The 142,399-nt window shown below is 51.4% G+C and overlaps 1 protein-coding gene across 1 annotated transcript; it reads left to right on the forward strand.

Moving 5' to 3' along the window:
* Positions 1-8,682: 8,682 nt before the first annotated feature.
* Positions 8,683-70,495, forward strand: Fbln2 (fibulin 2). The gene is made up of 18 exons (XM_059258197.1): positions 8,683-8,779; positions 32,042-33,336; positions 49,292-49,403; positions 50,361-50,490; positions 52,388-52,568; positions 54,289-54,498; positions 54,970-55,086; positions 55,642-55,743; positions 57,620-57,760; positions 61,286-61,420; positions 62,524-62,661; positions 64,083-64,226; positions 64,342-64,470; positions 64,738-64,863; positions 66,524-66,640; positions 67,061-67,189; positions 68,338-68,461; positions 69,570-70,495. Exons 1-18 carry the CDS (start codon positions 8,742-8,744, stop codon positions 69,925-69,927), a joined length of 3,726 nt encoding a protein of 1,241 aa, XP_059114180.1. The 5' UTR covers positions 8,683-8,741; the 3' UTR covers positions 69,928-70,495.
* Positions 70,496-142,399: the final 71,904 nt, after the last annotated feature.

The raw sequence follows: 142,399 nt of genomic DNA on the forward strand, positions 1-142,399 counted from the left end.
GCCTGTGTCTTCCTATTACTGTTTCACCCCCACATGAACAGGGACGAGTCCTGGTTACTGCTGGTACCCACAGGGCTGCACAGAGCCAGACACAGAATGGGTGGCCAGAACATTGCTTGGTATTGAACACTCAGTAAGCACAAGCTATGTCCTGAGTACTCCACACGCACACACAAGCTCCTGAACACTGAGAGTATTTTCCATGGAGGACTTCAGGAGCTCAAGCAGTTCCCCCCAGAACTCACTGGGTTTCTTCATTATGGATGAGAGACAATGTCTCTGGGTCACAGGGTGGTGAGTGCAAAGCAGAGGCTCAGACCCGCAGTCAGGCAGCCTGGCCACAGCCTGGTCTGTTCCTTCCATGGTCTACCATCCTCTATGGATAGGCAGTGGGCAGATGCTGAGGCTGTGCTCCTTTGGGGGGTCTGGATCCGACAGCAGGTGTAGAGTAGAGCCTGGTCTCAGGGCCCAAGCATTCATGAGCTTATGCTGGACTGAGGGTGATGAAGGAGTGAGGAACCTCACTAGGGGCTTCTTGGCTACCAAGGGCTGGAGTCAGCTGGGCAGTGTGATTCCCCTGGGTATGAGTCCCTGCCTGGTGCCTGATTTTGGCTTTAGCAGGAGGCCAGGAGGAAGAAGAGGCTGAAGCAGGTTCCAAGAAGAAGCTAATGTGAGTAGACCAGAGGGCAACTTAGTACAGACAGCTGGGACAAGTGGACAACCCATACGGATTACCAAGGTCCTCATTGGAAGGTCAAGGAGGCCAGCATGTCTGGCTTTTTAGCATGGTCACCTGCAATAATTACTCCCAGCTTGGGTCCTATTGCCTAAAGCCTAAAGGCTGCAGTGTGGAAGAGAATCCTTATGGACTATACAGGCCATGCCAGAGCCCTGGTCTGCTCAGTCCCTGGGATAGCCCTGGGTCAGGGACAGGCTAGACCGGGGTCATGGAGCCCATCCAGGAGGAAACAGTCATGGAGCCCAGGCTGAGAAGGAGCAGGCAGATGCAGAGGACCAGAGGGCAATCTGAACCCCTAAACAGAGTCACCTCTCTATGTGAAGAGGCTGTCTCCCATCACTGGAGTTGCTGTAGCATATGTGCGACTATGGTGCTCCCAGTTCCATCTGACTCCTCCCCCTGGGTTTAGTTGGATAGAGAGCCTGAGGCCCCCCCACCCTCCCCACCCATGGAAGGGGCTTTGCAGCTGTCATGCATTCCTATGGTTCCCAGGGTCCCAGGGTGTCAGGGTTGAGGAGATGTAGCTTGCTGGGTTGGCCCAGGACTAAGGAGCCGGAGACTCCAGAGGACCCTGGGGCACAGAGCCTCAGTTTTGTCACCTGTGAAGTGGGGACACACTGTTTAAGCTCCAGTGTGCTGGAGTGAGATATGAGGTGCCTGTGTTGCAGCATGGACTCTAGGAGCTGCTGGTCCTGTCATTGAGTTAGTTTGACTTGTTGTGGAGCTTGAAGAGATGTGGCCACTTGGATCAGGTGGTTCAGAGTGTGTGAGCCTTGGGGAGCAGGAAAGGTGCTGCCAGCTACACAGCCCTGACACATGCTGGCATGGGAGACTGGGGATGGGAGACTGGGAGCTCAGGACGGCTGGGAATGGGGCTCAGATTCAGAAAGCTCTGGCCAAGCTGCCCAGGCCCAAGGAAAATCCCTGTCATTTGCTGGTGTCCCTGTGTCTGTGCTGCCGTTGCCTGGCAGCAGCATACAGGGGTGGGGGTGGGGGTGGGGGTGGGGTGGGCTCAGCTCAACTGCAAGTGTGGGGGCCGAGGCGGTCCACCACCTGTGGGGAGATGTGTTCCCATGGCCACCACAATGCTCAAGTGGTTATGACCCCAAATGCATGAAGGTGGGGTAGCCTGACAGGCAGGTGGAGGTTGTTTGCAGAAGCCTCTCTGTTTTCTCATATTCTGGGCGATTCCCTCCCCTCATCCCCAGGCAGCATGCTAAAGGACCAACACAGGCATGCAGAATGCAGCTGAAGAGACTGGGGTCAGGTTTAAGGGCAATTAATAGGAGGAGGGAATGAATATATGAGTAAGACAGCTGCTGTGTCTGTGTTAGAATGGAGTAAGTCATTTTCAGCAGAACCCCAGATCCTGCAGACTTAGAGCAGGGGGCTCTCAACCTGTGGGTCACAACCCCGTTTGGTGTTGAAGAACCCTTTTACATGGGTTACGTATCTGATAGCCTGCATATCAGATATTTACATTATGATTAATAACAGCAGCAAAATTATGGTTATGAAGTGGCAATGAAAATAATGTTATGGTTGGGGATCACCACAACATGAAGAACCATTTTAAAAAAAAGTTGCAGCATTAGAAAGGTTGAGAACCAATGCCTTAGAAAAAATATTGGTGGGTCTGTCTTCATCAAACGAAGAAGAAAAAAATCCCTACATAAAAAGCATGTGAGCAAGTGCAGAAGTATTTGCAGAGAAAAGGTGAGCTCCCTTTCTGTGCAAATAACGTCAGAAAGAGCCTGCTGTAGATGCTGAGTGAGGGTAGCCTAGAGGCCGGGCACCTGGTGCCAGTGTTGGCACAAGCATCAGAAGAATCCAGGATGCATGCGCCCTGTGCCACTGCAACTTCTTGGAGGTGGACAGGTGCCCAAATCTAAATCCAAAGATGCTCTGCAAATCATCTTTTAAAATAATAAAAACATTTAGAAATGGTCAGAATTGGATCAACAAACTGGGCAGAGCAGAGGGGACTTCTGAAGAGATGCTGACCACAACTGTGGGGGTTTGGGTGGCACAGAAAAGAGCCTGGGCAGCTCACAGAGAGACAGTGAGCAGAAGTGGACAGGCACCCACATGCTAAGGCTCATACATTTATTCACACACACATGCACATGTACATTCACTGACGCAGAAGCTCATACTTACATATATTGATACATTCCTACATGCATTTATTCTTTCATCATACATACATTTGCGTAAAACAAAAGTGATTGAAACAGATTCTTCTGAGAAGACATTTGCTGGTATAGACAGTTTGTTTTATATTCTCTAATGTATTTATTAAACTCAGAGCCAGCCTCTAGGATTTCATAGGTAGGAAAATCAAGGCTTAGAATGGACAGAGGTTGTCCAGGACTAGGGTTCCTGCCTCTGAACTTTCTGTTAGCTCTTGAGGGTTGTGTTATTTGGTCTTTGGCAAACCTCTTCCCTTAGGCTGTTCTGGAAGGGTGGGGGGCTCTGGGTAACCCCAGTCTGCTTTCTAGCCCAGATCTTTACTCTGAGTTCAGCATTCTGCCCAAGCCAGGAGAGCTGGCCTGAATAGCCAGGCTGGGCCAAGTCTCGTCCTGGGTGACCAGAACTTCTGAAAAGTGCCAGAAATTTCATCACACCAGGCGGAGGGTAGGGTAGGATGAATCAGTAACGAGCTACGCCACAGAGGCAAAAGCCGACCATTCCCAGACAGAGGCGTCAGGCCATCAGACTTCCTGGAACAGGCAAGGAACACATGGAAGACTAATGGCTCCCCACCTCCCCAGGGGTTCCAGGTGCTTCAGACCCTCAGAGCACCTTGCCAAGGGGTGCCTGGTCTTCGTTCACGGTGCTTGGGACAGTGGAGGAAGGACGGTGTGTGCTGGTTGCATGGGACCCTGCCATATCACAGAGCCTCAGCTTCGTCAACTGTAAAGCAGGGACAGTGATGGAAAAAGATCTGGGCATTGTGAAGTGTGGGGAGGGGCCTGAGAAATGCATGGGGTGAGGGGTGGGGGATGTACATGGTAGGCCATTTTGCTTCACTGAATCTAGTTTACCAGCCAAGCTTTTCTGTGGGAGTATTTGTGAACAAGAAACTCCTGGTCAAATTGGCCAAAGCCTCAAATGAAGCAACTAGTTCAAAATTGCAACTCAGTCTGGCAGAAGCTTCCAGAAGGAAGTATTTACTGGTCCCTACAGTGGAGGCCTGATATTGGATGGCTCTAGGTTGAGCAGTAGTAAGTGCTTAAGCATCTGCATCAGGAAGCACTCTGTGTTCCTGTGCTGCCCACAGTTGGTCTCTGTTCATTCCTGGCAGGTCACATGTAAGACCATGGCCACAAGCTCACTCTCCATCAAAGAGCAGGCCCAAGTGTCCTCTTTGGGCTTCAGGCATACAGTACCTCTCTTAGTTACCGCCCTTCCCTGATCCAACCACTGGAGCTGGGGATAGACTTCTCTAGCAGACCACACCTGGGCCAGGTGTCCAGCCAGGAAGTGGGGACCCTCCCAGTCCAAATGCATCATGTGGACCCAAGATAGAGACAGAAGGTTCTGCAGAGGCCCTGCTACCTGGGGATGTGCCTGGGCAGAAAACTGAAACGTAGACTGCATAGGTATTGTAGGATCCACAAGCCCCGCCCCCCAGTTCCCCTGCTGCCACAGGTACAGCACTGCACAGGTGGGCTTCTTAGCAGAGAAGTTAGTTAGGTACAGGTCAGGCTGCTATAATAAAGGGACCTGTGCTTTGGGGCATTTCCAAGTGAAGCTCCAGGGCAGGTAAGGCTGCTTGTCATACCCAGGGGCTCCTTCCATTCGAATAGGGCATGACCTGTGTCCAGCCAGCTGGGAGTGAAAGGAAAAGGTAGGCTTGTCCTTTCTCGAAGGTGGTCATATCATTCCTGCTCCTCTCCAGTGGTCCAGAATGTTTGTGGCTGTGGCAGCAGGAAATGCAGTCCTTAGCCAGGCTTGCATGCCCATCTGAACTTCCTATGGGTAAATTCTAACCAAAGGGTGGGTAAGGGTCTAGTTCCTGCCACAAGCAGAAAGGAGTTGGGTGGGTGGAAAAGATTCATGATGAGCTGGAAGGCAGAGAGGTGGGGATGTCCCCTGGAGGGCAATCCAGCTTCTCACTGGTGAAGACCACAGTTCTAGCCTTGAAGATGGGGGTGTGAGTGAGTGAAGGGCTAGAGAGATGGGGATCCAGATCAGAGAGGGCCTGAGCCTAGCCCTAACCATTGACTGTTTCTCTGTATCCGATGCCTTGCATACGTCAACTGCTAGTTCTTGTCCCAGGTTTCCCCGGTGTCTGAGATGTGTAGGCTGGTGGTGCAGTCACTCTGGGGAGGAGGCAGGGCCCAGGAAGGACATGCACAGGCAGGAATTCCAGGTGGAGTGCTGCCATCTAGAAGGCTCCAGGTGGCCTTTCTCCTTTTTTCTTGTCGACACCCTACTCTCTATGAAGGGACAAAGCTGGGAAGGCCTTCTGCCCAGCTGTACTATAACCTAGCAGGTACCTGGGGATTACTGAGAACTTGGCTGCTCCACTCCACCCACTACAGAAGTGGACCTAGGCAGTGTAGACATTTGTATTTCAGGTAAAGACATAAAGTACCAGAGTTTTCTCTTCACTGTCATACACGACTGTCTGGGGTAGTGCTGCCCAGTGTCTTTGGGGGACAACAGGATGGGGGGGGGACTGACCTCTGAAAGGCACTGGCTGTCATCTTTGAAAGTTATCTTCATTCAGTTTCTGCTGCTGTATGAAGAAAAGAGTCTTACTTCGCTCTGGAAGAGCTCAGATGGCTGAGCCAGCGTCCTGGGGAGGGCCCCTGGGCTGCACCACATCATGGTGGAAACTCTGTGAGAGGGACAGATCACATGTCGAGACGGGAAGTCGAGGTGGGGGTGGCAGGCTGGGTCTTTACAACAACGTCTCAGTGAGCTGGGCCTGAGAGAGACTCATTAATCCCATCTGAGGGTGGAGCCCCCACAACCTAACCATGCTCCACCAGACCCACTTCCTGAAGATTCTATCACTGCAACATTTCCACCCTCCAGATCCCCCTTTCTAGGAGCCTTGGGGACACTAAGGTCTCATGAGGACCCTCAAAGGGTATTCAAGCCATAGCTGGAGAGTCTTGGTGGCTCTGACAGCTCCTGCCCTCTTCTCCCTGGCAGCTGGGGAACCAATGGACTGATGCTCCCTCACTGTGGCTGTAATGTTAAAGGAAGGGCAGGAGAGGAGATGCAGAGTGGGTAGGAGCATTGAAGAGCCACTGTTGGAAGTTGAGGGTCACATCAGCTCCCAGAGGCAGGAAGATAGCTTCCAGCAGGAGTCTTGAAAACAGAATGCAATAAAAGATGTTTTTAAATAAATGGAGGTAGGAAAGGGAAAGATGTGTGTTTGTGTGTGTGTGTGTGTGTGTGTGTGTGTGTGTGTGTGTGTGTGTGTGTATGCTTCTAAGTGTACCAGGAGGCCAGAGAACACTGCTGGGTGCCACTCCTCAAGAACACTGTCCATCTAATTTTTTTTTTTTTTTCCGAGACAGGGTTTCTCTGTGTAGCTTTGCGCCTTTCCTGGGACTCACTTGGTAGTCCAGGCTGGCCTCGAACTCACAGAGATCCGCCTGCCTCTGCCTCCCGAGTGCTGGGATTAAAGGCGTGCGCCACCACCACCCGGCTGTCCATCTAATTTTAAGACAGAGGTTCCCAGCTGCCTGGAGCTGTCACCTAATTAGCTTAATTAGGATGATAGCAAGATTTGGGTTCCTGTGGGTGCTCTTCTCCTTCCAAGTCTGAGTCCCAGTGACATTATACACTTTCTCCCACAGACAGCCTAGGGTGAAGGTTTGTAATGAATATAGTAGCAACCAATGTGAAGCCAAGGGCTTAGCATGGCGAGTCACTGCTTCCAGCATCTTCTACACAATCCCAACATGGGGACACTGAAGCTAAGGCTGAAGGCCACTCAGACAGGACTGTAAGGCAAGGCTGTCTAGCCTCAGTCCCTACCTTCTCAAGCCCTTAGATGGTGTCCTGTGCCTTCACAGTGGGCCAGTGGCCTTCCTGAGGATACCAGGAATAGATACAGTCCCCTCCCCCAAAGACTATGAGCCTTTTCTTCCAAGTCCAGTTGTCCAGGTGGTGTAGGTGACCCACCGTGCCTGCTGGCTGTGGCGCCTCAGTGCCCAGGGAGGCCATGAGATCCGCACTGGTGTGAATAACACCTCTGCCCCCCGTGACACTCTGTCTGGTTCTTATCAGCCTATAACTTCCTTCGACTCTGTGTCAGCCAAGCCCCGGCCCCAAATTCCTGATGGGTGATGCATACTCTGTCTTCGATAAGAGTCCTGGCAGGCTCTAGGCCAGCCACAACTCTGGGTCAAATGACGGAGGTGGGAAAACAGCCTCTGCTTTATCTGGTGGAAAGACAGCCAGGCCCTGGCTCCTTGTCTGCAGCCTGAACTTTGGCTGTTTGCCTCTCCTCCCTGGACCTGGGACCTGGACCCGTGGTGGGGAAAGGACCCATACTTTCTGCATTCTTGCTTTTGGCCATCTGCTGTTTATTCTCGTATGCTATTTACTAAGCACTCCCCTTTGGGATTTCAGCTCAACACCCCCGATGTAGGCTTTTGATGTCTTTTTGTTCAATTGACAGTTGAGGAGGTCAGTCAAAGCTCAGAGGGAAGCGACGTGCCTAAGTCCACACAGCTGCATATGACAGAATTCTTAACTGCTAGGTCATTCTACCCATGACCATCTATAAATCAATCTCAAAAAGGGTAGCCAGGGAGAGAGTGCAGCCAAGTAGCAGGAAAGAGTGTCTCTGATGGGGGGGTCTCAGAGAGGGCAAGTGGGGATATTGAAGCTGTATCTCAATATTGATATTGATTGATATTGAGCCAGCCCTGGAGTCCTGGGGGAGAGGTTTTCAGGTAGAGGTTAACAGCACATGCAAAGGCCCTGAGAGCTGCCTTTGTAGCAAGGACCCACGGGAGAAGGCCTGTCAAGTTTAGACAGAAGCTGAAGCAGGCTGGGTTAGACCTTTGCATTCAGCCTTGGTCCTCACGTCCCATCCTGGTTCCTCTGAGTCCCTGGCTTTTTCTGGCTCCGGTTACATAACCCTAGGCAGATGGTCTCCCTTCTCTGTGTTTTTGTTTGCTCCTGGCTGCCTCACACCTGTTCTGGGCCACAGGGGTCTTCCTCTTGGGCCTCAGCTGATGCTAGGCTGAGGGGTAATGGCTGTGGGGGCATGCATCTCTGGCAGGTATGGGAGGTGGTTTGTGGTCTTGGATTCCAGACAGTGAGGCTCACTGTCCGCTTTCTATCACGCACAGGCCCTGGGCCTGCTGAGAATGGGCAGTGGCAACCAGACACTAGGATACCTGCCTGCATCATTTGAGGGGTGGGGAGTCAAGGACCCTGTAATGATTTGTTTTGAGTTTATTACTTACAGAGCGTTGACTGCCTGTTGGGCCCTGTGCTGTGGATGATAGGGTTCTCCACATCTCCCCACTTACAGGGGTCAAGGGTATTGGCCAAGCCACACCATGAAGAGGCAACAGAACCATGCTGGAAAAAGGGCAGGGTGATCTAGACTGTGGAGAACTGAGGTGTAGGTGCGCCCATGCCTAGTTTCTGCAGGCCTGCCTCTGGGCAGCTTTGTGCCTGGGCACCACTTCTAGCCATCACAGCATGCTCCAGAGTGCTGGGTCCAGGAGGAGAAGCTGAAGGGCGGCGCGGTACTGAGACTCAAAGTGCAGCCAGGACGCTGAGACGCGATGCCGAGACGGGGTGCCGAGAGGAGGCTCAGAGACCGGGACAAGAGAGCCCCAGCTCCTATGCGCGCTTGTTGAGCTTGGGGCTGGGCGAAGATGTCTTGGCAAAAGCCGAGGCCCCGCCCTGAGGCGGGACCTGTGGGGCGGAGTCTTAAGGCCTGGCTCGTCCCGCTCTTCCCCGCCCCGAGCCGCGCGCAACCCAGGCTCTGGATTCACCGACGGCGGGTGCACCGATGGACGGACGGCGGCGCAGCGCAGCACAGAGCACCGGGTGAGTACGGGGCCCTGAGTCTCCACGCCGCGCTCCCTCTAGGTCGGTCATCTTCTCTTGACCCCTGGCTGCGTCTCTCCGGCCCTCCAACCCCCAGCCTTGTCCCTCGGGGTCTCCCAGGATCACTCCCACCACCACCACCACCAACAGAGCAGGGAAGACTGGGCCTCTCAGTCTGGCACCACCCCACCCGCAGTCACACACTGCTACACACGCACTCGCACTCACACTAGCAGAAGTTACTACAAGCTCTGCAGAGGCGCAGGCCACCCCAACCCCCAGCCCAGAATCTCTCACGCAGGGGCTGCTGTGCACACTTACCTCTCCCACATCCCTCTGCACGCGTGCTTTCACACACACCGGCCTGTCGTTCAGGCATCCCTCAGACACGCAAATGTGACCGTGTTAAACACGTGTGCCTTCGACACCCCGGAACAAGTTTGGCCAAACGTCGGTTGGTGTGCCATGCTTATCTCCGTCCACTGTTTTACATACGTCTCTCACATAGGCCTGGGGACACAGAGGGCCCTCACACTCAGGTGCACAGACAGCATCGTGGTCCCTAGCACCTCTGTTTCTCCTGGTGAGCGGGAGCCTTGGCTTAGGGAGAAGGGGGTGGCTGCTGGTGTTATTCTTGGCTCACTCTTGCTATGGCCTGGGTGGCTCTGTGTGTGTGTGTGTGTGTGTGTGTGTGTGTGTGTGTGTGTGTGTGTGTGTGTACAGGAGGGGCTCAGTCTTCAGGGGGTGGGCTTGGGGTCTCACAACCTCTTGTGAGACCTCCTTCATCCTGGTCTCCTAGGCAAGGGTGTCCACGCCATCCTCCTCTGCTGTCCTGAGGTCTTGCCCATCTGCTTTGTGATGATGGACATTCAGGCCAGTCAGAAGTTGTTCTGAGCCAGCAGGTGTCCTGGGACAGTCCAAAGAGACAAAAAGGGGTCTGTGGTGTGGGTGCATGTTGCTCAGAAGGTGATGAGCCAGGCCCTCCCCAGGAGAGGCCGGGTGACTTGGGTGGCAGCAGAGGGCTCCCTGGGCTTGGCGCTGAGTGGAATGGACGCATGTTTGGGAGGGAATGCCGGGAGCTCTGGGCCTCACCTTCCCAAGGTGCCAAGCGCGGGGGTGCAGGACCCCCAAGAGGAAAGGCAGGATGGGAGGTGTTGCCAAGGGCGGGTACCTACCCCTTGACTTTCCGCCCACCCCACCATCTAGTATGTAGAAAGCCTCTGACTTGAGGCACAGACCCACCAACCCCAGCCGTGATTGGCTCTGTATGTTTTGCTTGGCTCTCAATATGCTATTATTGTTTTTAAAAATTTAATTAGCTGCCAGCATTTACTAACTGGCAGCTTTCACAGAAAAGTCCGGATTTCCGTCTTTTCTTGAAAAACACAAGCTCCGGTGCTCAGGATTCATTATGCTTGTGTGGCTTGCTTCAACCAGTGCTGATTGCCTGCCAGCCTTAGGGACGGGCCAGGCACACCGTTGGTTGCCGTCCCCACCAGGCCTTCCTTCTAGGCTCCTGTCTGACCTTTAGAGACCTATTTTGGCCTTGGCCCTTCGAATGCGTTACTACCTTAAGAGTGGGCCCAGGCTAGGCTCCGCCATGGCAGGAAGCCTTCAGTGAGAACCTTGGTTACTACAGAGGTGGGAGTGTCCAGGACTCAGGTCTACAGGGGATCTCGGTGATGGGGTAGACATTTTGTGCTGGTCTATGGGGGTGATGGCCTGGTGTCCTCACCAGAAGAAGGTCAGAGCTACTGGTAGACCTGAGGTAGACCTCACATAGCATTTTTCTTCTTGGATCCTGAGAGCCACTCTATGAGGCCACACTGGTTCTGATTGACACACAGGGAAGGGAGACTCAGAGAGAGAGTTCAGCAAGCAAGGCAGAGGAGTTTTCACACCCCCAAACGAAGCTCTCTGCCCTTCCAGCATTGAACTCTGAGAAAGGGAGACCTTGATGTCCGTGGCTCTGGAGCTTCCTGAGTCTCATCTACTGCTGACACAGTAGGTGCTCGATAAATGCTCCTGGCATGACTAGAGGCAAGTAAACTGCTCCTTAGGATCATGGTGGAGCTGAACCCAGGGCTCAGGAATAAGATCACACACAGCGTGGCTACATGACCCTTTAGTGTCTGATGAGCGTGACAATCCCCTTTGCTGTGACTCCTGTGGCACCAGGTAGAGACCACAAAGTCTGGGCAAATCCATGGCACTGCTCAGGTGTGTCCTCTGGGCCGTCTGTTGGCCCTGTACCTTAGATTTAGAAGCTAGGCTGTGAGCAATTTTGTTGTATTATTCCTCCAGCTGGCCTTGGCAAATAAGAAGCCACAGAGAAACGGACTCAGGAGACCATGCAAGCCACGCTCACGTTCCTGCAGGCAGCTGCTGGGTGGGTAGCTCAGAGTGGGCTAGCCAATGAGTTATTCTAAGATGAGATTTCGGTGGCCTTCCACACTCATCCTTTGCATGTGGCTGATTGTAGGTATGCTAAGCACCCCTGTGACCTGTGGCTGCCTGTCCATGGCTCATAGGACATGGAGAGCAGGCAGCCACTGGCCTCTCCTTGGTGTTGTTTGGAGATTTCCTGCTAGGGAGCTGGTCTAGAGCTTGACTGCCTGCCCACTTCCCTGGGCCTCAGTCTTTTCTTTTGTATGGTAGAGATTTCTGGCATCTTCTAGTGCCTGTGAGCATGCAGTAAGGAGGTGGAGATGGGGATGTATCACTGCCTGGGGGGGCAGCCTCCAGCAGCACAGGGCCCAAAGGGAAATCCATGTACCAGATTTTTTTTTTTTTATCTGAGAGAGTTAGGGAAAGACACTCACATATTCTCTTGATGATTTCCTTCAGACCTTTTTTTTGTTCTTCTTTTGCATTCTCTATTCTTTATTTTCCTGGTGATTCCCTTCTCTCATTCTTGATGTTTTCCTTCTAACTCTATCTTTATTCTTGATGTTTCCCTTCTAGTTCCTTCTAACTCTCACATTCTTAATGTTTCCTTCTAACTTTCTAATTCCTGATGTTCCTTTTAACTCTTATTCTTAATGTTTTCCTTCTAGCTTATTTTAACTCTTTCTTTATTCATTTTCTTACAGCTTATATACCTGAGCAAAATCTTTCAGGCAATATAAAAATTACAATGTGGTTACATTCTGTTTTTCAAATGAATGATTACAATGATTACAAAACAAACAGTAACAAAACAGCATGTTTTCCATATCCCTTACATGATTAAACATTTTACATATTACAGGTGAAAAACAAATTATCCCCACATACATTCACACCCAAGGAACTTGTTATAGATCAACCATGTAGGCAAGCAAGATATTTTTCTCAGTCAGATCTTTTACTGGCAGGCTGCAGTTTTGCAGTTATAAAGAAAAGGCCAATTACTTTATTACTTATCTTGAAAGGTAATCTTATAAGGAATCTTAAAGGAATCATAAATCTAAACTTTTATATATGAAAAAGAATCAGTCAGCTCGACTTTAAATCTTTAGGGTACGTACACACTCATCAATAGTTTTTTATATCAGGAGATAGAGGGCAAAAATGGGTATAAGGAATTAATCATCACCTTTGGTCATCAACCAATGCTAGCAAGGAAAGTAGTCATCTAGTAATAATTGGGCTGCTTTGTTCTTGTTCCCTGAACTTAAAGAGTTCTGTATTCAACTATGTGCCTTCTTAAAACTTTAGATTATCTTCTTGGGTTTTTGACCTCAAGGCTATTTGACAAAAACATCTTAGTCTAACTTTAAGTTATTTTCAAAGCTTTGTTTCAGCTGTGATGCACACTGAAACCCGTGAACACATCTACCAACATTAAGGTTAAAAAAATTTAATCTAGCTTGGTTAACTGGGACTCAACTGTTTTTCTTTTTCTTTTCTCTTTCTTGTTTTTTTTTTCTTCAAGACAGAGTTTTTCTGTGTAGCTTTCGGAGCCTGTCCTGAAACTCACTTTGTAGACCAGGCTGGCCTCAAACTCACAGAGATTCATCTGCCTCTGCCTGCTGAGTGCTGGGATTAAAGCCGTGAGCTACCACCGCCCAGCTTCAATTGTTTTTCTTAATCATTAACCTAAGCCATAGTCTATATGGCTCCTCAATAAAAACTTATGTGTTGTAGCTGTGTGACACTTCCTTGTTTATATTTTTAATCACCAAAAATGCTATTTAAACTAACATTATTATTATCATCAATTAGACAGCACAGCTTAAGAAGAAATCATCATAATAATCCACAGGTTAAAATGCCCAGTAAAACAGGATATTTCCATGAGATAAACACACTACATTACAGGCAGTGGGGATCTCCCCACACCCATTCACACCATGCCAGATACCAGAGAAAGATGGCAGCAGCAAACACGTGAAGGCACAGCAGAAGCAAAAGACATTCAGGGGTCTGGGGTCTCAGGGCATTGCCTATGAGATTCATCCATCAAGGAGTTTCCTCCTGGTGGGCTGACCTTGAACTTCAGTTATCACCTGATGCTCCTCTAACATGGCCACCAGCAGGGATGACTGTCTAACGTTTTGTCCAGGCCAGGTACAGGTGCAGATCTCACGGGGGCTGGGGGTGGGTGAAGCAGATGCTGTGCGTGTTGCTATGCAGCTGATTTTCTATCTGGAGGGGTGAGATGGGGGATTCAGATGGGAACATATTGAGGAGGGAAAGACAGCCAGACACATACCCAGGTGGACCTGGAGGCTGTGTGTGTGTGTGTGTGTGTGTGTGTGTGTGTGTGTGTGTGTTGGTTGTTTGGTTTTGAGACAGTCTTGTTGGATAGAGGGGCTGGCCTAGATCTTACCTTGTAGCCTAGGCTTAGGGGTTGGGGCAAGGAGCTCTTTGAGGAGGGATTTTGAGACTGAGATATGATAGCAATGGTAGCAGCTAGTGCAAGGGGCCTCGTGTGGGATTCCCCTTGATGCCTGTAAGGGAGAGAAAGGGAAGAGGTGGAGCTTTTGTGGGGACGGGGGCTGTAGGGACAGAGAAGGTGTGAAGTGTGCAGCAGGGAGTTTGAAATTTCCTGGGAGTTTTTTGTTTGTTTGTTGTATTTTGCTTTTTGAAACAGGGTCTTGCTATGTAGCTCTGTCTGGCCTCAACTCACTATGTAAACCACGTTGACCTTGAACTTCCAGAGATCTACCTACCTCTGCCTTTCTAGTGTTCCAATTAAAGGAGTGTGCCAACATGTCCCAGAAGTTCCTGGAAGTTTCGAACCAGGAAACCCCAAGATGCAGGTCCATGTCAAGATGCTCTGAATGGGTCTGGGTTCTAGAGACTTTGTGCCTCTGCAGAATGGTGCCATGTGGCCCCTGAGCCCTCCTCAGAGCCAGGCCTGGGGTCAGGGCAGGCCTCATTTTGAGAAAATGCAGGCAGATGGGGAGCCAGGCCTGGTGGTGTATATACCAAGCTTCCTGTGAGATGTGCTGGTCAAATAGAAGGTAGGCTGTGTGGAAAGATCTAGAAGCTCTGCTGGAAGATGAAAATGAAGAGCGCCACTTGTGCAGCCATGTTGCCTTGTGTAAGGACAGAATACACAATTACAGGGGCCCACATGCGCAGCAGCCACTACCTTGAGAGGAAAGGCGTGAAATGCGCTCACCTGGGAAGGGACAGAGCAAGAGAGGAGAGACTCCCCACTGCATGCCCTGTTATATTTGGGGGTTTGAGCCTTGTCGGTGATGTAGGCTCAGAACACACAGGAGAGGCTGCAATTGTTGACCAGCAGCAGTGGTTAGTGTGCATAAGGCCCTGGGAGCCACCCTTAGTGACACGGAAAATAAACCTCCAAACAACACACAAAGCTGAAAGCCCTCAATGAACGGGTGTCCGCTTGTGAGTGAGAGCTGGTGTTCACATCCCTGTGTTCATGACCCCGTTGAACAGATCGACTTCTCCCTGGCATGAACTGTGAAAGTTTCCACGGTGATTACATTATATGGTGCCAAAGTCACGCTTTGCAAAGTCCAGCCCGTGAGCCAAGGGAAATCCCTCCCCTCTCTCCCTCCCTCTCTCTCCCTCTCCTTTCCTCTCACCTCCTTTCCTGGGGTGTGCACTCCTGGTTAATCCCCGAGGGCTGTCTGGAATGGGCATTTGGCATTTGGTGGGGAGCTTGTGTCCTCATTTGGTCTTAGGCACATAGCTCAGCCCCGGGGGCTGGCTCAGACCCCACTCTTGCGTGGGGAGAAGCGGGTACAGAAAAATCCCGTTTGGCCTCCTATGAGGTTCACAGCTCTACTGTCCAAATATTGCACTTGTTCAGGCCGGTTGACTCACTCAGCCTCCGAGCCTCAGTTTCCTTACTGTGAAGTGGGTATTGTGGTCCTCTCTCAGTTTCGTCAGAGAAGATGCACCTTCATTCAGTAGGTCTTCACTGAGCACCACTGAGTGTGGAACGCTTCTGAGTGCTCAGGATAACCCAGTGACTCAGGCCACATCCTCCACATCATGGAGCTTGATCTGGTGGGAGACGCAGACTGGAGGCAGATGGTACACACATCTGTGTGAGCAGAGGGGCACATCAGGCTGCCTAGGACAGGGACTGAGGGTGGGCTTAACATTAGGGCCCACACCCTGGGTACTGCTGCCAGGAGAGACATTAAGACAGAGGCCTGTCAGAAGCAAGTGACCAGAACCAGTTACAGGACGAGACCTCTCCTCACCTCATGACTGAAGGGGCTTATCAAGGTGGATAGTCATGGAGCTGCCACACTGTTAGGGGATTCTGATGGGTCAGGGTGCAGTCTGGTTGAAATGCGAGATCCCCGTGGCTGCAAGTGGGAGAGTGGGCTGGAGGTGACATCAGGGTTATCTCCCCCATCCCATCAGGTTATCTCCTACCTTCTACTACAGTTGGAAGTTGGAGCTGAGACCAAAGTGGTCATGATGGAAATGAGAAGGGACGAGATGCTGGGCTCAACTGAAGGTGGGTGTGCTGGGATTCCTGCTGTATCAGAAGTAGACGGAGGGAAAGGGGAAGCTGGTACAAGACCCAGGGGCCCCCGATGATAGATCCATGGATCAGAATCCTCATATCATTTGAGTCCACAGTAGTCCAGGTCTCTTCCTGAGGCCTGAAAGCTCCTCTGTGCTCTATACCCTCCCAGCAGGCTAGAACCTGGCAGTGCTGGCAGTGGGGGAGGAGCTCTGTATACTGAAGGGGTGAATGGAGACTGCGGGATGGGGGCTTCAGTGGGAGCTGTGGACACTGAGGGATGGTTGAGAATCTAGTGGACACTTGGTGGGGATGTCCGTGGAGGTGCTTGCTGGAGTTGTTGGGGCTCATGAGTTGGCTCCCCAAGCTTCCTTGCCAGGGCCGGTGCACAGAGGGAGGAAGATATCTCTCATGGCAGTCTCGGGGTGCGGCACGCACAGTCTAGGTGCACAGCCAATCTGGAGGAGAGTGCAGGGAGTTCAGAGACTCCGAAGCGAGCCAGGAGGCAGCCACATTCAGCTGAGCCTCAGGAGAGCTGGGGAGCTTCCTGGACAGGGTGGGACCCCCATTTCAATGGGAAGGGAGAATGAGAGAGACTGGGGCCCTGAGAAAGCCTGGCTCCTCTTGGTGAGCGGATTGATCATGAGAGGGAGGTAGACAGAACCTCGGGAATGGAGAGCCCCTAATTTTGGGCAAAGGGCCAGTGACAGGTACTTCAGAATACTCTGAACACAGGAGGGACAAGGCCAGAACTCTTGAGGTGATAGGGAAGGTAGACTAAGGCTCTGAGAGGGCATGCCTGCTGGCAGTCACCCTAAGGAGGAAGAATGGGCTGGAGCCAGCTCTGTCCACCTCCATGTCCTCAGTGGTGGGTGCTACAGGCCTCCTTTCGGCATGTCCTTTCCAAGGGGGCCGTGAGGGTCAGGCTGTGCGTCATTTATAGCCATTGTTCTTGAAGTTACTGTAACCTGGAAACCGTACAGAAATGCCTCTGCATGGGGGCTGATTGTTGCAGAGAAAGTGCAGGTCTGGGGGAAGGTTACTTCCTTCCTCGGGGTGGGAGTCTGACTGTATTGTCCTTGGCCAGGGTCCCCACCCATGTCTTCCAGCTGGTGAGGAAATGGTGCCACCCACCATTTGGCAGAGGCCAAGGGGATGGTGGGAGCCTTAGGAGGTGGGGGCTGGGGCACTGAGCGCTAAGTGCTGCATCCACAAGAGGACATTGCTTGAGGCAGACCTGGTTCCCCCCAGGTCTCTCATCCCTTTGGGCCTCAGTTGGCTCATCTTTGATCTGGGGCAGCATTTCTGGCTCTGCTGACCTTTGGGGCCCAAGGATGGTTTGCAAATGGAAGAGGCTTTGGAGTGTGGGGAGGGCCGCTTGTCCAGCCCCAGAGTCTCCATCTGGGGAGTGATTGAGTTGACAGCCCCCTCCCAGAGGCAGATGTAGACGGAAGGAAGGTCACAAACACATGCTGAGCAGGTGGGTAGCACTGAGTGGTGGCTTCTCTCTTGTCACCCTTCACTCCTCTGGTTGCTGAGGTGGCACTGTTGATCCTTGTGGTCCTGCTTACCAGGTCTCAGTGCCCCCAGAGTCCATTCTCCCTTACCTGTGACCCCCAGCCTGAATGTCTAGCCCTTCATTTTATCCAAGGGAACATTCAGAAAATCTAGAAAGTTCTGGTTTTAGGGTTCTCTCAACCAGGAAACACATCAGAGAAAATTGCAGTAGGGACCCCTTAGGACCCCTGAGCACCCTTCTTGCTAGTCCCTTTGGGTCTGGCCTTATTCTTAGAACTGATCCTAAGGGCAATGAGATAAGCCAGGAAGGTGAAGAGAGAGAGAGAGAGAGAGAGAGAGAGAGAGAGAGAGAGAGAGAGAGAGAGAGAGAGAGAGAGAGCAGTGTGGAAGGGTAGGTAGCCGAAGGGGAGGTCCTCCTGAGACCCAAGGATCAGGACATCAGGGAAGGTGGTCTCGACACATAGAATGTCTTGTAAATACAACTTGCCAGTATGCTCCAGTCCCTGACATGCACACAGGCATGTGCATGCAAGAAAACACACAGGAACACACACCCATAGCCACATGTGCCCATAGACTCACACTCTCTCCTTTTTTTTTTTTTCTTTTCTTTTTTGGTTTTTTGAGACAGAGTTTCTCTGTGCAGTTTTGGTGCCTGTCCTGGATCTCACTCTGTAGACCAGGCTGGCCTCGAACTCACAGAGATCCACCTGCCTCTGCCTCTCAAGTGCTGGGATTAAAGGCGTGTGCCTCTGCCACCCGGCTACACTCCCTCCTTTTAAGATTTATTATTATTTTTAATTATTGTGTTCCTGTGTGCATGCATGTGAGTGCAGTTGCCCTTGGAAATCAGAGGCTAGAGGTGTCAGATCTGGGGTTACAGGTGGTTTCGAGTTGCCCCATGTGGATGTTGAGAATGAAACTTGAGTGTTCTGGAAGAATAGCAAGTGCACTTAACCATGGAGATATCCTCCATTCTTTTTTTTTTTTTTTTTTTGATATCCCCCATTCTTTCACATATGTAGACATGCACACCCATTGGCATTCACACACAGGTGCACATATAAGTTTATGAAAACACTCATGCTCAGGCAGTATACTCTCATACCCAGCACACATTTCTACATATAATACAGGTGCACTCTTTGTCTCTCTCTCTCTCTCATACACACACACACACACACATACACACACACACACACACACACACACACAGAGAGAGGGAGAGAGAGAGAGAGAGAGAGAGAGAGAGAGAGAGAGAGAGAGAGAGGAGAGTCACACATATTCACATACCCTCTGTTCCTGGGTTCCACAGGCAATACCCTTAGTCCTCTGCAGTACAGATGACTGGGTTCCTCAGGTAATGCTCCTGGTTCTCTGCAGCGAATTACTGCATTCTTCAGCCTCTACACTACCTCCTAATCCCCCCAGGGTGGCAGAGAGGTTGCAGTAGCTGAGTTCTTCTGCAGGGGAGAGTATTGCTGGGGCCCTGGGTCACCCGCTTTGAGTTGCCTAGCACTCATGCATTGGATATTGAGCCCCATCGTCAGGAGTACCCAGCTTGGTCTTGATCCCTTGTCTCTGCCTCAGCAGTGGTTGCTGACTGTCTTGACAGGGTTTGAGGTAGGGTGTGGTTTCTCAGACTCTTGGTCTGACGGTTGTACCACGGCTGGGACCAGATCTTGCTGGTTTTTGCATACCGCCACCTGCTTTTTGGTAGTCTTGAGAAAAATACAAATTCCAGGTTTGTGCCAATAAATTGCTGCTTGGCAAATGCCCTTGGGAGTTGCAGAGAGGCCAGCTGCTCTCTTCCTTGGCTGGCATCTCTGTCCAGCTGTGGTGGCAGTTGGGGAAGATGGGTGTAGAGTGTTAGTCAGTCATGAAGGACCCTGAAGGCTGTATGTTCTGGGCAGAGGGAAGCGGGGTACGTCGGGGGAAGGGAGAGTGGCTGTGTTCCACGACCAGAGCTGGAGAACTGGCTTGTATTCAGAAGAGGTGGAAAGTGCCCAGGTGAGGGGAGCCCATCACATGTGTGGCTATATATGCATACATGACCCTGGAAAAGAATCTTCAGGCTTCCCCTAGAAAGGCCTTGAGAAAGAAGGAAAGACAGAAGTGCTGTGAGAGACGATGGGACCATGTTAATGGCCACCAACCATGCTGCCTCCAGCTCCATCCTCCAAAGGCTACCTCATTCTCCACAAAGAGATGGGCTAGACCTTCTCAGAGGTTTGGATTCCACAGTGGTGGGTTTTATTACTCATTTTTCAGCATCTAGGGATGTTCGTGTTGAATTTTCTTTCAGCTCTTGCCTAGCAAGATGATGAGCCACACTGACTTCCAGCCTTGTGTGGCTTCTGGCGTCCGATGCCATTGTGGAGCGTGGGCAGGGAGGTCTTCTCTTGTATTGTCTGTGTCTGCTTTAGATTTCAGGATTTTCCTGGTTTTATAATGGGAGCAGGGGGAAGGCACATTCCATTTTCAAGGCCTGGAGCAATTTTTAAAACAATCTTTTAATAGGATGGAAATTTTGAGGGGCCCTGTCTGTGCTGTCTCACGCTGGCCTCTGTCAAAAGGCTTTCCATTTCATTCTCAGTCTCCTGGGAGGACATTGGTGCTCTCCTGCAACAGGCAGGGGACTGAGCTCAGAGAGTCACAGCCTGTCACCTGTGGACACACAGCAGGGAGCTCACTCTGCTGGCGTCTCAGTTAGGCCAGTCTGACTCCAGGGCCTGAGCTCTGGGGCTGGTCCCCAGGGCAGGGAGCTGTCTGAGGTGCTGGCCAGCTGTGGAGCCCCGGGGCTTGGTTTGGGCTGTGTTGTGGAAAGGAAGAACTCTGACTCAGGACTTCCCTCGTCTGTCTGTGACATCCATGGGCAAGCCTGGCTCTTTACTCCCATTCATACAGTCACTGTCCACTGGCCCATGACTCCATTCATCCTATGCTGATGTACCCAGCTACTACTCACCTCCACCCTCCATCTCCTCACCCACCCAGTCACCACCCACCTCTGTCCTCCAACTCCTCATCCACTCAACTACCCCCCACCAACTTACTGATCCACCCATCAGTCTGCCTTCCCACCCATCTGTCCTCTACCCACAAACAACCCACCTACCCAGCTCCCCATGGTCTTCTCACCAGCATCTACTTACTTATCCATTTTTTTTAGATAAGTTCATGTATCCATCTATTAACCCACCTTTTCACCCATCTGTCTTGTTTCTGATTCATTTACCTAACTAGCCACTTACCCACCCACTGACACACTCATCTCCCCACCAAACCATCTGTCCACCCATCCACTCACCTAGCTACCTGTCCCCTCATTCACTTATCCATTTACCCACCCACCCAGTCACCCTCCCATGTATCCATATACACATCCACCCTTCCAGTCATATATCCATACACCCACTAATTCGTCCACCTACTACCCATATAGCTACCTGTTCATCCACTTATCCATCCATCCATCCATCCATCCATCCATCCATCCATCCATCCATCCTTCTATCCCACCCAGCCACTCATCCATGTATCCATCTACTCACTACCTATCCACTTACTCTCCTTTTATCCACTTCCTAGCCCTTTGGGCTTGACCTTGAGCATGGGATGGGATTAGAGGCTGCAATTTCAGAGGACAGATATATCTCAGGTTGGGGTAATAAGAGGAGAATTTGGGAATCAGGAAGAATCTTCTGTTTGGTAGAAATTGGTTCTTTGGAGAGCTCCAGAGGGAGACAGCTTGGGAGATATGGGTGGGGAAGGATAAGTGCTTGTTACAAAGTGATCCTTGGGGTTTTTCATTTCAGCTGGGAGGCCAGGCACAAGTCCTGTCTCCACAGAACATGCGTGTATGTCTGTTAAGACTTGGGTGCCGGGACAGCCTGGTCTGAGTTAGCTTGGGTTAGCTCATTGTAAGTTTGGCTTTTCAGTCAGCTTCAGGTGCAGCTAGTGCAGGTGCCCTACAGCTGTGGCAATGCCTCTTTTTCTTTTCTCTTCCTTCCTTCCTTCCTTCCTTCCTTCCTTCCTTCCTTCCTTCCTTCCTTTCTTCCCTTGTTCGAACTGAACTGGTTCCAGTGTCTTCAGTCTCTTTGTGAGGACAGAGTGACTTCAGGGTTCCTTGATGCCTCATACAGGATGACAGAGAGAGGTCATTCTCCATGGTCTCCCCTAAGCTGGGTCCTGTGGACTCTGACTGGCTTGGTCTCCATCACCAAACACTGTTGCAAGGGAAATGAAAGTGCAGAGTTGCATGCAGTGGTCCCCAGTAGGTACTCCAGGGGCTGTTCTTGGAAAGGGGGGATGTGCAGGATGGTCAGATCCATCCTTCGTGCCCCACAGAGGTTTGCAGAGCCCACTGAGGAGCTCACTGCAGACAGCTCAGGCAGGCAGGACCTTGCGCTAGCTCAGGGAGGTCAAGCGTGCACAATTGTAGGCTGGATGGAGCCCCAGGTAGGAGTGCTGAGATCAGCCTTGGCCCAAGCAAGCTCTTTTCACTGCTCCACCCTGGGACTGCTTCCGCTTTGTAGGCTAGTAACGGGGAAAGGCAAAGACGGAGCACCCCAGAGCCAAAAGCAACATTTTCTTTTCTCCAAGGTTAATTAAGAGTGCTGGGCGTTAAGCTGTGTAATTTTTCACCTGCTTGTCCTGGTTATGAGATTAGCAGTTCATACCTATGGACCCGAGGGTCAGCCCTCTCCCAACACTTGGCAGCATTTTATTCTTTTCTTTCTTAGGGAGGAGTGGAAAGGGAGGCTGAAGCCTGGCTGTTCCAGTGGGAGTTTATTTTTCCAACATTCTCATGAGCTCACCCCATTGAAGGGAAGTCCAGGGGCTGGAGAGTGAGTGAAGAGCTAGCTGCCCGGCACCCTAAATCCCACATGGGGCCAAGCAAGCACATCCAGATTGTTTTTTTGTTTTGTTGGTTTGTTTTTGTTTTTAAGACTTATTTTATTGTTATGTCCCCCAGGCTGGCCTCAAATGCCTAGGCTCCAGCCTTCCTCCTGCCTCAGCCTCCCAAGCAGTTTGGACCACAGGCATGTGCCATGCCGCCTGGCTCTAGGTCGCTGATTTAAATCCATGACTTGCTTTTGGACCCAGAATTTCTCTCCTCTTTCCAGGACAATTGGAGTGGGTGGCACGGTCCTTTTCACCCATTGTCTCCAGCCTGGACCATATTTCCTGGCCCATCCCTTGCCCAAGTTCTGTGCCCTAGAAGACTCCAGACCCTTCTCTGAGTCCCAGCTGATTCCTTCCCTGCACAGCCAGGCTTGATTTGAGGCAGTCACACCATGCAGTGTTCTGACTGGGTCACAGGGAATAAAGGAAGTAGAGCTCCAGGTAGAAGCCAGGCTGGATGATAACTGGCAGTCGTGTGTGGCCTCACGTCCCTTCCCCAGGTCCCTGTCCTCTTTCTTTTGTTGCCTTTTTCTTGATTCCTTTTCTTTTGTCAATCATCTTACTGAGGAAAAGCACATGTACAAACAGCAACAATAACAACGACAACAAACCCATGCTTTAGTGTCAGGGTGGAGCGGGAGGGCAGACCCTGGGTAGCACCATCTTTGTGAGTTGAGAGGACATGGCTGTCCCTGGGAGGCATGGTGGCTCTGTGGACCCTTCTTCAGGGGATTTGGCTACAGGGAGGCATATTTCCAAGCTCTGCCTCCTACCTCAGTCTCTAACTAGGGATGTCCAGCCTTCTGCCATTGTCTCCCACACTTGTGTGGGCGACATTCACAGATCTGCTGGAAACTCAGCCTGCAGGCTGGCGGTTGGACACGTCTACTTGGTAGTCTGGGCTTTTCTAGATTTCCTGCTTTCTAGGACTGGGATTGTCCTCAGACCTTGGCAGCTTCTCTTTGAATTCCAATCATGCTGTTACCCAGTGACCCCAGGCAGAACAGTGCAGGGCCGTTGCTCTGCCAAGCTCCCAGGGCACTGTACCTGTGTAATTAAGGTCTCCTTCCCTTCCCCTTCTCTTCCTTGTCCCCTGACCACCTTCTTTCTTGTTGTCTACTTCCCATCTGCTGTCTCTATTGCATGGTACCCACAGTGTGCCAGACTGATTTATGCCCCAGGGCCTTCGCACATGCGTTTCCTCTGCCCGTGGCCATATCCCAGACCTTTGGATGGCTGCACATAGTTTTGCTGGGTAAGTTTCAGTTGAAATGTCACCTCCTCGGCCTCCTCTCTCATCTTTCACCAAGGGTGTTTACAGTTCACCGTCACAATGCCCAGATTGTCTTATGTCTTACTGATTTCTTCCCTTTTTTTTTTCTACATTAGGTTATTGGTTCCTTAAGAATCTCTCTCTCTCTGTGTCTGTCTGTCTGTCTGTCTGTCTGTCTCTCTCTCTCTCTCTCTCTCTCTCTCTCTCTCTCTCTCTCTCTCTCACACACACACACACACACACACACACACACACACACACACAAGCATACACATTCTTTTCTTTTTTCCCTAGTTGTTATTTATGGTAGTAGTCTTACTATGTGGCCCAAGTGGACCTTGAACTCATGATCTTGTATCACAATTTTCCAAGGTGTGACATAGAGGGAGGACTTCTGTGGTCTTGTTCACTGTCCCATCTTGGTACTTGGCACAGAGCTGACTGGGGTGGGGTGGGGTGGGGTGAGGAGGTGCTTGCTGAACTGATGGACTTGGGCTCCTGTCCCGATTCAGGTCTGGGTTCATATCCCCTTATCACTTTCTGATTGCGGGTCCTTGGACAGGCCACTTATCCCATCTGGGCCTCAGTTTCCTCATCCGTGAATTATAACTCAATAAAACAAACATGTCTGGACACTCACAGCTTGGTGTCTGGCATCATCTTCTCTGAGGAAGTCAAGTGTATATGAAGCTGGTCAACTGCTAAGCTCCTGACTAAGGGCTGGTGCCAAGATCAAGCTTATTTTCCCAGCGATCTGATGACTTCCTCTTATCAGAGGAGGAGCACCGGGTCATTCTCTAATTTCCCTTTTGGCACTGGCTGCCAGGAAGCTTACTACTAAAGGCAGGTTTCAGGGCCAGCACTTGTTTCCTGCCTGGTCTTCCCTGTCCCCTCTCTGTGCCTTGGTCACTCTCTTTTGGCTTTTGGTTTGAGCTGTGCATGTGAGGTGGTTTTCTGGTTTTTGTTTTTTTGTAAAAATACACACAATTTGTCATTTTTGAGTGTGTGACTCGGTGTCATTAAGAGCAGCTACAGTACTTGCAGCTCTGTTTCTGTCTCTAGACTCTTTAATCCTGAACAGAAATTCTGGCCATTCAGTACCAGCTTCCTCTGTGTCCTGGCACCCACCATCAGCATTCCGTCTGAGTCTATATTTGTGCCTGGGGCCTTTTCACATGCGTTTCCTCTGCCCATGGCCATACCCCAGATCTTTGGATGGCTGCACATAGTTTTGCTGGGTAAGTCTCAGATGGAATGTCACCTCTTTGGCCCCCTCTGTCCTCTTTTGCCAAGGGTGTGTCTAATTCTCCATCACAATGCCCACACTGTGTAAGTGTAAGTGGACTCTTTAGTGAGTGTCCGTTTGGACTAGCTTGTCACTAGACATCATATCCTCAAGGGGCATTTACATGGTGGCTTGTGCCAGAATGTCCTTGCTGAGGCTGGTTGCATTCCATCATCTGGATAAATGGGTTGTCTTTATTGGCCTCTCTACCAGTGGGCAGCATGCAGTGATGAATGTGGGCATGTGGGATTAGTTTTAATAGACATAGTCTTATCGTTCAGGGCCTTGGGTGAATCCAGGATAATCTGCGTTAAAAGTAGGTTCTGGCCAATTTTAGAACAAAGCCATTGTCAGTGTGTATGTGAGTGTGTGTGTGTCTCTCTCTCTGTGTTTGTCTGTGTTTATGTGTCTGTGTATACATATTTGTATGTGTGTGTGTGTCTCTGTGTTTATGTGTGTGTGTGTCTGTATGTGTGCACATATTCTATGTGTCTCTATGTGTGGGTCTGTGTGTGTGTGTGTTTGTATCTGTGTGTCTGTGTGTGTGTGTGGTATGTCTGTGTGTGTGCACGTATTCTGTGTGTCTCTGTATGTGTGGGTCTGTGTATATGTTTGTATGTGTCTGTGTGTGTTTGGTCTGTGTGTGTGCACGTATTCTGTGTGTCTCTATATGTGTGGGTCTGTGTGGGTCATGTGTTTACTTCTGTCTCTGTGTGTGCTAGGCACTGCATGGCTCCAGTTCCCTCTCACCTGGAGACCCCAGTTGGGGAGTGTTGGCTGCTAATGGCTCACACCTGTACCTTCTCCAGCTGCTCGCTCTTGGCTGCCAGGTGTCTCCTCATCTTGGCATGCTGGAAGGTCGCTCTTCCTGGTCTTTGGTGGGGTGAGGGCTCAGCTCCAGGGCCTTTACTCTGCAAAGTCCATTGGTAGCCTTGTGCTGCACTGAAGCTGAGACCCTAACCCCTATTTTCTCTCCCTGTCCCCGGAGCTCTGGCCTGCTGGGGTGTGTACACATGTCCATATCCCAGACTTGAGGACAATGGGGACATGGGACTCATCTCTCACCATTAAAGGGTTTGAGGAACTGTTGGTTGGATCTGAAGAGACTAACACACTGAGGGTGACTGGTTGCTAGACACAGTGGCCGCTAAGTAGAGGGTAAAGTAGAGGAAGAGTTGCCCTGAAGTTTAAGGCCATCCTGGTCTACACAGTGAGTGCCAGGCTATCCAGGGCTACATGGCCAGACTGTGTCTCAAACAAAGGAGAAGCCCAAGTCCTTGTGGCATCAAGACCAGGAGCTTTCAGATTTCCCAGCGAGCTAGAAAGGCTGAGTCAGTCCAGGGCAGTGTGTTCAGTTTGGTACCTTAACACAAGGTCCTATGGGTGGACCTGTGTACAGATGGCCTGGCTGCTGACTTGTGCTGTCCTCTGGTTGGATGTGGGGATGGGTCTGGCAGCCTTGAGGGTGGCACCCTGGCCAGGTGGAACTGACTGCTCATGTTCTGACTAACCAGCAAGAAGGGCTCTCATGTTTATTTCCCTGCGGTCAGCCCAGCTGTTTGCAAGACCTAGGGTTCTCCGTGGCTGCCTGTCATTTAAAGGAGATTCCTTCCAAATGCTTGAGAAGTTTTAAGGCATACAGCGCCAGGCTGAGGCTTTCCTCCAGAGCTGCCCATCCAGTGCAGGCTGCCAGTTAAAACAGGATTTCAGAAACCCAGCAAGTGAATATGTCCTAACTATTGCAGGGGTGTATTCATGCTAACCTAGTGTTCATTGCTGTTCTGAAATCTCAGCGTGACCATGTATCCTGGGTTTTTATTTCCTAGTTCTAGCAGACCTCTTCTTGTCAGAATCACAAGTTGTCAGAGAACTGGAGAAGCAAAGGACTTGTCTTACTGTGTAACAGATGCAGAAGTACTCCCTTGTTGAAAGTTTCTTCTCCCACAGCTTAATTATCTACAGCCAATAGTGGCCTAAAATGTCAAGTAGAAAATCTCAGGAATAAACATTGCAGGTTTGAAATGATGTGTATTCTGGGGCGAGTGATGATATCTAATGCCCTCCTGCATGGGACCCGAGCCACTTTGTCCAGTGGATCCATGCTGTGTTCACTATCCTCCCGCTAGTTACTTAGTAGTTACTTGTTATGGAGCTTGTCTTTAAGTGGCCCTATGGCACTTAATCATGGCCCCAAAGCACAGAAGTGCTGATGGTGCTAATTGATATGCCAAAGAGAGGCAGGAAGTGCTTGTTGGAGGGGAAGGGGTAAGTAAAGGAGGAAGTTTGCCTGCTGAGGGTGCTTTGATCTAAAGTAAGGATTACTGGATTTGGAGATGTTTGAGGTCTTAGGCATCCCCGGGGATCCAAGAATGCTTTCCCAGAGAATAAGGAGGATTGCTGGAGACTGCCATAATGTGGTCATTGCTCTCATCTGGCAACAATAGAATGTCTTCCTGGGGCCACTCTGACCTTCCAGTGCCCTTGCCAGCTCAGAGTCCTGCAACAGTGTGGAGGTTAACTTGTCAATCATTTCACTGGAGGACTGTGGTGTGTAGAGTGTCTGGAACAGTGAGGACACAAGGAGGAGCTGTGGCCCGTCACAGAGGCCAGCAGTAGTCTAAGCAACGTCCTGGAGCACCCGTGGCTGGTATGCCAGAGACCTGTTCCTCTTGGGCATCCTGCTCACCCAGGGGCCTGTGTGAGAAGGATGTGGAGAGGGGATCTCCAAAAGGTACCCTTGGAGAGAGAACTTTGCCGAACGGGCCTCTACCCCAAAGGCCCTGTCCATGTGAAGTCAAGGCATGTGTTTTCTAAAAATTAAAGATTTTGTGTGTGCGTGTGGTATATGCGTGTGCACATTTGCAAGTGTGCCTGTGTGTGGAGGCCATAGGTCAGTGATGGGTGTCTTTTTCTTTCTCTCTCCCCACTTTACTTTTTGAGACACAGTCACTGAACCTGGAGCTCACCAATCCAGCTGGCCCCAGGGAGCTTCCCCGTCTTCTCTTCCCCAGAGCTGGAAATACAGTACATGTGTGGCTGCACCCAGATTCTTAGACAGGCCTTGGGAATCAAGCTCAGGTCCTCGTGCTTGGGAAGCAAGCAAGGCTGGCCCAGCCCCCAGCTCCCTGAGCGTGTGTCCTCCTGTCTCGGGAACATGCTTGCCTTGCACGTGGGCTGCCTCAGTGACTGCGTTCCTGTTCTCTTTCCTACCTTCCCACTTAGCGCTCCACTTTGAAGGTGCACGGGGTCCCCACTTTCCGTGCTGTGGGGTCCATTAAGGGGTGTGCCTCTGGAGCTGCAGGCAGGGCAGAAAGGGAGCTGTGGCCACCTGGGTCTGGGGTAGCCACGGGGAGCCAACAATGGCTGTGACAGGAGGAGGGAGAGTGAGGGACAGGAAGTGTGGCCGTGGAGAAAAGAGAACAGCCACAGTGTCCCAGAGAGGAGGAGGGAAACAATGGAGGAGTAGACTCCCTGGCCTCTCTGTCCCTCCCTTTGACTGGACAGGAAGCTGGAGAACCAAGATGGAGTCTCAGCAGAGTCCAGCCTCCCAGCGAGGCACAGAGCAGCACAGCTGGGGGATGGACAGCCAGGCAGTAACTCCCACAGGGACCCCACCAACTCGCAGACCAGCCCTGTGCTCCCTGGGTGTGGAGTGCATGTCAGCTGCATGGGGTACCCTGTAACGTGGCAGCTTCAGGACACACTGGATGGAGTTGTCCTCACATGATACTGTTCTAGCCTGTGTCCTCTCTGCACCTCCCCTCTGGAGGGTGGGGCTCACAGGGGAAACTCTGGGAGACCCTGGCTAGGTGTGGTTGAGACCTTACTCTGGGGCACTTCATCCATTCGTGTTAAGAAACAACTGGGAAGGCTTGTGAAGACCCCTGAAGGCCTGTGGGATTCACTGGAGGTTTGTAGAGACCGGAGGCTGCTTGGATCTTCCTTTCCTTCCTACTCTCACCTTCTGGAGGGTTGAGTGTTGTTTTTAACAAAATCTCAATCATTCAACTCTACCAATGAAGACTTGGGAGCCAGATGCTAGGGTGAAAGCCCGCTAGCTCAGCGAGGAAGAGAAAGCATCCAGCTGACCTCCCTTCTCACCTAGGTCCCTGAAACCTCCCGCCTTCCCTATGCCGTCTCAAACCAAACTCCTCCAACTGAGTGTCCCCCCCTTCTACTTCCTGTGTGTGTGTGTCTCTCTCTCTCTGTCCTCTTGACTCCCTTTTACTCTCTATGGTTTTTTCCCCGTATGTTCACCTCCTGTCAACTGGTTTCATGCCGCCTCTTGACTCATGGTTGACTTGATTTAATCCTGTTTACAATATCGAAGCAAAAAGCTCTTGGATGAAAGGTGTGTGCTAGGGCTGAGCCACACCACAACTAGAAACAGGTTTTTGCAGTAGATAATGCAATCTCGGGGTTCCCAGTGTGATCAAATATCCTGCAACAGGCGAAGACTGAGTCAGTTGGAGTGAGCCCCAGGGCTCCAAAGATCCCTCAGATTTTGAACTTGGCATGGATACAGGCTCTGTCTTTCAGTGTCATTTTTATGGTATGGTTCTTGGCTTCCTAAGCTCTTCCTAGCCCAAACAGGGTTTCACAGCCCCCAGTACATGCATGGCCCTCCATCTATTGTTTTCCACTTTTCCTCTGGAACCCTCTTCCTCCTTTTCCTCCCTGACCAGATTCTGCATGTCTACACATTCTGTGGACTTGATCTTCATAGCAAGTCCCCTCCCCCGCCCCATCTTCCTTGTTCCTGTGGGCCACCCCACACTCTGTACTCTCTGGCCTCGTACTGCATCAACACAAGGTGTCCACAGGGTCAGCGTCAGGCCCCTGGGCTGCCAGGCATCCCACAGGTCCCTCACTCGGCAGAAACCTGCCTGCTTTCACTACTCTTTTCCTTTCTCACCTGTTGCCAGCTCCCCCCCCACCACCACATCCTCCTTCCCGCCCGAGTTCCTCCCTGTCTTCCGCTGCTCCTGCCTCAGGCCTGTGCATTTGCTGCCCCTGGCCCAAAGCACTGGGGCCTCCTCAAGCCATCCAGCCTCAGTCAAATGCCACCCCCTGTAAGATGCCTTTCCTGAGTCCCCAGGATAGCAGACTTCCCAACCCAACCCTTCCCAGTTTCTCTCTTTGTTTACTGGTTTACGGAGCCACAAGTGCCTGGAACAGGTGGGCATGTACCATTTACCCCAGGGCCATCAGCTCGGGGAGGTCAGCCAGCTGGCCCATCTTACTGGCTGACAAAACACCAGTCCCTGGACGTACCTAGCACAGATTCCTGCCAGCTGCTGGTGACCACCTGCCATTATTTCATTGCTGACTTCAGGGCTCAGGCCATGCCGACAGGCCATACTTACCCTGCCTAGGCTGGGTGGGAGCTGGGCAGCCCAAACATGTCCATTCTCCAGAAAGCTCAGTTCTCTCTCTCTCTCTCTCTCTCTCTCTCTCTCTCTCTCTCTCTCTCTCTCTCTCTGCTCCTCTTTCTCACCCCAGACCTTTAAGAAGTTACCATCTATCTTAATGTTTAAAGTGAGAGCTGGGTATGGTGGTATAGACCTGTTACCCTAATACTTGGGACGCTGAGGAAGGAGGATTCTCTTTTGCTCAAGGGCAGCCACTATTACAATGTGAGACCTGTCTATAAATAAGTAAGTAAATAAGTAAATAATATCTTCCCCTAAAACAAATTGACAAATATTGAGACCCAGGGACTATACTTTGTTGTGTTTTCTAAACGATAAAAAGCAGGGCTGGGCTTGCTCAGTCAGTGAGGCAGGCACCAGGACCTGGACTCAATCCCTAGAACCCATCTAAGATGCTGGGCATGGTGCCATGGTCCTGTAATCACACCTCTGGAGAGACAGAAGGAAGGAGCCCTGGAGTTCACTGGCCAGCTGGTCTAACATAATTGTTGAGCTCCAGGCCAGTGAGGGACCCTGTCTCAAAGGAGGTGGACAGTGTTTCTGAGGACAAAACCTGAGGTTATTCTTTGACGTTACACACGTGCACACAGGCACACTCACACATATGCACACATTGCTTCCCCTGAAACACATGCATACATACCCACATACATTCACGTGTGCATGCGCACCCCACCTCCTCCACACACACCAGGTACCATCAGAACTGATAGTGTGAGAGTCCCTGTTGATGACTTCAGGGGATTGTGCTGTCCAGGGTCTAGCCTGATGCTGAGTCACTGTGCCTGTGGGTATCTGTACCTTTTGCAGGAGTGAGGATTGGTGGGAAGATGGCATTTGAGTGGCTGTGGAGGACTTTGAGGAGAACAGGGAGCAGGAAGGGGGAGGCTCCTGGGAGCATTCATGATTGGTGGGAGGAACCCTACTAGTACTGGGCATAGTGTGGGTACTGGCCTCTTCTTGCTGGCGATGGAAGCCAGACAGTATGGAAGTGGTGCCTGGATCACTTTGGCATCCTAGGGAAAGACAGGGAGGCACAATGGGGAGATGGCTAATCTGAGCACAAGGCAGGGTAGGTGGTGTGGCTTGGTGCAGCAAAGCAGAGGAGAGCTGACCTTAGGGATGGACAGGACAGAGGCAGCGAGGCGCTGTGATGAGGTGGCGGGAGTGTCCCAGGTTGACCTTGGAGTTCCAGGGTCTCGTGAGATAGATGGTCTTGAGCTCTGGAGTTTGAGGGCTGGGGATGCAGTATACACAGGATTGGATGGCTGTGCCAAAGCCCGGAGGGGGCCTGTTCCTGTCCTGTGCCCCTCACCACATCCCCTGGCTGGCAGCCATGACTGGGAACCCAGCCAAGTGTTTGGAGGAGGAAAACTGTTCTAGTGGCTGTATGCAGACGTGGGCATGGGAGTGTGTGTGCAGGATGACCCATGGGTGTGTCTGGTGACTGGGCAGGGTGAGACCACAGTGCTGGACCGAGTGAGCATGTACTCATGTGTACTTGCTTGCTTTTACATTAGTGTGTGTGTGTGTGTGTGTGTGTGTGTGTGTGTGTGTGTATGTGTGTGTGTGTGTGTGTGTGTGTGTGTGTGTGTGTGTGTGACTCTGGGCTAGATGACGCAGAGGGCTCACGTCACCTTGAGCACAAAGATGTGGGGCTGCATTGCTGACCTGCTTCAGCATCTGCAGCACCTGAGTGACACATGTTCATGTGCCTGCATCTCCCCTGCTTGTGGCTGTCTGTGTGTGAGAGAGAGAACGAGGGCTGAAGGATGCATGAATGTGGGGAGAGGAGCATGCCTGGAGGTGGAGATGGCTGTGTGCGGTGTGTACACACGCTAGGATGTGCGCCTCATCGCTCTGTGTGTCCTTGGTGTGACAGGCTTCCTCTCCATCCTTCCAGGGCCTCTCAAGACATGATGCTGCTCCAGGAGTCTGCAGGAGCATGGCTGGCATTAGCCCTGGTCACAGCCCTGACTCTAAGCCCGGGCATGGCAGTCCCGTGGCAGGACTGCACAGGCGCGGAGTGCCCACCCCTGGAGAACTGCATTGAGGAGGCACTGGAGCCAGGAGCCTGTTGTGCCACCTGTGTGCAGCAGGGCTGCGCCTGTGAAGGCTACCAGTACTACGACTGCGTCGTACATGGAGGTTTCGCGGATGGCCGTGTGCCTGCCGGCCAGTCCTACTTTGTGGACTTCGGTAGCACTGAGTGCTCCTGCCCGCCGGGGGGCGGCAAGATCACCTGCCAGTTTATGCTGTGCCCTGAGCTGCCACCCAACTGCATTGAGGCTGTGGTGGTAGCTGACAGCTGTCCTCAGTGTGGCCAGGTGGGCTGTGTCCACAGTGGCCGTAAGTATGCCGCTGGCCACACCGTCCACCTCTCGCCCTGCCGGGCCTGCCACTGCCCGGATGCTGGCGGTGAGCTCATTTGCTACCAGCTCCCTGGTTGCCAAGGGAACTTCTCAGATGCAGAGGAGGGTGACTCTGAGCGACAGTACGAAGACCCCTACAGCTATGACCAGGAGGTGGCTGAGGCAGAAACCACCATGGCCACGGTGAACGAGATCCAGGCAGGTGCAGAGGGCCCCCCAGCTGCTCTGGGAGGTGGGAACTTGCCACCGTCCTCCATCAGAGCAACTCCCAGGCCAGCTGCCCTCCCCAGACCCACAGCAGCTGCTGCCCTGGGTCCCCCAGCACCCATGCAGGCCAAAGCCAGGAGGGTGACACAGGACACTGATGAGGAAGAGGAGGAGCAAGCGGAGGAGACAGTGGCCACTGAGCCACCAGCAGCAGGTGGCCCTGGGAGGCTGAGCAGCTTGCCTACGACACCCCCAGCCATCCCTGACCTCCCTGCCCAAGAGAAGGAGGCTGAAGCCAAGGCAGGACCGGAAGAGAACTTTATTCCTGATGCCCAGGCCACTCCTCCCAGTGCAGGGCAGGAGGGGGCTGCACCCCTGCCTAGGTTAGGCCCGGCTGGTCTCATTCTGTCTCTGACCACAGACAGCTCTCCTGGGGACCCAGTGAAGTCCAGCAGCCACCCCATCCTATCCACACGGCCGTCTGACAGAGCCCAGGTCACACCCTCCCCAGAGGTGCCTGAAGAACTACCCCACCATCCACAGTCGCGACCTCCATCCCAGGCAGAAGAGGACACAGACCCCAACTCAGTACATTCTGTCCCCAGAGGTGATCCTGACGGTAAGGCCCTTTCTTGTGTCCCTGCAGGGCCACTGAGTCTGGAAGGAACGGTTGCTCCCTATGGGTTTCTCACAGCTGCCATCTCTCAGGCCTGAGACAAAGTGGTGTGGGTTGGTGGAGGTTCCCATGGTGCTTTCTTGCAGGCCCAAGACAGAATGGCATTGGCCAGGGGAGTTCTCAGCAGCTGCCCTCTCATAGGCCTGAGACCAAGGGGTACAGAGAGGTCCTTGTTCTAGGAGGTACAGGACCCTTGGTGGGCACAGAAGGTTTTCTTCATCAGAATAGATTACGATCCTGCCTACTGGAGTCCAAGGGTGTCTTAGCAGAAGTCACAGGACTCTGCAGATCTGGTCAACTGTCCATGAATGTCCTCCTCCAGAGGCGCAGCGGTAGGCTGGTGGCAGAGGGGACATGTTCTATTGTGGCTCTAACTCTGCTACTCCTTCCAGCCAGGAGTCTGGTTAACATGTCAGCCCCCTCAGTGCTGCTACGGTGGCTCACGCCTTTTACAAAGTAGAAGCTAAAGTCCCTGTGGTGTCCACGTGTCCTTTTCAGCTGCCCAGTGGCCTCCTCCCCTCCTCCTCTGACCCCTTACACTCTCATAGTCAGCTTAGGCCCACTGGTTTCTTGGCCAGGCAGCCTCCGGCCCTGGGACCTTTGTACTTAACACTGCTTCGGTCTGAGATGCTCTTCCGGGTATCTGGAAGACTTAGTCCTTTGCTCTGTGACAGGTCACTTCCTCAGGGTGCCTTCTCTGCCACCCGCCTGCCTTCTGGCAGCTTTGACCTCTCTCAGCCAAAGCTGACATTATAGACATAATTACTTGGGTCCTTGCTTATGGTTTTCTGATGTTTAGCATTACACCAGCCAGATCTGGTGCTGAGCCCAAGGGCTCCAGTACCACCTGTACATAGTTGGTGCTCTATAAATGCTGGATGATGGATGGAAGTGATGGGAGACCACTGTCCATCTCCTCTCTTGCTCGTTCTTCTTCACCCCTGGTGACTCAGTGTCTCCCTGAGAAGCTGACTTCCCTGCTGTTCTCAGTGTTTGCTAACATCATCGTCCCCAGCTCAGACAGCACCTCCCCCAGGAAGTCTTCCCTGAGCACTTGGGTCTTGTCTCCCTCCAACCCACCAATTCTATTTTCTCCTCCTTTTCTTTACAAAGGTGCCTGGGAAATGGTGTGGTCACTAGAAGCTTTCCCCCTGGCCAGAGCCTGTGTCTTGATCAGTCCCATACTGTAGGGTTGTTTGTGAGCAGGCCTTGATGGCTCTGGCAAGGCAGGAGTGGGCTGGTGTGGCACTGGGCCCCAGGCTTTGGGGACGGGTGTCAGGGGAGGGTCTGGGAAGGCTTTCAGGCAGATGGATGTGAGGAGCTCTGAGACAGTCACCGTGTGACCACGTTCCTATCCTGTGGCTTCAAGCTTTGTGGCTGTGAGTGGGCTTTTCACCCGCCTGGTGTCTGCCCACCTATGATGTGTCCCATGGCACTTGCTGGGCATGGGCTGTGTTTGGAACCTGTATATGGGCAGCAAGGGTGCCACTGGGGGCTGTGAGGCTCCTCAGGCCTGTGGTCCTCACACCACCAGTACCTCTGTTTCCAGCCTGCTTTCCTTCCCGTGGCTCCCTGCTCCCAGCCTGCTAGGGAGGTGTGGCTGTCGAGGAGGCCTGTAACTGACTGGGCCTGGAGCCCAGGCTGTTCTCAGCCCTGAGCCTGAAGTGCAGGGGGCAGGGAAGGTCTAATGAAGTGCACGTGTGTGGGAGGGCTCAGTGCCCTTAGCCTGCAGCCTCCAGGTTTCCAGAATAGGAACAGCCCTGGCTTCCACAGTGGCTCCGTGGGATCTGGGACCAGCTTTGCTCACCTGGTGGATCTTCCTGCCTGGCCTTCTCAGCTGTGTTTGGGCTGAGGCATTGATGAAAGCTGCTGGGGACTAGGCCTGGAGTACCCTCATCTACTGCAGGGCCATCCCAGCAGGGGCCCAGCTCATGCAAAGGCCCAGAAGATGATAGTCAGCAGGGCCAGGCTGGTATAGCAGCTTCAGCTAGGGAGGAAGGAGTAGGTTTAAAACAGGACCAGAAGATTCTCAGTCTTTGCTCACCATGGGCAAATGGCTTGGCCCTTTATGCCTCAGTTTCTCCGTCTTCAGACAGCATAGAAGCCCTGCTCCAGGGCAGTTTGGAGCTCCTCGGTGGCTGCAGTCGGCATGGAGCTGAGTGTTCACCGAGCATTAGGAGATGTTACTGATTTTACTCTCATGTGTTCTTCAGCCACAGCTCTCTTCCTCAGCAGGCATTTGTGGGGCCCTGTCTATGTCAGGGGCAGGGCTAGAGAACAAGGCGGCCTCAGCCATCCCCCCGGGGGCCTAATGAGTGGAGTGCATTAAGCAGATAAAGGCGCAGCCAGCGGGGCATGCAGCTGGTGAGGGTGGGTGACAGCAGGCCTTGTGGGTGGGGCTCTGGTGGCCTGCCAAGCATCTGAGGAAAGCTGGGTCTGAAACTTAGGGTCTCCAGGCTGCTATTGGAGGGGAGTTTGGGGCCATGGGCGGGGGAGAAGCTGGGAGAGACAGCTTTGCCCTACTCAACCTTCTAGGCTTACTGAGAGGCACGCCGGAAATGACCCCAGCCCTGTTGCCATGGCAGCCCTGGGGCCTGGAGAAGGTGGTTTCCATCCATCGTCTGGGCCCTACCGGGGCGGGGGTCCTGCCTAGGAGTCAGAATTGTACCAGGGATCCCCACTGCCTCAGCTGGGCTGTCCCTGCCTCTGAGCATGTCCAGATGTAGTCTAAATGGAAGCCACATGCCTGCCTCTCTGGGCGGTGGAGAGGGGCTCTGATGTCTGTTTCTGCTGTTACTCAGGGACTTTGGGAGGGTGCTATGTCTGCTGGGCTGGCATAGCAGAGGGAACTGTAGAAACAGCAGGAGGTGGCCCTGGCCTTGAAGAGACTGTCAGAAATTTGAGCAAGAAGGGGCTCCTTCCTTGGGGCCTCACTCTGCAGGACAGGTGTCTAAACTGATGCTCCAGTTCAGGTGCTGGCTCCTACCTGTCCCAGGCACTGTCCTCTGGGCACTAGTGTGTGAACTCAGTGATTATTAAGCCCTTTTGTCCCCACCCAAGCCCAGAGGGTTCTACAGAGCTCTATTCTGGCCTGTGGACATGGTGACAGGAAACGGCAGAATCAGGGTCATCTTGCAGTCTGCATTGCTGTGTCCTGTGACCCTCTTCTAAGACCTGGTCACCTTCACTGAGGTAGATGCTGAACAAAATCTAATTCTCTGCTCTTGGGGAGCGCTGGGTGACCTGAGTTGCTGTCAGAAGCTCAGTCGTCACAGATGTGATGGCCTCAGTGAGGGGAGGCTGGGCATGAGGTGGCGGTGTCCTGTGCCCATCTAGGGGCTCTGACTTCTCTTGTGGGTCAGGGAGGCTTGCTGGAGGGGGGAGTGCCTGTACTTAGTGTTGTGGCCACTGGAAGTCTGTGAGAGAAGGGGCTCCAGGCAGGGCGAGTGTCTATAAAGTTCCTGCAGCCAATAGGGATGAAATTTAATTAAGAAGATATTTTCTCGCTGATATGAGGGAGAGCTGTTGGTGCAGGGGCAAGAACCAAACCCAGGGCACCATGCTTATCCTCGGGTGCAGATCCAGGCCCGGTGGGGCATAGCTATAACCTGTTACTTGGGAGGCTGGGACAGTGGGACTACAAGATCATGGCCAGCCAGGGCAATGTATTGAGACTGTCTCAAAAGGAAAAGCAAGCAACACAAGAGCGCAGGGTATAGCTTGGTGGTAGAGTGCAGCCGGGCATGTGCAGGGCCGTCTATCCGCAGCACTCCGCTTACCAAAAAGGTTTGGGCCTGCCTTAGCCCACAGGGGTTTTAAACCTGTGAGGTGTCACGGAAGTCACAAGGATGAAGGGCTGTGGATAAGTTGTCCCCTTCAGGAACTTGGGGCTCTGCTGATCCCATTCCCCACTACTGCCATCTCCTAGGGCCTGGAAGTGCCAGGGCTGCTGGGGTGGTGGTGGTGTGGAGAGCAGCCTGGGGCTTCCCCAACTTCTGCAGCCTCTGATGTCCTCAGCAAAGCCCTGTCTGCAGCTCATCAGCTGTAGTGAGTGTGCTGACCTTCCTGTCAGAGCTTTGGAGACACAGGGGACCTCATGGTCCGTGCTTCCCCCGGCGTTGGTTCCAAAACATTTGAGAAAAGAATTGGAACTGTACAGAACGTGTAGTTTGGTCTTTATGCCCTAAACAACAGTGTCACAGCTGTTCACACAGCATAGGGATGCGTGACTGTAGTCTAGAGATGATTTAGAGCCTACAATGGCTGTGCAGAGGCCAGGCTGGCTCGTGTACGGGGCTGGAGCACCTGCTGTTTGGGGTTATGCTGGGGCCTCCTGGATCCAGCGCCCTTAGGATCCTTAGGGAAATTTGAGCAGTGTGATCCCGGTGCCCTGCCTCTGTTTTGTGGACCTGCCATCCTGGCTCTCATTGGTCTACCTGTCAGCTTCTCTGCAGAGCATGCTGGGGATCATTAGAAATAGGAAGGCCTCCAGGAAACAACACTTCTGCTCGGTGTTGTTGAATGATAGGCAGGTACGGCCATGCTGGGCTCACACACCACAGGCCAGCCACTAAGCAGGCAAAGGGAGGCAGCCCTTCCCACGGGACAGACCGGTTGCTGCTAACCCTCTGTCTCAGTTCTGGTGTCACCGCCAGTGGTCGACAGTTGGATTTGGGTCTGTTACTCCGGGTCACTGTTTGAAGCATGGAGTGAAACAGCTCTGAGAGAAATGATGGGGGACATCCCATTTAATGGAGTGCAGAAACTGTTGTCCCAGGTTAGGGGGCTTTTGTGAAGGTCATAGCAGAGATGGTGGCAAGTAGACCCTGCCTCCCTGTGGGAAGCGTGGGCTCTAGTTCCCACAGAGGACTCACAGGTAGCTCATATGGGTTTCCTAGGCTCTCTCCTCCCTATAGGCACTGGTTACATTTTACAGTTGTCCCCACAGTGAGGGTCTGAAGGCAAGGCTGGACCTTTGGTGGCTTTCTTTAATTGGTTTGTTTTGTTTTGAGACAGATTTTCACTGTGTAACCTAGTCTGGCTCCAAACTTGCCATCCTCCTGCCTCAGGTTCCTGAGTTCTGGGATTAAAGGTATTTGATTTCTGTAGCTTTGATTGAACACTATGATCTGGGGAGGAAAGGGTTTATTTGGGTTACACTTTCAGGTCACAGTCCATCATTGAGGGAAGTCAGGACAGGAACTTTAGCAGAAACCATTGAAGAACACTGCCTCTCGGCTCAACCTCAGACACATGCTCAGCTAGTCTTCTTATGTAGTCTAGACCCACCTGCCTAGGGATGGCGCTGCCCACAGTGGGCTGGGCCCTTCCACATCAATCATCAATCAAGACAGTCTCTTCCAGACTTGGCCTCAGGCCAGTGGGATCAATTGAAATTCCCTCTTCACGGGTGACTCCAGGTTATGTCAGGTTGACAATACAAACTATCCAGCACAGACGCACACCACCATGCCTGGGGGAACAAGACCATGGGGACCAAAGTTCCTCTCAATGGCCTGTCATCTCCATAAGTGGGATGTCCTCGTGGTGTCTCTCAGGGCTGTCACTCCACGGGGACCGGGTTTCTCTAAAGTTTCTGTTTCTTGAATGTCATTCTCTAAAAGCAGATTTATTGAGATCACATTTATAATCATAAGGTCCCCTGTATTTGAATGCATAGTTCAGTGGCTTTTAATATATTCACAGTTATGCAAAAATCATTCAAATCTAATTCCAGATTATTCTCGTCATGCTAGGACACCACATCCTGTCCCGGCTGCTTTCTCAACTTGTGGCTGCTACTCACCTCCCTTTTGCCTGTTGAAGTGTGGGTTCCAGATTCTAGGATACTCAGGAACCTCTCTACTGGGGTTTCCTGGCCACATGCCACCTCCAGGGCTGTGGGGTTGCTTCTCTGCCATGCTCCCAAGCCAGGACACGGCTGGTGCTTCTGGTATTCTTCACAGATGCCCCCTCGGCCCCACATGGTCTTGTCTCCGCTCTACGTGGTCTCACTTCTGCTCTGCCTGGTCTGATCCCCACGGCCTTGTCTCTGCTCCGCTGTCTTGTCCCTGTTCCCCGTAGCCTTGTCTTTGACCTGCATTGACTCATCTCTGCTCCCCATGGTTTCTCATCCTCAGCCGATATGCTCCAGCCTGTACTAACCCGAAGATGAAAGAGTGCACAGTGGTCCTGGTGTGCAGCCTCAGCCCCAGTGACGCTGCAGCTTGTGATGCTCTCCATAGCCAGCTCTGTCAGGAGGCTGGCCCAGACCCAGTGACCTGAGAAGAGCAGCTACAAAGTCCTCAGCAGGCCCCGGGGAATGAGCAGTGGCACTCTCTACCCCTGAGTGTCAGCCCTCTGCACTGTGGCAGGGGCTTCAGGGGCCCCATCTTATTTGCTCCCCACAACAAAAGCATTTCCCCATGATCCCCACAAGGGCAGAGGATGTGCTCTTGCTCTTGCTGCTTAGCCTGCTGAGAGGATCCCCTGCTTGGATGACTCAGATCTTCCTTACTGTATAACCTTCAGGTAAAACACTTGGCTGCCCTGTAAAAGGGGTTTATGGCAGTCCTGCCACCGGAAGACAGCAGGACTTTGCAGGACTCTGCAGGGCCCTCACCCCCATGACTGCACAGTGCTTCCCAGCTTGGTGCTGAGTTACACTGGGAAAGAGCTCAGTTTGACTCTCAGAGAGTGGATTCCAGCCCTTGCTCCTCCTGGCTGTGTGACCGCAGGCAAGGGACTCACCCTCTCTGAGCCTCAGTTCTGTATCTGGAAGATGTAAGAAGTCCTGTTAGGGCTACTGATGCGACGTGGGCCAGCTCAGAGTGATTGCAGAGTGTAAGGTGCATTCTCTGCCTTCCCTGCAGGGGGCGTTGCTGTGCTCTGGGGAGTGCAAGGAGGATGGGTTTGTGATTTTGTTTGAACAGAGCTGTGTCTTTTCTGCTGGTCAGAAGCCTGTCCCTCCTGAGAAAGAGCCAAGGGCCAGGCCTGCTGGGGATGATGGGCTGGGGTGTTTAGCTGCTCACTTCCTGCCCCACCCATGTGTTTGTCATTCCAGCTGCCTCCAGATGTGCAGCTGAGTGCTCCTCCCTGCCCGCCCCCTCCTTGTGCTGTGCTCCCTTCCAGCTAAGTGTTCCTCCGGGCCTGTCCTTCACACTGTGCTCCCCTGACACACCTTTGCCAGCTGTGTGCGAATGCCCAGCCCCCAGTCCTTTCTACCTGTAGTGTTGCCTACCTGTGAGGTGACATTCCATTACCAAGGGCAAGCGGGTGGATTATGTGTCAGGTGCTGGGTTCAACTCTGGCTGTGTATGGATGTATTCATGTCTTGAGACACCCTCAGGGGTTTGCCATCTTTGTACCTATTTTATAGACGGGTGACTGAGACCCAGGGAGGTTAAGGGAACTGTCCGAGGTCCCAAGGCCAATGAAGCAGAGAAATGTGCTGACTACCCACTTGGCCTTCTGCCTTGGTACTTCGTAGCCCTGTATGCCATTCTCCTGAGTGCCCAACTACGCTGTCAAAGCAAATGGAGGCTCTGGAACTATTACGGGGCACTGGGCCCATTGGGCAGAGCAGGGCTGTGCACAGCTGGCAGACTGCCGCCTCCCTGGCCTCTGGCCTGGGCCTCTTTGCATCATTCACTCCAGGGGCCAGAGAGCCAGATTCTCCGGGATGTAGGTGGTGGAGTGTGGGAAGCTGAGCACAGGGTCTGACTGTCCTGCTCATGCTTAGAGAGCCACTTAGCTGGGGATGGGTCTCTGTTTTGCTTTCAGCCCCCATCCTCTTGCCTTCTTCACTCATTCACTGACATGGTTGTGGGCCACACTACGGGATTGTGTTGGGTGCCTGGGAGTCGGTAGGAAGCAGAGGGCCAACAGACCTTTGGGAGGCTCCTGGCCCAGAAGCAGTTAGAGATGCTGGGCTGGTGGGAGGTCAGCTCCCACTTGCATGGAAGCTGCTGGTTCTGTTGTTTTCTGGGCCAGAGAAGCTGAGCATGATCGCTCTGGGTTTTCTCCGGAAGCCCGGGATCTGGAATTTCATCTGGAAGCTCCCAACATGTAAATATTGGCAGTTCATTCAGACAGTTTAAAGCACCAAGAAAGCGTGTAGTGGGCCTGCCCTTGCTGCTGGGTGTATTGACTTCCCTACTCCCTCCCATCCCCAGGCACACAACTAGAACTCTGAAGAGGCCAGGGATAGGTAAGGAGCCTGCCAAAGGTCCAGCAAGCTCAGGGATGGAACCAGGAGTCCTGACTCCTAACCAGAGCTCCCTTCCCTGTGAAGACCCCTCCCAACTGAGCAAAAGCCCTTGGGAAGCAGTTTCATGAAGGGGCCTGATTGGATCTGAGGGGACCAATAGCATCCTGTGAGGGGCAGGGGACTGGTGGCCGTTCAGCTGCCACTAGAAAACCTGAAGAGCATCGGCTCTGGCTGTAGCTTGAGGAACAGAAGCAGTCAGGCCAGCATGTCATGGCGATTCCAGGCTTCTGCCCCTCTAGGCTGTCTCCCTGCTGAGCACAAAACAGGGCTGAGCAGGGTAGAAGACCAGCTTGGAAGAAGAGAAGGGCCTAGTGGGATGCCTTTAGGTCTCTGGCATGTGCCCTTGACCGTGAGAGGCAGGCCTTCTCTCACTCAACCCATGGTGAGCAACTTGGACTGCTTGTGGGACTGACTGTTCCCATCCAGGGCAGACTCATTTGATATGCACAGAGACACACGAGTACACATGTACTTACATTTGTGTTAACATTTCCTGGGGAGGCATGAACAAATGTCTATTGACCCCAGTTAAGACCATGATGACAGACCAAATGATTCTACCCAAGTCTACCTTGGTGAACCCATGGGCTTAGCTGGGGTCACAAGAACATGAACAACTTAGCGTGTGTCCCCTAATAGCAGCTGTTAACTACTTGCACATCTTTGGGGAGCGGGCAGGGTTCGTGCCTCACTTCCGCAAAGGAATGTTAGGAGACTCAGCCTTCAGAGGGATTGTGGGCAATCACTGCAGTTTTGATTTCAAGGCAGCAATAGTGTTGTCATGCCTAAAGGACAGCATCATCTCCCAACACACACACACACACACACACACACACACACACACACACACACACACACACACACACAGTGTTTTGGCCAGTTTTATGTCAACTTGACACAAGGTAGAGTCATTTGAAAGGAGGGAATCTCAACTGAAAAAAAATGTTTTCATAAGATCCAGCTGTAGGGCACTTTCTTAATTAGTGATTGATTGGGGGGCGGGGCTAGCCTGTGATTGGTGAATGGTGCCATCCCTGGGCTGATGGTCCTGGGTTCTATAAGAAAGCAGGCTGAGCAAGCCAATAAGCAGCATCCCTCCATGGCCTTTGCATCAGCTCCTGCCTCCAGGTTCCTGCCCTGCTTGAGTTCCTGTTCTGACTTCCTTTGATGGTGAACTGTGATGTGGAAGTATAAGCCAAATAAACCCTTTCCTCCCCAACTTGCTTCTGGTCATGGTGTTTCATCGCAGTAACAGAAACCTTAGCTAAGACACTCACTCACAGAGAGTCACCACTGGGTATCTTCAGGGAATTGATTCCAGGAACATCCCCACTCCATCTTGGGTACCAAAGTTGGCGGATGCTCAAGTCTTTTATGTAAAACCTGTGCACAGAACCTGTGTGCATCCTACTTCAAACGCCTGCCCATCACTGGTCATCCTGAGGCAGGGCGAATATAATGTGGCCATAGCTGCTTCATTGCACTGTCTGGGGAACAAACACCAGAAGGATGTCTGTGCACCTTTGCTCAATGCAGATACAGGTCTTTTAGAACTATTTTCCTATATTGAGTTGGTTGAGTCCACAGCCGTAAGTAGTAGAGTCAGTGGATAAGAGGGCCAAGCAGATAGGTACGTGCATGCTGGGAACATTTCAGTCTTGACCCTGTATCTTAAAACTCTAAAAAATAGATACTGCATCTAGCTCAGCTAATTCCCTAATGCCATCTAATGCTCCACTTTCTCTAATTGTTCCCAAGGTGAGCTGTAAAGCTTGTTTTGTAAAGGCAATATCTAATCAAGGATAATTAGCCAGCCAGCGTCTGGTTTACCATGGTGGTTATATTCCCTGGGTTTGTTATTCCAAAACCCCCCTGAAGCCTAATACACACAGTCTCAAGTGTCTTTTGATGTAGCGCAATGGAACAGGCCTTTGCCAAATGCCCTGTTGGAACTTAGTGTGCAGATAGCAGGTCTCGGTGGACAGCTCAGAGAGTTCACACCTGTGCACACATGTGGCACTCCACCCCGCAGATGGAGACCTGTGTTCCCTGGTGTTACCTCCACATTGTTAGCTATTTCTCCCTCCTGGCTCCATTAAAGTCATTGTTCTGACTTGCCAATGCCCTTGCCTATTACTGAGTTTGTTTTATAGGATGGAATGATCCGACTTGTGTCTGGCTCTTTTGGAGGAAGGAAACACATTGGGTCCTATCCACATTCTTGTGTGCAGCAGTTAAATTGCTTTTGTTCGTGTTAATTGCGGCCCCTGTTGAGATGGCAAGCAGAACGTCTCAGTTCCATTCTGCTGTGGGAGGGAATCATAGCTTGCTGCCCTGCTCTGATGCCGATAGACATTTAGGGCTGCGTTGCTGGCAGCATTCCTGTGTCTTTGGGAAGCGGGAGGCCTTCCTGTGTATTCACTGCACACCTAGGCAGAAATCTGCTAACTAGAGGGTGTGTAGCATTGACTGATGTTTCTCAATGCTTTTCCGGAGCACCCCGAAGTTTACATGCGTGTGTATGGCAGGAGGGGTCCCACCACTCTCACCTCGGGCTCATCGCAGGGACAGCCATCTTTCGTCCTTGACCCCAGAGTAGAACAGCATCTCCTCTTGGTTTTAAGCCACATTCAAGAGAATTGTGGTGCTGAGGACCGTTCCTTGGGGCTGGCCCTTTTTGTTCTCATTTGCCTGTGAGTGTGTGTGGCATACAATAGGTCAGGCCTTTGTCCAGCTATCCGTAAAAGTGGCAGAGTGGCAGGACCCTCCACTGAAAGCCAAGAAAGGCGCCACAAGTGCAGGCTGCAATTCAGCAGTCACTTCTGGACTCAGGCTCGGGTCAGCACACAGCAGGACCAGCCAGGCTTGAGGCAGGGCCAGCCTGACGGGAGGCAGGAGTCCATGGCATGTGTGTGCTAATAGGGCTGGGGGCAGAGAGCCAGACATAGAGAAGCAAGGCTGGGTGGGCTTAGGTGGAACCCCCATCCCAGCGGCTCCTTCTGGGTCCCCATCACTTCTCTGCCCAGTGCTGTGAACCTGGGGCAGAAGGCAGAGCTGAGGTCAGGACCTTTTCTGGTTTGTCTACTTCACAGGCTTCATAACAATGCGCAAGGCTCCTGGGTGGCCCAGAAAGGCTCACCCTAGGTTGTACAGGAAATGTCACCATGTCCCTCAAGGCTGGTGGGACCCACAATACTGTGTCATTCTCTGGGCTGTGTGCTGAGGCCCTCAAAGCAAACATCCTGTTGAGCAGGGCCCTGTGGAGACTCCCACTGCTACCCCCCTGCCAGGAGAGAAAATGCTCTGCAGCATTTTCAAAGCCAGAATCCTTCAGGGCTTTTATGTCAGGGAAAGGGGACTGTCTAGGAGGTCTTGATGTCTGGGCTGGATTGTTTGGGACATCCATTGTTCTGTGATCAAAGGAGGTTATAGTCTCTGGAGTCTCTGAATCTATTTACAAGGGAAGAGTTCTGGAATGGCTAATACCTGCCTGCAATATACAGAAAAGCTAGGCTCCTCCCCAAGACACCATCTGTTGCTGGGACTTGGGTCTCCGCTCAGATGCCTGGTGCCTATCTGTAGTGCCTATCTGTGTAATCCTTTTAAAAGACAAACGTCAGTTTATACAGCTCCTGAACTCTGACTGAAATATGTTCAGGAATGATTTCATTACCTGCACACACCTGCCTCTGGCTCCTTCACACCTGTGTGTGATTGGCTGGGGGCAGCTTCACTATTGCATCTCTGATTGTTAGGTATTTCTGGAATCTTCACTGTCACAAATGCATCATGCGTCTGGGATCCTCCTGTCTGGGTTCATGGTGGTGTCTGTCAGCATATGAGATTCCTAGAAAGGGAAGTTCCAGCTCACAGTTCTTTATATTGTATTGCAATGTGTTTTTAAAAAGTAAGATGAAATTTACAAGTATTGAGTGTGCAGCTGAACAGAATTAAATGCAGTCACACTGGAGTGAGACCTCTCATCTTCTGAAACTCTGTCCCTGTCAAACACTAAAGCCCAGCCTCTGGTGCCCACCACACTACTTTTTGTCTTTGATTCTGGGTGGAAACATGTGCTGTCTCTAGTCTTTTTGTCTAGATTGCTGCTCTATCATTTCTAAGTCTTAGGCCTCCGTCTTCACTATGGGATTTTTCTAGTCCTGTTACCTTATCCATTCCTGTTTTTGTCTCTTCCTGTGGCCAGTTTCTTTCCCCATGTCATGCTTGTGGAATAGGAACATGTCACGTAATGGCTTTGGTCATCATTGGCGACTTGTTGCAGCATAGGGACCAGGTCTCTGGAAACATTTCTAGCATGGGCTGTTCAGTGGCCTGGGACCCTCGGGCATCTATTTATTATTTTCCTAATAACAAGATCTCTGCAAAATGAGTTTGCACTTCTTCCCTTTCAGCAGGCGGCAGGGCAGGCTTTCCAAATCTCTCTCTCTCTCTCTCTGCCATCCAGGGGTTTGGCTGAGTAGATGGGTCAGGGAGCAATCGTATTCTCTAGCTGGCAGGACCCTCAAGCCCGATACTCCAAAGACCATAGCAGAGTGGTCCAGAGCCAGGCCAGAGCTAGGCCATGCCACTGTTCACCAGGAGGTGAGGAAGCCCCAGTCGTCCTTGGGAGGAATAGGGAGGTCCAGCCAATCCAGAGGAGGCAGAATGGGACTGCACAGTCACGGAGGAGTCCTCATCTGATTCCGATGTGTGGACAGTCACCTGGGTACCATCCTGGAAGTGACTGGAGAAGCAGAGGGTCAGGAGGTGAGGCAGAGTGAGGAGACAGGTGGGCTGTGTGTGCTTTGGAGGTGGTCCTGGGGGGTATGGATTTGACCTAGAGAGTCCTCAGAACACACAGGGACTTCACTGACACAAGAAGGTCCTGTGAGGCAGCAGCTTAGGCATCAGAAGGAGGCGAACATCCCAGCCTTGGGAAGCCAGGGACAGCCTGAAGCAAGTCTACTGCTTGTGGGTGCAAATTCCTATGACTAGGCTACATACAGAAGTGTAGTAGGGGCCAAAGCAAGGTGACATAGGAAGCCCATAGATCAGAGGGTGTCGCTCAACGCCAGAAGCCAGAGAGGTCAAGAAATCCCCAGAGAGCGAGGCTGAGGTTTCTGAGGTCGGGGAAGGAGCCAGGCCTGTGGGAGCTGCCTCAAGACCATCTTGGGAATTGTGGGGTGGAGTCCTCACTGTGACCTTGCCTCCTATATCTTAGGTGTTGAGTCCACATTAGACCCAGTCCCCCTTATGCACCAAATAGGTTGACCTTCCAGCATGAGGTCACAGCCTCAGATGCCTTTGAAGTGAGAAAGCTGGGGTGGGAAAAGCTGGGGTAATAGTGGAAGTCTACCAAGTGCAGGCTAAAATCTGGTCCGAGACCAAGAAACTAGAAGAGAAGACCACCGAGTCCATGTGGAGTTGGCCCCTTGGCCTGCTGGAGGCTGGGTTCACAGGTCTTTCAGGACTGGCTGGGTCAAGTTGCTCGTGTTCCCTGGAAGGGAAGGGGAAGAGAGGAAGTGAGGCTGGGCTGTCTAGCCCTCTACTTCCTCTGGGCAGAGGGAGTAACAACAGCTGGAGTGTTTGGCCCCACGCCTGGCTTGTTGCTGGCACTCAGCACGTCGCGGCTGTCACTGTTATCTCTTAAGGCATCCATCATGTGTTGCCTGGCCAGGACCCCAGGATCTGGTGCAATCTGGTTATCCCACAAGGCTTTCTTAGAAAAGCCTTAGGGAGGGAAGATTCCAGCCTGTAGAAGGAAGATCAAGTGTTAGGATTTGGATATGAAATGCCCCACCCAAGGCTTATTATGTCTTAAAGGCTGGGTCCTCACCCAATGGATCATCTCTGACACACACACACACACACACACACACACACACACACACACACACATTGTACACTTTGTGTGTGTGTGTGTGTGTGTGTCTTTATGGAGCCCAGGCTCCATAAATTTGTAATCCTCCTGCCTCAGCTTCCAGAATGCTTGGTTTACAAGCATGCAACTCCTTGCCTGACTTGTATACTTTGGTAAAGCCAGGTCAGTTTGGTAAACGGAGGCTGAGTGGGGTGATGTAATGGGGTTGGGGTACACAAAGGTCAAAGGGACATTCTCTGAGGAAATTTGATCCCTGAAAAGGGGAAAGAAAGGAGTCAGCCTGGTTGAGAGCCATACCCCTGCTCCTCTTTGTTTTTAGGTTTTCATTTTGAGACAGTCTCACAAAGTTGCCCATGCTGATTTTGAACTACAATCCTACTGCAAGACCTTCTGAGTAGTGAATTACAGGCTGGTTCCACCAGGCCTGGATAGTTTTGTGAATTTCAGGATCACCTTGACAAACCCCATAAACAGATTGGGTCTTTGATTATAACTGTATTAAAGTTGTAGCTCACATACAGGAGCGCTCATATCTTGAGTCCATAGACCCTCTACTCAAGTAAGCATACATGGTATGTGTTTCAAATAAATGGTTAAAAGCACTTGCTGATTTAGCAGAGAACTCGGGTTCAGTTCCCAGCACCCACATAACAGCTTAAGAACACCTATAACTCCAGTTCCAAGGGATCTGATGCCCTCTTGTGGCCTTCATGGGCTCTGCACTCATGTGGTGCACATACATACATGTAGGCAAAATAACATATAAAATAAATCTAAGAAGAAAAGAGAGAGACAGAGAGATTCCCTTCTTGTTGGACAAAATTCTTACTGCTGATTTATTTCTGAATTTCTCTTTTATATTTTTTAATTTTTAAAAATTTATTTATTTTTATTTTATATGCATTGGTGTTTTGCCATGGGTGTCTGGTCCCATGAAACTGAAGTTACAAACTTCAGTGAGCTGCCATGTGGGTGCTGGGAACTGAACCTGGGTCCTCTGGAAGATCAGTCAGTGCTCTTAACCACTGAGCCATCTCTACAGCCCTGGATTTCTCTTTTAAGTGGCATTTTTTTTCCTGCTAAATTTCCTATTATTAAGAATAACCACTATTTGAATACATCAATTTTGGTTTTGGTCATTGTGTTATAATAATTGTTAGTTAGTATTAATTCTTACTAGTTAGACTTCATCATTACAATAAAAAAACGCAACTTAAGATAGCTCTTAGTGGAATCCCACAAGCCCCCTGAAGCTCTTTTCTTGTCTCCTGCTCCATCTGGGCTACTCAGGTCAGGCTCCTCAGAAGCAGAACCCCGGTCAGGGCTTCTCATGTCTGTAATGATTCATTTAGGGACATGTCTTGGCAGAACAGTCTAGGGGATGGGGAAGGGACTAGACAATCACGGGTCAGCTGCTGCCTGTGCGGTCTGATCCTGTGGGCTCTGGAGTGAGCACCCCCCAACACACACACATACACACACACACACACATACACACACACACACACACACACACACACACACACACACACATTTGCATGCCCTTGGAGCCAGTCATTGGCTACCCATTGTTATACCCACCCTGCAGGAGGACCAAGTCTCCCCAGTGCTTCCTTAGAAGGGCTGGACATGCAGGGCAGGGGGTGGGGTGGGGGTGGGGTAAGAGGTTCCCTTGCCCAGTGCCTGCAGTTATGTACTGCACTTGGTGGTCCCAAAACCCAGCCACACCTCCTCGTTGCAACCCACAGGCTCCACCAAAGACCTGATTGAGACATGCTGTGCAGCCGGCCAGCAGTGGGCCATTGACAATGATGAGTGCCAGGAGATCCCCGAGAATGGCGCTGACAGCGATGTCTGCAGGTGAGTGGCCTGGGGTGGGCAGAACTGCTCTTGCCTTCCCTGGGCCCCAGGTGTGTGAAGGTGACCAAAAGTGAATGCAGTGAGTCAGCTGGCCACGCGAATCTGTGGCTGTCTCGGTGGGTGAATGCAATGGTGTGCAATTTAGAGCAAGTTCAAAGGATATGTATGTTCTTTTATGTTGCATTTGTTTAACTCTGTGAAGTTGTATTGCCTTGCCTGTCTAAAACACCTGATTGGTCTAATTAAGAGCTGAATGGCCAATAGCAAAGCAGGAGAAAGGAGAGGCGGGGCTGGCAGGCAGAGAGAATACATAGAAGGAGAAAAGGAGGAATTGGGAAGCAAGAGAGATCAAGGGGCAGGAAAAGGGGCCAGCCACTCAGCCACACACACTCAGCCAGACCGGAATAAGAAGGAAAGAAAAGATATACAGAAATAGAGAAAGGTAAAAGCCCAGAGGCAGAAGGTAAATGGGATAGTTTAAGTTAAGCAAAGCTGGTTAGAAACAAGCCAAGCTAAAGCCAGGCTTTTATGAGGAAGAGTAAGCGTCCGTGTGATTTATTTGGGAGCTGGTGGCAGGCCCCCAAAGAGTAAAAAACAACCAACAACAGAGAGGGGTAGGTAGTGACCACTCTCCCCACCAGATCTACCCTGTCCTTTCTGAGGTTGGTCTCTCTAACTTTCTCCGGATTGGTAGTGGAACTCTGAATGCCAACACCTTTCTTCAGAGGTCAAGGGCACAGCTCTGAGACCAGTGGGTCCCAGGCCCACGTCAAACCCGTGTGACATGGTGGGGTTGTGCCTGCCCTTCTGCCAGTACTGGTCCCACTTGCTGCAGACCTCGGGTCGGGCCTTCCCTTCTCTACACTCCACCCCATCTCCCTCCTGTGAGGTGGGAGAATGACACCCTCCTGGGGAGGGTCCCAAGGAGACAGGCACTGAAGCCGCCCCCTGTTTCAGGATAGCCCAGAGGCACTGCTGTGTCTCCTACTTGAAGGAGAAGAGCTGCATGGCTGGCATTGTGGGGGCCAAGGAAGGTGAAGCCTGTGGAGCCGAGGACAATGATACCTGTGGCGTCTCCCTGTACAAGGCAAGCCCCCCCCTTCCGCAACTGTGGGTGAGATGGGTGACACCACATCTTGGGGGTGGGGTGGGAGGTAGACTCACCCCCTGCCCAGGAAATGTTAACAGTCATGGCATAAGTATGCAATGAACTCCACCAACAACCCAGGTGACATCGTGCTTTCTCTGAGGCAGGTCAGGTTGAGTGTGGCAGGGTGTGGTGTGCCTGAAGGTAGTGCCTGAAGAGGTCTGCAGGTGGAGGTCGTGCTGGAGTGCACAGTGGCCCTAGGATCAGTGTGGCTGCAAGCAATACAAGGTCCTAGAAGCTGGTTTTCCTTGCATGTGTGTGCTGGAGGCTGGAGGCAGGCAGGCCCGAGCTAAACCAGGAGGAAGGGGACGTGTGGCCAGGTAGTAGAAGAGGCTCTCGCTGCTGCAGGCAGGTGTAGAGTCCTGCTTCTGCAGTTACCTTCACCCCATGCCCAGTTCCCTTCTCTCAGCCTCAGTTTCCCCATGTGTAGAATGGAGGCAAAGAATTACCCATCCTAGGGCAGGCAGGGCCCAGTGCCAGCACCTGGAACTTGAGGTCATGTGGTCTTCGGCAGTGGGCATGGCAGCGTCAGGTGAAGGACTGGGGTATCACTCACCGTAGCTGTGCGTGTGGCTGGCTTGGCATCAGAAAAGGTTCAGCTGGGCTTGTGTGGCTGCTCTGGAGCCAGATGATGTAGGTGGCCCACAGCTTAACTGGCTGTCTCTGTTCCATGAGTGGAACACTCTCTCCCACAGTGGGCTGGCTGGGCCTGGTTCAGATCGAGCTCTAAGAAAGATTGAAAGCATGTGTTGCTCAGCTTTCCTCACTGTGACACGCCCGAGATCATGCCCTTAGGAGAGTGATAGGTTGGGCTTCAGTTTGTCTACTTAGCCCTGATGCCTTTGGGGCTGTGGTGAGGTGGCATGGCATGGTGTGCATGGTAGAGGCAGTTGCTCACATAAGAGGGAAGAGACCGGTGTGCCCAAGTCCCCTTCAAGGGCATGTCCTCAGTGACCTAAGATCTGCCACTAGACCCATCCTGGGCCCTGGAGTAGACATATGCCAAACTCACACTATAATGGCATACAAGACCTTTAGAAGTCCAGGTTCAAAATGGGCACATGATCACTTTTATCTAATCCTCGTGACCAAAGCAAGTGATTGGTCACCCCAAGCTGGAGCCACATGCTCACTCTCTGAGTTGCTGAGCTGTCCAGCCACAGACTGGGTACCAGGGAGGCTGGTCAGCTGGAGCTGTTGCTGCATGCAGCCTGCTGACACAGTTTGACAATGTCAATCAGATTTCCCTGTGGCGGCTGGCAGTCTGCACTGGGTGGCTCTGCGTATCCTTAGGGATACAACCTCTGTCTTTTTGTTGAATTGTCATTGTTGAGTGTTAACTTCAGGTCCCTTCATGACCTGACATGACGCCAGGAGCTCCAGCACATATACACTCTAAGGAAGAGGACCAGGGACAGCAAGACGGGTAGACTTCCAAGTCGACCCTGTCCCGAGCACTTTAGGACATCACCAGGACTGCACAGGCCCTTGAGAAATACTGTCTTTTTGCTGAGCTGACAGGATTGGAGTCCGCTTCTAAGGATGGGGCATAGTGAGCAGGGCTGGGCTTCATTTGTAGTTCTTTCCAAAGGGACATTTATTCATTCATTAAAGAAAATTAACATTAGTCCTACGCTTCTCTAGACTTGGGATGTAGGGGTGGGCCGCCCTCTACCCTGGGAGAGCACACAGGCAGACAGAGGATCTAGATGATGTTAATTCACCCCAGAGCCTGCCCCAGGCTATGCCCACGGACCCTGGATGAGTCACAGGCACACAGACCGTGGGAAATCAGGCAGGCTCTGAGGGCTTGGTGCTGATGCTCTGTTTTCCTCAGCAATGCTGTGACTGCTGTGGCCTGGGACTCCGTGTGCGGGCCGAGGGCCAGTCGTGCGAATCCAACCCCAACCTGGGCTATCCCTGCAACCATGTCATGCTCTCCTGCTGTGAAGGCGAAGACCCCCTCATAGTGCCTGAGGTCCGTCGGCCACCAGAGCCTGAGGCCACCCCACGTAGAGGTGGGTGCTGCCCTCCCAGGTGGAGGCAGTTGGAGGAGGACGGTTAGGGTCCTTAGGATGGTTGGGCTGGGTGGCCTCAGGCTGCAGTGGGGACCCTGGTCCATGGTTGTATGTGGTTTGAGGTTTGATCTCTGCTCTATAGAGTTCTGCAGCTACTGGCTGGACTCTAACCCAGTTTGTGCTGGCATGGCAGTCCCACATAATTCTCTGTGCTACTCACCAATCACCAGTGACCATCTGCCCTACTACCCTCTCCTCACCACCCTGGCTGCTGGCCATAGCCACAGCCTTCCACTGTTTCCCCATTCCACCATGCAGATCTGCTTATCCATTTCTCCACCCAGTCACCTGTCCATCAATCTGTCCGTCCATCCATCCATCCACTTCTTATCCATCCACTTGCCTGTCCACCCATTCATTGTTCCACTTCCTCATTACATCCCAAATCTATTCATCATCTACCTCCCCACCCATTCACCCTCCCACTCATTCACCTATTCTTTCACCTACCCACCCACTCATCCGTTTTCATCCATCTTTCCATTCATCTGTCCATCTACTTGCCCATCCATTCACTCACCCATCCATCCACCAGCTCATCCAAGGTGCTGGTTGAAAACAATAATTTCTGAAGAACAAGTTACTACCCAGACAATGGTTCAAGGTAGAGTTCAGGAAGAAACTCAGAATCAGAGGTCAGAACAGGACATGGGATCAGGTGGACAACTCAGCCGGGCAGGGTCCATCCATCCAACTTAACCATCCACATGATATCATAATATCTTCTTCCCGTGAGGAGCTTCTGGAGTCTTCTTGGGTCTGGGAGATGCTGGCGGTGGGAGCAGACTGTCCTGCTTCAAGTCCTGTTTGGAATGGCCTCAGACATATCCTCTCCCTTTTCTTTTCTGCTGGGAGGATGGTCAGGAAGGGCATGCAGTTGGCAATGAGCAGGACCTGGCCCATGGAGGTACATGCTGTTGTGCTCAGGAACCCTGGGTCTTGATCTGCCTCTGCCCAGACACAGTTCCAGGTCCTCAAGGACAGCTGTGGGCACCAGGCCAGGCCTTCTCAGGATGGCGCTCAATGCAGATGACACCTTCCCTATGTCAAGCCCTTGGCTGCAGCTTCATGCCACCATTCTGTTCTCTTGTTGCCTGAGGCTGATGGCAAGGGCTGAGGTATCAGACCAGGGGAGAGCTGCCCAGCAGCAGCAGCCTCCTCTTCCTCTCCCCTGCTACCCTCCGCAGAGTAGGCAGTGGGTCCCAGGATCTGGAGGCACGAAGAGACCCAGTGCTGGCCCAGCTAAGGAAGCTGCAGACAGACATCACATCCTGATCTGTCTCAAACTAGGCCAGCACTCTTTCTATGACTCTAGTTCAGCACTTTAGCAAGAGTCCCCATCGGCATGGTCCTGTCCTATTGAAGGGACCCAGGTGATGAAGGCTCAGACCCGCTACCATGAGTTCACTCTCATTCATCCATTCATCCATCCCCCATCCACCTACCCATTCATCCATCCCCCATCCACCTACCCATCCATCCATCCATCCATCCATCCATCCATCCATCCATCCATCCTCCATCCATCCATCCATCCCTTTCTCCCTCCTTCACTCCTCCATCCCCATCTGTTGAACTTCTGTTGCTTTCCTGGATCCTGTGGGCTCAGCCACACATTGGCCAAGTTGGCTATGTTCCAAGTGCTGACCAACCACCCCAGTTTCAGAGGCGGAGATGGCAAGCCGGGAGGCCCTGTCGCTGGGCACAGAGGCTGAACTGCCCAATAGCCTGCCGGGAGATGACCAGGACGAGTGCCTGCTGCTCCCCGGGGAACTTTGCCAGCACCTTTGCATCAATACCGTGGGCTCCTACCGCTGTGCCTGCTTCCCTGGATTCGAGCTGCAGGGTGATGGCCGTACCTGCCGCCCAGGTGAGCTGTAGGCAGCCCAGGCACAGGCTTGTCTTGCCCGTGGAGGGTGGCCTGGCTAGGCTTCCTGCTGCCCCTGGGTTGATGCTGGCAGAAGCCGGAGGAGGCTTCTAGCTCTGGGAATTCTGAAGACTGCCTGGGGCTGGGCTCGGGCTTTAGAGACCCTCACCAGGCCCTAGCTGTGTTCCTAGCATCATGGTGTTCTCCCTGCCAGCTGTACGGGGTGGTGCTGCCTCTTAGTCTAGACACCCCCTACTGCTTCCTTCCCTCTTTTGCCTTCTCCCAGTAGCTGTGAGATAGCTCTTGCTCAAGGTGTGCTCGTACCCAGAGCCTCAGTTTCCCCCTTTGTGAATGGGCAAGAGGAGTGGTCAGTGAGGTCATCAGTCAGTGCCTGGTGTGGTTGCCTGTGGGTGTCCAAGGCCAGACAGAAGATGTAAGCCTGCCCCCTGCTGTATGCTCTGCTTATAACAACAGATGGAGGTATGCCACGGTTGGACACCGCAAGGGAGTCTGCACCCAGGAGGTCTGAGTCTGCCCAAGTGTCCCCCAACACTATCCCACTGCCTGTGCCACAGCCCAACACCTGCAAAGGTGAGTGGAGGGATGTGCTTTCTGCAGGGCCTGAGCTGTACAAGTCAGGGCCATGTGGTGTGGTGGGCTCTGGGGCTGGGTGTTTGCAAGTTGGTCCAGGCCATCCAGTGCCTCTGCTTTGTGTGGAACCTGCCTGGTGATGAAGGAGGAGGAAGAGGTGACAACAGGGGATTCTGGGTCTCTGTGTGGCCCTGGTCAGGTGGGTCATCTGCTCTGTCCCATTCCTCCTATGAAGCCAAGTTTTCATTCAGGAATGCTGGGAAGTCCTCCCTTCCTGCCTTCTGTTCCTCACTGCTCTCCCCAGTACTCAAGGAGTGGCTTGGCATCTGAGTGGTGTGTGGGAGAAACTCAAAATACTGTTCCCAGTGCCAGCTGGGACTGGAACCACCTCCTGGGGACCCTGTGAGAAGGCACGGGCACGGGGTTCTCATCTTTCCACATCTCTGCCTCGCTGGGCCTGCAGTGGCGACCCCCGCCCATATCGCAGAGTTGGGGGATGGGCAGTGCGGTCGGGGCCAAGGCTTATGTGTTCTGACTGCAGGAATTTCCCCTCAGACAACGGGCCCTGCCAGCAGGTGTGCCGTGTTGTTGGTGGCACAGCCATGTGCTCCTGCTTCCCTGGCTACGCCATCATGGCGGATGGCGTGTCCTGTGAAGGTGAGTACCTTGGGGTCACCCTCTAACTTTTGCAGGTCAGGTTGCCCTGTGGTGAGGGCTTAGGGTAGGGGCGACCAGGACTTCAAACTCACTCTGATCATGAGGTTCAGCTGTTATGACAGAGAACCCCAGCAGAACAGTGTAGATGGTGCCCTCTGGTGTCACTGAGCCCTTGGTGGTATGGGCCTACTGTGGTGCTGGGAAGGTCCAAGGTCCCAGCTCCTGTCTGGTTGCTCTGCTGCTTTCTAGAGGAGTTCTTCTCAGAACTGAACTTGTTCCCATGTCACCTGGAGTCCCGCTGGACACGGATTCCCGGGAACTCTACAGGCTCCCCAGACGTCCTGATTAGGGAAAGCTCAGAACTTGTGTTCAAACCCAGACCCATGCCAGACATGGGCCACACTCACCTCACTGCTTCCCTGGGGGCTGGCCTGGTCTGTGTGGCTGAGCTTGCTTTGTGATCTCTGAGTTCATCCATGCTCAAGGCCAAGGTGGAGAGAGAGAGAAGGGAGAGATGTGTCACTGTGTCAAGGGCACATCCAGAAGTGGCCCCCCACCCCCAACCCCACCCCGCATGCCTGAAGTGGGGAGAAGGGCCTCAGTCATGGAGGGCGAGTTGACATTGGTGACAGTGAGCTTCCTCTGCCATTCACAAGCACATGAAGAGTGATGGTCACAAAGTCCCTTCACCCCGGTGACCAGCGAAGGTGAGGTCCTGTCTCAGTGGGGCCATTGTAGACTAGGACCTCCGAGCACACAGTGTACAGTGGGAACAGCAGTTCTGACACTTGCTGGTTGGCTTCCTCGGTGAGTTTTGTCTGAACCGGCTTGAGACGTCCCAGGACCTTACCCCTCTTATCTGGACAGAGGTGGCATAGAGAGCTACAGGTCCAGGATATGTATGGGCTCAGGCTCAGGAGACATAGTCTGAATGTCTGCATATGATGATCAAGTCTGTCCAAGAGGGTGCCCACATGCCTTTATGAAGCTCAGATCTCACATCCAATTATTCTGGAGACTCAGTTTGTATATGAGTGACACCATCCTGTTAGTCTAGAGAAGGTAGCTAAGGCACATAGTATGGTGGCAACTGACCGACCTTTTTCTCCGGTGGTGGAGATGACAGGCCCTGAGGATACTGTGTTCTTTGGGCTCTGAGTCTCCCCAAGGCTCTGGGGACTGAGAAGGTTATCTTGGTTCAGAAGTCTTCAGATCTGATCCCCACCAGGGACCTGGGACCGGGGTGCCCAGTGTGCTGCCTCGCTGGCCATGTAGCTTGGCTGGTGTTCACGTTCTCCCACATGCCCCTTCTCTCCGGGAGCACTCCAGCAGAAGAGCTGAGGGGTAGAAGCCAGAGGTTGCAAAGGAGCATCTGTGAGGGTGTGTCCAGCTCCCACACAGAAGGAGACCTGCCCTACTCTGTTCTCAGAAACAATCGCAGGAATTCCCTGCTGGGACAGCCTGAGAATTTTTTTAAACGTTTCCAAATTTGAGTTTCTGATGAAACTTCAAAAACCTGCCCCTGGAGACCCTTTTGCATAGCCCCTAGCCTGGCAGCCTCTGGAGGTCCCCACCTCCTTCTGTGAATGCTGCTGGGAGCAGCTTGCTGCCTGTGGGGTGAGTGTGGGCTGGTTGCTTGCCCTCTCCGAGTCTTACTCCATCTGCCCCTTACTGGGCGGGGGGAGCCAGCTCTATCATCTTTGAGTTTTACAATCTCAACTTGGGTCCGAGGTTCAGCCATCGCACTGACAGGCACACATAGGGTTTTTTGGTTTTTTGGTTTTCGTTTTTCTTTTTCCTCTCTCTGTCCCTGGACGCCCCCGGCAACCATGCCTCTCTAACAGCCTTCTGTTTTTCCTTCCGTGGCTGTCATTAGACCAAGACGAGTGCTTGATGGGCACTCACGATTGTAGCTGGCAACAGTTCTGTGTGAACACCCTGGGATCCTTCTACTGTGTCAACCACACAGTGATCTGTGCAGAGGGCTATATCCTCAACGCACATAGGAAGTGTGTGGGTAAGCTGGAGCCCCTGCCTGCCGCCTGTGCCACGGCTGTCTGCTCTGCCCCACGCCAGCCCACCACATCATGCCACATGCTAAAGGACCTGTCCTTTGCATGTGAGCTCCCACACAGCGGCCTGCTGCGCTCTGTGTCACACCCTCGTGTCCCGGTGTCTTGTCCCGCTTGTTCTCGGTGGCTATGTTCCCAGATTATGCCTGTGAGCAGAAAGCTGATGAGATAGCTCCCTGGTGTGTCAGGGACAGGGAGGCCAGATGTGGGTACCGGGACTGTGCAGCAGTGTGGAGGCGGAGAGGCCCAGGTTGGAAACAGGACCCTAGTAGCTCTGGACCTTGTCTTTTCTCAGCTATTGGAAGCTGTTGACACCTAGGAGGATTGTGGGACATGAGCAGTGTACACACAGCCTGAGTCATGTAGCCTGTCACCTCAGTCATTTAGATTGCCTATAGATTCATCCGGAATCTCCCAAAGGGGGAGTGGATTGTACTGGGTCCAGACGACCCAGTTCAGCATCCATTTGTTGTGTGACCCTGAGCAGGTGGCACTTTTCCTCTGAGTCTTCCCTCAATGGGCAGGAGGGTGTGGGCCCTGTGTCAGCCTGTACATGCCTGGGCCTCTTGTCTACCTATGCCTGATTGGTTGGGACTCTGGGGTTCTGTGGGCAAGGAAGGGCTCCATGCTGTCTTGTGTCTGGGTCATCTGGTATTCTTACTAAGGAAACAAAGCCCTGGCTTTGGGCATCTCAGAGATAACCCTGAGTAGTGGGGAAGTCAGGAAGACTGGCCAATGCTACAGCAGGGACACAGGCAAAGGAGATGTCGCTCTTGCCAGTGGCACCCAGGGGAGGAGGCATCTACACCTGTTTCCAAGAATGGGCAGGATGTGGAGATGGGGAAAAGCATAAAGCAGGGAGACAGCTGAGACAAAGGTGTGGAGGGAACTGGGCAGAGCGTGCTCAGGGCTTGCGACCAGAGTCCTGTCTGTCTTGCCTGTGCTTGGGGACCATGTCCAGCCTGGACATGTCCTCTTACTTCTCCTCCGCACTGCTGGGCCGACATGTTTGCCTGGCTGCAGCCGTGGTACAACATGGCCCTCCCGACGTGCTTGCCGGTGGTGGCAGCCCCTCCTGGGTGGGCTGGGTCTGTGTGTGCCCGTTGGGAGGCATGTGAGCCCCTTCACAGGATGTCCTCCCACCTGCCACTCCCTGGCTCGGCCGCTAAGACCTGTGCTGCAGGGTCTTTAGCAGCTGGAAGATGGGCCCGAGGATAAGATAGCCAAGTTACATTCCATTCAGCAAGATTTATGAGCATGCTCTATTTCTTCCCTCTTTACTCTGCATAAACTATCAGCCTCCCATCCTGTTCCATGCACATATCGCTTGGGGGCTTGGGGGTTGCCCCACTGCTCCACTCAGGTGCAGTAACTCAGGCAAGGGAGGGGCGGGATCATGCTAGGATGAAGTGCGCTTTCGCTGGAGTCCGCTAACCCCTCCGGGCCTTAGTTTCCCCCTCCATGAAACAGGTAGATGATGATGCCTGCCTCTGAAGGTCACCGTGGAGGTCAGGTGCATTAGTTCCTGTGAGGCGCTCTGGCAGGGTTCCTGAGCCACTGAGGCATGGAAGCTGGGGACAGGAGTGGGTGTGGCCTCTGCTAGGGCCCCCTGGGCTTGACTCTTAAAGTTCCCAGCTGGGCTGGACCGCGGGGAGCTGAGGCGGTGTAGCCTCAGCTCTGCAGCCTCAGCTCTGCAGCCTCAGCTCTGGGGCCTCCCTGGCAGTGGGAAGCAAGCCGTGAGGAAAGGGTGTAGCTTGGACCAAGTGCCCCGGCTTCTGTCCCTGTTGGCTGCGTAACTCAGTCCAGTGGCATCCCTTTGGGGAGAGAGATTTCCCCATCTGTGAAATGGCCACCCCTGGATCACAAGACAGTGAGTCTCATCAGTTCTTGTAACTTCCTGACCCTCTGGTGATCCCTTGTGTATGGTGGCTGTTACCATTCAATACTGTGAGGCCTCCCGGCTGTGGGAATCTCCTGGATCCCTGCGCCAGTCCAGCTGTAAATCAGAAGTCTTTGTGGTGGCTAACCAGAACTGTCACTTCCGTGTCCCCGTTCCCTTCCTGGAAGGGTCTCTTCCCCTACCCCACTTTCCTACCTGGTCCCCTAGTTATCTCATAGATTCAACTCAAACGCTATCACCCTGAGAAGCAGCTGGCATTGCAGGACCACGGCAGACAGTCCTTTGAGCTCAGCCCCGGGCACCTCACACCCCTCACCCAGATGTGTCTTCTTCTGCCTGTCTTGATCCAGCTGCTCGGCTGGCCACTCATGAAGGTCGGGGCTGTGCTGACCCACTGTGTGGCCACAGGAACATGGCACAGAATAAGCCCTGGCCAGTGTGGCACTGAGCGATGGGGCTGTACCTAGTGCCATTATCTCCCAGGTACAGGCAGGAGAGGCAGGGCTGGGCAGAGCCTCCACAGGACCTTAGCCCTGGCCTGGAGGCAACTATGGGTTGGTGACCTCTGCTTCCTTTTGCCTCAGTTCACTGTTCCCTCCTCCCTGCTGCTCATTTCTAGAGTGTCCTGATGTCTATCCTTGACCTCTTCCTCATGTACCCATTCCCTCAAGTGACCTCAGCCACCTGACCACTCCCCTAGCTGCCTCTCAGTCCCAGAGGACTCTGAGACCTTCCTCTGCACCCCTGCTCCGGCCAGCTGGCCCACCCCAGGTGCTGGCATCTATCTAGCTGCTCAACCCAAAGCTGTACTGACTTCCTGGTTCTCTCACCCCCCGCCTCTGCCATCCGTGGGTCCTGTTGCTTCTGCCCTCCCCCACGCCCGGTGGTACCCGCCACCATCCCTCTAGGGATAACTATTTCCTCCTAAACTGTTCTCCAGCTCCAGCCAGGGTGCCCTCACTCCTATACCAGGAACCCTCTATGGCTCCCAATCTCTACTTGTCCTAACCTCATCCGTTCACATTTTCTTCTCTCCCCTACAGCCACACCTGCCTCTGGGCTGGTCCTGAACTCACCCGGGCTGTCATATAACTGTTCCTTCTGCCTGGACTGTCAGAGTGGCTCCTGCTGTCACCTCTCAACATTCTCACTCGATGCCGTCTTTCTGACCGTGCTCCTCGTCCCTGCCTTAAACTTGCTTGCCCTGTCCACACCTCAGCCCACCCTCCTCCTGCTGTGGCCCCCATAGCCCTCTTGACAACCTCACTGCCTATGCAAGCATCTCCCAGCGTCTACTCCAAGGGCAAGTGTTTCTGTCTTGTTCACTCACTCGTCCCTCTTGCTGAGAGCCATGCTTGGCACGTAGAGGGGTGTGATAAATCTTTGTTGAATGAAGGGATACTTGGATAAGGGACATCAGCTGCGTGCTTCTCCCTGCGTGGTGAGTACCTGAGGTCAGAGTCTGGTGTTTTCTGCCTCCTGGTGCCTGGTTGTGCTAGACCCGTGTCCCTGGAGCCCCCCCCGCCCCCCCCCCCCGCAGGCCTTGACAGCTGCCTTGGTCTCCACACAGACATCAACGAGTGCGTGACGGACCTGCACACGTGCACCAGGGACGAGCACTGTGTGAACACACCGGGCTCCTTCCAGTGCTACAAGGCGCTCACCTGTGAGCCAGGCTATGCGCTCACAGATGGGGAGTGCACAGGTGAGAAAGTGCTGAGGTCCAGCCCCACTTCTGCACCCCAGGGACGTCCCCCACCCCCACCCCACCGCTGTCTCTTCCCCCACATTCCCGTACTTGACTTTCCTGTCATTGGGATGGAGGTGTTTGGAGCAGAGGGGTCTGAGGTTAGGAATGGGTGTTGGGAGAAGGCCAGCATCTGGCCCTGGCCTTCCTACCACCTTCTGGCCTCTATGCCAGTCTTTCCCCTCACTGTGCCTCAGTTCCCCTGTTTGTACGCTGAAATGGAGCCCCACAGAAGACTGTTCATGTTCCCTTCACTGGAAAAGTCTAGCTTCCGAAGAGAAGTTTTGTTGTTGTTGTTGTTGTTTCTAAGTATCTTAACAAGTTATTTCTCAAGCTTCTTTTAATACCAGATGGGATTCTGGGTACTGGCACTGGTATGAGGTGACCTTTCTGTGACCTTGTGTAGGGGGTGGGGGAATATAGGATGGCAGAGTGACCATGGGAGGTGGGAGGGTGTGTCTCTAGTGTGGGTCTATAAAGGCTCCCATAAAAGGGAGAACGTAGTTGAGACCCAGATGATGGGAGCCTACCTGGAAGGGTGTTTTGGGGTTAGGGAACAGCAAGCCTAGAGGCCTCTGACATGATGGAGGCAAGGGCTCCAGGTGTGAACCCCTGGGCTCCTCTCTCATGCATGTTTCTGTCCTCTTCTCACGAGTATGGTGTGATGAGTGATAGGGAGCCAGACTGCCTGACATTCTGTAGCAATGGAAGCTTGCCTGTGCCTCAGTTTCCCCCACAGGAAGATGGGCTAGCTCCAGGATCTACTTCTTGGTGTTGCTGTGAGGATGACATAAATCAAATCACCTCACATGCTTTGAATAGTGGTGGTGGGGACCATGGAGAAGCTCAGGGCATGTGGTTATGTCATTTTTACTCCTGGGACATGGGCCTCCCCAGTGTCTCGTCCCTGCCACCTTGCTGGGATGCAGACCTCTGTGACTGCTGAGATTACCGTGGTGTGAAGATGGGGGACGGGTGGCAGGGTTGCTGGAGGTGAGGTTGGGGCCCACCTGCCTCCCACCCCCACCTCCCACCCCTGATGTCCAACCTCTGTGTGGCAGACGTGGACGAGTGTGTGACAGGCACACACAACTGCCAGCCAGGCTTCTCGTGCCAGAACACCAAAGGCTCCTTCTACTGCCAGGCCCGGCAGCGCTGCATGGACGGCTTCTTGCAGGACCCCGAGGGCAACTGCGTGGGTAAGTGGGCCGTGGGCTGTGGCTCCTGGGGTCCTGGGGGCTTTAAAGGCCCGGTGGATCTAACTGGCTGCTCCCTTCTCCCAGCCTCGATGTCTTCATCCATTGAGTGGGTGGGTGGGACACGTGCAAAATGGTAGCTGCTCTGCTTGCCTTGGAGCTGTTCCTCTCAAGGCCTCAGTTTACCGTCTTGTGGGACCACACTGGAAGAACGCAGGTCGTGTGTTTTTGACCCCGCTGACAGGAAGAACTGTCTGTGATGCAATGTCACAGGGTTCCTGACTGAAGTGAAACCCACAGGTACCTTCACTGTCAAAGACCGCTGCTGAGGTCTTCTAGATCAGCTCCACGCCACGCTTAGGGTAGGGACGTCCAGTGTGACGGAGGCTGGCCTCATTGTCCTGAAAAGGTCTGAGATGTCACCCCTCAAGCTGCTGACTTGGCTCCTGTCAGAACACGGGTGGCAGGAGGGACAATGACACAGAGAGGCAAGACTGGTCAGGTGACAGGCAGTCCATGTGACAATAGCGTATCACAGGGAGACCAAGTGGCGGAGGGGGATCTGCCTGTCTGAAGCTTCACCAAGATTCTGGAGGTTCCCCCAGCCAGCCTAAGTGTTGCCTTTAGTGTCTACCATCACCATGCCCCAGGGCACATGGGATCCTTGGGACCCCGTGGGCCCTGGGACCACCCCTCCAGGCCAGAGTTGGCAAGGAGGGGAGGATCTTACATATCCACACAGCTCCTCAGTGGTTTATTGTGGGCAGCATTTCCTGAGTACCTACTATGTTCTGGGGTTCTAAATGGGGTAGTCATAGCATTTGCTGAACTGTTTAGTGGGGAGGAGACCAAATAGGCAGCCGTGTTCATAGAAAACATCAGTAATTCATGTATAACTTGATAAATAATAAACAACCCATGACCAGCCAGGAGGGTCTCCATGGGGTGACACTGGGCAGTGGCCTGAGGAAGGAAGCAAGCTAGCACTAGAAAACATTAGGGACAGTGTGTGACAGGTAGTGGGGCTGTGTGTGTGTGTGTGTGTGTGTGTGTGTGTGTGTGTGTGTGAGAGAGAGAGAGAGAGAGAGAGAGAGAGAGAGAGAGAGAGAGAGAGAGATATCTGCAGAGTTGGGGGAGCAGCTGGCAGGTCCCTGATTTCTTGGTACTGTAGGCACTGTTGGAAAAGCAAGTGTAGGGGCCTGCCATTCTAGTTACCCCTGAGCAGCCTTGACTTCCCCTTGCTTTAGCTATTCCACTGGACAGATGTGTACAGATTATAGTCAGCCCAGTGGCTCTGGCTTCTAGAGGAGGGACTCTCAGGTACCAGGGCTCAGGGGTGGGATGGTCTAGGCCTAAAGCCCATAGCTGGCCAGATGAGCATAGGAGGGTGAGACAGGCCTTCCACCACCCTGTCCCTCCTGCAGACATCAACGAATGCACATCATTACTGGAGCCCTGCCGCTCAGGATTCAGCTGCGTCAACACAGTGGGCTCCTACACGTGTCAGAGGAACCCACTGATCTGCAGGCGTGGTTACCATGCCAATGAGGATGGCTCCGAATGTGTGGGTAAGGTTGGAGCCTCCCTGAATCCACAAAGCCTCCTCATCTAGCTCTCTGCCCAGGAGAGGCCCTGTAGAGGGACCATCCAGGCCTCAGGGTGTCCTGCTTGCCTGCCCCACAGATGTGAATGAGTGTGAAACAGGTGTGCACCGCTGTGGCGAGGGCCAGCTGTGCCATAACCTCCCTGGATCCTACCGCTGTGACTGCAAGCCTGGCTTCCAGAGGGATGCATTTGGCAGGACCTGCATCGGTAAGGGATGCTGGGGTCTGAGATCCCCTGGGAGCAAAGAGCCTGCCCCTCTGTGCCCCTTCAACTTTCTGGCCTGGACCTTCCTGGATGTCAACTTTCAAGCTACATGCCCGCCATGCCCGCCCCCCTTGGCTCTGATCCTGTGCTCTAGCCCTCTTATAATCTTGTCCTCCTTGCCTCTGCACCCTTTACTCTGGGTAACTCTGCTTCTGACCACTCCCCTGCTGGCTGCCCACTCCGTGGCTGCTGTTCCCTGTGCCCCCACAGATGTGAACGAATGCTGGGTCTCACCGGGGCGCCTGTGCCAGCACACGTGTGAGAACACACCCGGTTCCTACCGCTGCTCCTGTGCTACTGGCTTCATGTTGGCCGCAGACGGAAAGCATTGTGAAGGTACTGCCCACCCTGACTTCTGACCCCTGGCCTCTGACCCCATGCACCTGGCTCCCACTGGACAGACAGCCCTTGAGTTTGCTGCCAAGGTGGCACAGGGCAACCATGAGAGTTCAGGAGCTGTGAGGGAGCAATGGGTCACATGGTTCCCGTGGATGATGCCACCAAGCAGGAAGGTCCAGGGCAGTCTCATTTTTCTGCCTTTTCAGAAACCAGGAATTTCAGTATGAACATAAAATTAGCTGCTACTTGCACATCGCTGGTGGCATAAGCCTTGAAGTACACACTGAGCTAAACCAAGTGTGGGCACGGACTATGGCTGTGGTTCAGGTCTTCTCAAGTGTGATGGGCCTGTAGCTGGGGCAGTGATGGCACACTGTCCCCACAGATGCCCACAGATGCCCACAGCTGGCCAAGGTCTGCTGAGGAGGGGAGTCATGAGGCAGCTCAGTGAGAAGCCAGGCCTCAGCCGAGAGACTGTGGCATCTCTGGCCCCATTTTCTTAGCACTGCCTTCCTCACTCTCGTCTACATGGGACAAATCTGCTGAGACCTCAGTGGGACTCCCGGTCCTTTGGCCCTGCTGTGTGTGGCTGGGCTTAGCTGTGGCAGGACACTGAGGACATTATACTGTGGGCATGCCTCATACCAGGTTGGGTGTGGGCAACTTGGAGCGGGCAGGGCTTCTACCTCCCCAGCATTTTGCCTAGGCACAATTCCTACATTCGCCTCTGTGCTCCCTCTGCTGAGTGTTGGAGATGTGGAGGTGAACTGAGCATGAATTGCCTCCCAGAAGCTCAGCCCAGCAGAATGGACAAGCCACATATTGATACATGGCTTGCCTTTTGTGAATGACATGAGTGTCAAGAATTAGACACGGTCAGGCATGGCTTGCCCGCTTTTACATTCCCCCCAGCCCCTCTGCCCCTCTGCCCTAGCCACCTGTGCCTCCTTGATGTTCCTTAAAAACACTCAACAAGTTCCCGCCTCAGGGCCTTTGCACATGCTGTGCCCTCTATCTGGAGAATCCAGATGGTCACATGGCCCTGTCCCTCTGATCACATCCTCCCTGATCATTTTATATAAGGCTTCAGCCCACCACAGGACCACCATGAGACACCCCTTCCCATTTCTCTGATGTTTCCCCCATGCCACGTGACATACTTGGGCATGCTGATTGCCTGGTTTACCATCCTTTCTCCTCCCCTCTTCTCTCCATGTGTGAGCTAGCTTTTCCAGGTGAAGACTTTGTCTGCCTTGTTCATGGCTGTCTCCCCAAGTCCAGCGCAGGCCTGGCCTAGTCTAATCTGAAATGTTCAGTGTACCCACATGCTCCGAGGAAGCCCTGAACTAGCCCTCCTGATTCACCCCACACCAGCTCCTGCACCCTCCCCCACCCTCATGCAGTGTCAGCTCTTGGTGGCCTATGTTGTGCCTAGGTGACTGGAGTCATCTGTTCCAGCAGGATAGCACCAGGCTCTGCCTTGGCTTTGTCCTTGGGTCAGAGGACCTGCCCTTGCTGAATGGCTTGCCTAGTCCCACCCTCCTCAAAGTGGGCCTGAAAGAAATATCTGTCTGTCCAAGCAAGGATACTGGTGAGCCAGCCCAGCCCGGTATATGGGCTGGGAGGGCCCACCGTGATGGAGACTGTGTCCCCACAGATGTGAATGAGTGTGAGAACCAGCGCTGCAGCCAGGAGTGCGCCAACATCTATGGCTCCTATCAGTGCTACTGTCGCCAGGGCTACCAGCTGGCAGAGGATGGGCATAGCTGCACAGGTGGGCACCTGTCCTCTCCAAGGACTCTCACGAAGAAGGGACCTTTTCCCCGTGTTCTGGAATCCCAGAGGATTTGGTGTTGGGTCTGAGTTCATATCCAAGCCTACAGTTTTCCTGCTGTGGGACCTTGGGTCTCTCCACTTTGACCTAAGGTTCCTCTACTGTAAAGTAAGATGATGACCCTGATCTCAACAGGAGGATGTCACCCAAGTCAGGCTGGCGCTTGGCTGATACCGTCATGATCAGTAGCACACATTGTTGTGTGAGACACACTCCAATTCTAGTCCCCATCTTCTATGTAGCCTTGAGCAATTCACACCCACCATTAGAGCTTTCTTGTCTTCCCTTGTAAACGGGCCCCTGGGATTCCCGGCCATGCCTGTGGATGGCCGAGGCTCATCAACTGACCCTTTCTGGCAGACATCGATGAGTGTGCACAGGGCGCTGGCATTCTCTGCACCTTCCGCTGTGTCAACGTGCCCGGGAGTTACCAGTGTGCATGCCCAGAGCAGGGCTACACGATGATGGCCAACGGGAGGTCCTGTAAGGGTGAGTGCCATCCTCCACTCCTCTGGGCCTTGGGCAACTCTGTGCCAGCCTCCACTCCGCCAGGTCTTGGGCAACTCTGTGCTTGCACCAAGTGCTGTGAACTGCCTCATGCTTGGAAAGCAGTACTAATCCCACGTGCTCAGAACAGCTGTGCTCAGGGCAATAGTCTCCACATCCAGACCTGGGAGGAGAGGAAGGCGATGGGCTTCATGCCACTCATGCCAGCGTAGAATCTTCCAGGCTTGGCCCTGAATCTGCATCCTGCCCTGGTGTGAGGAGGCAGGGGACTGTCTATGAACATACTGGAAGCAGAGCCTCAGAGACCTGAGCTACTGTCCTCCAATCTCTGCCATACTCTGTCCAGGGTCAGGTTGGGACAGGAAAGCATGTGGTCCACAGGCCAGATGCAGGGAAGAGTCACAGGAAAGTCAGCACCAGTCTAGTGCAGGTTGATGTCCCCAACACAGTGGTGCACATCAGGAAATAGGGGAGGTGGCTCCAGTCACCGGGGACCCAGCAAGCCCCAGCTTTAGTAGATGTCAGGTTTGCTTCAGAGGAGACAGTCCTGGGATGGACCAGACCTGTAACTTTCACTGTCCCTCTGAGCTAGATTCTAAGCTATGATTCTGAGGTCAGTGTCATTGACCACAAAATTCTGGGCAAGCCAAGCCAGCAAGGCAAGGTGGCCATGGGAGAGGCCCTGACTCCCCCTCAGGAGAGGCTTGGGACTCGGAGCCTGGGTGGCCTTGTTGTGTAGTGAGTGGACCTGTGGGTCTCAGTGACTAGCTCTCCTGCCCCTGTGTGTCTCAAGGGAAGAGTGCCTTAGACACGGGAAGGACAGGCAGATTGCTCTGCGTTCAGGTTGGTGGCTGTGGGTGCTGGAGTTAGCCCAGCACCAGGCTGCACCCCAGTTTATGGTTGGGCTTGATGTGCAGCGGGGCACCTTGAACTTTACTCTGAGAACCTGAGAAGCAGGGTCGGGACCCACTGCTGTTGTGTGGGGGTGAGTGAGATGGGCCTCTACAGTGAGCTGTGCTCTTAGGTCACATAGCTATCTGGGACCCAGGCCTCCAGTGTGGGTGGGAGTGGTCCAGGCTGGGTTCCTCTGTCACGAGGACTCTCCTAACAGCTCTACTCTCCCCTCCCAGACCTGGATGAGTGTGCACTGGGCACCCACAACTGCTCTGAGGCTGAGACCTGCTACAACATCCAGGGCAGTTTCCGCTGCCTGCGCTTCGAGTGCCCACCAAACTATGTCCGTGTCTCGGAAATGTGAGTGCCTTCAGCCCTGGTGTGATCCAGCACCCTTGGCTGCCTCTGTGCCTCAGGCCGAATGGCAGGTGGTTCCCGCCATGGCCACCTCCTACCCTTTCCTATAAAGCACTATGAAGAGAAATAGAGAACTGTCCATGCAAAAAGAGGGCTGTCACTTACTCAAAGGGAGTAAGTTTGATGTGGAGCCAGATATAAATGACCATGGCCCGGGAACATGAATTAAGGTTGCCTCAAAGAGCATGTTCATGGAAACAGTTTTATGAAGTCAATCAGTTAATCAGACTTGTAGAATCTTTAACACAGACATAGTATTTGCCGGAAACTTCAGCCTCACCTCCCTACACACGTGCACACACACACACACACACACACACACACACACACACACACACACACCCCTCATGCATTACCTACTGTGTTAACAACTCCCTAGCATTTGATCCCTTATTATAGATACTCTTTACCTCCCTGGGGGTTCTGGGGACCTGCAGCCAGAGCAGCCTCATGGTGCGGCTTCATGAGGGCTCCAGTTGGGGTCTCCTGAGCACCCCATCAAGCTGTTCCTGTCCCATCATCTGCCTGCTGGCCTGCATTTGCAGGATCCTCCAGGCACTCACCAGGTTGTAGACTGAGGCCTCCGTGCCTCACCCCTCAGCCTCTCCCAGGGCTGCCTGGGCTGTGGCCTCCTTAGTGCAGACCACCAGGTGAGGGAGCTGCAGAACTTAAGCTGACTTTAACTTGAAGTGACAACACCCATCACTGCAAGAGTGGAGTATGGCTGCCAGCAGGCAACACTGAGGTGGTATCAGGAAGCCTGGGGGGGAGGGTGATGGAAGAGGGAAGGGGAAGAAAGGAAGGAACAAACATGGATAAAAAAAAAGTCCTGCTGGGACCCTGTGCCGGTCACTGTCAACCACACACCCCTGGGAGACCATCTCACAGCTGTGGAAACTGAGGCCCAGAGGGTTGAGTGATTTACTTGAGGCTGGACTCCCATGGGTAGAGCTTACACTTGATCTCTGGTCTACCAACTGCTGGGGTCTGTTCCATCTCTGGGATGGGAGTGAGGGTCCCCAGCCACTGACCAAGCATCCTTCCTTCACAGGAAATGTGAGCGCACCACATGCCAGGATATCACGGAGTGCCAGACCTCGCCGGCTCGCATCACACATTACCAGCTCAATTTCCAGACTGGCTTACTGGTACCTGCACACATCTTCCGCATCGGCCCTGCTCCGGCCTTTGCTGGGGACACCATCTCCCTGACCATCACCAAGGGTAATGAGGAGGGCTACTTTGTCACAAGCAGACTCAATGCCTACACTGGTGTGGTATCCCTGCAGCGGTCTGTGCTGGAGCCACGGGACTTTGCCCTGGATGTAGAGATGAAGCTGTGGCGGCAAGGCTCTGTCACTACCTTCCTGGCCAAGATGTATATCTTCTTCACCACATTTGCCCCATGAGGTGCCCGTCCCTCCAGGTGGCATCTGGGCAGCTGTGCCACTCCGGAGTGGCTCTTGCTGTGACTCTGTAACTTAACATAATCATACTGATATGGTTGGTCTTGAGTCTTTGCCATGGAAGGAAGGAATGTACCTCAGCAGGCGATGGGTACAGGTCGAGTCACCCAAGGCTGGATGATGGCCCACAGACTGGATACAGCCACAAGGGGCTTCAGAACTCCACTCCACGACTATGGCTAAAGATGACATTTCATTCCTGGTTCCACTGTGTTCTTCAATTAAAAAACCAAAAACAACAAACCAACAAAACAAAAAAACCCAGCTAGGTCTGAGGGTGCATGCCTTTAACCCCAGCACTGGGGAGGCAGAGGCAAGCAGATCTCCATGAGTTCCAGGCCAGCCTGGTCTACATTGGGAGTCCTACCAGCTGGGACTGCATAAAGAAACCCTGTCTCAAAAAAAGAAAAAAGAAAAAAATCATTTTAAAAATGTTTTTTTTTTTTGCTGTTTAATCATAAGAATAGTACATATGCATTATTAAAAATGATCAAATAGCACAAAAAGCTTATTCAGCCTCTTTGTCTCCTTCCTTTTGTAAAACATTGATATTTGGCATCAGTGCCAGAATGTCACAGGGTCCCCAGCCTAGCTGATGAGCTTGGAGTGAGAGCCACAGGTCAGCAAGCTGGCCTTTTCTATGACAATTCCCACCTCTCCTCCTGCCCACACTTGCTTCCTCCTGCTGCCCCCTTCTCAGATGTGGACCCTACCTGCTTATCTGGTCCTCTTGGGTGTTATGGAGGCAGGTCTAGAATGGTCTTGGGTAGGGCTGAAGGAGACACATTTTTCTTTGAGCTCGTGTGAATTTCAGCTGTTAGGCTTTAGCCAAGGAGGCAACTATGAAAATGTGAGAAACAAAGGCCCTGGGAGCAGAGGGAATGTGCCTAAGCAAGGGTCAGAGTGAGCAGGCCAACATGACTCTGTGTCCCCCAAGATGGGGCTTCTTTCTAGGAACAGTCTGGAACAGCTACAGGTGGTGAGCAGCAGACAATATATTAACTATGGTATGGAAACTGGACTGGGTCGATCAGATCTGTAACCCCAACTACTTGGGATGGAAACTGGGCTGGGTCGAGATGATCTGTAATCCCAACTACTTGGGACACTGAGGCAGGAGGATTGAGAGTTAGAGGTAACCCTGTCCAAAAGAGTTAAAAAAAGATGGGGTGGGGGACTGAGGATGTAGTTTAGTGGTGGAACATTTGGTTGGTATGTGTGAGGCTTGGGGTTCGATCCCCAGCACTACACAGGAAAGCCAAATGGTAAGGATAGCACAAACATAGCTGAGTGTTCACACATGGTAACAGTGTTGTGGGTGTCTGGGCACATGTGTGCTTGGGCCACCAGCTGTGGCTGGGGATAGGAAATACTTTCTTACTGTGAGTGGTGGGCAGAACCTGGGGAAGTGGCCTGCTGGGATGGTGGCACATAGCCCTCAGTGGCTGGGAATTCTCCTTTAAGACATGTTTGCAAATTATATTTTGATGTGATTCTCCTGGTTTTAAGCTGTGGTTGAAATTTTAAAACCAAACCAAACAAAAATCAGGCAGGAGGGCCAGCAAATGGCTCAGTGGGTAAAGGGAACTGCTGTAGCTGGAGAATTTCTCTCCAGCTCCCGCCCATCCCTGGCAGTCCGACAGCCCACTTATAAAATAAACACACAGATGCTTATATTATTTAAACTGTTTGGCCTAATGGCTCAGGCTTCTTGTTATCTAGTTCTTCTATCTTAAATTAACCCATTTCTATTAATCTATACCTTGCCACGTGGCTCGTGGCTTACCAGTACTTTACATCCTGCTCTTCATCGTGGTGGCAGCTGGCAGCTTCTCCTTGCCTCAGCCTTCCACCTCCCAGAATTCTCCTCCTCCTTGTCCTGCCTACACTATCCTTCCTGCCTGGTTACTGGCCAATCAGCATTTTATTTATCAATCAATCATAGCAACATATATTTACAACACACAGGACATCCCACAGCAAACTGCTACTAAGCCTGATGACCTGAGTTTGATTCCCAGGGTTCACATGGTGGAAGGAGAGAACTGACTCCCACAGGTTGTCCTCTGACCTCCTCTGCACCACGTGTGCTCTAGTACACACACACACACACACACACACACACACACACACACACACACACATTCAAAATGTTTTTAAGAAAGGAAAATGTTATGAGCTGCAGGAATGTAGTAAGAATTCAGCTGTATATGATAAAGCTATACCTAGAAGGATCAAGGAACCCTTCTGGAGGAAGCCATATATCAAGGAATATTTAGTGTTATTCGGCTTTTGATATATCAGCTATTTCCTGCTATCAGTTTCTTGTGCACTCATAACGCCTAGGCCATAAAGGCAAATAGTATAAGTTTCTCAGACCTACTGCTGATCTGACCTAAGGTAACACCCTTACAGAGACAATACCTGTCTCCTAGGAGACAGGTGGATGTGTAGATGTATAGCTTTGTTTCTTGTGCAAATGAAGCTCAGACTCTCCTTCCTCTCTCAGGCCAAATGGCATTCCAGAGCAATTGACACAGGACAAAAGGGTTTTTTGCATACCGGGTGAAGGAGGATTGAGGCAGTATTCCTAGTTCTGAGTGGAGTTGCAGAGTTGTGTGGTTGGAGAGGAAAGAACAAGGCATAGTTTTTGCAGATGGTAGGTGGATCGGGTCAGGTCAGGAGAATAGGAAAGGAAGGAACGAGCATGGATGGAGGGATGAGCATGGATGGAGGAACTGAGGATGAAGATGAGATCGAAAGCAAAGGAGCTTAGTTAGGGCTGTGAGAGGACAGGAAGAAAAGGGACAGAGGAGCTGAGTGTGAGAACAGAACTGCAGCTGTGTGGATAGAATTTTGCCTCCGAGAAAGAAAGTGGATAGACAGAAGAACCCAGTGCACTTAGACTATTTTCCTGCACATTGCCTCCACCATAAGCAGCATCTCTTCTGGCCCTGGGAAGGAGATTTTTAGGGCTGGACCCAAATAATTTTCGAGAGGAAAACAATAAGCATGGGAGCTGCAAAGATGACTTAGTGCTTAAGGGACCCACATGGCAGCTCACAATTATCTGTAACTCCAGTTTCCGGGGATCTGATGCCCTCTTGTGGTCCCTGTAGGCACCACACACACACACACACACACACACACACACACACACACACACACACACACGCGCGCACGCACGCGCGCACACACACACACACGCACGCACACACAGTGCACATGCACACACACACACACACACACGCACACGCACACGGTGCACATGCACACATGCAGGTAAAGCACTCACATAAGAAAGAATAAATCTTAAGAAAACAAAACAAAACAAAACAGACACAAGCCAAACAAATACTACTGCCATAGCTCTCATGGAAATGAAGGCAGAAGGATCAGGATCAAAGCCATCTTCAGCTACAGTGGGTTCAAGGCCAGCTTGGCTCTCTTATGCTAGGGAAGGCCTGCTTGGCTCTCTTACGCTAGGGAACATTGATGAAGATCACGTGCCTGCTTTAGGACATCGCAGACCCCTACCACAGCTGACCCTACATGATCTTGGCTGGATCTCAGCAGCTTTGAGGACTGGGAATGAATCACATGTTGCCTACAGTTGGGGTTTGTCAGGAGTCATCCTCGTAACTGGACTCAAGATGTGGGGTCCAGGGCAGGAAGACCATGGGCACAGGCTGTCACAGGGCTGCTGATCTTGGCTGCATGGCTGAAGTCCGCTGGTCAAGTTTTTCACTGTCAAGTTCTTTCTCCTTTTCTCCACTGTATCAGTTGCTTTTCTGTTGCTGTGATAAAACACCAAGACCAAGAACAACTTTGAGGAGAAAAAGGGTTATTTTGGCTTACAGTTCCAAAGGATATCATCTGTCATGGTAGGGAAGCATGGCACCAGGACAGCCTGGTAGTCAGGAGGTAGAGAGGGAGAACAGGAAGTAGGACCAGGCTATAAAACCTCAAAGCCCCACCCCCAGTGACATGCCAGTGATGGACTTTCCCCAGCAAAGGCTCCACCTTCTAAAGGTTCCATAACTTCCTCAAACAGATGCACCAAGCTTTTAAATACATGAGCCTTTGGGGACATTTCTAATTCAAATCACGATACCCCATCATCCTCTGTTGTCATATATTTATAGTTGAGTAACAGTCACTTGATCAGAAGCTCAATTAAAGCAACCAGAGGCTTGTAAGTGGCATCATGGCAGGGTTACTCTGGGGGACTGAGATCTTAGGCTGTGAGGCCTTGCTTGATCTAAGAGGAGACAGGTGGAAGCGCACAGCCTGAAAGTGTGGTCAGTAGTTTTTCAGTTAATTAAATAATCAATTTCATGTGCATGGCTGCCTCGTCTGCCTCTACAGCTGTGCATTGTGGGGATGCCTTGTGTCTAGAGAGGCCAGAGAGGGTGTCAGATCTCCTACGACCGGAGTTACAGATAATTGTGAGCAGCCAGTGGGTGATGGGAACCAAACCTGGGTCCTCTGGAAGAGCAGCCAGTGCTCTTAACTGCTGAGCCATCTCTCCAGCCCCAGCAGATATTTGGCTTTTGAACAGTTTGGCACCCAGCATTTTATGCTCACAGGGCTATGCACGTGTATCCAGGCCACTGCTATTGACTGCAAGTCCTCTGAGGGGCACCCTCTCCCACCTGGCCCTCCTGAAGCTGCCTGGGCTGTCCCAGATGCCATCGGCAGACTCTGCCACAGAGCACCGTTCCTGTGCGAGGATTCCTCTGTAGAGGACACACGTGCAGGGGTGCATGCTGTCTGCAGGTGTGCAGGGGTGCATGCTGTCTGCAGGTGTCCAAGCTCCACCCAGTCCTTACATAACGTTGCTCCAATAACAGTGGTACACAGCTGCTTGTTATGTGCTTCTCAAAATGCTGACGGGTGCAAAGCTAACTTGCTGCTGGTTTGTGGTGGGCAGAGAGGGGTATCCCCAGTACATGGATACCCGGGGTGTTTTACCTAAGCCACTCAGATATGCTATTAACCAGGGTTTGTCCTGCAGCCGAGGTAACAGGTGGCCTCTGGCTTCTTGGCATGACATTTAGAGAAGTTTGGAGCAACATATGAACAGTGAGAAAATGTACACATGGTTTTAGGCCTTGAGCTTCTCTGAAAGCCCCAGGCTTCCTTTTTTCTCCTGAGTTTCCTAAGTCAAGCTGTTCTCTTGAAAATTTCTAATTCGGTGGCTTTTTGAGATCATATGGTTTCTGCAGGGTGGCCCGGAGTCACCACAAAGATCTTTGTGCATGTGCAGAGCTGTCCTGATGTGGGCAGAGCAGACTTTTCTGGCGGCTGTGAGTTGGGCTATCAGAAGGTCTGGGGCATGAGATTGAGGCCAATTCCTGCAGCGCTCTGTTGCACAGTGGAGTTAGGGCGCCCCCTCGTGGCTGCCTTCCAACCCAGCCAACAATTAATGATGAAGGTGGATTTGGGCAGACAGAGACCCCAGGGAAAGGTGTTTTCAGTGCCATGGGAGGCTTTGAGGCCTCACACTGTGGCCTAGAGTGGTTTCAGAAAAGGTTGGTGTGAGCCGAGGCCAGAGGTCTGTGGGATCAAAGCTGTCTTAGGCAGAGCAAACAGTCCTTCCTTAAATCATGTGTCTGGCCCATAATCACCCTAGGGTCAACTTCTCTGCCCCACCTAGAACTACTGGATCCCTACATTCAAGAGTCTTCCTGGCAAACAACCCCCTGTGAAGGCCTGGGGCTTTCCTGGTCTGTGGGCAGCACACTCCACCCAGAGAAGCAGCCCCGTGGTTCAAATTCTGTGCTGGGGATCAAGTCTCACATCACCCACCACCACCTAGTGGAGAGTTCGGCCCCTATTTCCCAGAGTTGGGCAGAGGGGGCATGGGTTTACCAAAAGTCATATGAGGATTTAAACACTATGAGGATGGCCAGCAGATGTCTCAGCAATCAGGCACACAGATGGCTGATATACACGTGAAAAGATGTCCTGTTTCTGTCTTCAGGGAACTGCCAGTGAGAGCCAGCTGCCACAGCCCCCTCGTGTGAACTTTCCCATTCAGTTACCTGTGGTCAGTGGCCACCCGAAAACATCAAAGAGGAAGCTCCAGAAACAAATAATCCAGGAACTGGTGAGATGGCTCAGTGGGTGAGGGTGCTTGCCTAGTGGCCTGATTTTAATCCCAGAAGGTGGAAGCAGAGAGCTGACTTCATTGGGTTAACCTCTGACCTGTACAGGCGTTGCTGGAGTTATCTCCAGTCCCGCCTGGGCCTGCAGCCACTCAGACCCAAATAAACACACAGATGCTTATATTATTTAAACTGTTTGGCCTAATGACTCAGGCTTCTTGCTAGCTGTTCTTATATCTTAAATTAACCCATTTCTATTAATCTATAAGTTGCCACGTGGCTTGTGGCTTACCGGTACTTTACATCTTACTTCTCATGGCAGCAGCGGCTGGCAGCGTCTCCTGACTCAGCCTTCCTGTTTCCAGAATTTTCCTCTCTGCTTATCCTGCCTACACTATACTTCCTGCCTGGCTACTGGCCAATCAGTGTTTTATTTATCAATCAATCAGACCAACACCTTCACAGCATACAGAGCAATCAATATCCATGGCACTTCCCCTTTTCTTTTCTTTTTTTCAAAAAGAAGGTTTTAACTTTAACATAGTAAAATTACATATAACAAAACAATTATCAAGCAAGAATTACAGTTACAATATCTAGTCTATTTATAATATCTAGTCTATTTGTATTTGGCAAAATTAAAGAAGATAATTGTCCCATATCAGACACAGGTGGCACCCACACACACACACACAACATGTATGCACACACAAGACTCATAAATGTGGGGGCTCTTGAGATGGCTCAGTGGGTAAGAATGCTTGCTGCACTTCCAGAGGCCCTTCAGGTGGAGAGAATCAGGGAAGTGCTCCCCTCAAGTGAAGAAGGCTCAGTTCCCAACACCGACACAGTGGATCATAACTCTGGTTCCAGAGGATTTTCTGGCCTCTGGTGGCACCCGTCAAGCATGTAGTATACAGACATACATGTGGGCAAAACACCCATATGCATAAAATGAAAATTAATTTTAAAAATAATAAAAATTTTTAAAAAGTAATTCATAATTTTCTGGCTTTGACCTCTTCCAAATGGACTGACATAATGTCAAGCTTCCACACTCTGTTATGTTCAGGGTGTGAGTTGCCCTGCCATTCTGGGCATCTGTCCCTTCCATCTTGGTTGTGGAATCTACTATCTTATCCCTGGCATTCAAATGACTCTTGTTTTGTTTTTTTAATTTTAATTTCTTGTTGTTTTGAGACAAGGTCTCCTGTGGTTCGGCCTGACCTTGAACTCACTGGGCAGCTGAGACTGGTCTTGAACTCTTGATCTTCCTGCTTCCACTTTCCAGGTGCTAGGGTTCTGGGTATGGCCACCACGCCCAGTAAAGTGGTCCTTGTTTTGCTTAGCATGGCAAGAGTCATGATGGTGGCAACCAAGGTGTGCTGAAGAGAAGCCGTGAGTGCTCCCCTCAGTGTGACTGAGTAAGGAGTGCTCCCCTGTGGTGGTGTGAATGGAAAATGTCCCCCATAGGCTCAAGAATTTAAACACTTGTTCCTCGTTGGTGACTCTGTTGGGGGTAGGTAGCATGGCCTTGCTGGAGGAAGTGCATCACTGAGGGAAAGCTCTGAGGATATATCGCCTTTCCCCACTTCCCAAGTTCACTCTCTGCTTTGTGTTTGAGATCGCTCAGCTTCCTGCTTCTCTCGCCCTGCCTGTTGAGTGAGGCCATATTTCCCCACCATAATGGACTCTTGAAAGAAAACCGTAAAGCAGAAAACCCTCTTTCTTCTCTATGGTGCCTTGATCATGGTGTTTTATTACAGCAACAAAAAATAATGGATACATCCTCTCGTGGGAAGAGGATGTGGGCGTGCTCTCCTCAAGGGAAGAGGAGTCAGATGTGCTCCCCTCACGAAGAGAAGTGAATGCTCCCCTCATATGAAGAACCGTGAGTGCTCCCTCACATGAGGAGGAAGTGTTTTCTCTGAGTGAAGGTTAGTGGGGTAGGGAGGAGAGGGGAGAGAGAAGTCAGATCGCTTTGATCACAGTGCACCATAGCATTTGCTCATTGTATTGTTGCTGCCTTGAAAATATTTCCGTCACATCTTACCATGCCTCACTGATAAAACGAATGATCGTAGATACGCATATAAAAGAAAAACACAAGATCCATGGGACTCAGGGCCATCAGCAGTTTTAGGTACCTACTGGGGATCTTGGAGTGTGTCCCAGGATAGTGGGGGACACACCCACTTTGATCTTTGGTGAGGTCTGAGTGAATTCATCAAGGGGAGACTGTGTTATTTGCCTAGTGGTATGACCATACAGGTTGTTGAGGAGTTCAAAGACTGGCTGGGGCCAAAACAACTAGGGATGAGCTAGAGTGGAAACAGAAGGTGTGAGAAGGCAGAGATCCCAGGCAGAGGCAGAAGCTGTGGTCTCCATCATTGAGAGAATCCAGGATGCTGCTGAGCCTCCAGGACTAAGGGTCTCCGACACCCTAACATTTGCCACTACTGGGGTTATCATAGGGTGATCCAAAGCTTGAGAGCTGTAACATTAGTCACTATAGGAGCTGAGGGGCCCCATACCTGAGAGCCACCCCCAGGAGCTGTGACACCAGCACAACTGTCACTAGCTGTGACACTGGCAGCTGCTTGCTGCAGCTGATCATTGCTAGAAACCTAGGGTTACAATAGTTGCCCGATGCCAGGGCCACTGGGGGCAAAAGCCCATGGTGATGATCCTCCAGCATGAGCACCCACGGCTCTGAGTTCCTGACTTCTAAATCTTGGAGCAACAGGGTTCTGGCTCCCAGAGTGTTAGTTGCAACCTCTGGCCCTGCCATCAGCCAGTCCAGCCCCCAGGGCCTTGGGCACTCAAGGGCTGGGGCTGCCCACTGGAGGGTTTCTTTACGTGCACTCAGACTCATACCTGGGTAAAGAAGGACCCTAATGACTTACCAGTAACAGCAAGGCTCTGGGTGCGGGCCCAGTGCTTCAACAGTCTCACTCTTTAGCCTGAACCTGACATCTCCATGGTAGTGGCTTCTCCAGGCCATGGGGGGACTGTTGCTGACACCTGGTGGCCAAAGGGAGGGATTGCTAGCAGCGGGGTAGGTGCAGATTGGGTAAGCTTCATCCAACCAGGGAAGGGCTGGGAAGCGGCCAGGGGGTACAAAAACAAGGGTGTGCTGAGCCCACGTGACTCCTCTCACCTGTTTCCAAACTCCAATGGACACGCCACATTGCCCGTCACTCCAGCCACAGGCAAGGAATCCTGCCGCTTTGGCTGTGGCTGCCGGGCACTTCAGAGCTCCCATACCCCATTTTCTCTTAATCTATATGGAAATTACATTGGCTTGAGACTTGCTGCTGGAGAGCATCCTATGTGTTAAGAGGCCCACTGGAGCCCCGCCACGGGCCTCTTGGTGTTCTGATAACTGTAATTTCTGTGTAATTGGCGTTTAAGAAATGCCAGGCGTGCTCAGCTTTGCCAGCCCACACGCACACACATGCGCACGGGTGTGTACATGCAGGGGAAGAGGCCCTCTGGAAAGGTGACCCTTGTGTGTGGCCAGTGTGGGGTGCTGACTGAAGGTCGCATTTGCTGGGTCCGTTTGGCCACCCATGTGACAGTAGGCAGTTCTGACAGCTGCGTTGGGGCAATGGCTGTGAGGCCTGGACTACACCGTGTGCCCGGAGGACCTGGGTGTCGGTAAATGTGTGTGAATGTGAGGAGCCTGGTGTGTGGCGCCCGACCCACAGCTCTGTGAAGTTTGGCCTTTGAGACTCTCAGGACCTTGCCCAGCCACTCTCAGAGGTAATAAGTGATGCAAGACGGGCCAACCTACGTTGCCTGCTCTGGGAGGGACATGTGTGGCCTTCTGCCTCACCAGAACCATCTTCTCCTCTATGCCTGTCTTCATTTTATAGACACAGAAATCAAGGCCCAGAGAGGTTCCATATTCTGCTCAGGACCACACAGGGACCCCAGCTAGGGCTGATGAGAGGCTGTGGTGGGGCTGATCCTTCTGAGCCTATCTGCCATACCTGTGATCCCCCTTTGCCTGTCTGCCACACCTGTGATCCCCCTTTGCCTATCTGCCACATCTGCTGCCTCGCGCAGGGGTGGGGGTGTGGGGGGTGGGGGGGTGGGGGAGTGAGGGGGCGTGTCAGGAGCTGGTGGGGAATCCCTTAGTTTTCCCTTCCTGTATAAATCCCACCATGGCTCACCATTGCTTGTAAAACCAAGTTCAAGCTCCACAGTCCATCATCCCGGCCCCACCCTGTCCAGTCTTATGACCACCATTCCCTGCTGAACCCCTGCGCACCAGCCACCTGGGCCACTTTCCCAGCTCCCTGTAGCCCCTCTTCCCATTCTGGACCTTCTGCTTGGAGAGCCTGGAAACTCCCATGAGCCCTGCGATGTCCAGCTCTGACCATCTTCCACAGAGTTGGTGTTTCCCCATGGCCTTCGAGATTCCCGCAAGTAGCTCTTCTCAGGGTGTGTGCAAACGAGCCTCCCCCCTGAGTGTCCATGACCCAGCACCAGGCACAGAGTAAAGTCGGCAGATAAATGCAGAGTGAGTCAACTACACAGGTGTGCTCTTGCTGGAATACAAGCCAGCTGGGAAGAAGGTAGCTCTTCTCCACTGTTGAGAGTTGGCCAGAGTGTCCAGGGTGGGCCAGTACTGGAGGAAGGGGCAGGTTGATGGAGCAGCTGGAATAGGAGTTGTCCAGGTGTCCGCTCTCTACCATATGTTTTTGGCTTCTCCTTGGCAGGGGCTGCTGATAACTCAGCACTGACCCCAGTACCCGGGCTCGTGCCCTGGTGGGTCTGTCAGAGACAGCCTCATCCTCATTTCTGTCCATTTCATCAGATCAGAAGCTCAAGGCCGGTTCTGCTTGGCCGAGGCCAAGGTTTCTGTGGCTGCCCTCCCTACTCCAGGACTTTGACCCTGTGAAGCACAGGAAGGGTGGGAACAGGAAGGGACAGTGGGGCTTCTGTGCTGGCTCTAGAGCTTTGCCATCAGGGTCAGGGTTTATGCCTGAAGCTCCCACTCACAGCCCTAGCCATCAGGGCAACGCCCTTGGGCCAGCTGACCCATCCCTGCAGGAGGCCGGCAGAGCCCAAGGGACGGTAGCGGGAGGGGGGGGGGTGAGGCTTTTTGAGCACCAACCTGCCTCCAAAGGTCAAGCCCAAAGAGAACAAGGGTCATCTTGTCATCGCTGGGGGACAAGAACTCCTGGGGGAAGCCCACCAGCCCTGAGAAGGGAAAGTATGCCATGAGCCAGGTCTGGGCCATTCTGGCTGTTGTTCAGCTGAGAGGTCCCAGATTCTCTACTATGAATGGCACAGTTTTAGTAGTCATATTCTGGCCTACTCACAACCTGTCCTCTTGGGGAGCCCCCTCCAGACCTCGTGGCCTTTGCTGGCCTGTTCCTTGCACAGTATCCTACTTGTGGCTCCAAGTCATGGATGCTACAGTTGAAGCCTCTCAACAGGTAAGAGTAAGGTGGGGTTCTGCATGGACGAGAAGGGGAGAGAGTGGGGGGGCTATGCTGACTGTAAACTGAGCCCCAGTACTGGCACCAGGCGTGGCATAAAGCAGGCTCTGATAAATGTTTGTTGAGAATATAAACAACCTTGCCCAAGCAGCCCAGGAGAAAGGCAAGCCTTTTCCAGCTAGACAGACAGTTGTGTTTGTCAAAATGTTCAGGCTGGGGCCAGATCAAAGTGGAGGGGTGGACTGCATGGCCATGAGAGGGTTGGGCAGGGTAGTTCAAGCTGGGACAGGAGGCAAGAGAGATAGCCCATTGACCACTCTGTGGCTTGGGCTGGAAATATGGCTCCCCTCTCACTCTCCCATATTCTATCTATTGGAGCCCAGAACATTCTAGCCCTGATCTCCCTTACTTCTCCTTTCCCAACCTTCAAGCCATTGGTGAGTTCTGCAGAATGAAATTCTCAGCACCTTCCCGAACCTGACCCGCTTTCCCACTAAGCTTCTCTATTCCACCTGGTCTAACTGTGGGTCATCCTTGTGTGTGTGGACCTGGCCGCTCTGCCCTGCCTCTCTTGGCCTGCCTCCAGTGCCCCAGTGTGCACTCCCGCTGTCCCTCTGCAGGAGCCTTGCTTCTGTGGACACAGCCCTTTCTCTGCACCTGGCCACCTGGGCTAAGCTGCCTCTGCCCACCGTGACGTCCTGTGGTCCCCTGGAGCCTGCCTTTCTGACTCACTCTTTCTCTGCCTTTGCATCCCCCTGATGCTCGGCAGGCTAAACTTGCTGTCCTGGTCAGGGACCACTTCCTCTGCCCCAGATCCTGCTTCCGATGTTCACAAGGCCTCCTCCCCACCCCACTTCCCCATGTCTTTTCTCAGGTAGGCACTTGCTGACCACAAGGTCTTAACTCCCCCCACTACCTTGCACTCCGTCTTCTTAGAGAAGCATAGCTTTCCCAGAGCCTGATCACTTATGGACATTATTCCTGTCCTCAGTGTGAAATAACGGGGGCGTTAGGAAACAGGTGCTATGGCATGATGGGCTTATGGTGGGGAAACCAGGATGTCTGGGGCAAGGGGGAAATTTGCAGCACGTTCCTGTCTCTCCCCAAGACTCAGTTTCCCCATTTGTGTTCTAATGCTGGGCTCCCCATCTCACAGCCAGTGGCATCATGTTGGGGAAAGGAGCTTTTGCTTTATTCTGGAAGAGGGTTACCATGGAAACAGTCTTGGCTCGGGCCTGGAGAGCATCCAGCCCTTTGTTAGACTGGGGCCTGCCTTAGGCTACCCCCTCCCCCGCTGCCTGAGGTCTGGTTGTGAAGGGACCAGTGGCTACAGCGGGCTACGGCGGGTGGAGGCGGGGAGGGCAGGCGTCATTCTGGCTGTACTTGTCCCCCAGCTCCTCCCCAAAGTGCTGTTTGCGTCACCAGCGTGTGAAGCTCTGGAGGACAGGGCAGTGTAGCCGGAAGATCAGGCCCCAGGGCACTCGACCTAGGGGCATATTCCCAACCCACGAGACTTTAGGGCCGGGACTCCGCCTTTTTCCGTGCCCCTAGCGGTGGCATTTCCTGCGCTCCTCTCCGCGGTGATAAGCAGGCTGGACGCCGCTGCTCGCTCCGGTCTACAGGGGCAGAATGTGGGCCTGGCGGGTGCGCATCGCAGTCCTCAGTGTGGCCACAGGTGGGCATCCTTGGGTCCCTCCTGGGCGCAGCAACCCAGGACGGGACAGCTGCGCACAGTGGGCTGACAGGGGCCAGGCCGTAGTATTGCTAATGACCTTGGGCTCTAACCTGCAGCCTGGCCCCGGAGCCACTGGACAGGCAAGCAGGGGCTCTTGGGAGGAGCCCGACCTCCAACAGCAGGTGGCGAGGCTCAGCTGGCGAGTGCTGGTCCCCGGCGCGGCCCTGCGCCTTTGGCTGGCACAGCCATCGCCGCCGAAGGTGCGGGGCGCCGCCAGGGGGCGCTGCGAGCATCGTCCGTCAGTGCGCGCGGCCGCAGAACGCACAGGTGCCAGGGCGCTCAGCGCGGGTCCATAGAGAGATGAGGTGCAGGCCCTAGAACTTTCCACCCGGAGGCCACACGCTCTGAGTGTCTATCCCTGCTGACAGCAGGTCTCGGCTCCAGAACTCAAGGCTGGTACACCCTGGGTTTCAGTACAGTGCAGGACGTGGACCCTGAAGCCCACTGCCCTGTCCTGCAAGGGTTCTGATCTCGGTTCTGACCTTTCCCATCTGTGAGACCTAGGCAAGTCCCTTGACTTCTCTGTACCTGGTTTTCTGCCTTGTGACATGAGATTGCTGCAAGTAACAGGCTCACAGGGTTGCGACGGGGAAACCTAGGAATACACATGTTCCCGACCATCACAGCGCAGTTGACTAGTGGGTTTGGCGATTTGGGGCCTTGGCTGTGGAAGCACAGAGAAGCAGGTTGCTGAGCAGGTGGCACTGTGTCCTGGCAGGTGCTAGCGAGGCTTAGAAGACATTTGGACCAAACTTTTCTCCTTGTGGGAAGACAAGACCAATGAGAGGCTCCACCAGGCTGATTTGGGAGACAAATTCAGTGCCAGGCCATTCCTTCCTCCCAAAAGAGACAACCATTCTCGATCCTTGGTACCTAGTTGTTCCCCTGCGCCATACAGTCCGTGTCCCGTGGAGGCTACCCACCTGAGTGCAGGTGTGGTGGGCAGCATCCCGCAGCAGGCGCGTGCTACTGAACCGCGCCATCAGAGTAAGGACAGGCTGCAGCCGCCGGATGCGGGGCTTGTGACCTACTGCTTGACACGCTATGAAAGAGGGCCTGAAGCTGAATCAGCTGAAGTTCACAGTCCAGAAGAGTGTAGGATGAAGAGAGCCCAGCCTGAGTCTACTGTGAGGTACCTAGGCCGGGTTCTTTTCTGCACATAGATAATCAATACATCCACATCATGGTCTTAAATGGTGAAAACTATGAAGATGAACAATGGGTAGAGCTGAGGGACCCTGTTAGAAAGAGATAAAAGGCCAGGGAAGACAGATCTGCTAGGACAAAGGATGGGAAGGGGCTTGCCTACGTGTGTGTGCGCGTGTGCGCGCGTGTGTGCGTGCGTGCGTGTGTGTGTGTGTGTGTGTGTGTGTGTGTGTGTGTTAATGGTGACTGAGAAGGACTCCAGGGCAGGGCTGTGCCCTTAGGCACTCTTGCCTCCTGACCCTGGCAGGCACTCCCAGCAACACTCTTGCAAACCCTCAGCTTTCACAGCTCGAAGCCCCGTCAATCCTTTCTGACCACAGGGGGGCAGCAGAAGACGCAGCTGTGAGGAGGTACAGGTGGCAGCCCAGCGGGGACTCTTCCAGAAGCCAGGCTGAACACTGCAGGGCTCCCTCTCAGTCCCTCTGTGCTCAACCTTGCCTCTCTACTTGCTCCAACCTGAGGTGCATCTCTCCGAACCTCGGTACCTCCACCTGGGAAATGGGAGCAATCAGACTTTCATCTTAGGGAACAGAATATTGAGTGCTTAGTAACAGTGTGTTTTAGCAGATTTGCTGTGGCTGTGGCCAAGTCATCTGTCCTGAGTGTTTCCTCAAGTGAAAAACCAGGGTGAGAATGGACCTATAGTATGGGATCTGGGGGCAAGATCAGTGATGCCAGTGCACAGTGCCTGCCAGGTACCCAGCACGTGGGTTGTAGTTCTTGACAATCACAATAGCACCGCCATTTGTGACTTGGGGCTGAAAGGAGGAAGAGACCTCAGGTGTTCATGCCGAAAGCTTGCCAGGAGGAATGATTTATTCATCTGGTTCTCATTAGGAAAGGCAGTCAAGATCCTCCAGGACTGCCCATTTGACAGAGGGGACACTGGGGACCAGAGAGGGTGGCAGATCCAGGCCTGGGATTCCCACCTGATTCCTGTAAGTAGATTATCCTGCCCAGCTGCAGGACCTTCCCTTGGTGGAGGGTTCCCGGGCTGTCCTTTCTTGCTACTCAAGGCCCCTGTGTCAGGCTGTGAGAGACCAGAGAGCTCTGAGTGGCCAGCCCTTGAAGGGGCAGCCTCCTGAGAACCAGGAGAACAGTCTCATGGAAGCCAGGACATTGATGTTTGTGGTGGGTGGGGAATTCCAGAGGGTAGCAGCCCTGGGGCAGGGGGAGGGGAAGGCTGGTGGGGGAGGGGTACCCAACCTTTCCCCTAGGAGTGAACCCCAGCTGTACTTTTTGCGGAAGCATGTTCCTCTCTCTCCTCAAGCCCTTGAGCAATGCCCACAGCCGGATCAGAGTAATAGCCCCGAGCCTTGGACACCCCCTACGTCTCCAAGGTTATTTTCCTTGTGGTGAAGGTGGTATTTACAGTGAAAACAGCCATTGAAGCAAATCGCAAAAATAATGTCAGTTTCCACTTTTGACAAAAATGGGAAGGCAGGTGGCTTCTTGTCTGCGATAAGCGCATCTGCTTCGGCAGTAATTACTATCTGAGATAATTATGAAAAAGAATTTAAATACTCAGGGCATGCGCGGGGCCAGGACAGCGTTCTTTCTCCTTAGTCCTAATCTCTCTTGCAAGTTGGAGTCTTGTCCCAACCGGGACAGTGCTGGGAGGGCCAAGGTGCAGGGGTAGGGTGGAGGCGGGCCAGGCTGAGCAGCTGCCCCTCTCCCGGCTTTCCTAGACCTCAGTGTCCTTATCTGTAAACTAGGTTGGCCCTAGAAGAGCCTGGTGAGGAAATAGAGCCAGCGAGGATCCTGGAATATTGTGCATGACTATAGCCAGGTCTTAGTGACTTGCTCCCCTTCTTCCTTTTGGGGAGCAAGGGAGCCTCTGAAATCCTCGGCCAAGCTTTGGTGTCACACAAATGGAGATGGAGCTCTCAGGACACAGAGGTCACAGCAGCAGGGGCCTAGGGAAGAGCAGTCCAGCCTTAGGGAATCCTGGTCTTGGTCTGGGATGGTGATAGGGTGGGGCCAGAGCTGGACCCAGAGCCCAGGGCAAGAAGCTAATTCCAGCCTGGAGTATGGACTAGCTTCCTTGTCCCAGCTCAGCAGCACTGGCTGTACCACAGCAGGCAATCCTTGCCCCTGAGGGGTCTGAGTAGCACCCACCATTTGACAAGAAGAGGACCCCCTGACAACCTTGGTTCTGAGGATGTATTGAATGGTGAATCAGGAGCCAAGAGGGCCCAGTTCTGGTGGACCTGTGTCAGTAGCTTAACCAATGAGACACAGGGGACAAGGGGAGGACAGAGCCTTGCTTGGGCTCGCCATTCCCTCGGCTGAGCCTAGGCCTTGTGATGGCCACAGGGCCATGATGGGCAGGAAGGAGGAGGGGGCTGGCCAAGGAAACCTTGGGGGAACAGGGCCTGGTGACTCAACAGAACAGGACAAGACAGGTGCTCCAGCTTGGCCTGGCTCTGCCCTGAGTCATTGTCTGGCTGCACACAAGACAGCATCTAACTTGGATCTCATGGAACCCTGCATTCAGGAGAGGGCTGGGCTGTGAAAGGGAGCCCCGGGGGCTTAAACAAGACAGGAATGTTATCTTTCTCACATTTAAGCTTTCCAGTGCTGCCTGGACAGAGGGAACCAGCATCCTTCTAGCTGCTGGTTCTGCCAAACCAAGGGGGAGGCCCAAGATGGCGCCAGGTTTCCAGCCCTCATATCTTAAGTCTACACGGCAGGCCAAAGGAGGACAGAAGGGAAAGGAGCCAAGTGGAGGTGTCAGTTACATCCCTAGAAAGGCTCCCGGAAGCTGCTGTGGAGCTTTTGCCTCCAATCCAAGTGTTTGGAGGGTTGATCACAGAACACTCCTAGATGCAAGACTGAGGGTCCAGTGCCATGTGAAGTGGAAGACAGGGCTGGAGCCTGCGGCTGACTCTGCTAGAATGTAATCTCAGGGACTTTCTGCACAGACTCGGGTCTGAGGAGTGGACTGGTACAAGTGGCCATGTCCCAGGTTTCCTAAAACAGAAAACAAGCTGTACAGACTGAGGAGCAAGGCCTTGCACAGCATTGGGACTCTCCCGTGGGGATGGCGGTCCCCTTGGATGGCAGCCTCCCTGGCCTTGGGCTGCTCATTCGGCTCCTCATGGAATCCACTTGTCTGCACACATGCCTGATCGTCAGCCTGCCGGGGGCGCAGGAGGGGCACCCAGGAATGCCTGCGCTTCGGATGGAACCCTGCTCTATGAAGACTGTAGAGGGCAGGCTCTCCCTGGGACCTGGGCTGAAGGGAAGCAGCTGCCGTGGGGCTGCCGGGGAGAGTGGGAAGGGGTAGTCATTTGCATGGGAGCTCGGCTTCTATTCTAACGTTCAGGGTCTGTGTATGACTCTGGTGTGGGTTCTGAGCACAAAACTAAGCAGGAAGTGAAGTAGGGTGATGGCAGAGGTCATCAATCAGTGACTCACTGGCCAGGGGCTTTCTAGGAAGGCACCACCTCAGCAGAGACCTGTGAGATAAAAGGGGCAATCAAGCCTCTGATCAAGGTGTTCCAGAGCACAGCCTGTGCTAAGGCCCTGTGACAGCTGTGTCTGGTGCGTCAAAGTTACAGGCAGGAAAGAGAAGGTGGAACACACTGGGAGAAGGAAGAGGTGGTGGGACCTGAGTCCGTGGAGGTAACTCCATGGACCTCTAAGCTACCCATCTCTCTCCTGAGGCCCAGTGGCTTCCCTGTAACCACAGTTCCCAGTCAGGTCTCATCTTCTCCCAGCTGATTCTGTTCTTGTCTCAAAGACTTATCTCCCTCCCCCCCCCCCCGGCCCCATGGGCTTAGACTGAAGTATAGCCCTGCAGTATAGGCATCCAGAAAGGCAGTGTAGACACCATCTGCACACAATCCCCATAGAGTAGATGCTCAGTGCTGTAGTACAGACTCAAAGCACTGGCGTGTAAAGGCCAAGCCTTCGAGTATGACACCAGATCCTGCAGTGTAGATGCCCAGCTTCCATTCCTGAGTCAAGTTGGAGGGGAAGTTAAGGATACTCAGAGCTTTGTGGTTCTGGAGCTGAGAGGCAAGTTGGAAGCTCCAGGACATATGGCAGGATGATATCCCAGAGTACCTAGCCACGCCCTCCTGCCAACTGTCGGGCCCCTTGCAGAGAAGTTCTATACAGGCCCTTGGAGAAGGCAGGCATAGAGCAGAAAGACAACTCACCTCACACCTCACAGCCCCTGTGTGGCCCGACCAGGCTCTAACCTGCTACCACCTATTCCACATGGAGACAGTCTAGTGGAGCTGGGAGGAAGGCTGCCTCTTATACCTAAGTACAAGTACAAGATAGGGAAACTGAGGTAGCTATGTGTGGTAGTCAGGAGCTGTTGATGGCCATGGTGGGAACTGCTCAAAGTCAATACTGGGGGCATTCTTGGAGCTGTGGGATGCCCCTAGAAACCCAAAGAGGTGATGACTCACCCAGGGTCACACATCCAGAAGATAGGCCCAATGGGCCTTCTCCCGGACATGCTGGGATGGGGTGAGGAGGCTGCCAAGGAGAAGGAAGGAGAGAGTTTCCGTCTTCCAGGCAGACTCCTCGTGGCTGGCAATCACGTCATCGGCTGGGACACCACCACCCCCGGAGTCACCGTCCTGTCCTTCATGACCTCATCTCTTGGCTGGGTCCCAGCACAGTGCCTACTGCCTGGAATCAATACCTCTCGGCAGCAACTGAAGTCCCCTTGTCTTCCTGCCCCACATCCCAGCACATCGACCCACAGGCCAGCTCCTGCTCAGCAAGGAGCCCATGGGAAGCCAGCTGACCCACTGTCCTTATCTACTGCCCTGAACCCTTTAGGTGGAGGATGGAGCCTTCACTCAAATCCAGCTTCTTGCCCTTTGCTCCAAGCCACACAGCTCGGTTCTTTGAGCCTGGACTTCCCAGGTCTTTCAGGGAACCCAGCTTTAGTGCCCCTGTCCTGGCCGCAGCTCTTCCTTACCCTGCCGGTGGTCATCATGGCACCATTGGGAAGTGGGGTGACAAGGAAGGCCAGAGTGGGCATTGAGTGACAGTCACCTGTGGTCTCTCAGGAACGCAGGAAGACTCCCCCCACTATGGCTCTTCTCAGCCAGGACTGCTTCCTGGAAAGGAAAGTGGGCATGACTGTGCACTTAGAAGTAGGTCAGAAGGGACCCAAAGGTGGGCACTGTGACTCTCTTAATCAACAGAGCACATGATAGTTCCAGTCAGGAGAGCAGCAGACCCTCATTCCTCTCTGAACCTCAGTTTCCCCAGCTGTACAATGGGAAACACTTTAAAGAGCATGTGTGGTGAGGGATGGAGACATGGGTCAGGTGCTCAGCAGAGGCTGGGGTCCTATCTTTCAAGCCCCACATAGGTAACCTCATTTTGTCTTCATGACACTCATATGGCTATGAGTCCTTTCCCATTTATGCCTAGGCAAATTAAGCCCTCCTGAGAGGCCACGCGACTCATGGGTTAGCATGGAAAGTCCTCATGTGGAATCTGCTGTGTTCCACCTAGGAAGTCAGGAGTGTGCTGATGGCTGTAATTAGTCTTCTCTTTGTGTACTGAGAGAGAGCCTGGGGCAAGCCCATCTCTACAGACCTCACTCTCACTGGAAAGCACAATACACGCTCCGTTCTCTCCGTCTCTCAATGATTCATTAAGGAATGGAGGGGTGGGGCATAGGGCTGAGTCTTTGGAAACTTCTGGTACGTGGGGGACTGAAGTGCGGGACGAGGAGAGAAGTAGAGGCTGCTAAGGAATCTTGGGGAAGAGGGGGGCTGGGGCCCCACCCTGGCCCTGAGGCTGAGCTCCTGTGCCTTCACCCATTCCAAGGAAGATGAACCTCCTCTCTTCTCAAGGCTGGGAGAAGACAGCTGGGCTAAGACGGGCATGGTCTGAAGCCATGGGATAGTCTTGCCACACTGGCAGGAAACCTCTGAAGGGAAAGCAAGTAGAAATAATGTCAGTTCTGATGCCACAAGCTGCACATGGCGAGAGGGAGAAGATGTGGCTCCATGCTGGGTGCTCAGTAGCTCAGGGAAGCAAATGCCCTCAGGTTTTATTACCTAAGGAATAGAGCCCACTGGGAGGGAGGGGATCACTACTTCCCCCCTCGAATCTCCAGACCCCCTAAATGCTGTAGCTAACACCCTTGAAACAAGACAGCTGTAGTCTGGGTTTTTTATTTTGTTTTATTTTATTTTTAGAAGGGGCAGCTGGGCAAGAGACACCTCTCTTAATGAGGAGCGTTGGAAGGAATTGGCTTCAGAGACCCAGGCACTGCTGCTCACAAACATTTGTAGGGGTGTTCCAATATGGTTGTGGCTGGGAGATGCAGGCAAGTCTTTTGGCTGGGACCCTCTCTGCCTAAGGTCTGACTGGAGGAGGGAGTAGCCCAGGCTGAGTAAGGGCTATTCCCCAGTCCTAGTGTCTGGGAGAAAGTGAGCTACCTTGGAAGACATGTCTTCCATCTATATGACCATATACCCACTTTTGAATTCACCTCCTGCTGTGGGATGGTCTGTATGTCAAATTGCTCTGATTGGTCAATAAATAAAACACTGATTGACCAGTGGCTAGGCAGGAAGTATAGGCGGGACTAACAGAGAGGAGAAAAGAAAGAACAGGAAGGCGGAAGGAGTTACTGCCAGCCGCCGCCATCACAAGCAGCATGTGAAGATGCTGGTAAGCCACAAGCCACGTGGCAAGGTATAGATTTATGGAAATGGATTAATTTAAGCTATAAGAACAGTTAGCAAGAAGCCTGCCACGACCATACAGTTTGTAAGCAATTTAAGTCTCTGTGTTTACTTGGTTGGGTCTGAGCGGCTGTGAGACTGGCGGGTGACAAAGATTTGTCCTGACTGTGGGCAAGGCAGGAAAACTCTAGCTACAACCTCCCCCATTTCTCCACCTGTCACCCCTACCTACCCACCCACCCAATCCACTTATCCACCCACCCATCTACCTATGCATGCATGCATCTATTGGTGAATCTACCCATGCATTCATATAATCTCCCAGCCACCCATATACTCACATACCCACCTGTCCACCCATGCATTCATGCATGCATGCACCCATACCTCCATCTACCTGTCCATACATGCATACATGTATCCAGACAGTTAGTAGTAGGTTGGGGACTGTTGTAGAAGCAAGCACTACTGCTATTGCATGAAGCACCCGCCATGTGGGAGCTTGCATGGACAATGAGCATCCCCTCAGGGGGATGAAGAGCAAGGTAGACATACTGCTGGCCAAGATGGGGTTTAGCTGTAAGACAGGGTGACTTTGATGACTGTGGGTAAGGAAAGGGCATGGCAGTCCCTGACCTCAGGCTTTTGTTGACATAGACTCTAATCCCTAGCCTCAGGAGCTACCTAGAGCAGCTCATGCACAAGGTCATATTGATTCAACATCCTGCTGGCACTGATGGTAGTATGGCTAGACAGGGCCCTGAAGCAGTCAGTGCTCAGTGTGTTCTTGTATGAAGATGGAAAGGCAACAGGTGGGTAGGGCTGGTCCACCCTAATTACTCAAAGTAGGTGAATGTCCTTGGCATTGGGTGTCAGGCACGTGTACGTGCTAACATGTTCAAAGTCCTGGGCCTCTAGTGGATTTGACCAACACCTACTTTGCCTCCCTCTCTCCCCTTCCTTCCTCCCTTTCTTCACTCTCTCTTTCCCTCCCTCTCTCCTCCCTTCCTCCTCTTTATCTTCTCTCTCCCCTCTCCTCCATCCCTTTCTTCTCCTCTTCCTCCTTCCCGGTTGCTTTTCTGAGGCAGTCTCACTTTGTAACACAGTTAGGCCTAGGAGTCCAATCCCCTGCCTCAGCCTCCTGATGCCGGCATCATGCAGCCCACCATTACCTCCCATTTTTCTCTTCTGAGGGAAGATCACTGTTTAGGTGAAGGGAAGACAAGAGAATTATCACTCCATGCTTCAAGGCACATGTGATCAACGTGGTCAATTAGAGAAGAGCATGCCTTGACTGGGCACCGTGATTGGGTACTTGGGATGATTACATGACTAAGACAGACCAATGAGGGGCCTCCTGAGGGTGCTGCACCTGGTGGCCATCTTGCTTTCCACGGGCAGAGTAGAAGTCTGGGGCAACTTGGAGGCAACAGCAGCAAAAGATGCAGGCTCCTGGGAAACTGTTAGTGTCTTCACACCTCCATTCTCCAAGCTGGAGCCCTTTACCATCCAAACAATCCTCTGGGGAAACTGAGGCCCACAGTCACTTTGTGATTGGCTCACATCTCTTGCATGGCTTGGTCAGTGTTCACACCCTGTAGGGGCAGCCTGAGGGCAGAGAGACTGCCATCATCCCACAGTGATGGCAAGGCTTTAATGCAGCCCAGTGCCTCAGTCTACCTCCCAAGCCTGGAATTCCCCTACTGAGGCTCCCTACACCCAGTCTGATCTCAAGTTCAGAAGTTTCTTGGATCCTTTGTCACCTGTCATTAGTGGACCAGGAAGAAGTACATAGGAATGTGGCCACTAAAAGAAGATTTGGCCCGATATTACATTTTTGATTGCAGCCCTCTGCAGAGGGAGACACTGAGACTAAGGGCTTGTGAGAGGGGACTCAGGCCAGGCTGGCTGCTGGGTGGTGGATGGTGTACTGTCCTACCAAACCTCTGTGAAAGGAGGTGGTCTCCTGGAGCTGTCCATCTGCCCCTGGGTGCTCTGTTCCCTGGCCACCTTTACTGGAGGAAGTCAGCTGTACCTTCATGAAAGGGCTGTGATCAGAAGGCAGCTTGAGGAGGGAACTAATGCAGTCCGCATCATTCCTTTGTGCTCTGAATGAAATTCCTTTTCCCTACATGCCTTTCAGGGGAATAAAAACACAGAAACCATGAACAAGGGGTAAAAGAACCTGAGAGATGGATTGACCGTGATAATATCAAAGCGTTCATTTCTGAGCTCATTCCGGAGCTGTCAGGGGTCTGGAGGACTTGCCATAAGCCATAAATAACCCATTTTAATAACGGGGACTTTGATTCCTCTCTGGGGGCTGAAACACTTCTTGGGATTCGGGTGGCAACTTGTCAGGGGGCCAGCGCGGGGTTTCTTGGGCACTTATTAAGGGATTACATATTTTGGGCATGTGCAGGTCTTCATGGTCTACTGGAAAAGCCTCACCGCCGACAATGCTGTGACCCACAGAGATGGACTGTTAGTGGGAAACAAACCCTCTCCGGCCTCAAGTTCATTGTTTGCCAGTTTCGCCCTGAATTTGGTCGAAAGCTATTAATTATTTTCTTCATCTACCCAGCCTTCCAGCAGCACTGTGACTCATGGCTAAGTCCGTGGGCAGTGGTGAGATTTCAGTGTCTCAGGAAACAGTGGCCCTGCCAGAGACACCTTCGGGCCCTATCAAGTTTCCTCTGAAATGTACCTCTGGACACGCAGGTTCTCATCTTGGCGGTGATCTGCTGTGTGGCCACGATCCCTTCCCCGCTCTGAGAGGGAGCACGCTAAGCGCAGTGGCTCTGTGGCTATTTCTTTTTCACACAAATAGGGATAACGACACCCTTTCCATGCAAGAGGCGCATAGCTCCTTTTGAGCCAATCAATATTTGTTGAAGCGGCTATGTGCCCAACCCTGCTCTGGAAACTGAAGGCCAACACAGATCAGATGGACACTCTCCTTGTGGCTGCCTAGGTCCTGCAGAATACGTGCTGCACATTGACATCCATGTTCCCTGCTGAGGGGGGAGGGGGGAGGGGGTGATCCCATTTCCTGCCCATTTCCTGCACCTCAGGACTGGGACTCAGATTTGGGTCTGAGCTGCCACATGCCCAGGTAAACGATTACATTTCCCAGCCTTCTTTGCGGCTGTAAGTGACGGACCAGTGCTGCCCAGTGAGTTCTAAGCAGAAGTGACTAGCAAGGCTTCTTGTAGGATCTTTTTGTTGCTTTGTCTTCTTATTTGCTGTTCTTTCTAGCTTGGATGTGGATGTGATGACTGGAACTCTGCAGCTGTCTTGGAACATGGAGCACCCAGAAGAAGGCGGAGTCAGTCCGAGTGGCATCCATGGCCTTGACCATGCGCTGGAGCTACCCAAGTCCAGCTTATGTGGATCCTAGCTTTTCATAGTCAGAGAGAAAGACAAACTGCTCTCCTGTTTTTTTGAGCCACTGCTGTTAGGCTCTTTGGGCAGCCTGCTAGCCCCAGAGATAATCAGAGACAAACAAAAACCAGGGCACAGCTGAGTAAAAAGCTAAGCGCAAATCCGGCCCGGCAGAAAGTGAGCATGCACATGCGCATGCGCAGCCACGATCTCTGTCGGCACAGCTTTAAAAGTCTATCTGCGGTTTGGACTTTAATCTTCATAGTGCCCACAAATTATAAAAGAAGAGACACAAGAACAGGCGTGATTGTCACTGTTCCCAGAGACAGCCACCAGTTTTTCATGACACTGATTTTTGACTGTGTCACAAGTGGAATTTTCCCCAGTTCTTGGTATAGAGTAGGCACTTGATGCGTTTTGGCAGACTGTTGTTGCTCCTGCTCCTGCAGACTATAGCCCTTCAGTCCTCCCTGGATGACCCACATCCGCATGCAATTACTTTGCCCTTGTGCCTGGATGTGCCTCACCCATGACAGAGACACCTTTTATAAATCCTTCAATCCATCTCTGTCTCCAAGGGTGCTGCAGGCCCAACTGTCCCATGGCTGGACCCCTTTCTCCATCCATTTCCTTTGGACCACCCTATCAGTTCCTTCTCCTGGGCTTCAAACACGCTCAGCTGACTTGCACCTGAAAGCAAAACTTAAACTCTCTCCTGTTGGTTTTCTCCCTTCGTTGACAAACTTCTCAAGAGCACCGTCACACACAGCTGCCTCCACCTGTGCATCGTCCATGGTCTGGAGACCCAGAAGGACTGGTGGCAGTCCTCACTGCCCTCGGGTCATGCATTCACTCATCCTGTGGGCACTAGCCGACACAGGTGTCTAGGACAGAGTCCTGCCTTCACGGAGTACTTGAGTATTTATAAGTAGATGCACGGGCATGGTGTGCTTCGTGTCCATGCTGTGGAGAAAAACGTGGTGGAGTGAGGGAAATGGAGCCAAGAAGACCTCACCAATAGGGATAGGGAATGAGGATGGAACCTGGGGACTCTTGAAGGGAATGTATTCCAAGCAGTGGGGACAGCATGTCCTGGGAGTGGGGAGGCCACATGCTGAGACTCAGCAGGGGGAGGTCAGGAGAGGTAGTGGGGTGCTGACAGATCATCAAGGCATTGAAGGCAGCTGTGAAGTTTTGTGTCTTACTCAGAGAATGATGGGGTGCAGGGGGCGGCTAGCTAAAGTTTCTCTGGCACCTAGAACATGGACTGCAGGAATGAGGGGTACTGGGGGGATGTAGAGGGCTCCTCTCTACTCCATCAGTCTTCCTTGGGTGCCTCTGTTCCTCTTCCTCTGTGGCTCCTCATCTCTTTTCTCCCCTGCTCTCCTCATCTGGCCTCAGAGGCTCTTCTCCTCTTAGTCCCCCTGGCCTCCCCACCTCCAGTCTCTCTTACTAACCTGTCTCCCACTCAGATTTTACCCTCCAGCACAGCCATTTCTCAAGGTCCAGACTTCACACTTGGCAGGTGGTTCCTGCTTTACCCCTTTTCACACCCACAGCCTTGCCTGCTTCTGTCTTCCTGTGCCAGGATACAGCACTACCCTTGCCCCTGTTATCAGCACACTGGTGAGAAACGTGGTAGGCATTTCTGCTTGGGAGGTATTTCTGTGTCCCACCTACCTGGTGAATGCTGGCATGTCCTTGAATGGGTTACTTAGAATGCAGTGGGAACCCACTCACCAAGGGCATTGACTTTTTACCTTTTTCAGGAGGTGAATGGGATATGAGGACTTAAGGGCTCAACAAAGACACCAGGGACCCAATTCTTCCCCTCCTCCAGTGGAGTTCCCTCCATGTGCTTACTGTTCCTTTTCAGGGTTGATTTTTGGTCTCAAAAAGACTTCTAAGCAGCAACCACCACATATACTCCAACTAGGAAGCACAAGAATGGAGGGCAAAGGGGTTTTCTTAGCACATTCTTCTGTTATCCGGGTAGACACCTGTTCCCAGAAGCCTCCTGCAGAATCCCTCATGGGCACTCCTTAGCCAGTTACAGACAGATGCTTATGGGAGGAACATCACTATTTGTGTGGCCTAGTGTCAGGGTGCTAGAAAATGAGAGTCCTGTTAGCAGAGAGAGAGAGAGGCACGCTGTTGCATGGATACCAGCCAGATTACTAGGGTGATGTCTGCTAGAACATCCTCTCACTAGAAGATCTAGAGCTTGACCCTGGACCACGTTGTAGTCACCACAGGCCCTGAGATCAGCATTTCACAGCCGCCATCCTGCCTTCTCACCCTCCATCTGAGGGTAGGACTATCATTCCCATTTACAGAGTGAGAAATAGGATCGGAGTGGGGATGGACAAAGGCAGCTAGATGGCCATGCAGGGGGTCCCACTGCGTTTCCGCACAGTAGCCACTAAACAGTGGATATCTGGCAAGTGCCTGCAAGACTGGCTTTCGATTTAAATGCCCTCCTGGCTGTCGACACCTGAGATGGGCCCCAGGTTGCAGGCGGCAAGCCATGGGCAGCAGACAGATAGATGGCTTCAAAACGTCTGAACCTGAGTTTGCCACATCCTGGCCTGGGTGAGGGGCTGGCTGAGAATCTACCACCAGAAATGCAATTACTGCCTTGGGAAGGGCTTGGCAGGGCAAACCATTCACCTGTCCATCATTTCTTGGAAGTCACTCGGCTGAGAATGAGGAACAATGAACTAGAGATCTGGCCTGCCCAGGGCCATTTGCCCATGGGATCCATGCCACCCAGTCCCATTTGGGTCTCCCTGGGCTCTGGGCATTGGGGTGGCTAGAGACACTGCCCAGGTGGTAGCCCCATTCAGACATGAACAGTAGACGCTGGTCATGCTGGTGACCCACTCTCCACCATTTTTCCCTGTCTTTGGCACATTGTTACACACACACACACACTCATGTTCTCACACCCTGATACCGACGGACCTTCCAATCAGAGTCTCACAAAACTCCCATCACACAGCTCCTGCACACACCCTCGCACACAGTCACACTGTCTTATAGTTCTCGAAACACCCATACTCTCCTCCACAACTTTGGTTTCATCTCATGTTTTGTGTCCTGTTAGTATGTGTGCACACATGTAGGCAGGATGCTTATGCAATATACATACATGCATATATATATATATATATGCATGTGGAGACCGGAGGTTGATGTCCTGTGTCTTCTATTGCTTTTTACCATCCTATTTTTTGCAGAAAATCTGTCACTCAACTCAGAGCTCACCAGTTGGCTAGACTTGTAGAGAGCAAACTCTGGAGATCGGCCTTCCTCCACCTCCCATCCTAGCGCTGGGGTCACAGGCGTGCGCACCAGTGGTGGGTGCTGAGGGTCTGAACTCAGGTCCTGTTTGCACAGCGAGGACTTTGAACATCTCCCTATCTCTCATTCTCTCTCACTTGGAAGCTCCTGAACATTTTTGCCTCCTTCCTGTAGCACACCTATGCTCCCCCAACACCCTGAGACATCAGTCTCCACTCACCCACACCCTGACTCCCCTTCATATGTGTGTGCACCCACAGTTGCTCGCTTCCTTCCACTGCCTCGGAGGCTGCTCACAGGCACTGCTCCTGCACTGAGGTCACAGGCAACCACACTCCTCTGCACATTCTTGTCCCAGATCTGCTCACTGCTCCCAAAGACAAGCTGCCCATGGGCATCCACACCAGCAAACCCTCTACCTACCTAGACAGCTCTGAGACACAGAGAGCCCCCAGAGACCACAACTGTTGATCTCTCCCCATCTCCGCAGAGGGTGGAGGGCCTATGACCCAGAGGGAGATGGGAAAGCCATGGGAAGTCCATTGTGAGTCCTTATCACAAAACTAGCTGGGTATAGGAGTGAGCCCCCCAACACCAGTGGTATGCAAGCAAGCAAGTGCTGACTTATTCCTTGATAGAGAGTGAAGGGGCCAGCAACCCATCCTGTAAAAGATGGGGCTGGAAGAAGGGTCCTGTGGGACCTTTAGCCGTGTGCTCTGGGGTCCTGGGCTGGCAGGAGATGGAGGGCCTGGGCAGGTCCAGGAAGGGGGCGAGAAGGGGCAGGTGAGGGTGGGGCTGCCCGGCCTAGAGGGTGAGGACTGTCTCGCCGCAGCTGCCATAACTCAGTTGGGATGGACAGGTTCCTTTCTCCTGCCTGATTTACTGCCTGCTTTGGAGGGGTGAGGCCCATTCTTTGAACTTCAAAAGGACAGGGAGTGAGCTTAGGTCGTGGTGACAGCCCAGAGAGCTGGGGGCTGGCCGTGCACAGCCCGAGATGCCACTGGCCCTGGGTCTCCGGCCACTGGTGGAGCCTTGTTCAGCTCAACCCTCTCAGCTGTGGCAAGTGGCCCCCATGCCAGCCTCTGAGAGGATCACGCAGGATCAAGCCCCTTGGCATATTCTAGAGCTGAGGGCTATGACATGGGGTCTTTTCCAGCCTGGCAGCCCAGTCAGCCCTGTGCAGGAACTGGGGGACACCCTCTTCTGCTTTTAGGGATATTTATTTATTTACACCCATCATCCCTCGTTGTCTTCACGAGGGAATCCTTCTCACTTTTGTTCTTCCCCATTTCGTAGATGGATACATTGAGACATTCGTTGGTCTCAGTCACCCGGAGAGGCCGGGAGCCTCAGCCCTTGGTATCCCTTTGAAGCTGCCCCACAGCCCATGTACCTGGGCTAGGAGCCAGGACGGAAGGCATTTGTTGTTTTTGTGTGTTTTTGCTGAGGGACCCAGCTGACCCAGGTTCTGCCAGGAGTCAGTTTCCACAGGCCTCAGTTTCCCTATCTGTGGGGAGCTGCATGCTAAATCCCAAGTCTCATGTAGCGGGCAGCCTTGGAGCCCCATCAACCTGCATTTTTTCTTCCCTGTCTGTGGTCTTTTCCATAAAGATCCAGCTTTACACTTTCTCTTTTGATGCTGGGGCTGGAACCTGGAACTCCACGGCTACCGCAGAAGCACTCCATCACAGAGCCACACCCCAGTCTCTCTACCTTCTCTTGAAGAATCAGAAACCATGATCATCCCAGTGTCTCCATCTGTAAATTGCGGACTGGAAATGAGGAGAGGTTCTCTTGCATAGAGGACATGTTCTGTGCCTCCCCCCCTCCCCCCCCTTCCCCTTACCAGTGCCCTCTACCTGGCCCTGAGTTACCTGGATTGTGACCTCTAATTCACCTGCAGTAACCTGCACTGGAATCCTTCTTACCTGCTGTGCGGCCTTGGGCAAGTTTTAGAGCCTCTCTGAGCCTCAGAGTGGATTGGAGAGTGTAAATAGAAGAGGTCTTGGCACAAGTCTGTTAGGCAATGCTCCGGTTATCTGCAGCTGAGCCTGGGGATCTCAGGAACTCATCCTCATGCTTGTCAGATGGAGGCTGTGGACTGGGGGAGGGGGACTGGTAAGTCGGACTGAGGCAGGGAAGAGCCCTAATCTTGGCACTTTGCCCCTGGGCTGTGTGACCTCTCAGGCCCCATTTCTGCTGGGTGTTGCTGCTTTAAGCCTCGTGGCGGGTGGTTATGGGGTCTAGGGAGCTCCTGCAGGGAAGTGTCTGGCGTGTAGCTGTTGCTTGGAGAGCCAAGAAGGGAGGGGTGGGTCCTAAGAGGGCCTGCTGGGACCAGAAACAGGAACAGTGTGGGAATGGCCTCTTCCAAACGGAGACAGAGAGCAGCACAGCCAGCCCACAGCTAATCTGGGAGGGAGTGGGGCAGGGACAGAGGGCAGGAGAACTAGGACCAAACCGTGAAATCTGTCTCTGAAGCTCCTTTGGCACAAAAGGGCACAATTGCTGTATTAGCCTCCCTTTTAGGTTGATAGAATATGTTCCTGCATCCGGGCAGTCTGGTGCTTGAGAAGGCTGGATCTGGGTCTGTAAATTCCAATCCCTGTCTGCCGTCCAGCTTGCTTGCCTTACTTACCTTACCTGCTGTGGGAGAGCCACAGCTCTGGACTCAGGAAGACTAGGGGCCCAGCTAAAGCTCCCCTCCTGCGTGGGCCGAGGAGATTTTCTGCACTGCCACCCCACTTGGTTTCCACATCCCCAAAGTTCAGGGAGCCACCTGCTCTAGAAGTTTCCTTTTAGCCAAGGTGTGTCCTGGTGCATTGTCTTCAAAGGCGAAAGTTCATTGTTCTCAGGGGAGAGTGCAGACACCTCAGCTCCCCCACTGAAGGTGGGGGGAGGGGCAGAGGGCTTGAGGCTGGAGCTGAGATTCTCTCTGTGTCTTTGAGGGTGGATGTGATTGTGGTTTCAGGGGGTGGAAGGGGACCCTCCAGGACTTTATAGTGCTGTCGCTAGGCAGATGTGCACAGACAGAATGTTCCTGGCCCCACAGAACAGATGCCTCAGGCAGTCCAAATGTGCCTGACGTGGCAGCTGTGGCCCTGTTGGCTCACTTAGAGAGGAGCTGGTTGTACTAGAAGGTGGCCCTCGGTGGGGAATGTGCACTGTCTTTTAGGAATGATTTGGGGGTCATAAATTTTCGGTGGCATAGCAGTCCTCCGAGTTTTCATAACGCTGAAGCGTTTGGACTTGTCTTGGAGGGGAGGGCTTCCCTCGGTAGAGGGTAGTGCACCAGCTCCAGAGAATCGTTATTGCAAGGGGGAATTTTTCCCCCTTAAGGTGGAATCCTCAAATTTTGTGCTCTGCTTTAACTTGTTTTATTTCACCCAGAACACAAATTAAAAAGAGCCCACCACGCTATACGGATGGAGGAGAAGGGTCCTTCCTCGGGAAGGGCAGAATAGTTGTTGAGAGTTTATTGTGTTGGCCTTAACCTGGGCTCTGTAGAGTAAATCTCTTGGACCAGGTCTCTGTCCCTACTGGCCCCTGTCCAGGGATGGGTAGGGCAGTCAGTGCCTTCCGGTTGAATTCCTGTAATGGAGCCCCTGAAATTTAGACACTCCACTGACTGGGAAGGATGTAACCTACAGGGCTCCCCAGCTGAGCCTTCTGGGGCTCACATGTCCTGAGTCTGCACTCGGGGGCTCAAGGTTGAAGCTTATCTCCGGTGTCCAGAGCACTCTCCAGCTCAAGTGGGGCCTCGAGTGTGAGCAGGATTGCTGAGAGGAGATGCCTCACATAGTTGGCTCTGGGCTGACTGAAGTCTCCTAGGCATCTTGGCAGCGCTGTTTCCATGCCGACCATCGCCTTGCCCCTCACAGGCGTTTCCCCCTATTCACTAGCACAGCTCTCAAAGGGTGTCAAGGGAAACGCTCTCTGCTTCAAACTGGCTCATTTGCATCAATTTGCATATCCATTAAGTTTCCTGGATTCTCCCAGAATAGGCCTGCTGACACAGTAAGCGCCTTGTCTCTCAATCTACAGGACAGGATAAAAAGGGGTCTGAGTTGAGTCATTTTTGGTGGAGGTACAGGCTGTGCCGGGCAGCACAGCTGAGCATGGATCTTTGCAGGCTGGCCTGGAATGGCTCTGAGGATCCCCACATAGGGATCCAGGGAGGGTGGATTCCAATTCCACCCGTCAGCTATAAGGTCCTTTGGGATGCAGGGTTGTCACGATGGATTCCTTTGTTTTTGACCCACTGTGGGCTCTACGTTATCTCACCTTCTCCTGTGAAGGAGTGTGGTACTTCTCATCTATGGATGGGAGGTGAGCACTTATTCTACAGCTGGGTAGGGGGGCCAGTGAGAAATGGGCTCCTGACATGGCGGGGCTTGCATGCCTGGCCCAGAGATGGGGACAAAGTATGGAAGAGTGTGCTCTTTACTCAGGCTAATATGACACAACACAGGGACCCACTCCTTACAAATCCACAGGGCAGGAGTCAAAAACCAAGGTGCCCTCCAAGATGGCTTCTTCTGAGGCCACTCCCTTCGGCTCGCGGCTGCTGTCTTCCTATGTCTTTAGACACCGATAGCGTGAGGGGCTGTGCTAATGACCTTGTTTTAGATTAACCACTCTGAAAAGTCCCTGTCTCCAGACACAGCCTTAGCTGAGGCTTTGAGGGTGGGAATTTCACAGCCTGTCATGGTGTAACTTGTCTTAGAGTGTTTTTGGGGACACTGAGGAAGGAGCACAGGAAGTAGAGGCTGAGCTGGGGACCATGTGGATCTGGAGCCTTGAGTGACAAGCTGAGGAACTGGTCCTCCTTTTTCATGTGATAGACGCATGGCACAGTTCCCAAGGTTGGCGGCTTCAGGATGAGAAGGACATTTCAAACCATGGCCCTTCATCAAGTTGGGATGGAGCAGGTCAGCGGCCTTGTGGACCCACAGCCCATGATCTTTGCAGGGGTAGTTAACTTGCACGTGGGTCCTTGTGATGCCCAAGAGAACTGGAGGTCGAATTCAGGGGATTCCTAAGCTTTCTACTCTGGAAAGTGTCACCTGCAGCAAGTACTTAAGACCTGCCGGTTTGTTTAGGGTAAAATGGGAACCAGAAGCAGAAGTCGGGGTGAGGCAGGGCTGGGGAGGGGGCTAACCCAAGAATGTACTGCTGAGCCAGTCACTGCTGTGTGGAGTGGGGACTTGCACCTGCTGGGGCCCCTCAGAGAAGTGTGGTGGATGCCTCAGGATTGTTCCTCAAGAATAGAAGAAGAGCCTCCACTACTCCTGAGGTAAGTGCTCACGGGCCGAACAACCCTCTTAGTCCTTTCAGGTTTGCCCCTGTATCTTGTCAGCATGGCTCAGGTCTGCTGTGTCACACCCAGGAGGCAAGCTTGGAGCAATGTGTGAGATGTTCCAGGTTCTTCTGTTATAGAGATGGTTGTGAGAGCCCTAGCTGGAGCAAGGATGAGAAATAGGAGACAAGAGGGCCCTGGGACATCTTCTAAGCAGGTAAGAAGTGTGAAAACAACTGCTAGCTTCAGAGGACCCAGGTCCTGGCCAGTGTACGCTCTGAACAGGCTCCTGTCAGATGCTCTTCCACGCCTGGCCCTGAGCTATGCCAGGCTGGGCACACGGCGGCGGGTCTGATGTGCTTGGTCCCAGGTGAGGTATGTTGGTAAGAGGCTGTACCAGGCACAGGGCAGGGACTTGTCACCTCTGCCATGGCTGAAGAAATCTCAAAGATGGGCTAGAGAGCCGGAGGCCAGTTGTGCCTGGACTCTCAACCCCTGGGTGGAGGCCCCTCAGAATAGAGACAGCAGGGGCCGAGGTTAGACCAGAACCTGAGATCTGAACTCCTCCCTGGAGAGAGACGTCCCTGGAGCTCATGCATGGTAGTGACAGAGCTCTGGCCACATGACCATGGACAGCGGTGCTGCTGATGCAGCTGTTCCCGGGTCTGTCCTGGAAAGATGTACTCCCACACACTTGTGGCCTGACTCCACCCCTGTCTGGATGGTGCCAAAGTGACATAGACAAGTGGAACTCAGGCCCAGGGTAACTGCACAGAGGACTCCTTGGCCAACCCTCTGCCAATTGACAAGATGAAGGAATAGGCCTGTGTAGTGAGGAGTGTGAGGTGCGGGGCTGCTTGTTACAGACATGACCTCTCCCTTACTCACCGGGAATGAGAGCTACCACGAGCCTCTCCACAAGGCAGCTTTGGTGTGTGGTGGCACAGTGTGGGTGAAAACTGAGAGTAGAGTCTTTGAAACGTTGTGGCCCGTGTTAGGAGGCGACGACAGGTTTGGGAGGAGTGGTGCCCGAGAGAACGGGAGACAGAGCACAGGGCACACTGAGCCTGCAGCTCTAGGGAAGACTGTTTGAGAGTGAGCTGAGTGTCGTCACCATTGGGAAGAGGGAGCTGGACAGGGTAACAGCTGGTCTGACGTAGAATGGAAGGAGCAGGGAAGGGCTTCTCAGGGATGGAAAAGCCAGACGCTTCTGAGCCTGGAATGAGATTGAAGACTCTTAGCGTGCAGCGAAGGTGTGGCATCTCCCTCTGTGATGTGACTTTAAGACTGTAAGAAGAAGTTGAGAGGAAGAGGTAGGGAGGTAAGGAAGCGGGGGGTGGGGACGGACGGACGATGGGACACTCAGGGTTTGACAGCCAAGGAAAGACCCGTAGGTGCCATGGACGGCTTGCAGAATGGACCAAAGGTGAACAGATGAGAAACTTAGGTGAGTTATGAGTTTTACCAGAAAAGAAATGATGATTCTGCTCTGAGGAGAATCTTTGACCAAAGCTTAAACTATCCTGTTGGCCCTCAAATATCCAGACCAGGAAGCCCATAGCACCCCAAGGGTAGCATGTCCTAATCCACTGGCCATGGCCATGGACGAACAGACAGGAAAAACCTTAAAGACAGAGCCATGGTTGCGGGCTCAAAGGCACATGTAGTTTTCCAAGACAACACAGCCTGGTGGGGGTGGGGAGCAGGTAGCCTTTGCTGCCAGGGTGGGAATCTGTGTATCCATGAAGTTGTCCTGCACTGAGGGACTTGCTGCTGGATGGCTGCCATTGCCTCCTTTTCTTGAATGGGAGTTTCACTGAGCTCCCTGCCCCTGCCCTACCCCCACCTCCTGATTGTGAGTATGTGCACATATGTGTGTGCACACACATTTGTGTGTGAGTGTGTGTGTGTGTGTGTGTGTATCTAAGTATGTGTGTCCATGTGCATAAGGGGCAACAAACACAGCCTCTGCAGTGTAGACATCAGACCGTGTCATGGCTGCACGGGACTTTGAGTTGTTTCTCTTGGAGAGAGGCTGGGTTTTGTTTTATCTGTGTCTGGGTGGATGGCACTTGTAGATATTTGGTGCCCGAGGGGTGGACTGTGGAGAGACTCGTGTATGGTGATCTGCGTGTCACCACCTTTCTTTCTGGGCACTGCATGACTCATGACCACAGGAGTGTGGGCAGAGCGGTGCTCTGCACTGGCTCCAGGCCTGGCTTGAGATCTTGTATTCTCCTTTCCATATTCCATGCTTGATGATGGCAATCCTTGGTGGCCACATGTGCAAGGTGCAAGGGCAAAAGATAAAAGGAGCCTGGGTCTCCTGAATGCCTGAATGGCTGCGTGTGCCTGGCCCCTTATACCCTTCACCAGGTATATATGACATACATGAGAAAAAAAAAAAAAACAAAACAAAACCTTAGTTCCTTTAACCCAGGGATACTTAGCTGTTTCTGCTTGGTAATCCTCTTTGCCCAAGAAAGCTTTGGTGTGCAGTGGCACAACATGGAAACTGAGCCACCACACACCACATGCATGACCACAGGTATGGAGGGATATAAAAATAGTTATTCAGTTCAAATATCTGCTGATAGTAAATCATAAAGGTGTTTTAAATGCTCCTTTGAGATACATATAATTTTACCATCTATTAAAGAAGAAGCATATTTTCATATTAAAGATTAAATCTTGGCTGAATGTTTTATACTGGAAAACTGGAGGGCATCTTTAGTGTTTTCAGAGTGATCAGTATTTTGATTTTATAGTCATCAGTGCTGAGAACACTACCTCACATGAATATGTAGTGGAATACAGCAGAAATATGTTCAGGATCATTTCACAAGTTGTTGGAAATTCTGCCCTAATTCCAAGCCAAAAAGTCATTTAAGGAAACTCAAGTCAGAAACTCGAACATTTTAAAAAGTAAAACATTGCACGATACAATCCAAATGTATTTGTCACTTATATACTGAGGAAGGATGGTAGGGAAACGTGAGTCTTTCTTTCCGTAATTCAGCCATTATGCTCCTGTAAGAGCAGAGAACTTCACTGTGCAGCGAAGCCGTGCCGTCCCCGGTTCCAGGCAGCACCGGGTGATGTGGTGTGGTATAAGGATACCCAGTGCGAAGTGTGCATGTGTGCTTAGAACCAAGGCTGTGGAGAAGTGCCGTGCAGCCCAGCCGGTGTTAGCAGGAGCCTCTGGCTTCATTACGCTTTTGATTTTGAACTGAATTCTGGCAGTTGTTAGTAGTGTGTTCAGAAAGATTTTGCTATTACCTTTTTTTTTTCAGTACTCATGTTCAGCTGCACAACCCCATGTGAGTTGAGACCCCTAGTTTATGAAGCTCTGCTGGGTGCTCTTTGCCATAACATCAGGGAATCATGGTATTTGAAAGGTTGTTAGCCTTCTGAGGAAAACTTGTGGCTAATCCTATGTGGTGATATCCTGTGTATGCTCTAACAAATAAAGCTTGCCTGAAGATCAGAGGGCAAAGCCAGCCACTAGTTAGCCATAGAGGTCAGGCAGTGGAGGCACACACCTTTAATCCCCAGCACTAGGGAGGTTGAGACAGGAAGTGATATGGTTGGGCAGAGAAAGGAATATAAGGCGGGAGGAGACAGGAGCTCAGTCCCTTTCGCCTGAGGGTTTCGTAGAGCAAAGAATTAGTGGCTGGCTGCTCTGCTTCTCAGATCTTTCAGCTTTTACCCCAATATCTGACTCCAGATTTTTATTAATAAGGCCAGTTAGGATCCGTGCTACAATCCTATCTCTCCCAACACTGCCCTAAAGCCTTCTTTCAGGGCCTATGTGCCAGCCTTCTGTCTGCCAACCCTTTGTCCTCACTTGGTCTCCTGTTTCTGTTTTTCCATCCAACGGCTTTCTTTCTTTTCATGAACCATCCTATACTGTCTTCTCCAACTGTTCCTTCTGTTTGAAAATCTCCCAAATTATCAGTCTATTATCTGATACTATAACAAAAATACCTGAGTTTGGATGCTTTATAAAAAAAAAAAAAAGAGAGATTTATCTAGCTTATATTTTTGGAAGCTGAAGTCCAAACAGCCTGGCGCCAGCTCTTGAAAGGACTCCTGATTGGCTCACTTTACTGCATATAGATCATGAGAGTGTGTACTAAAGAGAGCTGTCATGTGATAGGCAGGCATTGGCAAGAGGGGTCAGGGATAGGACAGGCCAACCGGGTGTAAGCACATGAGACTGGGGAGCGGTGGAAGGATGTCCTCCGATGGGTCTGAATGATGTGTCCTGTTACTGAATGGCTGAGACTAGAGGCAGGTAGAGTTTGGTGTGGTTTGAGAATGAGAGGAGACGCAGGAGAGCAGGGCAATCTCCTAGGACTGGCCTAGAGCCCGCGTGGCTACAGCGCCGTGCCCGCAGGGATCGGCTTCACTGTCTGCCTTCTCTCCTTCCTTCACCGTGTCTCTAGGGCTCTGTGGGCTTGCTCCTGAGTGGAGGTGGAAAGACAGGCCATCCCTTCCCTTATCAGGCTATGCCCACTGAGGCTCTGTCCATCTTCTTGGTCCTATCACACAGGACTTGGGCTTAGCTGCCATAATGGAGGCCCTCTAAATACTGAAGCTTCAACAAAACAGAGTGAGTGATGGGAGACTTGGGAGTGTTAGTAGTTTTTTTTTTCCAGTTTATGGTCCAACAAGATGTTTTAGGACCAAGAGATGAATCTGGCATCCTCAGAAACTCCCGTGAGTTCAGGGTAAGCACCCTCAAGCTCACCTTCCCCCAGGCAGCTGAACATGGAGACGGGCAAGAGGGGAGAATGCCTATTCCTTCATGGAATGCAAGTAGCATTCATTTTTGGCTCACTTCCCATTAGCCCTCCCTACCTCCCTGAGGCTCCTTAATTAGCTGCAAGGGAGGCTGGGAAATGTAGTCTCCTGGAGCTGGCCAGACAGCAGTGTTCCCAAGTAACACTTCCTGTGGGATGAGGGGATGTGTGAGGGCTTGCAGACAAGCTACAGTCTCTGTCTTCCAGCCTGACCTTGAAAGTGCTTGGTTTACATATGTCCAACTGACAGATTAAAATTTCTGTGATTTGAAATATTACATAACAAAAACAACAACAAAACCTTTTAAGTTTTTTGAACTTTCAAGGTTGTAGATTGTGTGCCCAATGGAGGTCATTGGGTGTCTGTAATGACTATGACTCTACAACCCTGAAGGCAAGATAGAATTGGTGTGTGTGTGTGTGTGTGTGTGTGTGTGTGCTTGTGTGTGTGTGTGTGTGTGTATTCCATGACCATGTATCTCTCTCTGTATACTGTTCTATATGCACACACCATGTGTGTGCACATAGCCTCACCTTATTGGTCTACATGCCAAAATACTCTTTTTTTTTTTCTTTCAAGTCTTTCCTATTCAAATGCCGGCTCAACCACCTATACTGGGCATGGATGGGGTCAGTATCTTGTTGGAGCTGGTGAGTGGGTAGATTCAGTACTCAGCTGTAATGGTCATTCCTAGGGAAAGCCTGAGGCTCCTGATCCCCATCTGCCTGAGGGGCTTGCCTCAGCCCAACTCCATGCACCCCACATCATTCATTCAATCCTAGAACATGGAATTCCACAAATAAGAACTAACATGTACTCGCTGAAGGCCTACTGGGTGTTAGACCCAGTGCTCTTCCATGTTTATGTTTTACCTCCTTTTAGCTCCATTTTGTGGATGTAGAAACTGAGGCAGAGGACAGTGCCCAAAGGTAGACAGCTAACTAGAGGGATTTGAATCCAGTCCCGAGCCCCTGAGGTTTGTTGCCCAGCTGCTGTGTTGACTGTTGCTTGCTCTCATATGGTCTGTCTCCAGGAGAGGGTGTCAGGGCAGAGCTCCTTAGGGTCATAGGTCCCTTCCTTGTCTCTCTGGTCAGCCCACTCTCTGCCCAGGTTGTCCCTTCTTCCCCTAGGCTGTCTTTCCATCCTGTCTCTTGCCTTTCTCCTGGCCTTGGTCTCTGTGTCCTGGTGTCCAGTCCTGGCCTCTCAGGCCTGGCTTCCCTGTCCCTTCATACGGCTGTGGGCTTCCTTTCTGAAACTGGGCCACCCCTTAGCTTATGCCTCCATGTTTATGCCACAGTTTCCTCGCTGTGCTCCAGCAAAGCTCAGGTTTCTCCTGGTGCTCCAGGACCGCTGAAGTCTGGTATTGCCAAGGATGTCCTAAGGCAAGTGGAATAGACAGAGGGCAGACCTGGGCCAGGACTGAACTTTCCAGTTGGGGAGACAAGCAGATGAGGCTACTGGGTGCTGCTGCTGGGTGCTGCTGCTGGGTACTGCTGCTGGGTGCTGCTGCTGGGTACTGCTGCTGGGTGCTGCTGCTAGGTACTGCTGCTGGGTGCTGCTGCTGGGTACTGCTGCTGGGTGCTGCTGCTAGGTGCTACTGCCAGGCTTGCGCGAAGGGCAGCCATCTGGAACTGGCTTAAGTGCCAACTCTGTACTCCCTGGGGGCCTTTCTGCCCACAGCTGCATCTGCCCCACCCCTGCCTGCAGAAGAGGAAAAGAGGTACAGTCCTGAGGTACGTTCTGAGGATCCATGGATGGAAGGGCTGGTTTGCATCTTGTCTCCATAACCAGGGCAGAGACAGAAAGATGTGGTGGGCTGGGCCTCAGAGGCAGAGACTTCTGTCCTCTCACTGGACCACCTCTTCTAACTAGGCTCAGGTCCCACAGGATCTACCACCTCCCGGTAGATAGCCCATCAGTGGATTAATCAACTGGTAAGGTTAGAGTAGTGATCCAATCCCTTCCCCAAATCTTCATCTCTGAGCATTGTTGTTTGGGGACCTACCCTTCAGCACTGGGGCTCACAGTAGACATTCTGGATCCAAACAGTAACAGTCCCCGGCACCCCCTATCCATGAGAGAGTCTGTAGGAAGAGAGGCATGTCTCCAACAGAAAAATGTGTGTTCTAGGAGAAACTGGAATGATGTGAGGTCTGATGGCCTGGGCAGAGGCAGTGGCTGGGGTGGGGTGGAAAGTCATCAAGGAACATGCCAAGAGGGCAGGTTCTTTCCCGAGGATTCCCATCACCTGTGACTCTCATGTGAGTTCACACAGGTCTTCTCTCTCTGGGATTTAGGGCTCAGTGTAGTGCCCAAGGGCTGAGACCTAAGGCCTCTTGGAGCTGTGGCTCTTTAGCTGGATGTGTAGTGAGGAACTCCGGCCTCTAGACAATGGGTCCTGGGTTCAAATCCAAACTGCCGTTTCACATGTGTGTCCTAGAGGCAAGCTGGTTCACTTGCCTCTGAGAACGCTCATCCACAGGCAGAATGGGTGGTGAAGCATGCAAGCCAGGCAGAGACAATAGGGTGTATGGGGAGGTCTGTGGCTGTGCAGGAGGATGCAGTGTGTTAACCATTCTTTCTAGGGGTGACTATGAGCAAACAGACTCCCGGGGGAGAGGCAGCCTCAGGAGTTCTGCATATCACACACCAACCCCAGGCAGCTCCGTATCTTCAGTCCTAACTTTTGGTCCAGCCTTGGACCCTGGGGGTTTGGGAGGAGTATCTGGCAATAGGCAGGTCTGACTTGGCTGGGCCCTGGGAACAGGCATTGATGGGGGCCCCATGGGCCGAGTGAGCTGTCCCTGGCACCTCTTGGGAACAGGCCGAAGGTGGAGGGTGGGGAGTGGGCTGGGTGCCCAGGAGTCTAGCCCACTGCCACAACCAGTACCTCAGGGGCAGCAGCCCCTGGCCGGCTGGTGTCTGCTCAGCCTCAGTCAGTCAGGCGCCACGATTAAGACTTCTGCTGGAGGAGTAGGCATCCCTCTAATTTATTTCACGCTTGTCTTAATTTTAAATTTATTTTTTCATCTAATTTTTTTTTGGATCTGAGCTATGATCACATGGTTCAGAAATCAAAAGTTTAATAAGTGTGAGTAGAGTCGGCTTCCACCTGGGGTCCCACCACCTGGCTGCTCTCTGTGGCCATGGCTACTTACTACTCAATAGTAACAAATAACAGCTTTATGTATGGGATATCTTTTCCCAGGTAAAGGTACTTGGCTGTGGCAAACACATACTGTCCACAGCAGGCTTGTGTCACTTAACCTTGTTCTTAGTCAGCTTTCCATTTAAGTGTGAGAACACTATGCCACCATTTCCTTTCAAGCGGAAAGAACACCTAGACAAGGTGCGGCTGCTGCTTCCAGCCTGCCCTGATGTCTCTTGGCCCTGAATGCAAGGTTTGCCTCTCCCCATCTGGGGATCTGCAGGATGTTAGGAGGAGCTAAGCACCCCCGGGAAAGCTGTGCTGGGAAAAGACCACAGGGACCAAGAAGACTTGGGGAGGGACTGATCTTCCTTCCTCACAGCTCAACCACCGGTGCAGCTGGCCATGGCATCACTACATGCAAATCTCACATTGTCCAACCATCCTGGCATTTAAGGATCCCGGATACCTAAGGCTGGGAAGAAGGAAAGCGGTATTAAAATTATCATCCTAACTGTGGCAGGTCCTGGATTAGACCTTGTTTCCTGGGCCTCCGTCTGTAGCCTGGGGGACAGTAGGGACTGCCTTTGTTTGAGAATGTCTGTGCTCTGCTCTGACCCTGTCAGTTTCTTCGCTCGCCCCAGATTCTCATTTTTCAGACAGACCTGTTTCATGTAGCCTGTCTAGTTTGATGGCATACAGTTGCTTATAGTATTCCATTTTATTTCTGCGAGGACAGAGTGATATCCCCTTTTCTTTTTCAGAGTGAAACAAATTTGTCTTTTATTTTTCTTCTTTTTCTGAATCGGAGAAGTTTTGGAATGTTGCATCTCCATTTTCTCTCATCCAAAGTGTTTTTCCCTTTTCCTCTCTGGTCCGCTGCATAGTGAGAAGTGTTGTTCAATACCCACGCACCTGTGACCTTCCACAGTTTCCGTCACTGGAATGTAATCTTACTCCACGGCGCCTGGAGAACATCCCGTTGTTTCTCTCTGTTCAAATGTCTTGAGCGGGCCTCATGGCTTGCCACACACAGCTTTTCATGGAGTGTCCCCTGTGCATTCCACCACTGGGTGGGGCTTAGAAGAGTTATGGGGTCTACTTGATTTACAGTCCTCTCCACCCCATTGATTTCCTTTTGATCCTCTGCCTGGTTGCTGTAGACGTTACTGGAAGCAGGAAGTTGTAATTTACAGCTGTTTTAGTTCAACTGCCTACTCTCATCTTCAAGTCTGTCAGGTTTTCTGTCACGTAGTTGGGGCTGAGTTAGGTGTGTGCACATATATAATTTTTGTTATCATGCTGATGAATTGACTCCTTATCTTTTGTTTTTAACCTCTACATATTTTTTTGTTTTTAATTTTTGTATCTTATTTTTTAGCTAGATGTATGTATGGTATCTGTGTGTGGGTATGTGCACATGAATCCTGATACCCATGGAAGCCATAGACATTGGATTCTCCTGGAGCTGGAGTCACAGGCAGTTGTGATCCTGTGTGGGCACTTGGAATGGGACCGCAGGACCTTGGGAAGAGCATCAAGTGCTCTTAGCCACTGAGCCATCTCTCCGGCACCATTTTTATTTTTCCTTTTAAACCCTACTGTTAGGACTTGGATGTCAAGTGTACCCCACAGGCTCATGTGTTTGAACACATGGCCCCCAGCTGGTGGCACTGTTATAGGATATGGAACCCCATGGAGGAAGGGCCTCATTGGAGGAAGTGAGAACAGGCCCTTAGGTTGCAGCCCTGCTTGGCTTCTGGCCCAAGTCTCACTCTCTTTTTCCTGATCTGCCACAGGTGATTTGATTGCTCTCTCCAGTTTATAAGCCTTTTCTTTTTCAAACTGTCTCACTGCCCTGGGTAGAACCTGCACTACCCTACGGAGGAGCAAGGCAAGCCCACTCTGCCTTTGTTCCTGGTGTTGGAGGAAACACTCGCAGGTTTTTCTCAGGAAGACAGCAGTGAGTTTGTCTTGCATCCCCTCACTATGCTGAGGCCCGATCTACCTACATTTACTCTGGTCAGGGCTTTTATCACAGAGGGATGTTGAATGTGCCAGATGCTTTTCCTACATTTTCCTACATCTTCCTGCTTGCTTTCGACTCCGTTTCAAGTCCCTTTTATATCCTTTCACTTTCAGTCTCTACTGGTGATGTGATTTTCTTGTAGGCAACACACACACACACACACACACACACACACACACACACACACAAAATCATCAAATAATTTTTGTCATTTCTCCCTTAAGATGGCATATCATGTTGAAACATGTTTTCATCCCTGTGAAGAAACTCACTGGATCATGGGTGATTCTCTGGATAAGCCACTGAGTTTGATCCATTAGTATGTTGTTAGGGATTTCTGTGTCCTTGTTCACTGGGGATATTGGTCTACAGGTTTTTTTTTTTTTTTTTTTTTTGTGTGTGTGTGTGTGTGTGTGTGTCCTCCAGTTTGGGTAATAGAGTTAACTGTCCTCATTGAGTCTAAAAAGGTTTCCTCCCTTTCTATTCTAAGAATGCTCTGAGAAACATCACATTCCTTCTTTAAAGATTTGTGGAGGGCCTGGATAATGGTTCCATCAGTAAAGCACTCACTCTGAAAGTACAAGGGCCTCAGCTTGAACCCCTAGCACCCACATAAAAAGCTGTAACCCCAGATGAGGGGAAGCAGAGACAGGCAGCTCCCTGGAGCTCACTGTTATAGATGAATGGTGAGCTCCAGGCTCAGCGAGAGACCCTGTCTCAAAAACTAAGATAGAGAGTGATTGATGAAGACACTGAATGTGGACCTCTGGCCTCCCCCACCCTCATACAAGCTTGCTAAAATTCACCAGAGAAGCTATCCAGATCTTGGCTTCTCTGCAATGGAGACTTTCTTATTGTCCAATCTCATTGTTATTCATCTCTTCAAGCTTTTTAAAAAATATCTTATTTCAATTTTGGGAGATCATATGTCTCCATAAATTTGTACATTTATTCTAGATTTTCCAATTTGTTATTGTGTGGTTTTTCTAAGATAATCTCTAATGACTCCTTGAATTCTCAGGTTATCTGTTGTGATGTCTCCTTTTTCATATCTATTTTTATTTGGACTTTCTCTCTTCTCCAGGTTAGTCTAGGTAAAGTTTGCTCATTTTATCTTTTCAAAGAACTGTTTGTTTCATTATCCTGTTTGGTTTTTAGACTTTCATTCTGTTCCACGTTAATTATGGGTTTTATTTGTTCCTGATTTTCTAAGTTCAACTTGAGGTGCAACTTTAAGTTATTTGAGTTTTTAAAATCCAGGCACTATTGCTATAAACTGTTCTTTCAGTACCTCCCCTGCTGTATCCACAGGTTGGGGCATATCCCCATTTTCACTTGCATTAGGAAAATTTGAATGTCCTCAGTGGCCCCCAGTGTTCATTCCAGGTGTGCTGGTGTTCTCCGTGCATCTGTGGGATTTTAAAGTTCGTTTTTGTTACTGATTCTTGGTCTCCTTTCACTGGGATTGAAAAGACACAGGGCATGATTTTTTCTTTCCCTTTTTGCTTCAGGGCTGGGATTGAACCCAGGGCCTCACACTTCTTGGGCAAGTGCTCTACCACTGAGCTACAGTCTTGGGTTTTGATTTCAACTTTTTGAGTTAGATGATGTGTATTCCATGTGTGTGTTCTGTTGCTGTTGGATGAAAAACTCTGTAGATGTCTGTTAAGTCCATGATGCCACTGTGTTGAGTTTCCATCTGGATGATAGGGCTGGTGACTGACATCCCCACTGTTGTATTGGCACCTGTGTCTTCCATGAGCTCTAATGGTATTTATTCTGTATGTTATTTATATAATTGTCTTATTTAGGGGTTCTATTGCTGGGAAGAGACACCATGGCAACTATTGTAAAGGAAAACATTTAATTGAGGGTGGCTTAAAGTTGCAGAGATTTAGTCCATTATCATCATGGTAGGAAGCATGGTTGGCACACAGGCAGACATGGTGTTGGAGTGACAGCTGAGAGTTCTACATCTTGATCTTCAGGCAACAGGAAGTGAACTGTCACACTGGGCTTGGCTTGGGCATGTATGAGACCTCAAACCTGCCTCCTCAGTGACACACTTTGTCAACAAGGCCACACCTCCTAATAGTGCCACTTCCTATGGGCCAAGCATTTGAACATATGAGTCTATGGGGGCCATACCTATTCAAACCACCACAATAATGTTGTGTGTTCTAACATGAGGTGCACAGGTTACACTTTCTTTATGAATCATTCTCTGATTGTAGAATGACCTTCTTTGACTCTTAACAGTTTTGACAAGGATATTTTCTCATGTATAAATGGGGCTCTTCCTGCTTGCTTTTGGATTCCGTTTCAAGTGCCTTTTATATCCTTTCACTTTCAGTCTCTACTGGTGATGTGAGTTTCTTGTAGGCAACACACACACACACACACACACACACACACACACACACACACAGACACACAATCAATCAATCCATTCAGCCAGTCTGTCTTTGAACTAGAGAATTCATTTACATCCAAAGTTACTATTAAAAGGGTGAGAGATTGTCATCATGTGAGTAGTCTCTGGTCTTTCCTTTCTTGTTTATCTTTGTGGCTTTGTTTGTCTTTGGAACTGTGCTGTTAACGCCCAAGGATCATCTGTCTCTGCTTCGTGTATCTGTTCTTCTAATGAGTTTAACTGATGACGTTTATGTGTCTTTCCCTTCTGGATGTTTTTGTTTCTTTTTCATTTCTGAAGGATATCATGCTGGGTATATTGGGTTTGTTGCAAGAGGAATTGAAGTTTTGGATGATGAATTTTAAATCATTGTAACTGGTGACAGGTTTGGCTGCAAGTGGTGCAGTATTCGATGTCTCCCATGGATTTGCAGAGCACACATCTTGGATGTAATGGTTTCTCTGGATTGAGAAAGCTACAGGAGGATATGACTGGCATCAGACTCAAACAGCACCTTGAGTTTCCCTTGGTATGAGTTTGGCTTTGGGAAGTCTCTTCTCCTGGGTCCAGCGTGTTGTCTAGACACTTCACTTTCACTACACGCCATGATCCAATTGAGAGATGGTTCTTTGTGTTATATAGAACAAAGAGGTCCAAAACAATGATGCTTTTTATTTCCTGGCAGTTCATGAGGTACCACTTAGTGGCCTTTTCACCTTTCCAGTTTGACCCAAATGCCAAGTGACTCTTGAATGGTCCACTCGAGTTCTTTGGTGATGTCTCCTGCAGCTGTAGGAAGATCCATGTCAACTGTTGCTCTCAGTGGGTCACTGTCAGCTTCTGGTGGCCTGACCTTCGCAGCTCATCTTCAAGGCTCTTATCTCTCTTCAGAGCTAAGTCACTGCCCTATACATTCTTAGCAGTTCCTAGTCCAAGAGCATGATTGATGTTGTGAGCTGTACCACTGTTACGACCCATTTTGAACTTGAATGATAGAATTGCTTGAGTTTATTTTCTGTCTTATATGGTATAAAATATAAACTGGAATGTGTCATTAACAAAAAAACATATAGCAAGAAATGATCATTAAAATAATACATATAATATTTGCATTAATTTAAGTATGGATCCTAACACCAGATGACAAATTTCAACAATGCAAAACCGAGGTTACTTTTGCACCACCCTACAGTAACCTTGGTTGGCACTTTTAGGACATTGAAAGTGTGCCAGTCCATCCTGGCCTCTGGGGCTTCTGAGCAACTGGCTCCTGTTAGTCTCATAGATCTGCCCTGAAAGAGGACACAGGGATTTTCTCTTACGGGTATGAAAAGCATATTTCTGTCTTGTATTTTTGGTGGCTTACTGTAACATGTCATGGTGACAATCTATTTGGGTATGTCTCTTTGGGGTCTGCCACCCTCCTGTGCATAAACAGCCATGCCTTTCCCATGATTTGGGAGCCTTTTTTGCCACCATGTCTTTGAATGTATATTCTTTGCCCATGACCTCCAATTCCTCACTTTTGAATGTCACAGATGTTCCATCTTGTGATGGTATTCCAGTCAGTTTGGATCCTGTCCTTCTTCCCCCTTCTTCTTTCCCATGTGAATAGCATCTCTGATGCCTGTTTTGAAGCTCACTGCTTTTGCTACTACTTGGCTTGTTGCTAAGGGTTCTGGGAGAAGTTTTACTTGTCATTTACCGTCTTATTTCCAAAATTGCCATTTACTTCTAGTTCAAAGCTCATTCTTATCTTGTGCTATCTTCTAAGGTCTGTTCAGCTATTCATCTGGGTTCTCTTGATCTCATCAAGCCTTTAAAAATTATTCTTTTGAGTTCTCTATCATTCATTTCCATTTCTTGGCAATCCTGTGCTAGAGAGCTGTGATGCTATGGAGGTGTCAGATTGCTCTGATGTTGCTCATGTGGGAGGTTGGGTATCACTACCACTTTCATGAATGGCCTCCCAGTAGGAAGCTATCTCATGAAAATGTGCTTTGGTGTACTAGTTTGTTTCAGAATGTTGGTTTTCTTCCCAATGGGGTCCTGTAGTGTGGTCTCCATCTAGCCGTGGTTAGTGCCATTAACCAAAGTGTATACCATGTTGGAGTCAGAGAGATCCACGTGAGCAGTTCCAGCAGGTGTGTAAACAGCAGTGTGCATGGGAAGCTCATTCTTATGCTCTCTTGCAATAGGAGTGAAGCCTCTGTCAGATGACTGGGTATGTTCAGGGAGCATGGATGCTTCTGTCAACTCATAAGGGGCTCTGACATGGACCGCATCAGAAATAGTGAGGGACCAGAAGGATCCTTTTGCTTCATGGGGAGAGGTGATGGCAAGAGCCACAGCACCTGCCTGTGGCACCCTCAGGCTTGCCAACAGTGTGTAATCAGACAAGGTGCAGGAGTGGCTGGCCTTGGGAACTGCCTATGGCAGAGGGTGTTGTGATGTTCTTCTCTGCTTTACCCAGGAGTAGAACCTGAGGCCCCACCCCTCTGTACTTGGGACCCATTTTGAATTCATTAGTAGCAGTAGTATGAATTATTATCTTAGTGTGTATATGTATATGATGTATGTGGGCCAAAGGCTGATGTCAGGAGTCTTTCTCAGTCTCTCCATCTTACTGTTTGAGGCAAGGCCTCTCAACTTAACCCAGAGCTGTTTGATACAATAGTAAAGCTTGCCAGCTTGCTCTGAGGCTCTCCTGTCTCTGCCCTCTGAGCACTGGAATTACAGGTGGGTCCACATGCCCGCCTTGCACTTATGTTAGCTCTATGTATTTGAACTCCAGTCCTCGTGCTTGGGTGGCTAGAGATTTATCAAGTGAGTGTCAGGTCTCATGCTGTGCAGTGAGCACGCCACTGACTGAGTGTTGATTATTATAATCATTTTTGTGGTGCTGAAATTGAACCCAGGGCCTTATGGCAGTCAAGTGCTTCAGTATTTAAGCTATACCATAGTCCTGCTTTGTGTTGAGTTTTGTATAAGATGTGCAACCAGGTCTAGTTGCTCTGTCTAGCACCTTTGTTGAGATGGTGGTGTATCTGCATATTTGTCAAAGATCAGTTATCTATAATCAGGTCTATTTTGGAATTCTCCATTTGTTCTGTATGCTTGTATTCTACCAGTCCACCATAGTCTTGATTAACATAATTTTGTAGTACACTTTTTTTACTTGATACTTCCTTTCCATCAGTGTTTGTGTATTGGACTTTCCTCATTCTCTTATATTAAGCCAATCTCTGCTCTTACTATTGAAGTGAGTTTCTTGTAGAAAGTATACAGTTGTGCTGTATTTGCACCTACTGTGCAAATCTTTTTACATCTAATGCCATGCTTTAAAGTTGATTTAATTAATTATTAATAGGTAAAGGCTCAATCTGCCATCTCATTTCTGTCTATTTCTTCTTTTTTTTTCTTCATTTCTTTTAACCTATATTCCTTTGGGTTGCTTGAACACTTATTGGAATTACATTTTTTTGCAGTGTGTTTTACTGTATCTTGTTTTATGTTTATATTTTTTGTGTTTGTGTAGTTGCTTTAGATAGTGTATTGTGCAGACATAACTTAACAGTCTGCTAGTATTCACAGCTTTTCATTTTGAGTAGTGTAGAAACCTTAGCTCTTCATACTCTTTTTTTTTTTTTTTCAAGACAGGGTTTCTCTGTGTAGTTATGGCTGTCCTGGAACTTAATTTGTAGACCAGCCTGACCTTGAACTCAGAGATCTGCCTCCTGAGTGTTGGGATTAAAGGTGTGCATCACCATGCCAGGATTTTTTTAAAGTATTTATTTACTTTTATTTTATGTGTATGAGTGTTTGCCTACATGTATGTATATACACTATATGCAAGCCTGGTGCCCACAGAGACAAAAAAGGGGCATCAGAGACCCTGGAACTAAAGTTTATAGATGGCTGTGAGCAGCCATGTTGTTGTTAAGAACTGAATCTGAGTCCTCTGCAAGACTTAGCAAGTGCTCTTAACCACCAGGCCATCTCTCCCACCCCTCTTCATACTCTTTAAAATATTTTTAATTTTTATTTCATATGTATGAATTCTTTGCCTGCATGTATGTATATCTGTATATCACCTGTGTGCCTGGTGCCTGAGTAAGTCAGAAGAGCATATCAGATCCCCTGGGACTGGAATTACTGACAGTAGTGAGCCATTATGTGGGTGCTGGGAACTGAACCCAGGTCCTCTACAAGAGAAGCAAGTGCTCTTAACTGCTGGGCCATCTCTCTAGTCCTTTTAACATTCTTCTATCCTCCATCATTTATCTAATAATCATCTTAAATATCCCCATTCATTGAAAACTATCATCCTACAATGCTATATTTTCTTCTACCTCTAAAATAAAGCTGATTGATGTGGGAGGACTCAGCACACTGTGGTCAACACCATCTGTGGTCCTGGGACATATAAGAAAGCTAGCCGAATGAGCCAGAGAATGAGCCAGCAAGTAGTCTTCCATGTTTCTGCTTCAGGCTCCTGCTCTGAGTTCTTGCCTTGGCTTTCCTTGATGATAAACTGTAAACTTTAAGCTGAAACAAACTCTTTCCTCCCCAAGTTGTTTTTTGCCTGAGTGTTTTCTCATAGCAACAAAACCCAGAACAACTACCCAGTCTGAGATTGGTGAAGCAACAAGAAAACCCATAGAGCACAGGTCGTGCTGTCCCTTGGGTCTTAAGGTTTGTAGGTGGGCTGCCATCTCTGACCTTTCAGGGTCTTAATGCTATCTTATATATGAAGCAGCAGTTCACCTGCACTTGGAGAGTAGAATGGGCCATGGTTTCTTTCCATTTTGTCCTGTGTGAAGAGTTTCACTCGTTCTTAGTCCCTTTACTTGCTGCTCATTTCTGTCCCGTAAGGATGGAGCCTTGCTGAGGGTGGAGCCTTGCTAAGGGTGGAGCCTTGCTGAGGGTAAAGCCAGTCATGAAGAGGGTAGAGCCTTGCTGAGGGTGGAGCCTTGCAGAGGAATGCATTCAACGTCATCATGTACAGACATCATAGTGTGTGTTTAGGCAAACCAAGACAGCCACAGCTTCTACCAGCTGTGGGCTGTGGGCTGTGGGCTGCTCATGCCCCAAGGTAGCTATAAACACAGACCAACACAACACCACAAACAGCTTAAAACATTGCTAGGTTTGTTTTTCTGTAACTTGATTTCTGGGTTCCTGAGACTGAACTGTGCAGACAACATCATATTGCTGAATCAAAGTTTGGACACGTCTGCTTGAATCATGGGTAACATTGGCCCAGATGTTGCTGTGTGTGTGCTATTGCAGTGTCCTTTGGTAACCGTTGTCTGTTGGTAATTTGTCTGTTTTCTCTAAATCACCCACTTTGTTGGCATAAGGTTGCTGTCAATTGTTCTGCTGGACTGTTCCTAGAGAGACATAAGCATGTGTCTTCTGATCCCGGGGAGGGAAGTGTGTTGTTTAATTTCCAAGTGGTTGGAGGTTCCCCAAATTCCTCTGTTGTTAATTTGTCATTTAATTTTTTCATAGTTAGAGAAGAAAAGTTGCAAGATTTCAATTTTCAGGATGTTTTGAGAGTTGGTTTATGGCCTGATGGACAGTCTGTCCTGAGGGGTATTCCCTGAGAGCTTCCGAGCTTTATGGCTGTTTGGAGGAGTCTTCTGCTATTGTGTGTCTACTGGTTTATAGTGTTATTCTCTTAGTCCCCATGCCACTGTTAAGTTGTCCTTCTCTCTTTGTGTCCACCCTGTATTTTAGGGCTCTTAGTTAGAAGCAACTGTGTTTATAGTTGTTATATCTTCCTGATAGATTGACTCACTTGTCTCTACAAAAATGTTCTTATTTGCTTCTAATGCTAAGTTTCCAACTATTATTGTAAAATTGTCTATTTTTCTTCTGACTTAGTCATTTTTTTTTTGCTTCTCGTACCTTGAAACTCTTGCTTAATGTCTATACATTTGTAATTATTGCATCTTATTCTGTAGTTGAGCATTGTATTATCCTGATATGTCCACCTTTGCCTCTGGCAATATTTCTTGCCATGGAGTTTATTTTTTTTCTGATACAAAGATGGAACATCTCTGCTTTGTGGCTCTACTTCCTATAGTGTGGCTTTTTCCCTGTCCCTGTCCCCCAAAGCCTGTGACTCCCCTGTTGAGGTTCTCTTTTTCTGTCAGTCCAACAGTCTATATGTCTGGGTGTTTAGACTACTCATTCTGGGTAATGTATCTGGGGTTAAGTTTTCCATTTTCCTAATATCATTAAATTAAAAAAAAAGAATTTTATGTGTGCAAATATCTTGCCTGTATGTGCGTCTGTGTACCACATACATGCAGTGGCTGCGGAGGCTGGAAGAAGGCACTGGATCTCTTGCAAGTGGATTGTGACCAGTGGCTGTGAGCCACCATGTGAGTGCAGAGAATCCAAGCCACATCCTCTGCAAGAGGAACCAGTGCTCTTGACCACTGAGCCATCTCCCCAGCTCCTCGGTCTCATTTGTTTGTTTTTTCTTGATTGCTTCATTTGTGTTGGGTAATTTATTTTATCTTTATTTTTATTGGTGCATGATTTTTAACTTCTCTATTGAGTTTTCCCATTTTAAGCTTTTTTTTTTTACTTTTCTTACATGTGTATGTGTGTGGTGTGTGCATCTATGTGTGTTCGCATGGGTGTGGGAGCACATGTGTGTGCAGGCCTGAAGTTGATGTTGGATGTCCTCTTCCATTGCTCTCCACTGTATCCATTGAGACAGGATCTCTTACTGAACCCACAGCTTCTCTAGTGAACCAGCTTTCCCATGTCTGCTTCCCAAACTCGGGGATTACAGACAGCTGGCATGCCTGCCTGGTTTTGGAGGATAGTTTTGCTGGATATAGAAGTCCTGGCTGGCAGCATTCTGCTTTCATCACTGGGCTGTGGCTCCACCCCCTCGTGGCCTCCTCTTTCTGGGGAGAAGTCTTACAGGACTTTTCTCCTCCCCGCTGGTTGCGTTAAGATTTTCTTCTTTTTTTTTTTAGATCACAAGAGTTTGATGATGTTTCTCTGTGTGGGTCCCTTTGGATGTTTCCAGCAGGACGTTGAGCTCTTTGGATATATAATGTATTTGCTGTTTGGATGTTTTGGCCATTTTGGCCTCATTTTCTCAGCCTCTTCTGTCTGTGCTGGTTGGATCTCTTGTTCCATGCCCACTGACCTCCCAGGTGCTGTTCATTTCTCTCTCTCTTTATGTGTTCAGTTCTGGGGTACTCTCCTGGCCTCTCTCCATGCTTGCAAGTTCTTTTCTGTGTGGTCCCGATCGGCTGTTCGACTTGTACAGGAATTTCGGTTTCACTTGTTGCATTCTCCAACTTAAGAACCTCATTTAGTTCTTTTTAAAAAAGTAATTCATATCCTCTAACCAATATCCATTTCTATTTATTAATTATTGTCCTGCCTTTCTTTAGTTCTTTAAATACACTTTATATGAACATATTTCTAATATTCTCTTTGAAGTTTTATTTTATTTTCATCTAAGCTAATGCCAGGGACACCCAACAATTTCTATTGAATTGTTTTTTTCTTGAATGTAGATCATACTTTATAATTCTTTTCATGTGCTATAGTTCGATGAACATTTTAGATAATATAGTAACTCTGTGTAGCCATTCAGCTTGACCACTATAGCAGATATCCGAGCACATCACCTTACAATGAGAAAAGAATTATTTGGCTCACAGTTTTGGGAGTTTTGCAAGTTGCAGCCTTGACCACCAGCCTCTCACTTGGGGTAGCACATCATGGTAGGGGTGCATGGTGGGCAAAGTTGCTCACTTTGTGTCATGGTTGGTATCGCCCCTATGTCTAATCAGCTTAAAAGTCATCCAGCAAAACCAAGCACAGTGGCACAGGCCTGTGATCGCAGCATTTGGGAGGCTGAGACAGGAAGGTTATGAGCGTGAGGCCAGCCTGTGCTATAGTGAGACGGTCTCAAAAATGAACAGGTAAGGAGTAGATAAAGCCTCTTGTCCAGTAGTCGGGTAGGTTGTTCTGGAGCACCGGGCACCGTGCTCTGCTGCTGCCAGTGCAGGCTGTGGAGAGTGCACTTGGAGTCAGGATGCTTCAGGTTGGCCTCGGTGTTTATTTCCTTCTGACATTTGTTTCCTTGTCTCTCACACACCGCACTTCAACTGGGGGCAGCTTGACAGCTCAAGCCCTCGCCCTTCTCTCTTCCAAAGACACAGCTAAGCCAGTAGTTCTCTAGGGGCAGAGGTGGGGCTGTGTGACACTGCAGGGCAGGGGTGGGGCTGTGTGACACTGTAGGGCAGAGGTGGGGCTGTGTGACACTGTAGGGCAGGGGTGCGGCTGTGTGACACTGTAGGGCAGGGGTGGGGCTGTGTGACACTGTAGGGCAGGGGTGGGGCTGTGTGACACTGTAGGGCAGGGGTGGGGCTGTGTGACACTGTGGGGCAGGGGTGGGGCTGTGTGACACTGTAGGGCAGGGGTGGGCTGTGTGATACTGTAGGGCAGGGGTGGGGCTGTGTGACACTGTATGGCAGGGGTGGGGCTGTGTGACACTGTGGGGCAGGGGTGGGGCTGTGTGACACTGTAGGGCAGGGGTGGGGCTGTGTGACACTGTAGGGCAGGGGTGGGGCTGTGTGACACTGTAGGGCAGGGGTGGGGCTGTGTGACACTGTAGGGCAGGGGTGGGGCTGTGTGACACTGTAGGGTAGGGGTGGGGCTGTGTGACACTGTAGGGCAGGGGTGGGGCTGTGTGACACTGTAGGGCAGGGGTGGGGCTGTGTGACACTGTAGGGCAGGGGTGGGGCTGTGTGACACTAGGGCAGGGGTGGGGCTGTGTGACACTGTAGGGCAGAGGTGGGGCTGTGTGACACTGTAGGACAGGGGTGGGGCTGTGTGATACTGTAGGGTAGGGGTGGGACTGTGTGACACTGTATGGCAGGGATGGGGCTGTGTGACACTGTAGGACAGGGGTGGGGCTATGTGATACTGTAGGGCAAGGGTGGGGCTGTGTGACACTGTAGGGTAGGGGTGGGGCTGTGTGACACTAGGGCAGGGGTGGGGCTGTGTGACACTGTAGGGCAGGGGTGGGGCTGTGTGACACTGTAGGGCAGGGGTGGGGCTGTGTGACACTGTAAGGTAGGGGTGGGGCTGTGTGACACTGTAGGGCAGGGGTGGGGCTGTGTGACACTGTAGGGCAGGGGTGGGGCTGTGTGATGCTGACGGACAGGGGTATCACTTTAGAAGAAAGCCAAGGCTCAGGAGGTGTGGTGGATGAGACCTAAGGAGCAGTTTCCAGTTTGGTGTGAGAAAAGGCTCCTTCTCCTTGCGCTGCCCGGGGAACTTCCTCGGGAGTTGGGGAAAAATCCGCAGGAGGAGACTTAAGGCAAGGAAGGGAGTCTTTGAATGGAAGACACAAAATATGGACTTGGACTCGGTTCTCAGTGACCAGGAATACCCACCATCCAAACACCCAGCCCCTGCCACTTCCGTGCTCAGCCCTTCCCATAGTGGTCTATCTTGGAGCTGTGTATCTGTTCAGCCTCAGGACCTTTGCACGTGCTCCTTTCCCAGGGGACGCTTCTCAACTAGTCCTTCACAGGTCTCGTATTAATCAGCTATATAATGAAATACCTAAAGCGATCCATTTAAAAGGAGGAAAGGCTTCATTTGACTGGCAATTTTAGAGTTTCAAGTTTCTGGTCAGTGGTCTGACGGTGTGATAACAGTGTGTGGTGAGGAAAGTCTGTTTCCCTAATGGTTCAGATGAGGGAAAAGGAGAGAAAGACGTCAGGGTCTTCCCCCCAGACTCTCCCTAAGGGGACATCCTGTGACCTCACCTTCTCCTACTAGGCCCCACCTCACACAGGTCTCTCTACCTTCCAGGGGTGCCAAGGTGGGGAGGAAACCTGCCACACAAGGGCCTTTGTGAACACTCCAGATGCACACCACAGCAGCTCCCGCCCCAACTGCTCCCTGCTCAGGATGTCTTCCTCACCACCCCGTCTAAGAGGGGACTCCCTGGCTCTGCATCACACCTGCCTCTGGGTTTTGCTGTTGTTTGACTCTCCTTGAAGGGAAACTGTCAATGCAGGATCTGCGTGTTCTTTCCATCATGTGGGACGTGCAGTACAGGCACCATCATGCCAGACACAGTGCAGATGGAGCCGTGAGTAAGTGTGGAGGCCTGCCACCTCAGAACACCTCATACAGGGCCTCTTATGGGAGCGTGAGGCCAGGATGGAACAGACAGGGACATCAGGTGGACAGACTCAGATCTGTCTAACTACTTATTTGGGGTTGTGTTTGTTTGTTTGTTTTGAGCCAGGAGTGCAAAACTGACTGAATTCCTTCTGTTCTGGACAAACACAGTTCTGCTATACAATATAATGGAATATCCTATATAATCCGACAGGTCCTTCCAAGGAGGAACAGCACAGGGCCAGGCTGAAAGCACTGGGAGCATCAGCTGCTACTTAAAACAGTGGTGTGTTTCCCCAAGGCAATCATGTACAAATACAGCTAGAATATAGCGCTCCGTACATCCTATTCATTCCTCCTAATGGTATTGAAATAACAGCATGTTTCCTTTTTTAAGATTTATTTTATTTACTGATTTTAAAAGTTTTCTTCAGTGGACGAGTGTGTTGCTTGCATGTGTGTAAGTAGACTATATGCGTGCCTTTGATTGCTTTGCCTGCATGTGTATAGGTAGACTATGTGCATGCCTGGTACCTGCAGAGAGCAGAGGAGAGTGTCAGAGCCCCTGGAACTGGAGTTATAGACAGGTGAAAGCCACCATGTAGGTGCTGGGAACCGAAGCTGGGTCCCAGTAAGAGCAGCAAGTGGTCTTAACTGCTGAGCCAGATCTCTATCCCTGTTTTTTATTTAGATCTCTCTCTCTCTCTCTCTCTCTCTCTCTGTGTGTGTGTGTGTGTGTGTGTGTGTGTGTGTGTGTGTACCCTCAGAGGCTGAAAGAATGCATCTGATTCCCTGGATCTGGAGTTACAGGCAGTTGTGAATTACCCGATGAGGAAACTCAGGTCGTCTGGAGAGCAGCAAGTTCTCTTAACTGCAGAGCGCCTCTCCAGCTCCCCTCTTACATTTCTGTTCTGTAGTCATTTCCCACTGTCTGTGAAGTGTTGGTTTCAGGATCCTCCATGGATTCCAAACCCAAAGCTGCTCAAGCCCCTCATAGAATGCGAGGTATTTGCACAGAAGCTCTGAATGTCCTTTCTCACGCTTGTAATCAACCCCAGGTGGCTTGGAACTTGCAATGCGAGGCAAAGGACTTGCAGACTGTGGCTCGGCTGTATTGATCAGGGAGTGTTGACAAGAAGCCTGCATGTGCTCAGTGCAGATACCAGTTTTTAGAACAGCATTTCATCTGCAGTTGAGGGAGATGCAGGTGCGGAAGCCAGGCTGGCTGCACAGCATTACATAACTCAGCGTACACATAGTGTGTATGTTGTGCCATTGGATGACAATGTGTAAGTAATGATGGCCTGTGATTACAGGCAGCATGAGGAGGTACAGCAGCTACCTGCAGCCAGGAGGTTGTGGCATATGCTCAACCTGCCTGACTCCTGTGAACTTCTAACCTCCTATAAGCAGGCAAGTGCCAGCTTCCTGTGGGATATGAGGGGTGTCTTTGACCCCTGAGACTAAGATGAAGCTCAGCTCTGGCTCCAGTTCTGAGATCATCACTGTGTCTCTGGAGCTCAGCTCCTCATCTGCACAAAGGAGATGCAAATTGTGGGGTGACTACATAAAAAGGACCGAGGGGGTGACAGTTAATGAGCACCTATTGGGCCACCAGATTTTTATCACCACAGCATGAGGCCCAGTTACTACCTTGCAACTTCTGTGCAACAGTGTGGCTTTGGCTTGTAATCCACACACCCCTTTGTTCAGGTACGCGCTAGACTGCTTACAATGCCACTGCAGTAGACATGCTATGGTAACTGCCGCTCCCGGCATTGTGTAGTGATAATGACATGGAGAAATGCCGCTAAATAGCTGTTCCGCTGCATTGTGTAGATAATGACAAGGAGAAAGGTCTGCACATGCTCAGTGCAGGTGCGGTCTTCCTCGGGTTCGTTTTCCATCCATGGCTGCTCAGGGAACCCTGGGGTATGTGGGTTAGCCTGTGCCCAGAGTTCTGTAGCCAGAGCTGGTGCAGCCACTTCCGTCCAGAATGCTCCACACCTCTCTCCTAGCAGTAGCATCCTGCCACTCATGCTTTTGGGAGTGTGTGGAGTAGGGGAGAGGCTGGAATCTTGCCAAGGTAATCCTGGACTTTATAGATGAGGCCTGTTCAAAATGTAACAGGAATGCCAGCGGCCTCTGCGAGGAGGGGTGCTGCTTCCAGTCCTTGCTCCGTGCTGTGTTCAGGTGCGCCTGTGCATCAGGGGTGGCTCCTGCTGAGGTCAGCTGCTGTGCTGATCCAGGTGTGGAGCCAACCCTTGCCTTTTCTCCCACACACCCTCCTCCGGTCTTGTTTTCATCGTGGTTTCTCTTAAACAGGGTCATCTGTTCTAGAAACCAATGCACACTCAAGGAATGGGCAAGTAAGCGTGTGACGGCTTGCGTCTGAGTAGGACGAGTTAGAGACTGCTGAGGACCACAGTAGGCCCAGCCCATGAGACTTGAATCGACTTAGGACTTGTTTTCGGAAATTGTTACTTCCTGCAGCTCATCCCAGGAGCTGACCTCTGTCAGGAAACGGAGAAATGCCGCCCTGAACTGTGTCCTGTGAGCATCTGCACCTCCCTGGCCCAGTGGGACCTCTCCAGGAGGCTGCCATTATTTATGGAGCAGTCTCAGTGACAGGGAGCGGCTGCCCAGGAAGCATTTGGTGGTATCATGTCCCTAACCTGACTGACATTGCAGTGCCTCAGGGAGCATTTCTCCAGGAGAGGATGGGGTCAGGAGCCCCCATGGAGACTTTTCAAAGCCATAATAAAGATATCAGGAGGGTGATCTGTCAGGTGGACGCTGCTAGGCCATTGAGGGGGTGGGCAGATGGTGAGGAGAAGGCTGGGCCAAGAACCAGATGTTCTGTTTCCTGAGAATAGACATGTCAGGTCTTCAGGGCTGTCAGATGCCCCCTCATTAGCCCATCAGCCTCCCAGAGCCACAGCACACTGACATCTCACTCAGCATGACACCTGGCAGGGACCCAGGTCCACCGCCATCCACAGTGACCAGTGCTTCCCTCTTTGCAGAGGAGGGGGCCCTCCAGGGACATGGCAAGCCTCGGTGGCAGAGACTGGAGCAGATGACAGCTCAGGAAATACCATCAGGCTTTGAGCTGTGGAGATTATCTGGGTGTCACCACCCGTGTGTCCCTGGCCTGCACTGTGCTGTCTTTTCTTCGGACCCAACCTTCTTCTGAGCACGTCTTCTTCTTAGCAAATGGAAACTTGATGAACTATCTTAAAACACACGCACAGGCATGCATGCAAATGCCCATCGGCCCGTACTGTGATGCGTGAGAGGTGGCCCTAACAGATCTCAGAAGCACCTAGGCTGTGACGGTGTTTGCTAGCCAGCTCCTCTGTCTCTCAGCCTCACCTCTGTCCGCCATGTTAGTAGGTGGCAAAACCAGTATGGAGGGCACCAGAGACAGACAAGTAACAAATGGGAATTTTCTTGTACAATGATCAGGACAGAAAAAAGGATTATCTATTGTGTCGAAGTTATTTAACACCCAAGTTATGTCTCATGAGTTCCTGGGCCCAAAGCTACCACCTGCTCAAGGCTCACACAGTTGACTCTGTTAGCATCAGTCCACTAGGTGTTAGTAACACACACGTACAGTGGCAGTGACCGCTGGACAAGCACCTCCTCCTCTTTTCCAGGTGGGTTATAAGAAGATCTTCATGTGCCTATTATGAGTGAGACACTCAGTAGGCACTCAGCACATGGGTCCCCCCTTCACTTCTAAAGAGGGCCTCTGTGGTGTAAAAAGAGCCACGCGTTAGTGTTGTCTTGGTATCAACACAGTAGGTGGGTAGATGCTTCATTTTGCCTGCCTGGGGAACACCCATTTAGCCCTGAGAAATTGAGGCTATAACACATGTCCTCCACTGGAGCACCAAGATGTGCTTGGGACAGCCAATAAGCTGGTGGCTTTTCACTGGCACTAGGTGTCACTGGGATTCAGACTTGACATGGGACTAGGGAACAGAGGCCTAGCAAGAACAACCACATTCAGAGTCACTCAGCCTTCCCATGGTGCCTGCTGGCCGTTTAAGATGCAGGGAACTGAATCAAGCCCGGGAGAAAGCAAAACCTGTCTTGGAGCCGCCCCACCGAGCGAGAGAGGCTGACTACTGATTCCAGGCCCACTGAATGCCTCTGCAGAAGAGCAAGAGGGAGGAGGGACATGAACGCTCACTACACAGGCCGAGGTTGTTCCTCTTGTGGGGTGTTCCTCAGCCTAGACGCTGTAATTAGGCTGGGTAATAACAGGTCCTGTATCTCCTGCGCCTGTCAGGGGGAAGAATCCATCTTATCACTAATTGCAGGGTTGGCGGGCTCTGAATGTCTCTTTCCGCTAGCCTGGGCCTTTCCTGGGGGCAGCTGGCAGGGCTTTCTGAGTTAACACTGCCTGGGCCCGGGGAAAGAGAAGGTGGGAGAAGGGTGAGTCAGGCACACAGGAGCCTCCCTTGTCCTGGTCCGAGCCTGCAGCTCTACCTGAGCACTGGACACAGCTTCCGCGGCCATCCCCCTTGCTCTACCCCCTTCCACAGTCAGAAAGCGTGCAGCTGAACTGGAAGCATGTCCCCCAGTTCGCTTTGCATCCCCACTGCTCCAGCTTTCATGGGAAACAAGACAAAGCGCTCACGATGGCCTGCGGGCCTGCATCATCAGCCAGGACCTGCAAGTGTCCACCAGCCTGCTGGTCTCCTGCCGCTTCCCGAGTGCCCAACCTCCCCCGCTCACCCGGGGCCTTTGCGTGAGTGTTGTCCCCCATCCGCCTCTAGATGGATCTCCTCCACTTCCTGACATCCAGAGTCCTGGTGTGGACGCTCCCTCCTCGGGAATGCACTCCAAAGCCTCCAGTACTCGCTGCCCACCTGCCCTGCTTCATCTTGTTTTTCTTGTCAGCTCATCATCTTCTTACCCACCATATATTTTACTGATTATTGTCTCCTCCACCCCAGAAGGCTGTCAGCTTCATGAGTTCCGAGGCTGTGGTCTGGCTGGTTCACCGAGGTACTCCTAGTGCCTCAAACAGCGCCCATCACACAGTAGGTAACCCAGCTGACTTGCCTCACCGCTTGCTGGGTTCCCTGTTTCCACTGAAGCTGTTGCCGCCAAGGAGGCTCTTGCAGAGGCCCTCACCTCCAGGAAGCCTGCCTGGACTCCCCTGCAACTGCCAGGCTCTGCTGGAGACAGTTTCTCTCTCTAGTTACTACCTGTGTCTGAATCTGTCACCACAGATTATTCCAGGGCTGGGTGGTCCTCTGGGTCTCCAAGGACTGCCTGAGGCTAGTTGTCCTCAGAGGAATGAGGGGAATGAAGGGCTAGGTGTGTTGAGGAGCAATGCAGTCAGACAATAAATAACAGGTCCTGAATTTAATCCAGAGTGCTCTGTGACCAGGCCATGTGCTGTTCCCCGACCTGTACCCATGCACCTCATCTGGAAATGACCACAACGCGGCCCAGAAGCCAGTGTTCCTGCCTTCCCCGCTGGAATCCACACAGCAGTTCCTTTAACCAGTGAGGTCTCAAATTTGGTAGCATACTCTGGTTTGGACACGATCCTTTTGAAGTCGTGTGTGAGTGGGTTGAGAGGTGGGGGGATCTTGCAGGGTAGTGGCTTAGGAGGGATTCACGACATTCTCACGGGACGAAGTTAGTAACTGTGGCAATGGATTGCTTTAAGAGGAGGCTACCCATTGGGCTTGGTGCTTTTCCATGTGTTGGCTTGTTTTCTGCTTCCTGCTGTATTGTAACACAGCACAAAGTCACCCTCAGGTGTGGCCGTGCATTCTTGGACTTGCAGCCTTCAGAACTGTGAGCTTCTTTATAAATTACCCAGCTTCAAGTGCTCTGTCATAGCAACAGAAGATGAACTGAGATGTAATACGTCCTTAGCCAAAAAAAAAAAAAAAAAAAACCAGTTCTAGAAACCCACTTCCTATAATCTATTCATTTATAAAGCATTGATTTTAGTTTATATTTATAAAATGTGTTTGTATTTACTTCTTAAGTGGTAAATACTGAACACTTACCTTTGTAGGGTATATGGAATATACAGAGCGGGAGAAAGACAGAGACCTTCATGTTCATGTGTGTGGCTCCTGCACAGCCTCTGGGAGACATCCCCTCCTGAGGCCCAGCACTCAGTGAGCTGATGTTTCAGGCACTGAGAAAGTGGCATGAGCCATGGATCTTAGCACCCAGGCTGCTGTGTGTCCTTGGAGAAGTTGCTACATCTCTCCGAGCTATACCTTTCTCATGGGTGAAGTGTGGGTGAGGATGTTTGCCAGCCCATCATGGAAAGGGAAATTTACTCACAAGGTTGAAGGTGGAGGCAGGAGAGTAGATCTCAGAACCCCCTGAGGGTAGCAGGGTTTGGGGATATTTATGGCTCAGGCATATGGGGAAAACATACTGGCAGTTAAGAAGTCATCAGTGGTCTGCCTGCAATCAAATGTCACCAGCTTTGACAGTGACGATCTATATTACAGAGGTGTTATCTCCACCTCTAAAATGGGTGAAGGAGATGTTCTTTTCTTTTCCCTTTCTCTCCTTTTTTGTGATGCTAGGGACTGAACAGAGGCCCTCATCCATGCCAGGCACATGCTTTACCCCCAGGCTGCACCCCAGCCCCTGAACTGGTGGAGTCACTCAGGCCAGTAAGCCACAGTGACACAGTGAGTTTTATCCGGTGCAGTAGTCACCTGAGTCCTCAGAGCACTGTGGAAGGGCCAAGGAGAGCATCGCCTGGCACTTCAGAGTTGCTTCTTCCCCAAGGTGGGGTTGAAGGGACCAGCGAGAAAGTCAGGCCAGCAAGCTTGTCACCAGGCAGGCCCCTCTGCCACCTGCCAGTGCTGATGTATGCCAGGAGCTTGGGGCTCACTGAGAGGACAGTATGAGCCAAGTGAGCAAACTGATTCCTGTGCTCAGAGTCATCCCCACAGTGTGCGGGGAGGTTGGAGGGTTGTGAGGTGTCAGAGGCTGAAAGCTGAGGTCTAGCCCCAGCGAGGCCTGGCTGGCAGGGTGGTTGTCCTCTGTTGTCAAGACCATTCTGAGGGCTCGTGGTTTGAGTATATGCCAAATATTTCTTTCAGGACTTTAAATTCAGGTCAGAAAGGAAAGATTTGCTTCACCAGATCAGAGCAAAATGGTACTGATTAGCTTGCTAACTATGTGCCTAGGGCCTTGTCTTCACATGGTTCTGGTGCCGGAGCCTGTAACTGCCTGGCTTTTGGTCAGTGATAGAATGACTCCACAAACAGCCAAAGGCCATGAAGCCCCACAGCAAAGCCCCACAGAGCAGACCTTGACCATCTGACATTAGTAGATCACTAGCCAGAGCAACTCTGGGTTTTAATTGCCCTGGGCTGAGAGGCCCGTCTTCGGGAACACCCCTCAATAGGATGCTGTAAACTGTTATAATCAGGTGAAGGAGCATCCTGGAGATCCCATGACAGGAACTGCCCACAATAGAACATGAGCATAGCGTGGGAATCAGGACCTAAGACTCACGACTGTGGGACTCCAGCCTTCTGGGGGGGCTGAAGGATTTTCCAATGCGGAGCACTGGAAAAGGCCTGGCAGTGGGACGCGAGTCTGTCAGGGTGAATAGAATTGGGACAAAAGGAAAAAACTTGTGATCTGACGTCTCCACAACAGCAAAGTGCAAAATGCCCTGGAAATCAACTTAAGGCCATGGATCCTGCATCCCATCACCCCCAGATGACAGGCAGAATCCAGTGATTCAGGAACCTTGAATGTGATGTCGTCAGAGCCCATTAACACTTGGCCAGGTGTGTCTGAGAAGCAGACATGAATTCAGACCCCACTACTCTCACTCCCTCAGGAGGGTGAAGGTAGCATCTCTTAGGGACCAGTCCCCAACTCCAGCAAATCCCCAATGGCCCTTTTGTCTGGGTGCCTGTCCCATGGCTATCAGAACCTAGTGGATCTTCTTATAATTTTGAAGGCTAGGTAAACCCTCATGGCTTCAGCATGTTAGAGAAATGCAGATCCCAACTCTGTATCTTTAAGACCTCCAGGTACACCCCTCTTCTTTGAGGGTCCCCCAAGAGAGTCAACTACAGTATCTTGGGTGACCCCGATGGTCCAGTTGTCTGTGATAACCTCTGTAGCAATGCTTCTCAGCACTTTGCAGAAACTCATGGATAATCCAAGACACAGACTCAGAGTGGGTCAGGGCACTGCTGCATTCCCTGCATCTCCTGGAGAACCCTCTGTAGAGAGCCCAAGGACCACACTCAGAGACAGCCCTGGAACCAGCTAGCTACAGCTTATTTCCTTGCATGTTGGGTGCCCTTAGCCTGTTAAATGATGGGGGCTGGGCTTTCATATCGCTGCACCTCTGACAGAATGATTTATTACCTTGTGGGTCAGGGGATGGAGATACCTGCAAACATCTGTGGAATGTCACCATTGGTGTTTTCAAGGGGGCCCCTCACTAATTGAGTCGATATACACAGTAACATGACAGTGGTATCAAGCTAGCAAGCAGCCAGGTACCCCATCTTGAGACTAGATTGAGAGAGGGCATTTCGCGGCTGGCGAGGTGAGCCTGGCTCCTCTTCTGGCACACCTTGGCTCTTGGCTTTCATTCATTCGTAGATTTGTATCCTTTCCTCTGTTTTTTTTTTTTTATTGTGATTCATCCCACATTCCACCCAATTCATTTTAAATTATATGGTTCCATTTCTGTTGTAATCACTGCCATAGCCAGAGAACTTTCTCTCTGAAAGTAACCCCGCGATTAGCGGCACTCCTCATTGCCCCTAGCAATCACTGATCTATTTTGTGTGTTGATATATTTGTCTATGCAGATATTTCATGCATATGGAATTATATACGTCCATGCGTACACATAGCTTTGACGTAGCTTATAGTGTTTTCAAGGTTCTTTGTTTTGGTGTGTGCCATACTTGATGCATTTTCATATCTGCATAATATTTTGTTGTGTGAATCAACCATGAATCAGTGGGCAGACATCTGACTTGTTTGTACCTTTTGGGTACTGAGGACGGTGGTGCACTGGATGCTTATTATAAGCTTTTGTATGAACCTAGGTCTTCCCTTCTCTCGAGTAAATAGCAAGGAGTGGAATTGCTGGGTCAGGTGGCAACTTTTTTTTTTTTCTTCAAGACAGGCTTTCTCTGTGTAGCCCTGGCTGTCCTGGAACTCACTCTGTAGCCCAGGCTGGCCTCGAACTCACAGAGATCCGCCTGCCTCTACCTCACCAGTGCTGGGATTAAAGGTGTGCGCCACCACCATCCGGCTCTTCATGTGGCAGCTTTAACTTTGAGGTTTTGAGGATCTGCCTGGCCTTTCCATGGGGGCTGCACCACTTGACGTTGTTATAAGGCGCACGTGAGGCTCTAACTCCCACACTCTTGTCAGCACATGCTGTTGTCCGTGATGACAGTCACCCTTGGGGATGAGGTGTGCTGCGTCCCACTGTGCTTTGGGTTCATGGCTGAGGCTGTGCATCTTTGAATGTGTTTATTGACCATCGATTTATCTTTTGGGGGGAAGTTTCTATCCAAATCATTTTTGCATTTTATTTTGGCTGTTTTTCTTTTTGCTGTGGAACTGTGATAATTCTCTGTTTTGGATACTCGTCCTCCATCAGGTAAATGCTTGTGACTCAGATCTTCTTTAAGGCACAAGTTTGTAATTATGATCAAGTCTAATTCATTGATGTTTTCCTTGGGTAACCTGTGCTAAAGAGCTCTTGCCTAACCCCAGATCAGAGCCCTTCTCTTGAACGTTCTTCTCGGGGTTTTTATTTAACTTGCACACTTACGGCGAGTTCATTTTCATGTGTGATGTGAAGCTGGTTTCACATCCGTTTGTTTGCAGTGTGGATGGATGGCAGTTGTTCTAAAAGCAGTTGTTAGTAAGCGTGCTTCTTTGTCATCACGCTGTCTCAGTGTCCTTGTTAGAAACCTGCTGGTGATGGACACAGAGCTTTTCTATTCTGCACCGAGTTGCTGTACTGGCCTCACACACATCAGTCACTGGGGATGTGTCTTAAAACTTTCCAGATTGGATAGACTACAACCCACAGCTCTAGAGAAGCTAGCTAACAAGGAGGACCCTAAGAGAGACACATGGATCGCCCTGAGAAGGGGAAATAGATGAGATCTCCATGAGTAAACTGGGGGTGAGGGGGCAATGGAGGGTAGGGGATGGGGGATGCGAACATAAGGGAATGGGATGGTTGAGCTGGAACAGGGACAGAGTGGGAGATCAATGAAAGAGATACCTTGATAGAGGGAGACATCATGGGGATAGGGAGAAACCGGGTGCTAGGGAAGTTCCCAGGAATCCACAAGGATGACCTCAGCTTAGACTACTAGCAGTAGTGGAGAAAGTGTCTGAACAGGCTTATTCCAGTAATCAGATTGGTGAATACCCTGTCATCATAGAGCCTTCATCCAGTAACTGATGAAAGCAGATACAGAGATCCACAGCCAAGCACCAGGCCGACCTTCAGGAGTCCAGTCGAGGAGAGGGAAGAGGGATTCTATGAGCAAGGGGCATCAAGATCATGATGGGGAAACCTACAGAGACAACCAAACTAAACTAGTGAGAACTCATGAACCAACAGCTGTGGAGCCTCCATGGGACCAGACTAGGCCCTCTGCATAAGTGAGGCAGTTGTGTAGTTTGGTCTGCTTAAGGGGGCCCCTGGCAGTGTGATCAGGATCCATCCCTGATGCATTAGCTGGCTTTTTGGAGCCCATTGCCTGTGGGGGGACACCTTGAGCAGCCTTGATGCAGGGGGAGGGGCTTGGACCAGGCTTTGTACCAGGCTTTGCTGACTCCCCATGGGAGACTTACCTTTTCAGAGGAGGGAATGGGGGAGTGAGGTGGAAGACTTGGGGAAGCTGGAGAGGGGAAGAGGGTGGGGGAACCTGTGGTTGGTATGTAAAATGAATAAAAATTTTCTTAATAAAGAAAGAAACTTTCCAAATTGGTTCCTTTTCAGGATTGCGCTAGGCATTTTCGGGAATTTTAGAATCAGCTTGTCACAGGGCAGTGGTGGCGTATGCCTTTAATCCCAGCACTCGGGAGGCAGAGACAGGCTGCAGAGTGAGCTCCAGGAACCGTGCAAAGCTACACAGAGAAACCCTGTCAAAAAGAAAGAAAGAATCAGCTTGTCAATTTGTGCAAAAGACACAACTAGATATTTTTATCTGGATTGCATTGAAGGTATATAGCAGCTGGCTTTGTTGCCATGGTGACAGCACCACTTTTTGCTTTATGGCCACGGGCTGTCTTTTCCCAGTGTTTTGCAGTTCCCAGGGTGCAGGCTTTGGCACCTTCTGTTCATGGTATCTCTGTGTGGCTGATTCTGTTTGGTTCTTTTATAATGGGAATTGTCTCTAGATTTCCTGTATTTTGGAAGGGGAGGGGAAAGTTTGGGGCTGGAGCTTCACCCTGGCGTATCCTATGTAAGTGCGGAGTCTGGTGCTGGAGCCCCGGATGTGCTCTCTTGCACTCAGGTTGCTCGCTGCTGCTGTGTGGGAGCACAGCTGAGTTTCGTGCACTGATCTCGTGTTTTACAACTTTTCTTAATCACATTCTCTCTGATCCTCTCTTCTTCTTCTTCTTCTTCTTCTTCTTCTTCTTCTTCTTCTTCTTCTCCTCCTCCTCCTCCTCCTCCTCCTCCTCCTCCTCCTCCTCCTTCTTCTTCTTCTTCCCAAATAGCATTTAAAATTAATCTGTCAGAATTACCAGGTAAACTTGTTGGGATTTTGTTTAGGATTGTATTTAGGGTTCAACAAACACCTTTGCAACATTAAATATTGCTACCCTTAATTGTGAACCGTCTCCACATTGGGCCACTGCTAACATTTCTGGCACCTTGCAGTACACTTAGCTTTGGGGCTGAGTTTCTGACATCTTCTGGGTGTTCCTAGCTAATCTGTATTTACATATTTTCTTACATTATGATGATCTTAAAAGACAATCTTTTGGGATATTCACATATAATATTGGGTATATAGTTAGTAACTTTTCTCATCTCATCTTTTATGTTGAGTTTAGTAATGTATGAAGATCCCAGAACCTAGGCCGTAAGTGGCTCTACTCCATGTAACTTCCCAGAAGAAGGGGAACCCCCAAAAGAGAGAGAGAGGAAGTACTCTGCTTGGGTTCCCTCTAATGTCCAGGTCCTGGCTTCTCCTAGCTTGCTAGCACTCTCTCAGTTCTTCTAAGAAATCACTTCAGATCACATTTGTTTGGCCCAGGTCATGCCAAGGAGTTGCTAATACCTGGACAAAGGTGTTATAATATATACTTGGTTTAAGGTATACACATACATATTATAATGTATAATATTATAGTATATGTGTATAATGTATCATATATTATATATAATAAATATTAATATTGTAATATAATATATCATATTATGTGTATATTATATATGTATATAACATATGTATATGTATGTAATGTATATAATATATAATATGTATAAATATATATGTATATATAACATATAATATATACATAGGCTTGGGGGCAGAGCGAGATTTCTCTCTGTTCTCACAGCTCTGGCACAGGGCTCAGTTCATGGATGAGACTGAGAACATCTTCTAGGAACAAAGACCAGTTGATGCCTGAATCAGAGAGTGCTTGTGTTTAAAATGCCACAAACACACAAGCCTCACCATGATCCTTTGTGTTGGGTGCTTCTATGGCTCTCACCCCAGAGACCGGGCGCTGAGGTGTAGAGAGTCAGGCCACGGCACAGGCAGTGGGCAGCTGAGCCGGAGCTGAACTTGGTCGTGTACTCCAAGGCCTGGCCTCTCAACCTCTGTGTGTGGGCGCATGTGTACCACGGGCTCCCTCGCTTCCCTCTTCATCGTCGTCTGGGAGGGTGCCCAGCTTGAGAATCCGCAAGGCGGAGGAGACCAGCACAGCGCCGCCATGCCTCCCTTCTCACTCAGTACTGCCTCACTTCTCACTGGGTACTGCCTCACTTCTCACTCAGTACTGCCTCACTTCTCACTGGGTACTGCCTCACTTCTCACTGGGTACTGCCTCACTTCTCACTCAGTACTGCCTCACTTCTCACTGGGTACTGCCAGTGTTCATTCAGTTTCTGAGCCCTGCTGCTCTTGGTCTAGAATATTCTCACGATGCTGTCAGAGAGGGTCTGTCCTCTCCGAGGGCCACGGCTGCAAGGCACCTCCCAAGGCAACTTTCTCTTGTTTGCCCAGAGAAAATGGTCCCCGGCCCTTCCTTAACCGTGCTGGTGCAGTCCCCATGGGTTGCATTATGATGGCTTCTGCCTCCTGGTGGGATTCTGGCTCTTGGTGACTTGGAACTGCCAAGTATGGGTCCAGGGTGCCAGTCCCCCACCCATCCCTCCCTGGGGTCACATGCCAGGTGCCCAGCTGTGCAGGCAGGGCCCACAGACATGTGCCTGAGCAGAGTGGCTGGGGGCCATGGAGCTAGTTCTCTAGAAAACAGCTGACTGCTGGGGTTCAGAGCTGATAAGAAAAACGCACAAGGTCAGGGACACAATATGAGGAAGGAGCTTTTGTTTTTTTAAGTACGTTTAGAATGTCAACAGTAGGAAGATTCTATTAGGTCTTTCCTATTTAAAGACTCTTTCCTATGTGAAGAATCCGTTGTGACAGTGTGGTGTTTAATTCAAGGGACAGGTTTAGATTGGGCTGGGCTAATCTGAGGCGCCTCACTCCCCTTGACCAAGCCTGGCCCAGGGGAGGATGTGTGACATTGGTTGCCCTAGAAGATTTAAGGGGAGGACAGCTAGGGGATCCTGGGTGTGGTTCTCCCCAGAAAGGGGTATGTGTGGATCAAGGCCTTCCTTCTCTCCTCGCTTGGCTGTTACCATGGCCGGGTGCGGTATTGGAGTGAGGACAGTTGTCTGTGACCATGACTAGAGAGTTATGGTCTGCAAAGAGTGACATCTTTGATTCCTTAAGCCAGCTCCAAGTACCACCCTCATGACCTTGGAACTCCTTGTTCTGTTGCTGGTCGGCTTTGACCTGAGAAGGGGGTCTCAACTGAGCGATTGCCTGGATCAGATTTATTGGTGAAATTATTAAGGCCACTCCACATAGTTAAAAGGGAGGTTTATTTTGTGGGGTAACTTACAAGTGAAGGGATAGGTAACAGGGTCTGGGAAAGACATAGTGGTGTTCTCTGGAGAACTCTGCTCGGTCTACCTCCAGTGTCCAGGGTCCAGGAACCAAGAGAGGCAGCACATCCAGATCTCGGGTCTTCAGGGTCCTCTCTTGGCCCCACCTTGTAGGCGTGACAGTTACTGAAGCCTCAATGGGGGTTGAAACTTCCAGATCAAAGCTGGAATGGCTACCCACTACACAGATTGGCCTGTAGGCATGTTTTTGGGGAATTACCTTGACCGATAACTGATGTCTGAGAGCACAGTCCACTGTGGGTGGCACCACTCCCTCAGCAGGTATAAGAAAGCTAGGTAAGTCTGAGCCTGGAGTGGGCCCGCAGCAGCATTACTCCACGGTTTCCCCTTCAGGCTCCTGTGTGTTTGCCTGACCTGCAGACTGAAATAAGCCCTTTCCTCCCGCAAGCCAGAGTCAGAGGGCAACAGAGGTGAAACTAGAGCATGTATTAGGTGGAACCTCCAATCTGCCGATGATGTCCTGAGCACGGCTCCCCTCAGCCCTTGGACCAGGAAGGGCCAGGTGGCTGCCCCCTGGTAGATTGCCTCTGGTTCACTCAGGACCTTCCACTTCCCACAGGAGCCAACTCCACCGTCATCTCTGGACACCGCAGAGTGGGGAGCGAAGGCCAGGGCATTGGCTGAGCCCCTGCAAGCCCGTGTCTCCCTGTGGACAGTCTTCCCTCTTCAGGGGTCTACCTTCCCCAGTCAGTCATCAGGAACTCATCTCCCAGACTCCTCTGCCTGCTTCTGTGTTTGTCATCCTCTCTGTCCAAATTTCCTGTCTACTAACTCATTCCTCTCCGGCAAACACCTTCGCACCGTCCAACGACAGTGTGAGACGGAATGTCTCTGCAGTGAGGTCTCTGCAGCACGTCTCTGTGCCTCTCTGCTCCCGCCCACAACTCATGCCACTGTCTGGGAGTCCGTCTTGTCATCTGTAAGGTTCTGTAATCCAGGGCCTGCGTCTCATTTCTATGTGTGGCCCCTGTTCCTTATGAGGGGGCAGAAGGGCTGAATATCTAAATCAGAAAGGGGAGTGGATGAGTGGGTGGATGAATAAATGTTCTCCCATACCAGACCCAAGGCAGAGGCCAGGAGGACTCTGTCCATGAAGAGTATGGTCTTGGCGGTGCTGGTACAGTGGCTGCTTCAGGGACACAGCCCACTGCAGAGCTGGGCTGTAGCTTGCTCCTGGAAGGGCAGGTGGAGGCCTGCCTACTGGCCTCCTGCCTCCTCTAATCTCCTCTCCCTGCATCTGGGCTGCTGCAGGTCGGCCCGCCCTCCCTTCTCCTCTGCCTCTGCCAGCTGAGTTATCCCCTCTGCCATCTCCTTCTCCAGATGCTTGGGGGCTGGGGCGGGACTCAGGAGGGAGACAGGTGATGGCCCCACTGCTTTGGGAAATTAATTAGCTCAGTTCTGCAAATCACTTTGAAGATTAAAAAAAAAAAAAGTAGTGGTTGTGAGAGGGGAAATAGAGAAGAAAAATGCTCACTTGCCCTTTATTGGGAGGGTCACTACCAGAGGGCATGGGTAATACCCATTCCACCTCATATCTGTTCTCTAAAAAACCAAACTTCTGGAAGCAAGGCACTCCTGTGTAGTGTTCAGGAAGAGAGCATTTGTGTCCTCTTTGTTAGCCTCCTACTGAAGGGGACTCCTCTCACGCTGGGCTTGGGCCTCAGACCTACCTGAGGATCTGACTCTCGACTCTTAGCTGCAGCCTGGTCTTGCAGCCTGGTCATGCAGAACATATGGCTGGCATGGAGCAGGTTCTCTGCAGGCAAAGCTTATAGCCTTTCCTTCCACCATGGACAGGGTAGAGTCCTCACAGCTCAGGTGGAGGCAGGCCTGCAGTCTGTCCTGGGAACCCAGCTGCCTCCCTAGGGACCACCCAATCAGACTGCCTGTTGCTTCAGGGCAAACTCCTGCTCAGAGCCGCAGAACAGCTGAGAGCCCTAGGTGGGGTGCATGCCAACTTCGCGCACCCTAGGAAGATCCTCATGCTTACCACCATGCCCCAGGGAGGCCACATGGCAGCCCAGAGGCTTTCCTCCTCAGACCCCTGGATAGCCTTTGAGATGCCCCAGAATGTCCCCCTGCCCTTGCCTTAGGGAGAAAGTGAAGCTGCAGAAGTTGGCTTTGGCTTGCTGAGACTTTGCTGGCTTTTCGGCTTCAGCCCCAGCTGGGCTGGAGGAGGGTGGCTGACTGGCACACAGGTGAGGTTTGGCAGAGCAATGGTCTGGAAGCTTTCATAGGGCTTCAAAAGTTTGGCATAGGCACATCAGGATGGATGATGCTTCCTTTTTGGGGACCCCACCCCCGCAGGTCTTGGCATACATGCCAGGCAACAGGTGGGGCTCAGAACCATCTTGTTTATGGCTCCAGGTGAGCACTCCAGGGCCCCCCACTGAGGGGGCAGAGGGAGGAGGCTGGGCTTCAGCCAGGGTGCCCCATCTCTACCGCTCCC

The sequence above is a fragment of the Peromyscus eremicus genome, chromosome 3, assembly GCF_949786415.1.
Source record: "Peromyscus eremicus chromosome 3, PerEre_H2_v1, whole genome shotgun sequence".
NCBI lineage: Eukaryota > Metazoa > Chordata > Mammalia > Rodentia > Cricetidae > Peromyscus > Peromyscus eremicus.

Bases quoted from the DNA above. Each gene is read 5' to 3' on its own strand.
- Fbln2 (XM_059258197.1), top strand. From the start codon at position 8,742: ATGGACGGACGGCGGCGCAGCGCAGCACAGAGCACCGG. The intron at 8,780-32,041 runs GTGAGTACGGGG...CCATCCTTCCAG, and splicing joins AGCGCAGCACAGAGCACCGG to GGCCTCTCAAGACATGATGC. The intron at 33,337-49,291 runs GTAAGGCCCTTT...TGCAACCCACAG, and splicing joins CCCCAGAGGTGATCCTGACG to GCTCCACCAAAGACCTGATT.